This window comes from Notolepis coatsorum (assembly GCF_963971535.1).
Source record: "Notolepis coatsorum genome assembly, chromosome: 7".
Taxonomy (NCBI): Eukaryota; Metazoa; Chordata; class Actinopteri; order Aulopiformes; family Paralepididae; genus Notolepis; species Notolepis coatsorum.
Window position 1 is genome coordinate 7,034,173 of NC_140171.1, and position 105,273 is coordinate 7,139,445.

Here is a 105,273-nt window from a genome sequence, read left to right on the forward strand (position 1 = left end):
AAGCACACAGACATGCAACGCGCTGCTCCTCCCTCCTCCAGCCCCTCCCAACCCCATGTAAACAGAGAGGCTAGAGTCGGGCCGGGCAGTCTGCTGACTGCTCTAACGTTAGCTACCGTTACAAAATGACCCAGTCAACTATTCACTTTTAGTTTAATACTGAGGCATTGTCCGTTATCTAGCCGGCTAGCTACTGATAGCTCCCGATATCAACAAATGCTCCAGCAAGTCTAGTAGTGCATAATACCTCCGTTGGATAGGTAGCTACCTAGTACACGTTAGCTCCAGTAGGGTCCAGCTGCAGCGCCGGAGAGTCCTTGCTGGAGCTGGAGGCTACAGTATAGGGCCCAGCTGCAGCGCCGGAGAATCCTTGCTGGAGCTGGAGGCTACTCGAGTATACACACAGACAGTGGAGCTGTTTGCAGATAGCGAGCATTTTGACTTGTTGCGTGGTGGCGATGTCTCGCAGATAATACAACTACAAGTATGATTATATAATATATATATTTTATAAAAAAAAATTAAATGGCTGGTAAGAAATATGCTTGGCGGGTAGATTTTTCTCATCTACCAGCCACTGGCCGGCGAGTCAAAAAGTTAATTTCGCTCCCTGCATGTGACACTAGTCCCTCTATCGTTGAGACATCTCCTCTCTCTCTTTTTATCTCCCACATGTGACACTAGTCCCTCTATCGGTGAGACATCTCCTCTCTCTCTCTTCTTATCTCCCACATGTGACACTAGTCCCTCTATCGTTGAGACATCTCCTCTCTCTCTCTTCTTATCTCCCACACAGGGCTCTACGCTAACCTTTTTCACTAGGGGCACAGGTGCTCCTAAATGAAAAAATTTAGGAGCACACAAAGAAATTTAGGAGCACCCAAAAATATTTAGGAGCACAGTGAAAATATTTCAAGTAACAGAGTTTTTTTTTTTTTAATAAATGTATATTTGTACTGTGCGTGCATGTGTGTAAATTAGCTCTTGCTACAACCCTGCATGTTTACATTTTGTATTTTGCACTTGATGTTCATTAACATGTGCTGTCCCTATCAAATAAACTATCAAATCAAACTACTGCTACAAAAGGTTCAGTCACTTAACTTTAGCCCCTTTTATGCATACAATGCTTATGTTTTGGCTGTGTTGCTCTTCTAGAAAAATAATCCTTTCAGGGTTGCCTATTGAAATACTGTACACTTTCCTACTGTACACTTTCCTGATTAATTGAAAATGGGGGACCCTGATGTAAACAAGACGAAAGTCTTTCTCTGGTCTGCATCCCCTTAACAATTGTGTGTATTGAGCTGTACTGTATTGTACCCATTCTGCAATCTGTTAATAAAGTTGTCAATCAATCAATCAATCACACCTCCAGTACAGAAACATTGTTTGAGTTTGCGTGTCAGGTAGACCATTGATTGACAGTCGAGTCTGCCAATTACATCACATCGCTTGCACTCCGGCGCTGCAGCTGGACCCATTGCCCACCTCTGCTGTTGATAACGCTAGCCAAGTTATTATACACACAGATACACAGTGGGCCAGTGACTTTGGTGTAGGGGTGTAACAATGCATCGATCCTAAGGGGGAAATTCAACTGCATCGATTTGAAAATGTTAGAATAGATTATCGCAATTTTAATGTGTACACGTTATGTTATTGTCATGTCCGTTACAGCCAACACACCGACATACGCTACTGCATCAACGTTATGATTAACAAAGCAAGGCATTCGTTTTGTTGCATTAACGTTATATTACTATTGCTATCGATAAATCTAGGTGTTCTAAAATCTATTGCTATTGGTAAGAGAGAGACTATAATAAGTTGGTGTCTCGGAAAACGAGAGCCCTGATCGCGGAGTTTCAGGAAGTAAACAAGCAAAACGAGAGCTTCCGAATCTTGGTCATTTGCTTTATTTCCCATGAAACCAGTCACTTCACTCTACTGTGATTGGACCGTTGGCTTGAGTGCAATGTGGGACTTGTAGTTTTTTAACGATCTCGCAGCGGAGGAAAAAAAAGACGAGAGAGGCTATAATCTGTATTCGCACAGCGTGCGCGTAATTGATTTTTACGGTTCGCATACAAATATTTTTAGGGGCATATGCGAGCAATTTGGTCGCACTGTAGAGCCCTGCCACATGTGACACTAGTCCCTCTATCGTTGAGACATCTCCTCTCTCTCTCTTCTTATCTCCCACATGTGACACTAGTCCCTCTATCGGTGAGACATCTCCTCTCTCTCTCTTCTTATCTCCCACATGTGACACTAGTCCCTCTATCGGTGAGACATCTCCTCTCTCTCTCTTCTTATCTCCCACATGTGACACTAGTCCCTCTATCGTTGAGACATCTCCTCTCTCTCTCTTCTTATCTCCCACATGTGACACTAGTCCCTCTATCGGTGAGACATCTCCTCTCTCTCTCTTCTTATCTCCCACATGTGACACTAGTCCCTCTATCGTTGAGACATCTCCCCTTTCTCTCTTCTTATCTCCCACATGTGACACTAGTCCCTCTATCGTTGAGACATCTCCTCTCTCTCTCTTCTTATCTCCCACATGTGACACTAGTCCCTCTATCGTTGAGACATCTCCCCTTTCTCTCTTCTTATCTCCCACATGTGACACTAGTCCCTCTATCGGTGAGACATCTCCTCTCTCTCTCTTCTTATCTCCCACATGTGACACTAGTCCCTCTATCGTTGAGACATCTCCCCTCTCTCTCTTCTTATCTCCCACATGTGACACTAGTCCCTCTATCGTTGAGACATCTCCTCTCTCTTCTTATCTCCCACATGTGACACTAGTCCAGGGTTTCAGTTAGAAAAAATCGGTCCACATGTCTCCTGGAAGATTTCAATGTCCCCAACAAAAGGGAGAAATTCCATGAATGAATGAATTACCTTTATTTATATAGCACCATTCACAGCACAAATGCACAGGGTGCTTTACACTACAGCTAGCATATAAAAACACAAATCAGAAATAAATGACAATAGACAGCAGTTAAAAACAGTGTTCAAAACCAAATAAAATAATTTTAATAAAATCATTAGTCACTAATTAAAAACTATAGGAACAGTGAGGACAAAAAGGGTGCCTATATATGACCAAAGGCCTGTCTAAACATGTGTTTTAGCTGTTTTTTTAAAAGAGTTTTCTGAGGGGGCAGTTCGCAGGTCCAGGGGGAGAGCGCGTTCCAGAGCCTTGGTGCCGTCACCTCGAAGGCACGATCACCCCTTGTTTTGAGCCTGGACCTGGGGACCACCAGGAGGTGCTGCTGATCCAAATATTGTGCGTTTTACATATTTACATACGCAATTACGCATTCCTCGTGAACTCAAAAGAACTGTGGGATACATGGCAACCGTGGGTCATCTCCTTTCAATAGCGCTTCTAGATTTATAGGCCGCATTGCCCACATTAGCCCTAGCTGCGCAAGCTAGCTATCCCTCAGGTCTGAAAGCAGCACGTTGACCAATAAACAAATGGCCTCACGGCAGAAATGGTCGTCACTAAAGGTCACTTTTGACTTGATGTCGGTGGTGTGTGTTGGGATCTTGTATCTCATCCAGCAATGGATTCCCATTAACTTTGTGTGGTCGAGGGAAGCAACAGTTGTGATTGGCGGATCAAGGAAAGGGCAGGGTTTGAGATGAGGCAATTGGCATCCTAGAACATGTCAGCAGCACGCCGTTTAAAAGAGATCGAGTCCACGTCGCATTATAAATTGGTATTGGAATCAGCATAATTTAGCTTGTGAGAGAATGGCAATCCGTATCGGACCCAAAAGTCCAGAGCAGAGAAACCCCTAGTGATATTACAGAGCATATTCCCCAGTCCCTTGTTTTACAATATCACTTACTAGCACGTGGTACATCACATTCACCTTTTTATCTCTATATCAAAATATATAGATTTTTTTTTATTAAACTCGACTTTGAAGAAGTCTTTATTCGTTGCGCACATTGCAACATAGTCATGCAGCGACACACACAGGGAGCGAAATTAACTTTTTGACTCACCGGCCAGTGGCGGGTAGATGGGAAGAATCTACCCGCCAAGCATATTTCTTACCCGCCAACTTTTTTTTGATACACATTTTTTTTATTATTATTTTATATAGATTTTTTTTTAATAAAATATATATATTATATAATCATACTTGTGATTGTGTTATCTGCGAGACATCGCCACCTCGCTGTCTGCAAACAGCTCCACTGTCTGTGTGTATACTCGAGTGGCCTCCAGCTCCACCAAGGATTCTCCGGGGGTGCAGCTGGACCCTAAACGCTACATTCAGCATGCAAAAGAATTCTCCGGCGCTGCACCTGGACCCTAGTCAGCAGCCCTCACTCATGCGATGTAAACCAGGGACTCGAATACGCATGTTGTTGTTGTAGGACATTGATGCCAAGAGCTATCTGTAGCTACTGCTGGATGGCGTTGGGACAACGCCTCAGTGAACTATTTAGTTTACTGCGACATTTCGTAGTGACTAGTTACCTAGCCAACGGAGGTATTATGCACTGGACTATTGCTGGAGGATTTGTTGATGTCGGGAGCTATCCGTAGCTAGCCGGCTGGATAACCTTACACAATGCCTCGTGTATTAAACTAAGTGAATAGTTGACTGGGTCATTTTGTAACGGTAGCTAACGTTATCTCACGAAGGTCCCACACTGACTAGACTAACGTCACGGTGAGGCAATAGCCTCTGTTTACATGCAGGCATTAGCAGCAGCAGCAGTGCTAACTAACGTCACGGTGACTCGGAGGCAATAGCCTCTGTTTACATGCAGGCATACAGAAACAGGTGGGGAGGGGCTAGCAGCAGTGCGTGGTGCGTGCTTCATGTCGGCTGAGACAGCGAGTGAGAACTCCGCTAAAGAATTGGATCATGATTTTCGGTTTTCACATGACTATTTGATTGCCCGTCACACGGCGCTCAGACGTCTCAGTGGGAGGCGCCAAACGTAAAAACTGAGCGCAAATGGCGGGTGGCGCTCTCTAGTTTCGGTCCCTGCCCCTGGACACACACATGCGATGGGTGACGCATAAGAAACGCACAAGCATTTTCTTTGGGTCGCCGATTAAATTGTGTCTCTGCGCTTGACCCATCCGATCGTCCTCCTAACCCCCCCCCCCCCCCCCCGGGAGCAGACATGGGTTGGTGGCATGGGGCCGCACCCAGGGACCAATCCAAGTGCTCCTGTCAGTCTTCATCAGGGAAGTGACAGCGTTTGCCCGTTTGTTCTGCACATTTCCAGATGGAGTTCTGTATTTATTTTGCGATTTCCAAACAGCATGCACTTGGTCTTACTCAGGTTTAATGATAGCTTGTTTTGTATCAAACCGGCATTTTAATTTGTACAATTCCTTTGCCACATTTAAAAAGCTGCTGCAGATCATCCCCATAACATAAAACATTTGTGTCATCTGCAAAGACAACCAATTTAAATATTTCAGACACTTTACAGATATCATTCATGTATAATATCAACAAAAAAGGCATAATGTATAATATCAACAAAAAAGGCGCATATGAACTGACCTGATGGCAGGCTGCGGGGAGCTCTCCATGGGTCCTGACTGACCTGATGGCAGGCTGCAGGGAGCTCTCCGTGGTCCTGATTGACCTGATGGCAGGCTGCAGGGAGCTCTCCGTGGTCCTGACTGACCTGATGGCAGGCTGCGGGGAGCTCTCCATGGTCCTGACTGACCTGATGGCAGGCTGCGGGGAGCTCTCCATGGTCCTGATTGACCTGATGGCAGGCTGCGGGGAGCTCTCCATGGTCCTGATTGACCTGATGTCAGGCTGCGGGGAGCTCTCCATGGGTCCTGACTGACCTGATGGCAGTCTGCAGGGAGCTCTCCATGGGTCCTGATTGACCTGAGGGCAGGCTGCGGGGAGCTCTCCGTGGTCCTGACTGACCTGATGGCAGGCTGCGGGGAGCTCTCCGTGGTCCTGACTGACCTGATGGCAGGCTGCGGGGAGCTCTCCATGGGTCCTGACTGACCTGATGGCAGGCTGCGGGGAGCTCTCCATGGGTCCTGACTGACCTGATGGCAGTCTGCGGGGAGCTCTCCGTGGTCCTGACTGACCTGATGGCAGGCTGCGGGGAGCTCTCCGTGGGTCTGATTGACCTGATGGCAGGCTGCGGGGAGCTCTCCATGGGTCCTGATTGACCTGATGGCAGGCTGCGGGGAGCTCTCCATGGTCCTGACTGACCTGATGGCAGGCTGCGGGGAGCTCTCCATGGTCCTGACTGACCTGATGGCAGGCTGCGGGGAGCTCTCCATGGTCCTGACTGACCTGATGGCAGGCTGCGGGGAGCTCTCCATGGTCCTGACTGACCTGATGGCAGGCTGCGGGGAGCTCTCCATGGGTCCTGACTGACCTGATGGCAGGCTGCGGGGAGCTCTCCATGGTCCTGACTGACCTGATGGCAGGCTGCGGGGAGCTCTCCGTGGTCCTGACTGACCTGATGGCAGGCTGCGGGGAGCTCTCCATGGTCCTGATTGACCTGATGGCAGGCTGCGGGGAGCTCTCCATGGTCCTGATTGACCTGATGGCAGGCTGCGGGGAGCTCTCCATGGTCCTGATTGACCTGATCAAACCGACAACCTTCTGGTCACAAATCCACTTCTCAAACCTTTTAGGCCACCGCTGCCCAAATGTATCGGGTATCACGAATAAGCTGATCAATTGTAAACAAATTGATATTCATAAAGATCAATTGGGCCTAGTTGTTTTACACAGCAGGGGCTGGGAATGTGCCACTCCAGCACTTGCAAAACCTGGCTACAGAGATGCGCTTAAAGCTTGTAATGGGGAGGGACTGAGGGAGAGCGAGAGAGAGAGAGAGAGAGATGCTGAGAATAAAGGAGGAGGTGGGATTTGGTCTAGAAACCAGTCATAGCAGTAAGTTAAGTCAGACCTGCTGTTCAGGAGCACAAGGAAGACATCAAAAGAAACCTCTGGAATGTTCTTGCTGTGCTTTCTTCCTTCCGTCTGCCACGTTTTTGTTTTTCCTTTGTTATAACGTTGTGTTTTGCGATAGGCGTTAATATCTGACCATTACTCAGACCTCTTTTCATTATTGAGATATTTGTTTTCCGGAACTGGCTTCGTAGAGTTAATTCTCCTGTTCAAATAAGGTTTTTATTCTAGTGTTGCTAACATGTCTTTATTTTATTTTTTATTATTTATAAAAAAAATATTATTCTTGTATTTTATTGTAGATTTTTTTTAAATTGCACATAGATATTATTCAACACAAATAAATAGAGAAATAAACAAAAAAACTATGAAACGGAAAGAAAAAGAAAAAGCACACACATAGCTGCCAGACAATATGAATTAAGCCTTTACCGGAAATGCATACAATTACCGGTAGGTTAGTTCTCTTCGAGATAACTCGTGAATATATTTTCATGAATCTATTAAGTGGACTCGGAAGAAGCGCATTCTCCATTTATCCAACCATCTCGTCGAACTACCTCCGAAAGCAAGGAGGGGAGGATGATTTCTAGTTCAATAATGTTCTTGGCCGGGTATCGCAGTGGACTAAGCGTCTGTCTACCACCGCAGAGACACTGGTATTGAATCCGGCTGTCAGCGGTGCCTCCGGCTTGGTCGGTCGTCCATACTAACACAATTGGCAGTGTTAACGGGTGGGAAGCCGGCGGGGTGTGTATCCTGGTCGTTGTAAACAGCGACTCCTACAGGTCGGTCGGGGCGCCTGCTCAGCGAGGAAGGGAACTGGGGGAAGTAGTGTGAGCCTCCCACACGTTACGCTCCCCCAGTGAGAGTCCTCGCTGTCAGGTGAAAAGAAGCGGCTGGCTGTCTCCACATGTATCGGAGGGGACATGTGATAGTATCTATCGACCCTCCCTAGACCGGCAAGTGGGGGGGGGGGGGCAAATGCGTGCAACAACCAGGAAGGGGAGGGGGGAATAGACCTATCTCAAACCCTGTGTGTGCCCCTAGTGAAAAAGCTTAGCGTACAGCCCTGCCTTAATACCGTCATACCGCCCATGCCTAGTGGTCACTGGTGTGGAACTATTACAAAGTGTCTGAGACGGATGCAACAAGTTTCAAGTTTCAAGTTTCTTTAATAGTTGTCATACAGAAGTACAGAATACTTTCATACAAAATGCTTCTTACTGTTACGCTCCAGAGACTGTGCTAGACAAGATAGTATCAAATAACATAGTATAGCATGTAATTTAGAAGAAGAAAATGAGGTCACAGTGTTCGGTATAGACATATGTACAATGTTCTGAGTTACCATATAATATACAATACTATGCAGTGTACTAATGTACAGTACTATATAGTGCAAAGCAGAAATGGGATGAGGTACAATTTAGGTACAATTTACAGTAAGGTGTACGGGTTGTAGTGCAATCCTTCATCAATAAATATAAAGTGTGGGGAGTGGGTGCTACAGTGTGTTTGTTTAAAGTGGGTGTGTGCTATAAAGTGTGTGGAGTGGGTGCTACAGTGTGTTTGTTTAAAGTGAGTGTGTGCGTGTGGATGTGTGTGCTATGTGCGTTTGGTGGTTGTTGTTGTGTAGTGTTCATTGTTTGTTTAGCAGCCTGATGGCCTGGGGATAGAAGCTTCTTCTGAGTCTTTCTGTGCTCGCCTTGAGACTCCGGTATCGCTTGCCTGACCGCAGCAGTTCAAAGAGGCAGTTGTTCGGGTGACTGGAGTCTTTAATGATTCTCTTAGCCTTGCCCTTGCAATGCTTGTTGTAAATGTTCTGGAGGGTGGGGAGCCCCCCTCCAATTGTGCGTTCGGCTGAACGTGTCACTCTTTGTAGTCTGCTTCGGTCTTGTGCAGTGCTATTCCCAAACCAGGAGGTGATGTTGCCGGTCAAGATGCTCTCTATTGTACATGAGTAGAAGTTCTTAAGGATCTTCTGACTGACTTGGAACTTCCTTAGGCGCCTGAGGAAGTAGAGGCGTTGTCGTGCCTTCTTCACAACACTGTCAATGTGTGTGGTCCATGTCAAGTCCTCGGATATGTAGGCTCCGAGGTACTTAAAGCTGTTGACTCTCTCAACCGGTGCCCCGTCGATGCTGAGGGGGCTGTAGTCCTTGACCCCCGACCTCCTGAAGTCCACAATCATCTCCTTTGTTTTGCTGACGTTCAGGGAGAGGCTGTTTTCCTGGCACCATCCCGCCAGGACCTTGACCTCTTCCAGGTAGGCCCTCTCGTCGTTGGCAGAGATCAGGCCCACCACCACTGTGTCGTCAGCAAATTTGATGATTGTATTGCTACTCCGCTGAGCCACACAGTCGTGTGTGTACAGGGAGTAGAGGAGGGGACTCAGAACACAGCCCTGGGGGGCCCCTATGTTGAGGGTGATGGATGAGGAGGTGCAGTTGCCTGCTCTCACCACCTGGGGTCTGCCAGTCAGGAACAACAAATGCCATCTGCAATGTATCCCAGGATAAAATACCTTGTGGGGGAAGCAATGTAAAAGGTTTCAACACAACTAATTTAATAAGACCCTTGGGCATAAAAAAAAATATTGTTTGGTTCCTGTTGGTTGACAGTTAAGGCCATGAGTAGGTAGGGAATTTATTTAATTAAATTTTTTTATTTTTATCTCTTCCCACGGCGACTATGGATAGGGAATTTCTTTATTTAATTAAAATGTTCACGACAACATGGATGCATGTACTCTGCCAGCATGTATTAATATCCATAATACTAAAGGTTTGACTAAGATTTTTATGAAACTTTATTGTAATTATTATTATTATTATCATCTTTTTTATATATATATCGTTTTTTAAACTCATAAAATAAATTGGGTCGCACCTAAATCGGCAGGGTCGGTCGGCAACCGGAACCAAACCATTATTTTTGTTAGGCCCTGAAGTCCCAACACCCAGCAAACCACTTTAGAGAGCACCTGTGTGCAGGGCCCGAAATTAGAGCCCGCCACCCGCCATTGGCGACCAGATTTTAGGTTTGGCGAGTGCCACTGTGAGAGGTCTGTCTGCCATGCGGCGGGTCACAAAATAGTCATGTAAAATAATTAAAGCTGCAGTCTTTTGGTCTTACGACAGGCCTAATTTGTGGTTTGTTTACCGATGTCACATCCACTACTCTTCTGTCCTGACTGCCCGTGGCGCCTGCTTGCTCTGTAGGGAGCTAACGTTAGCTTAATAACTTTAAATGGGTTACAAATAATATGGAACTATGGAAAGAGTAAGCCGACCGCTAAAAAGAAAACCCACCGCGGCAGCGAGAGCGGGGACCACCTAACAAAAGAACGTTTCGCAGAGCTTTTCCTATCATTTCATTATAGACACAGACAGACCATGAGCTGGCTAAGCTAATTAGCGTTAGCTGCTAATCCTGGAAACGCTCAAAGCACCGTCAGTGAGTCCACAAAATCAGTTCCATTAGTGAGGAAAGGGGTAGGGCTGGGCGATATGACCAAAAACGTTATCGCGATAAAATTATAAAATTATTTTCATATAACTCGATATCGATAATTATCGTCGATATAATGTCTGTCAAGTTTAATTAACTTATTATGCCCGGCGCCGATACGCGGGCTGACTTGTTTTGCTGCTGTGAATGTCTCGAGAGTCGAATTGATGTCGTCATCAGTCCGCGCACGTTAGCACAGAGCGGAGTATCTCAAGCGGAGTATCTCATGACTCAAAAATGACCCTAAAATACTCTGTTCCGCCCAATTCATTGCAACGACGTCCACCGTATACCCCACACTACTATAACAGTTACCCTCAGAATTCAAAACACACACCAACTCGGCAGGTAACCTGTGAAATAGCGGCGTGCAAGCTAATTAGCCATAGCCAGCCCCGTTTCCAAGCGGAGTATTTCATGACAATGTACTAAAAAATGACCCTAAAATACTCTGTTCCGCCCAATTCATTGCAACGACGTCCACCGTATACCCCACACTACTATAACAGTTACCCTCAGAATTCAAAACACACACCAACTCGGCAGGTAACCTGTGAAATAGCGGCGTGCAAGCTAATTAGCCATAGCCAGCCTCGTTTCCAAGCGGAGTATTTCATGACAATGTACTAAAAAATGACCCTAAAATACTCTGTTCCGCCCAATTCATTGCAACGACGTCCACCGTATACCCCACACTACTATAACAGTTACCCTCAGAATTCAAAACACACACCAACTCGGCAGGTAACCTGTGAAATAGCGGCGTGCAAGCTAATTAGCCATAGCCAGCCTTGTTTACAGAGTCCTACCTCCTTCCGGGTCTCCTTCCTCTATCGGCCATCTCCTTCACCGATTGGTTGTTAGTGCGTGTGCTCATATCCAAGCTTGGAAAATCGATATATCGAAACTTTGCGACCACGTTTCATGTTTATTTCGAGGAAATAATTTATCGCGATAGTTATCGTTATCGTTTTATCGCCCAGCCCTAGAAAGGGGTTATATTAACGAGGCTTGACAACAGGGGTTCAAAGATAACTTCACATTTATTGGCTATTGGTTTCTTTATATCGCTTCATGCATCCAGGCTCCGTGTGTTCTGTTGACATCCTAGTCTAGTGTGTGTGACATCATCAACTACGCGACTCAGACGGAGATGCATCCAGCTGCAGGACCACAGAACCCATACGAGGCTGCATACTATTGCTCAGACGGGGGCTCTCTCCCCCCCCCCCCCTCTCTCTCTCTCTCTCTCTCGCTCTCTCTCTCTCTCTCTCTCTACGTTCAATATGATTTAAAGCCAAACGTTACACTATAAATACTAACTGGATAGTTGATGACTATTTCATTTCATTATCTGACATATTCTAAAATCATTAAGTCTGCTAGTATAAGCCATTATCCCTTTGTGTGTGATTATTATTTTCTCAGTCAAAGTCAAAAAGAAAACCAGAGGACTCTGATGAGGACATGATTGAGGAGGTTTAAGTTTTATTATGTTCTGTTTAATCCTGCAAAGAGGGTAGAGTGAGGAGTCTGATGATGTTTAACAGTAGGTTACAATTTAAGCTTAAGATTGAATTGACATGTATTGATTAATCAATTATCAATAAATATATTAAAATAATTTGCTTAAGGCGGTTAGGTGGCGTAGCGGAGATTGCGTTCATCACTAACCCCGGAGCTGTGAGCTGGATTCGCCTGTTCGAATCCAGCTCACAGCTCCGGGGTTGTCACCAGCTTGGCTGGCCGTTCACACTAATACAATTGGCAGTATTAGAGGGTGGGAGAAGCTGGCGGGGTGGGTCCGGGTCGTTGTAAACAGCGACTCCTACAGTTCGGTCGGGGCGCCTGCTAAGCGCGGATGGGACCTGAGTGGGATAGTGTGATCCTTCCACACGCTACGCCCTCTCGGAGAATATCCGCGCTGCCAGGTGAAAAGAAGCGGTTGATTGGCTGGACCTGTGTCGGAGGAAGCACGTGATAGCCTCCACTCTCCCAGATGATCTGACTGTGGGGGGTAAGTGCGCAGCGACCAGGAAGGGGATTGGGAATTGGCATAATGACTAACATTGGGATGGGAGAAAATCGGAGGAAAATGGAGGGGGAAAAACAGGTCACAGCTTATTTCGCAGGAGATTATTATTATTATTATTTTTTTAAATCTAATTTTTTTTTCATACTATTCACATTGTCAGTTGCCTTGATACAGTTTAATTTGGTTGCTGTACTGTAACTAGGGTATTAATTAACAAATAATCGAATTTAAGAATCGAAATGCAAATATGTTACTTCCGGTTCCAGAACCGGAAGTTAGGAACCGGTTCCTATTAGAACCGGTTCTCGGTGCCCAACCCTAATCGGCAGTGTAATCGGCCGATATGGCTCATAGACGATCGGTGATCGGTATCGGTGGCAAAAAACGTGATTGGGGCATCCCTACTGTCAATCACTGCTCCATACTGTACCATGCTGCCAGTTTGACTGGTTCTTCTGCACTCTCTCGCTCTCTCTTTCTCTCTCTTGCTCTCTGAATTTTATGTTATCATATCGTTTTTGTTGTGTGTGTGAGAATTCCGCTCACATGTCCCCCTCAAATTATTTATTCCGTCTTTCATATTCCAACCCTGTGATCATATGCTTTCATAGTCGGTCCCCTGACCCGTAGTCTGGATCTTAGATTTAGTCTTATACAGCAGGTTACAGATTATAGATGCTTAATTCAGTATTATGATTCAAGCTAAATTTGAATTATATAACTAGTAGTTTAATGAATTGCCTTCCCTAGGGAATAATGTGTAAAGTAATATTAGTTTGTTTTGTTTCTGTCTTGGTCACCCCCCCTCTGTCTTGGTCTTGACTCTTGCCTCCTATTACTCTCTATGACAACATTTTGCGACAATGGGAAGTCTCCCATACTTCTGTGCTACTACTAGTAATGTTACAGAGGCTGTTTTACTACTAGCTCACAAATCTGCATTTGCTGCAATTAAACATGGGCTACTACGACATGATTATTTTTATATTCCGCTTCTATGCCCGTTCTGCCTACGCAGACAATGGATCAATGATGAGGTAACTCTGCAGCCAAGAGATGTTCAATACAGACCGGCTAATTGACATCACCTGGCTTCACTATGACAAACAATACAGACCGGCTAAATGACTTCACCTGGCTTCACTATGACAATACAGACCGGCTAAATGACTTCACCTGGCTTCACTATGACAATACAGACCGGCTAAATGACTTCACCTGGCTTCACTATGACAATACAGACCGGCTAAATGACTTCACCTGGCTTCACTATGACAATACAGACCGGCTAATTGACATCACCTGGCTTCACTATGACGATACAGACCGGCTAAATGACTTCACCTGGCTTCACTATGACGATACAGACCGGCTAATTGACTTCACCTGGCTTCACTATGACGATACAGACCGGCTAATTGACTTCACCTGGCTTCACTATGACGATACAGACCGGCTAATTGACATCACCTGGCTTCACTATGACGATACAGACCGGCTAAATGACTTCACCTGGCTTCACTATGACGATACAGACTGGCTAAATGACTTCACCTGGCTTCACTATGACAATACAGACCGGCTAAATGACTTCACCTGGCTTCACTATGACAATACAGACCGGGCTAATTAGGCCTGCCGCGATAAGCAATAAATCGATTAATTGCTGCGATAATTAAAATGAATGCAATGATTTTGACGGGCGCGATTAATTGCTATTTGCGCGTTTGTTTTAATGAGGCGGAACCAGTGCCCCTTCAGTCACTGTCCGTGTTGGGAGGCGGGCCGCTGACGTTACTAGAGTACAGCACGGGAGCTCCGTGGGGCAACGCCACATAGACATTTCTCAATAGTGTTGCTCCTTTTAACCAAGTAGCATTATTTGTAGTGTAACGTTAGCTATTTTTAGACCCAAGTAGTTACTCGCTACTGCCCGGAGAAACTGGACTGCTAAATAAAGATGAAAGATAGAGCTTTGATTCTCATTCCATGCTAACAACATTAGCTAAATATCTAACAAACGAAATACAACGTATAGCATAGCTACAAGTACAACACAGAATAACGTTAATACAATTACATGCATCATTGTTTACAATGAACGGGTGGGGCTAGTCAAAGGACTGGAGACTGGGACAAGTTAAACATGAATTAATTTATTATAACACTCCGGTAGTTTCGAGTCGTGCTGCAGTGCTTACGCACCACAGCTATTCTATTACTGCTTTGACGCTTCCTCCTCATCGTTGATTGCCTCTAGTAGCTGCATCTAACATTAGTAGCTAACGTTAAAACTAACCGAAAGGTAGTTGTTCACCAACAATTTGTTTTATCATTAGCTCAAAAACAGAACCGGACGGGACATGTTGTCGGCTCATAGTTTCTGCTTAGGATAATAACAACAATACTTCCGGTCCGGTCGGTGGGCTTCAAAATAAAAGTCAAACACCGGAAAAGACGGAGCGGTGGGCTTCAAAATAAAAGTTTTGGGAAATAAATTTCTCAAAAAAAATTCTCTAACCGGTCGCAATAATATCGCTTATCGCGATATTTTCGGGGGCAATTAATCGCCCAGCAAAATGTGTTATCGTGGCAGGCCTAGGGCTAATTGACTTCACCTGGCTTCACTATGATGACACAGACCGGCTAAATGACTTCACCTGGCTTCACTATGACGATACAGACCGGCTAAATGACTTCACCTGGCTTCACTATGACGATACAGACCGGCTAATTGACTTCACCTGGCTTCACTATGACGATACAGACTGGCTAATTGACTTCACCTGGCTTCACTATGACGATACAGACCGGGCTAAATGACTTCACCTGGCTTCACTATGACAATACAGACCGGGCTAAATGACTTCACCTGGCTTCACTATGACAATACAGACCGGCTAAATGACTTCACCTGGCTTCACTATGACAACCAGCAAAGCTATGCATTGTGTGCATATTACAAGCGTAGTGTAGTAGTGTGGTCCCTTAACACATTGAGTGCCAACGACGAGATTAGTTGTGCTAACTCGTAGGGGTGGACGGTATAAACGGTATACGGTATAAACGGTATTAATTTGCTCTACGGTATGGATTTTGACTATACCGTGTAACCGGTAGAGTAGCTCTAAAATAGCAATGACATCATGTAACCACAGCGCGACTATTTCAATCGCATTTGCCCCTAAAAATAGATCGAATTAGTCATAGATAATAGATATGTGCAAACTGGAAAAAGTTATTTAGGAGGCTTCGCGCAGTAGGCGTGTCAACACGCAATTGTCATTTCATAATAAACACATATCACCGCAGCGCACAGCAAGTTTCAATTTCAGTTCCTGGCATTTTTAACCAGTGGAGAAAGGTAAGAGATGTCCCTATCGTTTTTCTTATATGAATTATTCTACGTTAATAAAACATACCTGGTGATCAACTACAGTTTGCTGTAAACATTATGATATGCGTGTAGTGTTATGATAACGACGGCTGCAGCGGGAGCCGGGAGGACGGCGGCAGCAGTGGATTTGCGAATAGCATGCAGCTGCAGAGCCGCAGAGCCAGCGGCGCTTTCAGGTCAGGTCCGCTCAACAGCGCCCCCCCACCCAACGGCTGAAAGCTGTGACCAGACCTGAAAGCGCCGCTGGCTCTGCGGCTCTGCAGCTGCATGCTATTCGCAAATCCACTGCTGCCGCCGTCCTCCCGGCTCCCGCTGCAAAAATTATTCTAACGGAAACACTGATACCGTGATATATACCGTTACCGTCTATGCTTCAAATTATACCGTGATATAAATTTTAGACCATACCGTCCACCCCTACTAACTCGCCCATGCGTTGAGTGCCAATGACGAGTTTTCTCGTCTTTTAATCGTTATTTCTTTTATTAGCGATATCCATACATTTTTCATCCATCCAGCCTGACGTTATCATTGTGAATGGGTCTGAGCTAAAAAAAGGGCAAATACTGCCACCTATCGTCTCCCGGATGGTAATGCACATCATTGGATTGGATTGGGTGGGCATGTGCCTCAGAAAAAAAGTCCGGTCCGGGGGTTTTCCGTTCTCTGGCAAGTATCGTGTTATTATCACATTCACTGGCCAGGCTCGGAGCAGCTTTCGATTATGTGTTTTGGACTATAATGTTGGATCAATAAACGCGATAAATATTTGGAATTGGATTAATCTTTTTGCAGAACATCTGATGTGAGGTAAGGACTCTATTTTACCAGTATTGGGTTAATCAGATGTTTTTTTTCTCAGCCATCGCAGCGTGTCTGTGTGTGTGTGTGTATGACGTTAGCGCTGACCAGGTCATGGATAATAGATTTTTCAGCCCGCTTCTCTAGCGTGCATAAGTACACATATACCGTACTTTTCGGACTATAAGCCGCGGCTTTTTTCCCCATTTTTCGACCCTGCGGCTTATATAACGGTGCGGCTTATATGTGGACAAAACCCGAAAATGTAAAAATCGAAATATCGAAATATTGCTTTTTTTTTACTGCATTGAAATGTTATTGATCTGTTCCCTTATTTGCTAAACTTAATACAACTTGTAAATGAGTTAATTCTTGTTATTTGTCCGACAGTATTGTGTCCCAATGCTGGTGGGAAGACTACAAACGAGAAGCTGGGTGTGGTCTGTGCGCGTGCACTTAGTGAGGTGTTGAAACACACAAGAATAGCAAAATGTTAATAGTAATAATAATCCTATTAAATAATTCATGACCCGAAGTCGCTGAAAGGAAGAAAGGAGACGACATCATAGAAGAATGAAAAGGAAACCAGAAAATAAATTGAAATGTAAATAAACAATGGATGAACCCATGTCACTTTTTATTTATTTTTGTCCCCCTTTTATTTGTTTTTTGATTATTATGTCTTTACACTTATCATAATTAACGTTATAAGTTATAGCAACTTAACTTGTGACAAATGCCAGTGTTATTACGCGTTGCATAAAAACGCGAGTCGGGCCGGTTTGTCATTAAACAATATTAAATCACATTTAGAATGTCACGAATTTTATGAGCGAACGAATTTCGTTAGAGTGTATTTATTGCAACCTAATGTCATCAGAAAGTAATTTAATCAACTACAGTTTAGTACTGTTTTCGCCTTGACAGTCGCCACTATGCGCGCACCTCTGCTTTGTCATCTCGCCCACGCTCTGCCGCTGCAGTCAAGGCACATGAAGGGTTAACGGGTTGTTAACCCTGTTGTTTTTCATTGCTTCTCATTGTGACTCATTGGTGTACCGGCAGCGTGCAGCGCGACAATCAGAATAAGAAATAATCTGGCTAGATTGACCCACATCATATGCAGTCAAACCAACTTTCTTTTGGAAGATGGATTTTTACAGCTAACGGCCACTAGGGGACCTCCTAAATCTATCCTAAAAACGAAAGCAAAAGCTGGAGACCGGAAGAGTGCAGGTAGCGCACGCACGAGGAAAAGTGGAAAAGTGTAACCGAGAGACAGAACGAGAGCAAGACAGTTTGTGCAGTTTTCATGCACAACTCCTCATTATGGAAAACAAACGTAGATATGCATATGATGCAGCTTTTAAAAGTTAAAGGCAGTCAATCTGGCAGTAAAAGAAGGAAATCGCGCTGCTGCACGTACCCTTGGCATCAATGAGTCAATGGTGAGACGTTGGGGACGCCAGCGGGAAGAACTGTCTCAATGCAAAAAGTTAAAAAAAAAGCGTTCAGAGGTAATAAAAGCAGATGGCCCGAACTTGAAGACTTTGTTGAAGACTGGGTGAACACACAGAGAGCAGGCGGCCGAGGTGTCTCCACTGTGCAGATCCACTGGGTGAACACACAGAGAGCAGGCGGCCGAGGTGTCTCCACTGTGCAGATCCACTGGGTGAACACACGGAGAGCAGGCGGCCGAGGTGTCTCCACTGTGCAGATCCACTGGGTGAACACACAGAGAGCAGGCGGCCGAGGTGTCTCCACTGTGCAGATCCACTGGGTGAACACACAGAGAGCAGGCGGCCGAGGTGTCTCCACTGTGCAGATCCACTGGGTGAACACACAGAGAGCAGGCGGCCGAGGTGTCTCCACTGTGCAGATCCACTGGGTGAACACACACAGAGAGCAGGCGGCCGAGGTGTCTCCACTGTGCAGACTGGGTGAACACACGGAGAGCAGGCGGCCGAGGTGTCTCCACTGTGCAGATCCACTGGGTGAACACACACAGAGAGCAGGCGGCCGAGGTGTCTCCACTGTGCAGACTGGGTGAACACACGGAGAGCAGGCGGCCGAGGTGTCTCCACTGTGCAGATCCACTGGGTGAACACACAGAGAGCAGGCGGCCGAGGTGTCTCCACTGTGCAGATCCGACTGAAGGCCAAAACAGTCGCCACCGAAATGAAAATTGAACATTTTAGAGGTGGACCATCTTGGTGTTTCAGATTTATGAGACGAAAGGGACTGTCCATCAGGGTGCAGACGACTGTGTCAGCAACTCCCTCCCGACTACCAGGAAAAAATAACAAACTTCTGCGAATTCACACAAAGAAAGATAGAGGAATATTCCATCGGACCGGACCAGATCATAAATATGGATGAAGTGCCTTTTGACGTTTGACCTGCCTCTCTCACTAGGACTGTTAACAAGAGAGGTGAATCGTCCATCACGCTGAGAACCACTGGCCACGAGAGAACGTATTTCACTTGTGTTCTTGGCTGCACAGCTTCTGGTTTAAAGCTTCCGCCAATGGTGATTCTTAAACGGATTACAATGCCGAAAGAAAAGATCCCGAACGGCATCTCCTTTTAAAGTCAACAAGAAAGGGTGGATGATGGAAAGTGTAATGAAGGAGTGGCTGAATGAGTGCTACGTTAAGCGCCCTGGAGGATTCTTTCGCCAAAAAAAAAGCTTTGCTCGTTTTGGACAGCATGAGGGCCCATATAACAGTCTGTGAAAGCAGCCATCAAGAGCACAAACTCAATTCCAGTTGTGATTAGGGATGGGTACCGAATTCGGTACTTTTGAGGTACCGAACCGAAACACGTCGGTACTACCGAGTATCGAATCAAGTGAGAAACCATTTTTTTTTTTTTTTTTTTTTTTTTTTTTATAACTTTTTTTTTTCTCCATGTCAACGTTCACACGCACAATATATGCTTACCTAGGATTTGACTTGATTCAACAACAAAGCAGTCGGAGCAATGACAAGCCGAAAACTGTCGAAATTGTAGTTATTTGAAGTTTGGATTTTTTTTTATGACTGAGGTAGGTAAATTAAATTTCTTGAGACTAAAGTACCGAAAAAAGGTACCGTTGGGTACCGGTATCGATTCCCAGGTACCGGTACCGGTATCGGTTCAAATGTGAAAGGTACCCATCCCTAGCTGTGATTCCTGGGGGCACAACGAAGCATCTGCAGCCACTCGACATCAGTGTCAATCGTGCGAGGCGTTCAGTGGGAGGCGTGGATGACTAGCGGCGATAAATCATTCATCAACACGGGGGGCGCAATGCGAAGAGCAACGTTCGCTCAAGTTTGCGAGTGGATCCTGACAGTGTGGAGGAGGAGTGTCAAAACATCCACGATCACCCAACGGGTTCCGAAAGGCTGGACTGCTGCGTGATGAAGAGGAGGAGGCGGCCACAGCTGAGGCCCTTCAGAGGGCTGTTCGATTCTGACAGTGACGAAGAGGAGCTTGTTGGTTTTGGGAGCGACAACGAAGGAGCGAGGAGAGTGGGCGACGAAGCCACCCTGAGCCTGTTCGTTTCTGACACTGAAGATGATGACTTTGGTGGTTTTAGTACGCAGGAAGAAGAAGAAGAAGATGAGGATTAATGACTTGACTTTTCTGGTTACAGCAGCCGTGTACTGCACCTTAGCCTAAAAGATGAAGACGAGGATTACCGGTGATGACTTTTCTGGTAGGCTGATTACCGTCTATTTTAAGCAGCCGTGTTACTGCAACTTTATAAAAAACACATTTAATTAGGCATTGATATTGCCTTGTCAACTAAACTGTAAACTGGTTGCAATTCTTCCTCCTCCTCCTCCTCCTCCTCCTCCTCCTCGCAGTCAGTCGTCCAATGAGCAGAGTTAAAATAGGCTAGGCTTCTAAAACGATTTAATATGCTAAACTTATTTTTCTATTTTTAAATTTAATTTTCTTTATTTCATTTGATTGTTCCCGACATAATGCTATATGCCCCGACCAGATCCTTGACTCCTTTGTGATAGATTAACTAGAATAGTAAGTGGCTATCTTTTTTTTTACCAGCTGTAGATCAATGCCTGTACGTGTGCTGGGAGGCTTGGGAGCGCACTGTTTAGGTTTGAAAGTTTGTGTGTCTGAAACGCTATGTGATACTGTACAGTACAGTTTACACAGCACAGTACATGTTCTGTATACTATTGCACTAAATGGTAACACTTGTTATGCAAATATGCAACTTGTTTGTTGAAATGTTAATAAATGGGAGCTTCTTCAAACAGCCATCTCTTTCCCGACAATCCTTTCTGTGCACGAACCCTTACATATGGTAATTAACCATTAAAACACCTGCGGTGTTATAGTCCAGTGCGGTTTATATATGTACACATCATTAAATTGAGCTGCTGCGGCTTATAGTCAGGTGCGGCTTATAGTGCGAAAAGTATGGTACTATCGATAATCTAGCGTTTATTTGAAAACGATTAATAAATCAGCCGAAAAATGTCAACATGTTTTGTGTATTCCACTAAAGAGCTATTATCGCGGAATTTCTCTGGAATTACTTGAACTCTCAAACTATACTCGTATTCAAAACGGTATAAAACGGAAATGTACCAATGAAAAAACAATCCGTTTCATACATGTTGACTGCAAGCAAGTCATTGATAAGCGAGGGGTGTTTTAGATCCATAGCCATAATTTAAGATATAGTTTAAGCCTTCTCAAATTTCCCCGACCTCCCATTGACTTCAGCGCTGGCACTCTAGCCCATATATGGTCAAAGGGGCGTGGCACTCAATGTGTTAAAAGCCAATTCGCTATTTCGATGATGAAATTCAATATTTCAATATTTTCTTCAGTTAACAGTTGGTAAGTGTAACAACAATACTATTAATGGTGGTGATTCTTCCCACCCCTAGTAATGATGATGATCCTTCCTCCCCCCCCCAGAGAGTCGAGCCAGGAGTGTGATGGCCTGAGGGCCTCCCCCCCCCCCACCGGTCCCGCCTGCCCCTGCCAGGTCCAATCTGTCTAACCTGCCACCCCGACCCACCGTTGCCATGGGAGACGGACTGGAAGCAGGCAGCAGCCAGGCCCCTCCCCCTGCCCCGCCCCCTCTCCCCTTCTACCCCTCAGCACCCGAAACATGGAACCCCTCCAGACCCAAACGTCAGACCAACCAACTACAGGTAGGGGCTGCCCGTGTCTTACGCATAGTCCCCGACTCGTCACGCTGTCGTCGTGCTCCACGTCTGTACGGCTGTGGACCATCAGCTCATGTAAACACGGGGAGGAGAGGGAGAACCCAGTTCCACGTTTGGTTTTGTTCCGCGTTGAGAACCGTGACCCCCGTTTACACTTGCAGGTAGGGCTGCAACTAATGACTATTTTGGTAGTCGACTAATCTGTCGATAATTTTTTCAATTAGTCGACTAATCGAAAAACAATTTTTTTTTGCACTACCTATCTTTGTGAAAGTGGCTTCTCGGCTCTGGTCCAGCTGAAGACGGAGCAGAGGAACAGATTGGACATTGAGCATGACCTCAGAGTTGCTTTGAGACTCTTGTCAGGACCAAACAACATCCCCAGTTATCCCATTAGTTCCCCCAAACTTACTGTCGGTCTGTTATGTTAAGCTAAGAAGTCTTCAGCTGGACCAGAGCTGAGAAGCCACTTTCACAAAGATAGGTAGTGCAAAAAAATTTAAAAAATAATAAATATATATATATATATATATATATATATATATATTTTTTTTTTATATAATTGTTTTTCCGTTTAGTCGACTAATCGAAAAAATAATTGACAGATTAGTCGACTACCAAAATAGTCATTAGTTGCAGCCCTACCTGCAGGACTGTCCAGGTGAGACTGTTCCGCTCTGTACTGTGCGGTCATTTATAATTATATATCAGACACACTCCTCGACTCGGAACAAAAGTTGGAAACTGAATTCAGACGTCCCCCCCCCCCTCTTGGTTGCAGGAGCTAAGGGTCCGTAGATGTACAGACAATGTATGACAACAAGTATGTCGAGGCCACATTGTGTTATATATAGAGATTATCACCATCTCAGTTTGAGCACATGCAATATATGTGTGATGTTTGTATTTGTCACATCTTTTGGGGGGAAAATGGCCTCATCTGACAAATAACATCACCTGTGCTAAATGCCCCCCTGGTCCTGCATGCAAAAAGACTGCTTCAAATTACAAAATTTTAGTTTCCTCACATCTGCAATAACCTATATTGCATACCCCCTAATCTAGCTCAGGCCCTGCTATGCGTGTATAAACTGCGCCCTCTATTGTGTCACAATATGACTGATTTCATATACGTCACTGTATATTTCAGTACCTGCTGAAAGCGGTGTCGAAGACTTTATGGAAACACCAGTTCGCGTGGCCTTTTCAGGCCCCTGTAGACGCCCTGAAGCTCAACCTGCCTGTGAGTAGAGCGTGTCGCTGTGTGTCTGTGTGGTCAGAATGTCAGAAACGGAGGACGAGAGTTCTATAGGGTTGGGCATCGTTTGGATTTGAACGATTCCGGTTCCGATTCTCCATATCGATTCCTGTTCTGAACGATTCTCGATTCCGATTCTTTGAGGTGCAGGTCACAGCTTATTTCGCAGGAGATTTTTTTTCTTTTTTTTTTTGAAAAATTTACATTTTTTTTCATACTATTCACATTTTCAGTTTACTTGATACAGTTTAATTTGGTTGCTGTACTGTAACTAGGGTATTAATTAACAAAGTAATTTTTTTTTTTTTTAAGAATCGAAATGCAGGTATGTTACTTCCGGTTCCAGAACCGGAAGTTAGGAACCGGTTCCTAATTAGAACCGGTTTTCGGTGCCCAACCCTAGAGTTCTAGGGATGACACCCTTGACCTCTTGAACTTCCGTCTGCTAGTTTTCTTCAATAGGCACGTGTTATATTATTGTGGGTCTTTCGGTCCCCTTGACACGCGGCGTTAGCATCGTTGGCATTTATCATTGAAACAAATGGATAGCGCTTGCTGCGAGCTAACGCGCTAATGTTCAGCTAACGCTACCCATTGTTTTCAGTGAGGAAAGCTGACGCTCAGTTTTTCACTTTAGATTGTGATACAGAACATCTCCGAATACCCCATCTCTCTCTCTCTTTCTCTCTCTTTTTCTCTCTCTAGGACTATTATAAGATTGTCAAGTGTCCTAACCCAGTCTCTCTTTCTGTCTCTCAATCTCTTTTTCTCACTCTTTCTCTCTCTCTCTCCCCCTCTCTTTCTCTCCCTCCCTCTCCCCCTTTCTCTTTCGCTCCCTCTCTTTCCTCTCCAGGACTATTATAAGATCATCAAGTGTCCTATGGACATGGGAAGCATTAAGAAACGTCTAGAGAATGGTTACTACTGGAATGCCCAGGAGTGTATCCACGACTTCAACACAATGTTCACAAACTGCTACATCTACAATAAGGTACGTGTATTCATCACTAGAAAGAAAGGCCAGGCTATGAATCACAGAGATTAAATGTTTTTTGCATTGGTAATGAAATTTACAAATCGGCACTGTGGACCCTTGTTTATTGAAACCTTAGACTTTCAGAGTGAGCAATCTACTGAATATGGAGAATGTGTGTGGTTATGTAATGTAAAAAATATATCCTGTGAGTCATATCTCTATGATAATACATGTTACAATAAACATTCAAAGTACATACTTATACTGTGCAGATCATTTCAGAAAATGTGCTGTGTACATTATTTGCAGATGGTTTGTTCTATGATTGCTGTGTTACAATTTTCTTTATCATCTATAACAAACGTTGTGCTCGAGGGCTTTGGACAAACAAGGTTATACTGGTTAAAAAAGATTTAAGTTCTTTACTTAAATAATTTCATGCCAAAGTAACGCAACATTCTTCTCGTTGCCTGTGTAATCTTTCATATTAAAGGAACACGCCAACATTTTGGGAAATTAGCTTACCGTCTTCTCCAGAGTGAGACAAGAAGATAGATACCAGTTTCCTCTCGGCGTCCAGTAGAAAGCTATCTGGCTGCACGTTAGCCTAGCTTAGCACAATGAATTGAAGCGGACATGGCCGGTTAGCCTAGGCATTGTCCAACTAACACCTCTCCCAAAGGCTAACCGGCATTGTCCGCTTCCATTCATTGTGCTAAGCTAGGCTAATGTGCAGCCAGATAGCTTTCTACTGAACACACAGAGAGGAAACTGGTATCTATCTTCGTTGTAGCTATGCCACGCTTTAAAGATGGGAGTGCGTCACCTTGTTTGTAGAGCTATATCTATATTCTATATTATAGCTATGGAGACAATACTATAGTCATTTGACACTGACTTTCTTCCGTCGAACATGCAAAAAAGAGATAATTTTTTCATGCATACGTTTGCGCGTTATCCCGTGGTGAATATAAGTATACCGTACTTTTCGCACTATAAGCCGCACCTGACTATAAGCCGCAGCAGCTAAATTGAATGATGTGTACATATATAAGCCGCACTGGACTATAAGCCGCATGTGTTTTAATGTTTAATTACCATATGTAAGGAGTGGAGCCTGCGGCTTAATTTGACTCAACACGGGAAACCTCACCCGGCCCGGACACGGAAAGGATTGACAGATTGATTGCTCTTTCTCGATTCTGTGAGTGGTGGTGCATGGCCGTTCTTATATTGAGCTTTAAGTTCCCACCTCTACAGAGAATGACTCCCATTGGGACACAATACTGTCGGACAAATAACATTAACTCATTTACAAGTTGTATTAAGTTTAGCAAATAAGGGACCAGATAAATAACATTTCAATGCAGTAAAAAAAAGCAATATTTCAATTTTCGGGTTTTGTCCACATATAAGCCGCACCGTTATATAAGCCGCAGGGTCGAAAAATGGGGAAAAAAGCCGCGGCTTATAGTCCGAAAAGTACGGTAGTTTAGGAGTGATCCGGGATAATTCATGAAACGCTGAGTTATAGTGCGCTACATGTATTCTACTATAAGCGTTGGCGTTTCATCCGTGGACACGCTACTATTTCCAAATCAAATGTATATAATAATAGGTATTATGTTTCATCATGAATGCATGAAAGGGGGGGGGTCGTTTTTTTAATGCTTTGATGGCCAGTAACGGCATTTGTGTTGAACAGTACAGAAGCCAATCAGCTGGATCGATATGAAAACATTGTTGGATTAAGCTGAAATTGATGTCAGATAGTCCTTACCTCTGGTCGGGGGTATTCCAAACATAATATTCCAATTGTCTGATCATGATTTCCAGTATTGGTGTCCATCTGGTCCCGGACATAATTTGGCACAATTTGAGAGACATTTGAGTGTAACACAGGGTCTGGAACAGGGTTTACTGCACTCTCGATACTGCCACCTGGCAGGATCTGGCCGGTACTGAACTCTCGGGCTCGGGGTCCCAGTATGCCTTTTAACGGCAACATACAGGTCCGTGACATTGAATAGAATATTCAAATCGAAAAAAAGGAAAATGGACCAAATAACGTGTGTATATATATACGTGGTTGGCGTTCAACGGTTGTCGCCCAATCCCGTATATAAGCGTTGTTGGCTGGGACTGAGTTAAGGAAGAAGCAATAGCCTATGTGTGCATTTAAGTGTGTGTGTGTGTGTGTGTGTGTGTGTGTGTGTGTGTGTGTGTGTGTGTGTGTAGCCTGGTGATGATATTGTGTTGATGGCGAAGGCCCTGGAGAAGATGTTCCTCCAGAAAATCTCTGAGATGCCCCAGGAAGAGACTGAGATTGCTGTGGTTACTAAGGGACGGCGGGGGGGCAGACGGGAGACGGGTAAGGCCCTTCAAGGTTGTTGTTTTTCATCATTATGTTTTACAATATATCTTTTAAATTATAAAAAAAATTTAAAAAGATTATCACACTGATACAGTAATCAATAATATTGATATTGGGCATTTCCGATATTTGCTGGTTTCTTTTTAAATATCAGCTCCACATCACAGTCTTTCAGGGGTTCTTGGGGGCTCAATATTAATGCTCTAGGTAGTAGGGATGCACCGATCCGATATTGGTATCGGTATCGGCCACCGATATCAGTAAAATAGCTGGATCCGGGTATCTTTTTTTTTTTTTTTTTTTTATAAATAAAATAAGATAACCATTCAGTACATTTATATCTACGTGTTCATTTGTTACATTTAGTTTCACTAAGTTAGGAAAGTAATGTTTTAAGTCAAGCCTGGTGTTGCACAAAAGAATGATCCCAGTCTCTTCCACACAGTGACAGTGAGGCATACAGTTTATTAATTGAATGAATGAAGTTTATTTTCTATCTTTGTTTACAACAAATCAAAAACACACTTGTGATCCTTTACAATTCTTAAAAAAATATATATATATATTTAAAAAAAAAAAAAAAAACGTGGATACATTTTTTTTTATTTTTTTTTTTACTTTGGGGGGGGGGGGGGGGGGGATTTGACCATGGTATCGGTATCGGGACTGAAAAAGTCGGATCGGTGCATCCCTACTAGGTAGTAGGGATGGGACCGAATATTAGAATATAAAAAAATATATACAGTATAAAAATAAATATTAAAAATTATTTTAGCAAACCATTCTTATTTCATTCCTTTTTATATTTAGAGGCAGCCTAATTTTCATAGCCTAATTGATCTAAAAGATGCACATGCTACTGTTTCTGTTTGTTTATTAAAACCGGTTGATAGAAGTGCCTATTAACACTTTCAGAGCCCAAGCTTAATCTTGATTTACCGCTTGAATGCCCACCATCCACTTCAATGTTAGCGTTAATAACGCCTAATCTATGTTTTAAATTATGGCTATGTGTCTAATCTGCCCGTCGCTTATCAATGACTCGTTTTCCAGTCAACATTGTCGAAGCGGATTGTTTTTTTATCGGTTTATTTTCGTTTTATAGCATTTTGAAAAGCCCTAGGAAGGAAAATATAAATATTCCATGATAATCGCCCTTTACTGGAATATTCTAGAATACATGTCATTTTTCGGCCTATTTATGAATCGTTTTCAAATAAACGCTAGATTATCGATAGTATATGTGTATGCATGCTATATAGGCGATCTGAAAAATCGATTATCTGATTTCCTCAAAGCGATCGCCCACACACACACACATAGGGCGAACGCTGAGATCTCAGCGAATACAACTCTGATTATCCCAAGACTTGTAAAATAGATTCCTTACCTCAGATCAGATGTTCTCCAAAAAGATCATTCCAATTCCTGATCGCCATTCCAAAAATCGATCGCTTTTATTGATCCAACGCTACATAATGTATTATGTATTCCACGCTGTTCTGAGGCTCCACAATGAATCCGATCGGCTCGGGTTACATGCCTGAGAAGTAAAATGTGGATTCCGGATTTTTCTTTTCTCATCCATTTTCATTGAGTCCATTCCAAAAGGGTGCATTACCATCTGGGAGATGATAGGGGGCGGTTTTTTCACATCTGCGCTCCTACAGGGGCTGCATACCAACGGAAGACTTGGTTGATGAAATATGAATTCAGATTGCTAATAAAAAAAAAAACGATAATTGTCGTCGTGGGCATTCAGGCATTGGGCTGATAAAACGTCTTATCACGTTTTGGGCATTTAAAGTGTTAAGTGCAATACCCTTTGATTTTAATTATCCATTCTATTAAAAAGAATAACTGAATTCAAACAAACAAAATAACAATATATTGTTAATAAAAATTAAAAAAAAAACGTTAATATCGAATATTAGATATTATGAAAAACGAATATTTGAATAGCACTTTTGCTAGAAAGTCCCATCCCTACTAGGTAGTGGTACCATATGAAACCAGAGGTTGCAAAAGATTGTAGATACCAACCATGTCATGCTAGCTTACTGGAAACGATTGTAGATAACAACCATGTCATGCTAGCTTACTGGAAACGATTGTAGATAACAACCATGTCATGCTAGCTTACTGGAAACGATTGTAGATAACAACCATGTCATGCTAGCTTACTGGAAACGATTGTAGATAACAACCATGTCATACTAGCTTACTGGAAACGATTGTAGATAACAACCATGTCATGCTAGCCTCATGGAAACGATTGTAGATAACCACAATGTCATGCTAGCTTACTGGAAACGATTGTAGATAACAACCATGTCATGCTAGCTTACTGGAAAAGATAATTGTTAACAACCATGTCATGCTAGCTTACTGGAAACGATATTAGAACAACCATGTCATGCTAGCTTACTGGAACAGATAGTAGATAACAATCATGTCATGCTAGCTTACTGGAAAAGATAATATATAACAACCATGTCATGCTATCTTACTGGAAAATCATAGATAACAACCATGTCATGCTAGCTTACTGGAAAAGATAATATATAACCATGTCATGCTTAGGGATGGGTATCGTTAGGATTTTATCGATACTACTACTCTTATCGATACTATCGAACGGTTCGGTACTTTATCGATACTCTTATCGGTTCTTTTAGATTATTATTTAAATATTTAAATGTATTTATTATAATTTTCTTTTTACAATTTATTATTTGAAAGGCTTAAGGCTATATCTGTACTTGATATTTGTTTGTTGTGTTGCATATTTGAAATAAACTTCAATCAAATCAAACCCCCCCTCTTAAAAAAACAAAAACCTGTGTTTAACCTGGCCATCTATAAAACATCATGCTAAAACTGTGAAACAAATTTCCTACTCCCCTAAAGAATGAAATACATAGCAAACATGACTCAGTTATGCAATAGTGCTGCTGCTTTTTATTTTGTTAAAATCTTTTAGTTAATAAGACTACAGCGATTTCATGACGGCTTCCTGTCCTCGCCGGAAGTGCGTCGGATACCTACCTTAACGTAAAATATTCAACAGAACAGATTGCTGCTAATTAAACACTTCATGGAAACGGAGTAACAACGCTATGTCGAGTTCATACGTGTAGTGTAGTATGAACTCGGCATAACATTAACGTTAGTCAGTTTCAGTGTTGCTGGATGGTACACTCTATTAGCTCCGTAGCTAACGTAGCTAGCCACGGACAGGCACCTCCCTACCCGTGTATGTGTGAGTGTGAGCGGCTCGCGACAAGTGTGTGTAAGGGCTTGCTGCGGCTCGCTTCTCATGCAGACAGAGAGAGCAGAGGAGAGATAGTTTGCAACGTTTAAATTCCTCGAAAAAAAACTCATAATAATAATAATTTCTCGAGTATCGATAGCAGTACCGATAACGTCAGAGCTTATTAATACTCCGGCCTTTTCTAATTTAGTACCGGTTCGCGTTTAGAACCGGGGTCCGGGGGCATCCCTAGTCATGCTAGCTTACTGGAAAATATCATAGAGAACAACCATGTCATGCTAGCTTACTGGAAAAGATAGTAGATAACAATCATGTCATGCTAGCTTACTGGAAAAGTTAGTAGATAACAACCATGTCATGCTAGCTTACTGGAAAATATCGTAGATAACAATCATGTCATGCTAGCTTACTGGAAAATATTCTAGATAACAACCATGTCATGCTTAGCTTACTGTCAGTCATAATCAACATGTCTAAACCGCTAATGACTTTGCTGTTGTTCTTTCATTTCTCCTCTTTAACCCCTGCTCCCCTCCTCCCTGCTCCCCTCCTCCCCGCTCCCCTCCCTGCTCCTCCAGGTCTGAACTCCAAGCCGGACTCGGGACAGGACTCCTCCTCCCCCTCCAGCACCCCCCACAAGCGGGGCTACTCCCCATCGTCCGGCCTGCAGACCCGCGCGCCGTCCCTAACGCCCACCCCGCCGGGGCCTCCCACGTTACCCCTGGCCCTTCACCCCCGGACCCCGCCCCAACCCCCACGCGTTCCCCCCACGGCTCCCTCCCACGCCCCCCAGCTGGGACCCCCGTTCCCCCTCTCCACGCCGGACGTCCTGGTCCAGGGCCTGACCTCTGTTCCCCCTCAGGCGCCGGGCCTCCATCCCAACGCCCTGCCGCAGAGCTCAGCGGCTGTCAAGGTAGAGAGACTGGGAGGGGAGGGAGGGTCGTCATGGGCTGAAGAGCCAGGAGAGAGCTGTGTTACTGTCCTTAGTATTTTCTTTTATTCTGTGTACACAAAATAGTGTAGAATGGAGTCAATTATTTATAGTGCAGCATTAACTGAATTCCTCAGGTCATTCCCTACTAGACCTGTACTGTTTTGTCATCCTCATCCAAACACAAATTGAAATTCTTTGAGCAGCCACTCACTTGGAACTGTATTGTCAGTCCAATACAGGGCTTTCCCCAAGACCTTATTGGAGTCCCAACCCAACTAGGTGTGGCCCCTGTCCGGGAGGCACAAAAACAAATTGCAATAAATTAAGCCACTTGATGTAATTTCCTGCAACCTAAAAACATAATTTCAATAAAATAGCTAATACAAGGAGGGTAAGCTATTTATTTAAGTACAGTGTATGAGGTTGCACACTAGTTTAACGTTGAACACACAAACACACACACACACACACACACACACACAGTGGAACAGAGGACAGAGTAATCACATTAAACAATGATGTGTCTGTTTCTAAGCTGACCCCAAGCTTTCACTGCAAAAAACTAGGGATGTTCGATGTTGGCTTTTTTACCGATATACCGATATTGTCCAACTCTTAATTTCCAATACCGATATCAACCGATACCGATGTATGCCGGGTTCCCCCCCCCCCCCCCCCCCCCCCCCAAAAAACGGAATAATTTCAGGTAATTAACATTGCATATCTCTTGTCGTGGAATTAACACAACATTATTCATACTTTTCACAATAAATAAAATAAGAATTTGTTCTTGCTTGCCTGGGTAAATAAAGGTTAAATAAATGTATTTTTTTTAACCGATACCGATAATTTCCGATATTAGATTACCTTGGCCATTTTCATTTCATCAGGAAAAATACCAGTTAAAAAGGATTTGTGAATAGTTTGAGGACACAGTCAAAGACTTCTTTTATAGTTGACATGTCTGGATTTCTTTTTCTTAAACTTTCTAACCACTTCTAGCACATTACTCTCACAAACACCACCAAGGAACATTGAGTTGCTGTTTTTATAGTTTTTTTTCTACTTGTCCTCCTTATCCTTTGTTTGATGTTTGATAAATTCCCTTTAGAGCCTATTTTTCTTAGTGCAAGCTTTTTCCAGACCCTTGGTTAGCCATGGTTTCACCCTCTTTTTAGGATTTTGTCTGCACTCCTTCAATGGACAATGTCGGTTGTAATATGACAAACATTTACAATGCATTAACTCTTAACCTGCAATGGCCATTTTAGTTTTAGTTTTTGAGAACTGCATACTTTTTTTGCAAACCAAAACAACATACTTTATACTTATAGCACATGCATGAGCCTGGTCTCTTTTGAAATATGACATTCTGACGTTTCTGATTCCAGAAAAAAAGAGTTGTAGAAAAACTTGTTACTCAAGTTTTTTTGTAGTAGTTAGTAGTCCAGAGGTAGTATTTCCCCAGAATGCCTAGAGGCATACAAATCTAGACTGAGCCATAGCCTGAAGCCTTATGTAGTACATATCCAAACTTCATAAAGATCCATTCAGAAATGAGTGATTAGGAGTGATTTTGGTAAACTGTGTACAAAGAAAAACTCAGTTTTCTCATAGACTTCAATTAATTTGGCTTCCTGTTAAAGAATTGTTCACCTAGATCCCTGAGTCATACATCCCCACATGGGGTATCATTGGAAGCCACACTCATTGGCTACAACCCTCCACAATAATTTTCGAGATCGGATCTAGATTGACGGAACTACTGCGCCAAGAGTCGGGAGTGGTATTTTGCGCAATACCGTGTACTTTGCACAAGCCTCAAATACCGGCATGTAACTCGAGAACCGCTCAATGGATTTTGTCACCTGAAAGGGCTATCCATATATTGTATTACAAACTAGACAATTCCGCGCGGGGGAAATTGTGAAAGTGTGGGTGACGCCTGTGTACCGCCGGCCAACGGGATAGGGTCTCTCGCGAGTCTCTATGACAAACGGTTCAAAGGATACAAAAAGGGGGCGTGGCCTAAGGATCGGGGGAGTGGTCAACATAGACCATTTGAAGACCATGTGAAAATGTTCAGACTTTTCCGAGTGTTAGAAATCTTTCTGACTTTTCAGTTTTAGAAAATTTTCGGACTTTTCCGAGTTTGACATTTTTCGGACTTTTCCAAGTTTTAGAAATTGTTTGGACTTTTCCGAGTTTTTGAAATTTTGCTGACTTTTCCGAGTTAAAAAAAAAAATTTGATTCTTTTCGGATTTTTCATAGTTTTCGGATTTTTTGAGTTTTTGAAATTTTTTGGACTTTTCCGAGTTTTTGAAATTTTTCGGACTTTTCCGAGTTTTTGAAATTTTTCTGGACTAAGGGGGTGTGGCCTAGGGGGCGTGTTCTAATGATCGGGGGAGTGGTCAACATCGACCAATGAAAGAGGATATCCCTACCGAGTACAATGGCACAATCTGCAAGTCTCTACGACAAACGGTTCAAGAGATACACTGAGGGGGTGTGGCCTAAGGGGGCGTGGTCTAATGATCGGGGGAGTGGTCAACATCGACCAATGAAAGAGGATATCCCTACCGAGTACAATGGCACAATCCGCAAGTCTCTACGACAAACGGTTCAAGAGATACACTGAGGGGGTGTGGCCTAAGGGGGCGTGGTCTAAGGATCGGGGGAGTGGTCAACATCAACCAATGAAAGGTGGTCAACATCGACCAATGAAAGAGGATACCCCTACTGAGTACAATGACACAACCCGCAAGACAGAGGGCGCTGTCCAGCAATTCAGTACTGCAACACAGAGGGGCAATGAAGGGTTAAGTCGATGAGGTCATTGGCAGGTCAGCTGAGCCATGAGCATGAGCCTCACAGCTGTTAGGCTGAACCAATCATGAGCCATGAGCCACACAGGTGATGTAATCACAAATGACTTGCACTTTCCATCCAATGCATTTCTATGGAGGCAGATGCATGACTGCATTGTCACGTTGATTAAAATAAAACTATAAGAGATGAAGCGTTGTGACGCGCACGTGAGCACTTAAACGAGTAGGCGAAGGGTTGTGTGCGATATTGTGGCATTCCGTCGACAATTGTGGCGTCGGTGGCGATCGGAACAGAAGGGTAAAAAAGCAAAAAAATCATCGGATTCCTAGAGTGGGATTACATTGCGGTCTATGGGGAGGAGAACCTTCAAACAAATGGTCGTCAGTTGAGATAGAAATGTCCAATTCCATTTATTTTTCTTTTGTGAGCGAGCAGACAGCCGTGTCATCGTTTTGATGTTTTTTTTTCTACGTCCAAAATTGAGATCACTCTCGCAATTTACCCAAGGTAGTGGAAAAAAAATATTTCCAGCAGCCGCACTCTAACTTGCAATGCATTTCCAATTGGACCGAAATGTTCCCGTTTAACGGGAAACGGTGCGGTGAAACTTTCCGAGTTCGAATAGCGATGTTGCCATAGGCAAGCCGGTCGTTTTGATACCTTTCACGTGTATGGGGCGCGAACGCTCTGGCAAGAGTAGTGTTTGCAAAATCGGTGGAATAAATAAAAATAAAGAATAGTATAGATTTTTATAGTGTGGGTGGCAACCTGGCTTCGCCAGGTCACCCACACTAAATATGCACACCGAGCCACCAGGGCTCGCCAAAGTGCCGGTTGCAAAAAGTCCGAAAAACTAACCTGATATGGGCTGTTGCGCGTTAAGAGGCTTTAACTGACAATATCGGCCAATAATATCGAACATCCCTGCAAAGAACACATGGTGGCGCTGGCGCATTGTCATAGTGACGCTGCGGGCCTATACCAGAAAGCCCTGCAATATCACTAGGACTGTGATTTTAAAGTTGTCATTGATAAGTACACAACCTACAACCTCCACTGTCTAACTGCGAAAGCACATAACACCAGAACCCACTCTTTAGGCGATGAGACTCGTAGACGTGACTCATGTGAAAGCGCACGATAGACCTCGTACGTTCTCTGTCCGAAAGGAACTCACTAACTAACCCGTGACCCTCCTTGACCCTTTGTCGTCCCGCAGCAGAGGAAGAGCCAGAAGAGGAAAGCCGACACCACCACGCCCACTGCCAACGACCAGCTCAGTGAATCCTCTCCCGTCTCGTCCGCCGAACCCCAGGTCCGCCGAGAAAGCAGCCGGCCCGCCAAGCTGCCCAAACGAGACCCAGCGCAGCCGGATTCCCAGCACCACCACACAGACTCTCAGCACCACCTGGGCTCCCAGCACCACGCGGGCTCTAAGCACCATACAGGCTCCCAGCACCACACGAGCTCTAAGCACCATACAGGCTCTCAGCAACACACAGGCTCTAAGCACCACACAAGCCCCCAGCACCACACAAGCCCCCAGCACCACACAGGCTCTAAGCACCACACAAGCCCCCAGCAACACACAGTCTCTAAGCACCACACAAGCCCCCAGCAACACACGGGCTCTAAGCACCACACAAGCCCCCAGCACCACACAAGCCCCCAGCAACACATGGGCTCTAAGCACCACACAAGCCCCCAGCACCACACAAGCCCCCAGCAACACACGGGCTCTAAGCACCACACAAGCCCCCAGCACCACACAAGCCCCCAGCAACACACGGGCTCTAAGCACCACACAAGCCCCCAGCACCACACAAGCCCCCAGCAACACACGGGCTCTAAGCACCACACAAGCCCCCAGCACCACACAAGCCCCCAGCAACACACAGGCTCTAAGCACCATACAGGCTCCCAGCAACACGCAGGCTCTAAGCACCATACAGGCTCCCAGCAACACGCAGGCTCTAAGCACCATACGGGCTCCCAGCACCACACAGGCTCTAAGCACCATACAGGCTCCCAGCACCACACAGTCTCCCAGCACCACCCGGGCCTGGCCGGGACAGGGACGGGGACAGTAACGGGCACAGTGGCGGGGACGGGCACAGGGACTACTACTAAGCGACAAGAGCAGCTGCGGTACTGCGCTGGCCTGGTGAGAGACTTGCTGAACAAGAAACACATCTCCTACGCCTGGCCGTTCTACAAGCCCGTCGACGCCCACGCCCTCGGCCTCCACGACTACCACGACATCATCAAACACCCCATGGACCTCGGCACCATCAAGGTGAGCTCCGTCCGGGTGTGAACCGCTCTCCCTCGCTCTGGGAGACACTCCGTCTTATCTCAGATGTTCTTATAAGGAATGTCAACAAACACCCTCGCTGGCAGTGTATTCAATCCACTGGTCACCGTTCTGAACCAACCTCTGCTAAGCCAAACACATTTCTGCCCTCTCTGACCTGGCACCGTTAGATGCTACCATCTTCCCCCAATCTATACATCACATACATTGAAAAAGCACCCCAAATCCCTCACTAGGGAAGGGAACAGCTTTCCTCCAAATGTAGCTTCATCGTCAGTTCAGTGGGATGCAGAAGTAATTTGTGCCGATGACTCCGATCAGTTGATCAGAATGTATGTCAGTCATAATCAACACGTCTAAACCCTCTACCCTCCCCAGCCTCTACCCTCCCCAGCCTCTACCCTCCCCAGCCTCTACCCTCCCCAGCCTCTACCCTCCCCAGCCTCTACCCTCCCCAGCCTCTACCCTCCCCAGCCTCCACCCTCCCCAGCCTCCACCCTCCCCAGCCTCTACCCTCCCCAGCCTCCACCCTCCCCAGCCTCCACCCTCCCCAGCCTCCACCCTCCCCAGCCTCCACCCTCCCCAGCCTCCACCCTCCCCAGCCTCCACCCTCCCCAGCCTCTACCCTCCCCAGCCTCCAGCCTCCACCCTCGCCAGCCTCCACCCTCCCCAGCCTCCACCCTCCCCAGCCTCCACCCTCCCCAGCCTCCACCCTCCCCAGCCTCCACCCTCCCCAGCCTCCACCCTCCCCAGCCTCCACCCTCCCCAGCCTCCACCCTCCCCAGCCTCCACCCTCCCCACCCTCCCCAGCCTCCACCCTCCCCAGCCTCCACCCTCCCCAGCCTCCACCCTCCCCAGCCTCCACCCTCCACCCTCGCCAGCCTCCACCCTCCCCAGCCTCTACCCTCCCCAGCCTCCACCCTCCCCAGCCTCCACCCTCCCCAGCCTCCACCCTCCCCAGCCTCCACCCTCCCCAGCCTCTACCCTCCCCAGCCTCTACCCTCCCCAGCCTCCACCCTCGCCAGCCTCCACCCTCCCCAGCCTCCACTCTCCCCAGCCTCCACCCTCGCCAGCCTCCACCCTCCCCAGCCTCCACCCTCCCCAGCCTCCACCCTCCCCAGCCTCCACCCTCCCCAGCCTCCACTCTCCCCAGCCTCCACCCTCCCCAGCCTCCACCCTCCCCAGCCTCTACCCACCCCAGCCTCTACCCTCCCAGCCTCTACCCTCCCCAGCCTCTACCCTCCCCAGCCTCCACCCTCCCCAGCCTCTACCCTCCCCAGCCTCTACCCTCCCCAGCCTCTACCCTCCCCAGCCTCTACCCTCCCCAGCCTCCACCCTCCCCAGCCTCCACCTGCATCAGTCTATTTCATCACTTAGTATGCTCTCTACATGCCATGCTGGCTTAATGTCTCAGTTGTCGGTATCACATACGTAATCTGAGGATGTCACTAAGGCTCTGCTCTGGATGTCCCAGGGGGGTGGTTATTATTTGAGCTTTCAGCCAAATCTGTTGCAGGCTTGCATGGATTTGTACTGAGAGCATCTTGAGAGCAGATGCCTATACCGCCAAATACAACTATATAATATAATATAATATAACCATTTGTTGCTATAAAGGGTTTTATTATTATTATGATGAGTGTTCCTGACTGAAGTCTATCTGTCAGCTATTGTATTTGCAAAAACTGCAACAGAAAATAAACTTGGATTGATTTAGAACGTCTACGTTTGAAGTTTGAAACGGTCTATATAGTGGTGAGGTTGTTACAAATGGGCTGTTGGCATTTGGTGATTAGAACCAAGGAAACCATAAAAGAAGGAAGGGTCATCACGTCATCGTGTAGAGCGTCAGTGCACATCGGTGCCAGTTCTATTGAAGCCTGTATACAAGCTATCTGAGGAAATATACATCAACCAATATATCAAACGTTAGCTAGTTAACAATGCAACAAATTGCCGATCATTCTGACATCCGAGGTAATAACCTGTTTAAAGTGTCCACACTTTGCACCGCTACACGGTAGGGCTGGGCGATATGGCCAAAAATGATATCACGATAACGATATGATAATGTTATATCACTCGATATCGATAATTATCGATATTGTTATAAGTATAAAAAAAAAATATATATATATATATATATATATTAGGGCTGTCAGTTTATCGCGTTAATTACACAGCAAATTATCGCGTTTTTTTATATATATATATATATATATATATATATATATATATATTTTTTTCATTCATTCCATAAGAACGTAGAATAAACATTTATATACTTTTTTTTTTTAAATGGTCCATTTGCATGTTCTTGGTATCTGATTCTAGGGACATCTATGCATCTCAGGGAATGTATTCCCAGTGTCAGAAATACTGTGCCTGTTACTAGGCTTGAGTAAATTGTAATGAACTAAATGAGAATATCAATTCAATTATTATAATTTTTTTTAATCTTTGACTGTGAATAACACCATGCTAAAATTGACCAGACCTGAAAAATCTAAGCAAATGAATAAAGCGAAGATGATTAAACAGAAGGTTTTGTAGATACAGTACTGAATTCTGCCAGGACACATGCCATTTGAAATATGATTATAGAATATCAGGCCTAAAATGGTTATGCGATTAAAATGTGATTAATTAATTACAAATCCTGTAATTAATTAGATACATTTTTAATCGCCTGACAGCACTAATATATATATATATATATATATAAAAATAAAATTTTAATTTAATTTTTTTTAACAACCGATGTATGTTTATTTTGCAGCAATTCTTTGTCGTTGCCGCCATCTTTAGTGTTACAGCCCAGGGTTTCTGTTAGAAAATATTGGTGCCGGTCTGCCTGTCCTGGAAGATTTCAATCTCCCGGACAAATGGGAGAAATTCCGGTCAGAGTTTATTGAGCTTAAAAACAATTGATAGGCAGGCTATATAAAGAATGACATCCTCAAGGCATGTAGATTTATAATATTTTAACTTAAAACTAGGCTACTTTTGCGTATATACATTATATTCCAAATAAAATAAGTCCCGTCGATAGACTCACGTGTAGCCCCTTTCGTGACTGCGATGCTTTCAAACCCCGCCGCGTGTGTGTGAAACCCTAATGGAACGCTGGGTACCTTTTGAAATGTCTGATATATTTTGGACCCACTGCAAGCTTTTAAGCAGTGCTTGAGGTGCACATTAACATGGTTAGTAATGTGGGAGCCAGTGACTGCGTATTAAAGCCCCTGGCTTGCATCGCAGTCACGAAAGGGGCTAACTCACGTGCTGCTGCTGACTTGAAATCAAATAGGCGAATTTCCGTCTGTGCCTGTGGGCAGTCGGCCCGACATTAAACAGCAGTCTGTTATAATCACATTTTTATGAGCTAACTAATTCCGTTATATATTGGACATTTGTATTAATTATATCAAGCGAAGAACTGAGAAATTTGGCACTACTGAGACGGCAACATTGTCGTGTGGGGTTCACTGAAATCTAAACGTTGCATGATTTGCCAAATCCAATTACTATCTCCGCCTCCCAACGAAGCGATACGCTAATCCAGCATCAAGCTCCCGCCCCGCCATTCTCATCAGCAAACCGCAGGTCGCGCTGCAGCAGCTGTCACACCCCAAATGAATCTCGACATCGCTTCACCAATAATATGTCGGACTTCAACAGAATTATTTTCACAGGACATTATGACCGGAGAGATTTAAATATGTCGGACTTCAACAGATTTTCCCGGTAAAAAAAAACGGTAATTACTGGACAACGGAAACCCTGTTACAGCCCCTCACACTCCAGTTCTCAGGCTGCAGCTGGTTTGAAAGCTAAAGTAAACAGGCTTCTCTGCTGGCTGTGGCTCCAGGGGAGTTGAACAGTTCTGGCTCTGCTAGTTTCTTTTCTATCTTTTGGCGCTTTTTTGGTGGACAAACCACCGCACATGTGCACCGTGACTTGCGACTGGAGACTAGCTCTGCTAGCACACATGGCCTACTGTGTACAGACGGTTTCAAACTGTATTTTAAATTAGAAAGCAAACAAAATAAATGGACAAGAGAAAAAAATATCTCAATTTGGTCAGTATTGTCATTTGGACAAGCAAAGCCATTACTTTAAGTTGCAGGCAAGAAAGACAAGTCTGTCCACTGTCTCTGGTTTTTAAACTGCCCTGTAGCAGGTCACAAAAAAGAAAAAGAAAAATTCAATTGATATCGTTTATTAAAATATATCGCGATAATTATCGTTATCGTTTTATCGCCCAGCCCTACTACACGGTGACCTTATGACCCTTCCTTCTTTTTTTTGCCTTTCTATCATTTTCTCCCATCCCCCAATTTAGTCGTTAGTCATCCTGGTCATTGCACACATTTCCCTACTGTTGGTCTGGGGAGGGTGTGTAGACTACCACATGCCTCCTCCATTACATGTGGAGTCGCCAGCCGCTTTTCACCTGACAGCAAGGAGTCATTGGGAGAACGTAATGTGTGCAGAGGTTCACGCTATTTCACCCAGATCCCCTCCCTGCTGAACAGAAACCCTGACCGACCAGTAGGAGTCGCTGTTTGCAATGACCAGGAGTCGGACCCCACCGGCTTCCCACCTGTGAACACTGACAAGTGCCCCTGCTAGTTGAAGAAGTTGAACCTGTCTCCTGCTGCTCGGTGTTGAAAGCACGTCAGTTCTCACTCATAGCTTGCGGATGCATAGACTTGTTTCTAGGCCTGCCACGATAACAAATTTTGCTGGGCGATTAATTGCCCCCGAAAATATCGCGATAAGCGATATTATTGCGACCGGTTAGAGAATTTCTTTTTGAGAAATTTATTTCCCAAAACTTTTATTTTGAAGCCCACCGCTCCGTCTTTTCCGGTGTTTTAGACTTTTATTTTGAAGCCCACCGACCGGACCGGAAGTATTGTTGTTATTATCCTAGCTTGCTGATGCTGCTGGTGGACTGGGGCCAGCTAACGTTAGCTTGCTGATGCTACTACTACTTCGACATGCTGCTAATGGGCTGGGGCCAGCTAACGTTAGCTTGCTGATGCTGCTGGTAGATCGACATGCTGCTAGTGGACTGGGGCCAGCTAACGTTAGCTTGCTGATGCTGCTGGTAGATCGACATGCTGCTAGTGGACTGGGGCCAGCTAACGTTAGCTTGCTGATGCTACTAGTAGATCGACATGAGCTAATGATAAAACAAATGTTGAGATTGTTGGTGAACAACTAACTTTAAGTTAGTTTTAACGTTAGCTACTAACGTTAAAACGCTAACGTTACACTACAAATAACGCTACTTGGTTAAAAGGAGCAACACTATTGAGAAATGTAGTTAAGCTATGTGGTGTTGCCCCACGGAGCTCCTGTGCTGTGCTCTCTGCTCTGTAGTAAAGCCAGCGGCCCGCCTCCCAACACGGACAGTGACTGACAAGGGGCACTGGTTCCGCCTCATTAAAACAAACGCGCAAATAGCAATTAATCGCGCCCGTCAAAATCATTGCATTAATTTTAATTATCGCGGCAATTAATCGATTTATTGCTTATCGCGGCAGGCCTACTTGTTTCCTGTTTGTATACACACTGTTTTGGAGCCAATCAGCAATACCCACTGGAACATGTGACTGAGTCGCCCCCAGACCTTGCTCTTCTGCCGCTGCGTGAATAAAAATACAACAGGGCTGATTGGAGAAAGCATAGTACAAGAAACGCTGTGTTAGAAAACTGTTTTTGGCCTTTATCAGCCTTCATCTGCCTTTCCGTGAAGTCTCTGCGTTGTTTATTTTGTTGGTTGTGAGGCAATCGTACGGTGGAATTCTGTCCTCCCTGTGCTCGCTGGAACACTGTTTCACCCCGTTAATGCATCCGGACAAAAAATGTACTGGAGTCGTCGTCTCTTTATCAGAAAGGATAAATTTAACTTAATTTTATTTAAAAGTCACAGAAAAGATGATTAGGGTTTTAAATAAGGACGTTTATGGGGTTTCTTTTTTTTTAAATATTTAATTAAATTTTTATTTTTAAATTCCATTTGGGCTGTGGGGGTGTTTAATGTCTGAAGGAGTCGACTGAAGGCTTCTTGCCCTCTGCGAAAGCATGCAATTGGTCCACTGATCAGCGTTTCCGTTAGAACATATTCGTGCCGGTCTGAGTGTCCTGCAAGATTTCTATCCCCGGACATATTCCTGAAATTCCGGTCAGAGTTTTAAACAGCAGTCTGTTATAATCACATTTTTATGAGCTAACGAATTCCGTTATATTGGACATTTGTATTAATTACATCAAGCGAAGAATGAGAAATTGATTTGCAGAATCAAATTACTATCTCTCGCCTCCCAAGTTAGTGCGATACGCTGATCCAGCATCAAGCTCTGCTCGCACTGCAGCAGCTGTCACACGCACCCCCAAATGAATCTCGAGTCGACATCGCTTCACCTCGTTGTATCAGACACGTCACACATATCATAATGTTCAACTTCACACACAGCAAACTGTAGTTGATCATCACATTGCCTCGTTTGCATGCAGAGAGCGAGAGGACGAGCCACATGCTCGTAATGCGTTTGTTGATTTCATTATAGCCTACATTTAGTTATAATCAATTATATGCATTACTATGTGACACGGCAGTCAACCAACAGTTGCATTATGATTAAAAAATGTCAACACTTACTCACCCCGTCTCGTTCTGCCTATCCGTTTTGTACCTGCGACTAGATCCCCATTGCATTGGAACAGGTGGACTTCTGCGAGGCTCGCAACGGTAGCAGCAGACTGGGGATGCTCTTTGTGGTTCAATCAATAAAGTGTACTTTGTGTACGTTCAATCAATGTTATCTCTCGTACATCATAGACGCTAGACTACTAGACTATAATGTCGTACCTCAGCCAGGAGAATTTAACTTTCCACTCGGGCCGCCGCCTGAACGCTCGACATTTGTTTATTTTCCGCGGGAGCATCGGCGGTCTCTGTGACTTCAGAAGACTCATCTTCGTTGTCAATGTCATTATTATTAGACCTGCTTGTGCTTGGTTTCATGAAATATTTGTTAGGTTTAGCTTGTTTGGCCATCTCTCTCTCTCGCTCGTATAGCTGTTTGTCGTTATTATGGTGGCCAGACAGGCTCAAAAAAAGAAAAAAAAATATTCACATCCGAGCGGCGCCATCCGCGCTTTATTAGAGCGAAGCACAATGAAACAAATGAATTGATTGTTTTGTTCATCGCATAGGCTATTTAATTTTAGCCTATTTTAATACAATTCAAATAATAAAATTGTGCTTAGAGGAATTATTTCCACCGGACATTATGACCGGAGATATTTAAATATTCGGACTTCAACATATTTTGCCAGTCAAATACCGGTAATTACCGGCTAACGGAAACGCTGCCACTGATGGATACATATAGATATTTGTCTAGTTCTAGTGTGTTCATTAGACGGGTGAAATCCTCTTTCAGTGCCTCTGTGCCAATTTTTTTAGGCAGTTAGCCTCACTGGTATGTGCGCCATTAGCGTTAGCCACCCTTCTAGACCTCTTTGCATTTTGAATAATAACAAATATATATATCGATTAATTCGAATTTATGATTTAGGACGATTTTGAAAAATTAAAACCGATTTTCAATTTTTTTTTTTTTTTTTTTTTCCCCCCCCCAAGAGTCACCTTATTTTACAAAAAGTGATGTTTGGTGAAAGTTAGATTTGCACTTTATTAATCCCAATAGGGAAATTCATTCTTGTTTGATGATCAAGAGGCACCTTTTATTTGTTTTAAGGGAAGTTTGGTGAAAAAGCAAGTTATTGCACTATTAATCCCAATAGGGACATTCATCTTTGTTTGATACTTTTTTTGTGTCAAATAAAAACAAAGGTTATTTGAATGATTTCCTTGGCGTTTCTAGTTTTCAAGAGAAAAAAATCGATTAAAATTGTAAATCTGATTTAAAAAGAAATAATCTGGGATTTAATTTTTAGGCCATATCGCCCAGCCCTAGGTCAGCCCTAGAAATTACATGCATGCGCTTTCCTGTCTGTTGTTCATACTGTAGACCAGCGGTTCTCAAACTACAGGTTGTGACCCAAAGTGGGGTCGCGGGTAGGTGACAGTGGTGCATAGCATAATCCATAGGTGCATAGGCAAAAAATTTTATATAAATCAGATTGAGTTTTCCACCTGGCAGCTGTGTGTATTTGCCATGTCTCAACGGAGGCCGACACACAGTATTCCAATACACATCTCACTACATCCTTTGCATGTATAATCACGGGAGGGGGGTCTGGTCTTTTGTGTGTAACCTGGACTTGCAATGGATAGGTTTGTTGTCGGAAGCGGTGTCGGTTGGCCGCGATGAAATGGGCTCTGTGCATAACCAGCTGCTATACCACACTGAAGTGAGGTGGCTATCTCGAGGCTGAGTATTAAATCGCCTTTTTTAACTCTGAGAAGAAGCGTGGATTTTCCTTGCAGACAAAAACAACCCATTGGCAGAGAAATGTGCTGATAATGAGCTGGATTAAGAAACCCTGTTAGTGGCACTCCGGGATAATCAGCAGAGATTTGGGGGTATTTACTCTGCTTGGTGGCGTTTTGTAGGAACAGAATGTTGCAAATTATTTTTTGAAGCCCATCATCTGTAGCCACTAGAAGGGCTCATTGAACAATTTCGGACAGAGAGCGTGGACAATTTGGACAACTGGATCAAAGATCTTTCATTACGCATGACGCAGCACTGCAGGCCTCCCACTGTCTGAGCAGGAAGTGCTCAATGATCTTTCGTGTGACAAGCTACTGAAAGTCAAGTTCACTGGACAGGCCCTCGCAAAGTTGTGGATATCAGTCCGGAACGAGTACCCAGTGTTGTGTAATTCTGCGCTGAGAAAGCTTGTCCCCTTCGCATCAACATACCTCTGTGAGACCGGATTTTCAGAGTAGCAGCGGATCTCCGCCAAAGCACACGTCAACGTATTTTCTTTTCATGTTCTGGCAACATATTTTGGCTAAATATGCCTAGTTTTATAAATGTGTATACAGAAACAATTCTGTTGATTTTGTTGATATTCATAAATTTCATTGATAACATAGTGCTGTAATTTCATTTTCTAATAAATACGCATGATCAAGTTCAACAACGTGTGCTTTTATTTTGATATTCCTTATTTCCACGTTGAAATTACGCGATGCATTAACACTTTCTGCGCCAACAACAAGTTTACTCGTTATTGGCCGCCAGCGTTTGAGCGCCAACAACGAGTAAACTCGTTATTTGGTCTGTTTTAATTTTTTTCGATTTTAATATTCTATTCAATGTCATGGACCTGTATGTTGCCGTTAAAAGGCATACTGGGACGCCGAGGGTGCAGTACCGGCCAGATCCGGCTAGGTGGCAGTATCGAGAGTGCAGTAAACCCTGTTCCAGACTGTGTGTTACGTTTAAATCCCTCCGGGCGCTAAATTTAGACGGAGCCGAGTAAATCGCTTCATCCGACCACTTCGACACTATCCATAAGTTGTGCCAAATTATGTCCGGGGCCAGATGGACACCGATACTGGAAATCGCGATCAAACAATTGGAATAATATTTTTGGAATACCCCGACCAAAGGTAAGGACTATCTTGACATCAATTTCAGCTTGATCCAACAATGTTTTCATATCTATCCAGCTGATCAGCGTCTGTAGTGTTCAACACGAATGCCGTTACTGGCCATCAAAGCATAAAAAAACCTATTATATACATTTGATTTGGAAATAGTAGTGTGTTCAGGCAAGAAACGCCAACGCTTATAGTAGAATACACGTAGCGCCCTATAACTCAGCTTTTCATGAATTATCCCGGATCACTCCTAAACTATACTTATATTCACCACGGAATAACGCGCAAAATATGCATGAAAAAATTATCTCTTTTTTGCATGTTCGACGGAAGAAAGTCACTGTCAAATAGTATTGTCTCCATAGCTATAATATAGAATATAGATATAGCTCTACAAACAAGGTGATGCACTCCTATCTTTAAAGCGTGGCATAGCTAGACCGGGACCAGGCTAATCCCTGGCGCTGAATGAGTTAAGTAGGGATGCACCAAATGGGAAATTCTTGGCCGAAACCAAATACCGAAAATAGGAAACAGTTGGCCGAAAACCGAATGCCAAAAGGCAGAATATGATTCATATATATATATATATATATACCGGTATATACCGGTATATAATGTATTTATTTTTTACCAATGTTCAGCTACCTGATTATGGCAAAAAAAACATGATTATGGCTAAACTTTACTTAAATAATATTAATAATCACTATTATGGGTCCATAGAACATTTATTCAGCACTTTTGAAGCTTCCTAGTTTCCGTAGTTGATGAGGTCACACTAGGATATCAACACACAAGCAATATAAAGAAACGAATGGCCAATAAATGTGAAGTTATCTTTGAACCTCTGTTGTCAAGCCACGTCAATATAACCCCCCCCCCCTCCCCTTCCTCACTAATGGACTGGTGTCGTGGAGTCACACCGCTGTCTAGGCCTCTAGGGTACGGCTAACGTTAGTTAGCCTAGCGGCGGCTAACGTCAGTTAGCTTGGCGGCTTGCGTCAATTTAATTCAATTGAAGGTCAGAGCTGGTCTGTGTCTAATGAAATGCGTTTTGATTACGTCATCACAACAACACGTTGGGTTACAAACGTAACCCTGTTATTTGACATTCTGTGATATTTTATATATATTTTCGGCGGCCGAATATTCGGTGCACCCCTAACATTAATTGTGGGGTCCTAAATAAAATGGGGTCGTGGTATAAAAAAGTTTGACAACCCCTGCTGTAGACAAATGCTGTTTCCTGGTTCCCAACTTACTTCAAACGTACTCGTTATCTCGTACCACGTTGCAGATATTCGTCACGCGCCGGCGGGCGATGCCATCATGATCAACCTCGTTATTTATTCAAAACGTACTAAACAGACCAACCTACTGTAGTGCTGAGCCCAAACGTTCGGACCTTCGTTCGTTACGTTGGCATTCGAATTCTAAATCAACATTCGAATATAAATTTTTTAATAAAACAATAAAATATATATATATATATATATATATTTTTTTTTTGTTATGTGTATTCATTCTCTTTAAACCAATGGGGTTTTTCTTCACAGTTGCAGATAAAGATTAGGCTACACTAATATTATAGTACTAAAACTGATGAGTTATATTCATTAACACTTTCAGAGCCGGCCGTGTTTTCCTTTTTACCCCCTTGAATGCCCAGCACCACTTCAATGTTAACGTTAATATCGCCTAATCTATGTTTTAAATTATGGCTATGTGTCTAATCTGCCCGTCGCATTATCAATGACCCATTTCCAGTCAACATTGTCGAAGCGGATTGTTTTTTTATCGGTTCATTTCCGTTTTATATCATTTTGAAACGCCCTCGTTTTCATGGAAAAAATAAGAGATTCCATGATAATCGCCCTGTACTGGAATATTCTAGAACGTTGTCATTTTTCGGCCTATTTATGAATCGTTTTCAAATAAACGCTAGATTATCGATAGTATGTGTACGTGTGCTGGTGCCGCGCGCTGGTGCCGCGCGCTGAAAATCGATTCTCTCAGTTCCTGATCGCTTTTACAGTCAAACAGCCATATCACATTATAGGGGGAAAGCTTATATCTCTGTGAAAAAAGGTCTGATTATCCTAATACTGGTAAAATAGATTCCTTACCTGAGATCAGATGGTATCCAAATGGATTATTCCAATTCCTGATCGCCATTCCGAAAATCGATCCTTTTATTGATCCACCGCGTATACTGTAAAACACATAATCCCCGCTGCTCTGAGGGTCCAGAATGAAGCTGATCGACTCCGGTCACATGCGTGAGAAGTAAAATGTGGAGTCCGGGTTTTTTTTTTCTCATGCCTTTTCATTGAGTCCAATCCAAAAGGGTGAATTACCATCTGGGAGACGATAGGGGGTGCTTTTTTCACATCTGAGCGCCTGGGGTGGCTGATTTACCAACGGTAGACTCGGTTGATGAAATATGAATTCAGATCGCTAATAAGAAAAAAGAGAGAAAAAACGAATATTCTCGTGATGGGCATTCAACCCGCGGGGGTAAACCCGAGAACTCGGGTTGGGCAATCAAAGTGTTAAAGAAAGTTGATTTAATAAAAAAAATATACAAATTTTATCAGATTAATGACTATTCAAATTGAGGATTTAGTTTGAGGATATTGTTTTTTATGATTATTATTAAAAACGAAGGTTCGAACGTCCGTTCGAAAAACCCTGACAAAGTTTGAAGCCCAAAAACAGGCTTCGGGCACAGCCCTAACCTACTGTTCCTCAGTAATGGTCAAACCACAGGCGCTGTCTGTCTGTCATCCACCCCGTTATTCAACTTCACCATTTGATTGCGGGTCAGGTCAACCCCCCCCCCCCTTTGAGTTTATCTTTAGAGCAGGGCGATGGACCACCAGCCCTGATTCCAAACTCTAAGCATAACCCACTTCGAAAGAGGGCCAAAGCATAACCACTTCGAAGCACAGAATATATATGTACAAGGCGGACATTTCTATCCCAGAGCCCTTCGTAGCTAAACCAATCAGAGAGGGTCTTCCCTGTACGCGCGGGCTAGCCAATCGGAGAGCGTCTTCGCAAACTGCGGCTACGATAAAAAAAATCACGCATCGTCGTCTTCTCTATTCTGCCTTTGTTTTAACTCTTTCAGTGCCACTCACGAGATTTCTCGTGTTTTTTTATAGGTGGTTGCTAGCCACTCACGAGATTTCTCGGATTTTTTTTTTTTTTTTTTGGCGATCTGAAAAATTATTGCATCACCCGAGCCTACCCGAGTATAGCCGAGGGGCGCCGACGATCACTGTGGAAAAAAGCGCCCCCTGTCGTCTCCCAGATGACATAAGTGATTTTGGAATGGACTCAATGAAAATTAATGGGGAAAAAAATCCGGTACTCCACATTTTCCAGTTCACTGATCCAGCCGGGGTTACCAGAGTTCATTCTGGAGCCTCAGATCCCCGCGGATCATAGAGATCTACTGTGTCGCGTTGGATCCATACACGTATCGATTTTTTCGAATGGTGATCAGGAATTGGAATATACCAGTTGGATACCATCTGATGTCAGGTAAGGACTCTATGTTATCAGTGGTAGGATAATCGGAGTAAGTTTGATGAAGTTATAAGCTGTTTTGTGAAATGTCTTCTTTCGGTTTCACTGTAAAACTCTGTGAGGTAATCAACGGAGCGATTATCAGTGCGCGGCCGTAATGTGCTTGCGTGCACGTATAATATTGATCATCTAGCGTTTATTTGAAAACGATTCATAAAAAGGCCGACGAATATCAACGTTGTGGAATATTCCACTAAAAGACGATTTTCATAGAATGCTCCAGAATGAGCTGTTTTTTTATATCAAAACGGGGGCTTTTCTAACTGCTCTGAAATGGAAACGACGCGATAAAAAAACAATCTGTCTTCACAGCACTGACTGGAAAATAGTCTTTGATAATGCGATGGGCAGATTAGACACATAGCCATAATTTAAAACATAGATTAGGCGATATTAACGTTAACATTGGCGCCGATGGTGGCATTCAAGCGGTAAAACGGAAAACCAGGCGTGGCACTGAAAGAGTTAAAATTCCCCTAGATAAGACAGAATCCTCCCCTGTATCTCTTCCAGGAAGAGAGCTACACTCCCCTTTTGACAATACACACACCACACTTTCCAGCTTGACCAACTGGTATTTGTTCATTCATCTCTGTCCAATGTTTCAAACACTCGATCAAAGCTGGCCTATGTGTGTGTCGTTAATTTTCTTCCGAATGCATATTAGTTTTATTTTGGCTTATGAAAATACCAGCCATTGAGAGTTAACTAAAAAAAAAATTCTCTCTCTTCATACATGGCTCGTGGTGCTGGTCTCGTTGTTTACCGCACCGTCGTCGGCCTATCTCGTCTTCAATTAGCAAGATCGGGGTCACGGCCACCAACTGTTAGAGAACTGTTTTTGTTCTTTGTCACCCTTCATCTGCCCTTCCCGTGAAGTCTCTCCGCGTTGTGTTTATTTTGTTGGTTGTGAGAGGCAATCGTAGGGTGGAATTCTGTCCTCCCTGTGCTGGCGGGAACACTGTTTCACCCCGTTAACTCATTGGACGCCACTCACGAATAAAGTCGGGTTAACTCGCCGCCGGTTGAGCGCCAAACCCGAGAAAAGTCGGGTTTTCTATCGTTATTTCTTTTATTCGATATTCCCATTCGTAATCCATCGAGGGAGCCTGTGTTATCATTGGGAATGAGTCTGAGATCGCAAACGTCCAATACCGCCGCCTGCCGCCTTGAGGCCGGTATTGCACATCCTTTGAAACTCTCTGGCTTGGTCCGTGCGTCGATCTAAAAAGTCCGAGCCGGGTTTTCCTTATCGGGCAGGACAAACGTTTATAACACATGGATTGAGGCGAATCAAGCACTCCCGGTTCATGTTCTTTGGTGGATTATGTTGGCAACACGATCGACATCAATACTTGGAATGGCGATCAGATAATTGGAATATTCTTTTTGGAGTACATCAGGGTAAGGTAAGGGCTATATGGTATCAATCTTGCGTTGATCGAAGAATCCCTTCTCCACGATTCGAACGTATGTGTGTAATGTGTGTGTAACGTATTCCGTTGGTGACGATCGAAGCATAGAAAAACGCCCCCCCCCCCCCCCCCCACCCTTCCCCACCCTTCCCCACCCTTTCATGCATTCATGATGAAACATAATACCGATAATATAGCGTTGATTTCAGATTGATTGTTGATACAGGCGAGAAACGCCACAGTTTTTTGTGAAATGCACTAAACGCTGCATAACGGCGTTTTCTGCGATTAGACAGGATTACTCTAAAACTATACTCATATTCACCACGGTATAAAACGGGAATGTATGGATGAAAAAATTATTTCTTTTTCACAAATTGAACGATAGATACTCTGTCAAATGGGCAATAGTTTTATATCCATAGCTATGATATAAAATATAGTTTGAGCTAGGGCTGGGCGATATGGAAAAAAATCTTATCGCGATAACTATATGATAATGTTATCATATTTCTCGATATCAATAATTATCGAAATTGTTATAAGTAAATTTTTTTTTTTTTTTTTTTATAAACAACAGATGTATGTTTATTTTGCAGCAATTCTTTGTCATTGCCGCCATCTTTAGTGTTACATCCCCTCACACTCCAGTTCTCAGGCTGCAGCTGGTTTAAAAGCTAAAGTAAACCGGCTTCTCTGCTGGCTGTGGCTCCAGGGGAGTTGAACAGTTCTGGCTCTGCTAGTTTATTTTTGATCTTTTGGCGCTTTTTTGGTGGACAAACCACCGCACATGTGCACCGTGACTCGTGACTGGAGTCTAGTTCTGCTAGCACACATAGCCTACTGTTTACAGACGGTTTCAAACTATTTTAAATTAGAAAGCAAACAAAATAAATGGACGAGAAAAATAAATCTCAATTTGGTCAGTATTGTCATTTGGACAAGCAAAGCCATTACTTTAAGTTGCAGGCAAGAAAGACAAGTCTGTCCACGGTCTCTGGTTTTAAAACTGCCCTTTTGCAGGTCACAAAAAAAAATATATACATATATATATATATATATATATATAATATAAAAAAAAAATCTATTTTTTTTAAATTTCGATATCGATTATTAAAATATATCGCGATATTTATCGTTATCGTTATATCGCCCAGCCCTAGTTTGAGCCCTGCAAACACCGCCATGTGTCCCTATTCTTTAAAGCGTGGCCTTCTTACCACCTCTGGCGCTGATTGAGTTAATGCATCCGGACAAAAATGTAACGAGTCGTCGTCTCTTCATCAGAAAAGATGTTTATTTCCATAAACATAACATCTCGTACAGAATAAAAGTCTATGGTGGTATAAGAAACTAGATTAATAGATTCTATCTCTTGTCGGTCGCTTTGGTGGTTCTGCAGCCTGTCCTGTTAGCGGAAGCCTGATAGCCTGTAGCTATCTCTCTACCGCGTGGTCTTTTCCCCTCCCCCTCCAGCCCTCGTTCAGAGGGCCGGATCTCAGCTACTCAGTGTGGTCCGTCTCGCTGTCAAAACTCTTCTGGCTCCCTATCAGAAAACAGCTTAACCGCCGGCGGACCGCAGATGACATCACGTCATAAATCAATCTCTCCAGACAAATACAAATTTATTTATGATTTAAAGACCCTAACCATGTCACAACAGCAGTAATGGTGTATATTTTCAGCAATACGTTTGGTTTACCAATAGGTTAAAGTGTTATTAGTGAGATTTTAGTTCATGAAATGTCTTCATAATTTAGCGAATATCCGCCATTTTGAATTAGCGGCGCATCGCCGATTGTAGTCATATGAGGAGAGGGCATCCAGACCTCTCAATGAGCGTTGAAATTTCGAGAAACTACCTTTCCCAGGCGATTCCAGCTTTCCTACAAGCAAATTACTTCTGTATGATTTCTTTTGGTATTCTCTATCACAAACCTGAACGTTATTGGCATAGATTGGAGCGCAGTTAGTGTGTCTACTAGGGCTGCAACGATTAATCGACTACGTCGATCATAAAAACTCGTCGACGCAGAATTTTTGCGTCGATTGGTCATATAAAAAAATTAATAAAAATAATTTTCTTTTTTATAATTTATTTATTTATTTTTTTGCACTACCTATCTTTGTGAAAGTGGCTTCTCAGCTCTGGTCCAGCTGAAGACAACGCAGAGGAACAGATTGGACATTGAGCATGACCTCAGAGTTGCTTTGTCTACCATCACCCCAGCCTTTGAGACTCTTGTCAGGAGCAAACAACATCCCCAGTTATCCCATTAGTTCCCTGGGATGTTAAGCTAAGAAGTCTGCTATATATTTTTTTTAGTTATTTAAACACTTTCACTTTAATTTGTATTATTTAATTTATTTATCTTGTTATGAGTGATTGTTGTATTGTTCAAATACATTTTGATTTAAAGTTGCTTAACACTTTGATTGCCACTCACGAGTTTTCTCGGATTTATAATAGTTACGTTGAAAGCCACTCACGAGATTTCTCTGAATTTTTTTTTTTTTAAATTGTTAGCGATCTGAAATCATATTGCATCACGCGAGCCTACCCTAGTATACCCAAGAGCCGCCGGCGATCAGATGTGGAAAAAAGCGCCCCCCTATCGTCTCCCAGATGACATCAGGGATTTTGGAATGGACTCAATGAAAATGGATGGGGGAAAAAATCCTGTACTCCACATTTTCCAGTCCACTGATCCAGCCGGGGTTACCACAGTTCATTATGGATCCTCTGAGCGCCGCGGATCATGAATTCTACTGTATACACGTTAGATCTATACACTTATCGATTTTTTCGAATGGTGATCAGGAATTGGAATATACCAGTTGGATACCATCTGATGTCGGGTAAGGAATCTATGTTATCAGTGTTAGGATAATCAGACTCATTTTGATGAAGATATAAGCTGTTTTGTGAAATGTCCTATCGGTTTCACTGTAAAATCCATGAGGAAATGAACACGGCTATTATCAGCGCGCGGCTTGAATGGGCGTGCGTGTACGTATAATATTGATCATCTAGCGTTTATTCGAAAACGATTCATAAATAGGCCGACAAATATCAACTTTCTGGAATATTCTAGTAAAAAGCGATTATCACAGAATGGCCCAGAATGGGCTGTTTTTTTTTTACCTCAAAACGGGTGCTTTTCAAAATGCTCTCAAACGGAAATGAAGCGATAAAAAACCAATCTGCCTTGACAGCACTGACTGGAAAATGATTATTTGATAAGCGACGGGCAGATTAGACACATTTAAAACATAGATTAGGCGATATTAACGTTAACATTAAAGTGGATGGTGGCATTCAAGCGCTAACTCTGGCGCCACCTGGTGGCACTGAAAGTGTTAAGATCCAAATTCAAATGTTTCATGAGTCATTATTTTAATTTGCTATGGGATCATCATGTTATGTTAAGTTAACTGTTAAGGCAGAGGGACTGGACAACGGGGTGACATTCACAGGTGTGCAGACTTGAGCATGTGAGGTAAAACATGCATTGGAGAAGGAGCCATGCCCACAGGAAGCAGAGATTGAGGGTGTGACAAAAATAATCGTTAGATTAGTCGACTAATCGAATGACAAAAATAATCGTTAGATTAGTAGACTAATCGAAAAAATAATCGACAGATTAGTCGATTACCAAGATAATCGTTAGTTGCAGCCCTAGTGTCTACCTTCTGTGAACATTTAGCAACAATCCCTGTTGCAATCTGATCCAAAATGGCGTAGCCATATCCATTATAAGAATGGAACTGTACATACAGTAGATTTCATTCATGGTTCTTCCTGCACGCCTGGAGATACTAAATCCAAATTGAACTCTGCCATTTGAAAGAGGAGAGTCATAGATGTGCGAGTTGGCTATAATAAGGTAATTTATAGGCCTGGTATTCTATAATAGTATTTCAAATGGCATGTGTCCGGATGGCAGAATTCAGTACTGTATCTACAAAACATTCTGTTTAATCATCTTCCCTTTATTCATTTGCTGAACGAGCTCAGTGGCAGTTTTTCATGTCTGGTCATTATTAGCACGGTGTTATTCAGTGTCAAAGATGCAAAGAAAAATAATAATTTATATTATCCTTTGTTTCATCACAATTTACTCAAGCCTAGTAACGGACACAATATTTCTGACACTGGGAATACATTCCATGAGATCCATAGATGTCCCTAGATACTAAGAACATGCAAATAGCCCTTATAGAAGTGGAGCAATCTTCCATTTACTTGGGTATATATTTTTAGGCGAATTTTCAGAAAATAGGGGTGGGCTTAAAGGTTAAAGTCTCAAGCGATGTTTCTCAAACTCCCACGTCACCCCGGCCACCCCGTCACCCCTAGCAACGGCCGTCAGCGGCTTCTGACCCATATAGACACATATCATTTAGGGCTGACCTTCAAAGCTTTTTTTGGCAATCGAAGCTTTGGGGCCGAGCTTCGATTTTAATTCAAAGCTTCGAGAAAAGATTATTTTTTTAAAAAAAAATTATTCAATTTTTTTTATCTTATGTTGTGGGACTTGTACAGCACTTTGGTAAACTTTGTTGTTTTTAAATGTGCTCTATAAATAAAGTGGATTGCATTAATTAATTAAGTAGCCCCTTCTGTGACTGTGACGCAGCCAACAAGGTTTCACTCGGCTGCGCTGCCTGGGTGCAGTGGGGCTGCTCTCATAGCCCACGACATGACATTACATAATTATGTTGCAACCTTCGTCTATCAAGCAAACAATTATATAAATATTTATATGTAGTTGATGGGAGACAAAGGCAGAATTAGACTTAATTAAGCACGTTTTATTAAGACATATTTTTATATGGGTCGTGACACTTTAAAAAAGCAGCACAATGAACACAAATCTGTCCGACAGTCTTAAATAACAAACGGCATTGCTTCGCTTCTTCGTCGACATGTCTGCTGCACATGTCCTTGTTGTTTTCAACACAGATAATCTCCACGTGCTTGTTGTAGAGAGGTGGAGTCGAGGCGCCGCTTACTTTCGTTTCATTGGAATGGAGGCGGGAAGGCGCCGCTTACTTTCGTTTCATTGGAATGGAGGCGCAAGAATGTTCGAAGCCTGTGCCATTGAACGAAGCTTAGAAGTATTTAAGACAGCCCTAGTATCATTACTAGCACTCTGCTATCGCTTCTGAATGTTGACGTCTCCCTGACTGTGGGTGACCTTGGCTCTCTGGCTTTTCCCCCACAGGTCCTGCTACAGAGAAATGTCTGTCTGAGAGTTTAACACATTTAAACTCCAGTATATAGATATTTACACATCGGCATGTCTGCGTGTTTGAGTCTTTCAACTTTTACATTGTAAGCTTGGCATGGATTGACTGTTTATTGCTGGCACGGCTGGGGACGACAGTGGCTCAGGAGGTAGAGCAGTCATCTGGTAATCGGAAGGTTCCCGGTTCGATTCCGGCTCCTTCCTCCTGCAGCTTGTTGAAGTGTCCTTGAGCAAGACACTTAACTAGGGTTGGGTACTTTTAAGGGTACAGACCGAATTACGTTGGATCAACCGGTGTCACATTTCGGTACCTAAGACCCGCCCAGTTAGAAAATAATCCAAATTCTGGGTGCCTGTTTGTTACGTGCTTAAGACCCACAGGGCGTGTTGGGTTTGTTTGTGTGAGCCGCTGGCGCTGCTCTTGTTTTGCATTTGTGTTTTGGCCGCGGTAGTGAAACAACCTGTAACACACTTTCTAGAATCACTCACATTATGTGTTTTGAAGATGCTATGACATGTGTGTAGTGATGCACGATATATCGGCCGCCGATATAATATCGGCCGATATGGCAGTTTTTTTACACATCGGTATCTGTCCGATATCAAGATAGGGCCGATATAAAAAAAAAAAAAAAAAATCTTTTTTCTTTTTACATGTTTTGGCCTTAAATAGTTTCAAAATATCAGTCATTTCTGAAAATAAGTTACAAAAGTAAAAAAATTATGCGTTTTGGAAAATAGCTCTTTAAAAAGTGTTTTCTATACAGAGATATCGACATCGGTAAATATCGGTATCGGCCAGAACAGCAATATTAATATCGGTTATCGGTATCGGCCACAATTTTCACATCGGTGCATCACTACATGTGTGTGTTGTGTCTTCAGAATAAGTACATATGAAGCTCATGAAGATACCATGTGTGTGTGTTTTGTCCTCAGAATAAGTACATATGAAGCTCATGAAGATACCACGTGTGTGTTTGTCTTCAGAATAAGTACATATGAAGCTCATGAAGATACCATGTGTGTGTTTGTCCTCAGAATAAGTACATATGAAGCTCATGAAGATACCATGTGTGTTGTGTCTTCAGAATAAGTACATATGAAGCTCATGAAGATACCATGTGTGTGTTTGTCTTCAGAATAAGTACATATGAAGCTCATGAAGATACCATGTGTGTGTTTGTCTTCAGAATAAGTACATATGAAGCTCATGAAGATACCATGTGTGTGTTGTGTCTTCAGAATAAGTACATATGAAGCTCATGAAGATACCATGTGTGTGTTTGTCTTCAGAATAAGTACATATGAAGCTCATGAAGATACCATGTGTGTGTTGTGTCTTCAGAATAAGTACATATGAAGCTCATGAAGATACCATGTGTGTGTTTGTCCTCAGAATAAGTACATATGAAGCTCATGAAGATACCATGTGTGTGTTTGTCCTCAGAATAAGTACATATGAAGCTCATGAAGATACCATGTGTGTGTTTGTCCTCAGAATAAGTACATATGAAGCTCATGAAGATACCACGTGTGTGTTGTGTCCTCAGAATAAGTACATATGAAGCTCATGAAGATACCATGTGTGTTGTGTCTTCAGAATAAGCTGGAAGGTAGACAGTACCGAGACGCCCAGGACTTTGCTGCCGACGTGAGGTTGATGTTCTCCAACTGTTATAAGTACAACCCGCCAGATCACGACGTGGTTGCCATGGCGCGCAAACTACAGGTAAGCAACACAATAGATACACGACCCAACTACAGGGGAACGCGGCAAATGCAGGATATCGTGCGTGGATTGTAAATCCGACGACGTGTGTTAACAGACCACCCCTGTTCTTTTCACAACAAATGGGGTTTTGTTGAATGCCTGTAGTTCCCCGGCCTCCCAGTGCTGACGAGTCTGTCTCCCTCGCCCCGACAGGACGTGTTTGAGATGCGCCTGGTCAAAATGCCAGACGAGCCGGCGGAGCCCGTCCTCCTCGTCCCTACCCCGTCGCCGGCCCTCCACCCCGCCGCCGCCCCCTCCCTCCACCCCGCCCCCGCCATCATCAGACAAGCCCCGCCGCCTCCCGCGCCCGTCTCCGACGACGACAGTTCCAGCTCCTCCTCCTCGGAATCCTCGGCGGGAGACTCGGAACACGAGCGGCAGCAGAGATTGGGCGAGCTCCAGGAACAGGTTAGAGCAGCGTCTCCCTCTCCTCTCCGCCCCGCCCCGCCCCGCCCCGGGGGTTACCGCCGCTTAGCTGTAGCTAATGTGATCTAAAGCAGAGAGCGAGGCAGAGAGCGAGGCAGAGAGCGAGGCGACACGCAGGTGAGAGGGTTCAGTCCCTGGCCAGCAGGGGGCACATGTGGTTCATAACCACGACACCATCTCTAGGTACAGCTTGAGGAGATGTTGTGTTGATGCTGGACACAAATGTGGGTGTTTCAGTCCTGCACAGGTAACGACCCACATCCCGGGAGAGAGAGTTCTCCAGCCTGACCCGAGCCCAGCGGGGGACCTAACCTTGGCCCGTTTTATCTTTTTTTCTTTTTTTTTTTTTTTTTTTGGCTGTTTTCATTTTTTTTTGCTCTTCTCTTGGGCTCAACAGCAACCAAATCTTTGGCCTCTAGGTGGCAGTATCGGGCAAGCTAGTGTGTGGTAAAACGGAGCAGCCGTTCTTGGACCCCCCCTTACAGGCGTATATTATTATTATTTGTAAAGATGTGTCACTACATTCATTGAGAGGTTAATTGTTGGTCTGGAAGCCTCCAGAATGCGTGTAAAAAATTTACCTTTTTGTGAGGGAACAAACAGGGGGAATAAGACCTCCCTTCAATTGTTTCCTCTCTCCCCATATTAAACACCAGGACACGGATTACAGTTACCAAGACGATGACAAGGTAACTATGACCAGCTCTGATCAGCGCTCGAGCCGCCCCCCCCCCGATGTTCTGACTGTCCCGACCCGGCTGCGCTCGCTCGCACGTGGAGCTCTGAATGCTCGCAAACCACTGCTGACAAAAACACACCGCTACACAAGTCTGTCTTGGTTTAATGAGCATAGGGGGGAAAAAAACACACGCCAGCAATCTTAATAATAATCTACAGAGCTACAGTTTTATAAAATATTTAATAATATAACTTTTAATATAAAAAGCATGGTGTGTTGTTATTGAATGCATTTCTCTTTTTATTTTTCTCGTTTTGCATAAAGTGCTTTTTCAGTTGGTCTTGGAGATTCTCTCCTCCCTCACTCCGTCGCTGCACTGCAAGACATAGAACACGGTGGCCATTTCTGGACATCTTTTACCCCCCCCCCCCCCTTCCGGGTTGGGCTCAGTCTTTTTGGTGTGATCTCGGTCCGGTTCCCAGAGGCCTCGGCTCTCAACGGGCTCGGCTCAGGCTCTTGATTCTTAGGCCCGTTTTAGAATCATGGTGGGGGGGTGGGGGGGGCTGGTGTTGCTCAAGGGAACCTATAAAGATGAGGATCTCTAAACAGTGGGCAGGGGGGAGCAGGGACCAGCCGAGGTCATGGGACTGATGAGCTGACGTAGTAGACGCAGGCTTTTTATTTTTTATTATTTTTTTTACGGGTCTTGTTTTCATGTAAACCTGTGGGTTTTTTCTAGGGATGTTCGATATTGGCTTTTTTTCCCGATATCCGATATACCGATATTGTCCAACTCTTAATTTACGATACCGATATATGCAGGGATCCCCCCCCCCCCAAAAAATTGAATAATTTCAGGTAATTAACATTACATATCTCTTGTCGTGGAATTAACACAACATTATGCATACTTTTGACAATAAATAAAATAATAAGAATTTGTTCTTACTTGCTTGCCTGGGTAAATAAAGGTTAAAAATTTTTTTTAATTCTTTTGAAAACCGATACCGATCATTTCCGATATTACATTTTAATGCCAATATCGGCCGATAATATCAGTAGGCCGATAATATCGGACATCCCTAGTTTTTTCCTTTTTTAAATTGAATACAAAATGTATTTAACCCTTTCACTACCACACTACAAAAGAGTTAACCCTTTCACTGCGACACTACAGATGGTTAACCCTTTCACTACCACACTACATACGGTTAACCCTTTCACTACCACACTACAGATGGTTAACCGTCTGTAGTGCGGTAGTGAAAGGGTTAACCTTCTGCAGTGTGGTAGTGAAAGGGTTAACCTTCTGCAGTGTGGTAGTGAACAGGGTAAAGGTGGAACCACCATTATCTTTTTTTTGACCAGTCACTGAAACTTAAGTGAACAGAAAAGGCAGTCAGGACGGAGAAATGGTTGTTAGAGGAGGATGGCCACAGGAAAGAGAGCGAGGACAATTTAATGTGACAAACACACAGGCGTGCCTCTCTGCTCCACCCGAAGGAAGCTGTAAATAACAGAGGAGCAGGACGGCAGGAAGCACCGCTGTCCTCCTGTCTCCTCAAGCCCCGGTGTCTGCTGTTGTCCCCCCCCCCCCCCCCCCCCCCCTACCTCCGCAGCTCAAGGCCGTTCACGAGCAGCTGGCCGCACTGTCCCAACCGCAGACCAGCAAGCCCAGCAAGAAGAAGGAGCGGGAGAAGAAGGAGAAGGAGAAGGAGAAGGAGAGGGAGAGGGAGAAGGAGAGGGAGAGGGAGAGGGAGAAGGAGAAAGAGAAGGAGAGAGAGAAGGAGAAGAAGAAGGAAAAGCACAAGAGGAGGAGTGGAGCGGCGGAGGAGCCGGTGGAGGCCCCGCCCCCCGTCGTCCTCCAGGGCTCCAAGAGGAGCAAGAGCAGCGGCAGGGAGCCAATCACTGCCAAGAAGGAGAGGAAGAAACCCAGGTGGAGTGTGGCGCTGCTTTACCATTACTTCCTGTATTTAACCCTTTCACTACCACACTACAGAAGGTTAACCCTTTCACTACCACACTACAGAAGGTTAACCCTTTCACTACCGCACTACAGAAGGTTAACGCTTTCACTACCGCACTACAGAAGGTTAACCCTTTCACTACCACACTACAGAAGGTTAACGCGTTCACTACCACACTACAGAAGGTTAACTCTTTCACTACCGCACTACAGAAGGTTAACGCTTTCACTACCGCACTACAGAAGGTTAACCTTTCACTACCACACTACAGAAGGTTAACCCTTTCACTACCACACTACAGAAGGTTAACCCTTTCACTACCACACTACTGAAGGTTAACGCTTTCACTACCACACTACAGAAGGTTAACATTTCACTACCACACTACAGAAGGTTAACCTTTCACTACCCCACTACAGAAGGTTAACCCTTTCACTACCACACTACAGAAGGTTAACCCTTTCACTACCACACTACAGAAGGTTAACCCTTTCACTACCACACTACAGAAGGTTAACCTTTCACTACCACACTACAGAAGGGTAACCCTTTCACTACCACACTACAGAAGGTTAACCTTTCACTACCACACTACAGAAGGTTAACCCTTTCACTACCACACTACAGAGGGTTAACGTTTTCACTACCACACTACAGAAGGTTAACCCTTTCACTACCACACTACAGAAGGTTAACCCTTTCACTACCACACTACAGAAGGTTAACGTTTTCACTACCACACTACAGAAGGTTAACGCTTTCACTACCACACTACAGAAGGTTAACCCTTTCACTACCACACTACAGAAGGTTAACCCTTTCACTACCACACTACAGAAGGTTAACGCTTTCACTACCACACTACAGACGGTTAAGCAATATAACATGAGAAGGAGCATGTTATAGTAAGTATTGTATTGTAAACGAAGCGTTCCAATACAGGTGAAGTGATGAGGCACCTCGTGGGCCAATCGGAGTGCTTGACGAGAACCAGCTGTCGTCTCTCGTCATGTTAACTCCGTAGACGTCTGTAAATCTGTCGAGATCTCAATAGACAAATCACGAGCACATTTCCTTTCTTGTTTTATCCCAGTTCTTGTGGCTTGTTTCATATACAAAGCTGTATGATTTAGATTAGATTCAAGTGTATTGCCGTCGTACAGCACAACGGTACAGTACAACGAAAAGAGGGCAATATACAATGTGTACAGGTGGTTAAACTGGGTTGCAAAATATACAAATGAGTACTACCGAGTGCAGTGCTAATCGGATGTATGTACAGAGTTGTAGTGTTTTGAGTGCTTCATTTCAAACCTTTTTTTATACAGGTAAAAAAAATCGTAGTTTAATTTACAAGAGCTCTCTGCTGGTTCCCTGGGTTTTAATCTCTCTCTCTCTCGTCCCTCCGTCACAGTAAGAAAGAAGGGGTGAAGAACAGCCGGGCGGGCGCTCCCTCCTCCGGCCCCACGGCCCTCGTGCCCTCGGCCTCGCTGGAGGCAGAAGACCACACAGGTATGTATGAGACAAAACGGCAACGTGGGCACATTTTTATTCCATGCGATATTTGTCAGTATGAAAGTGTCTGGCAGGTTAAAAAAAAAAAAAAAAAAAATATATATATATATATAAAGATTCCTAAAATCAACCAATTAAAGCCTCCCCCCCCCCCCCCCCTCCAGTGATGTCATCGATGTCACATGACACCTTTGTAAGGCAGTAGATCCAGCGGCAGTTCCTCGAACGAGCAGAAGTGAATGGAAATTCTACGACCAGCTTTTCCTACTAAGGAGACAGACGGAGGCTCCGCCCACAGTGACGAGAAACTGTGTCGAGCCGAGAGATGTTCACCATTTAGACGTCCTCTTCTGAGGGGCAGCGGGACCCAGTTGTAGTTAACCCTTTCACTACCACACTACCAAATGGTTAACCCTTTTACTGCGACAATACAGAAGGTGAACCCTTTCACTGCCACACGACAAAGGGTTACCCCTTTCACTGCCACACTACTTACAGTTAACCGTACTTATGCACGCTAGACGGTTTTTCAAAATGGTATAAAACGGAAATGAACTGATTAAAAAAAATAATAATAAAAAATAATCCGTTTCGACAATGTTGACTGCAAACAAGTCATTGTGATAAGCGACGGGCGTATTAGACACATAGCCATAATTTAAGATATAATTTATGCGTTCGCAAATGTGATCGCCCTCCCATTGACTACAGCGCTGGCACTCGAGCGCTATTTCTGGCGCCCCCTGCTAGCACTCAAAGTGGTAATGTCAAGCCCTGATCGTAGGTCTGAATGGCTTGGAGTTAGCTCGTTAGCTAACCTGCCCACACTCTGCTTGCTCTGGGTTTCTACCTCATCTTAACACTTTCTCCTGCTGTGCTTCCGTTAGCCGCGTGATTACGAAACCAAGCCGCATTTCTCGGAGACGCTCTCTGATTGGCCGACGCCTGTTTCTACACTGGTTAAGCTTAGGCACTCTTCGAAGTTGGTTAAGGTTAGAGTTTGTCTTAGAGCGTGACGGCAAGTTCTTTCGACGGTTAAGCTTAGGCACTCTTTCGAAGTTGGTTAAGGTTAGAGTTTGTCTTAGAGCATGGCGATAGAACGCCAGGTAGTTTGCAGGCTGTTTGGCGTGGAAATGGGCAAAGACACAGCTCGTCACGGATTGGGCAAACGCGTCAGTGGCCAATCGGAGAGCGTCAGTCAGTGCCAATCGGAGAGCGTCTCCACGAGAAATGCGGCTTGGTTTCGTAAGCACGCCCATTAGCCCTTTCTCCTGTTCATTTCCTGTATTTCAAATCTCATTCATGCTGGTTGACGAGTGTCATTGCACCCGCCACTTGAACCGGTGATTCGCATTGTGCTTCCCTCACAAAACTGATGAGACAATCATCAGTTCAACCTACAAGAGGAAATTGACCAGATTCATTATGACAACAGACTGCCTATAGAGTCTAAATGACCAGATTCTCAAAACCAACAAACTCCTCTTCGTCACTGTCAGAATCGAACAGCCCTCTGAAGGGCCTCAGCTGTGGCGGCGTCCTCCTCTTCATCACGCAGCAGAACCCGTTGGTGACCGTGGATGTTTTGACACTCCTCCACGCTGTCAGGATCCACTCGCAAAAAACGTCAGCTTTTGCTTTCGTTTTTAGGATAGATTTAGGAGGGTCCCCCTAGTGGCCGTTAGCTGTAAAAATCCATCTTCCAAAAGAAATATAATACCTAAGTTGTTTGTTATTTTCTTTGAGTTTTTCCCCATTTTCTTTTGAATATTGTAAAGGCCTATTTTCTTTGTTGCATGTGCAAATGTTTGGTACTTTATTTTGAGCAAACACATGGCATGTGTGATGCGTGTTGATGATACCTGTAGACACTGTTCTGTGTGCTGATGATTAGGGGTGTAACGGTACACCAAAACCACGGTACGGTACGTACCTTGGTTTTGAAGTCACGGTTCGGTACGGGTTTTCGGTACAGTGGGGGAATGTTTGGCTTTCCATGTTCCACTCAGGGGTGATGTAGTGTGCAGTAACTAATTGTACTTGTAGGGCTGTCAACGATAATCGACTGGCTATAAAAAATTATAATTATAATTATATTTGATTGTGAAAAAACAGCCCCGGTGGGCGGTCGTTAGTGGTTAATATACCGTTGTATTCGTTCGGTACACAGCCGTACTGAACCTAAGGTCCAGTACTGAAATGGTTTGGTACGGATACATGTACCTTTACACCCCTAGTAGACAGACACTAGACACCCTGCTGTGTGCTGATACCTGTAGACACTGTGTGTGTGTGTGTGTACTGTAGGCAAAAAAAAATATATAGGGTGACTTTACATCCCTATATGTTAAAAAAATATTAAATAAAATTAGATATATAATTGAAGTGATTTAAAAATGTACTTCAGAGACGATCCCACTAAAGTTTCACGAGAATTACCCAATTGACCTATCTCAAACCCTCCTGCCCTCCTTTTTTCGTGATCCTCCAATCACAACTGTTACAAACTTGTCTGAGGGAAGCAACTGTTGTGATTGGAGGATCACGAAAAAAGAGGGCGGGAGGGTTTGAGATGGGTCACTTGGTACATAACCAGTGTTTTCAGAGAAGCTTTTGTGTTGGATAGAAAAGCCCTGAGCTATCTACCAGGTTCATGAACTAACTAACTAACTAACTAACTAACTAACTAACTAACTAAACTAACTAAACTAACTAAACTAACTAAACTAACTAAACTAACTAACTAGCATAGAGATTTGAATGGACGATGAGATCACTGGAGGAGAGCTTGAACAACCCCAACTCAGTACCGCCCCCTGCTGTTGGGTATTGCTTCCCAGCAGGGCAGGACACACAAACCAAAATGTTCATCCACCAGTCACAGTGGCTGGAGGATTCAAAGCTTCACCAGACACTTTCATTATTCTACCTGCCAACTTGAATTTGAGAACAGAGGGACGTCTGGTTGTTTTACCCGCCTGTAGCAAAGTGTCTAGTGGAGTTAGGCACACTTTGCCAGCTATACGGACAAAACTGACCGGCGTTTGGCTTGTTGGTGCTGGTGTTAATTTCCCCACCCTGCTTTTCAGGTGTGTTTGGAGGCGGGCCCAGTGAGAGGTGTAAGCCAATGTCGTACGAGGAGAAACGTCAGCTGAGCCTAGACATCAACAAATTGCCCGGCGACAAGCTGGGCCGCGTCGTCCACATTATCCAATCGCGTGAGCCTTCGCTGAAGAACTCCAACCCTGACGAGATTGAGATAGACTTTGAGACGCTGAAGCCCTCCACACTGAGGGAGCTGGAGAAATATGTCTCCACGAGCCTTAGGAAGAAGAAAAAGCCAGCAGGTATAGCAGCGTCTCCTCTAATTACTGTGTAGCAGTGGTGGTTGGGGGCAAATCTTCAGTTTTGGTTCCACGTCCGTCACTGTTTCGGCTCCAATGCGGGTTTCAGCACTAAAACTCCTCCTATTTGGGTCTTTTAATCATGACAAAGAGTACTATTTCCTAGCACTGGGCTTACACCTTTTCAGATTCGATTTTATTTGCCATATGCGACAAGTACAATGGAATTATTACTCTCCGCTTGTTCCACAGCATAAAGGAATACAAAAAAAGCAACAATTAAAGAGAATAAAAAAAAAAGCAGGTATTTATATACAATAAACTGTGGTACGTGCGATAACACAAGTGCCACTAAGTATAAGTAAATAAAAATTGTAATAAGTACACGTTCGACAAGTAAAAAATTATTTGCACATTTATATTGACGCACGAGAGTGCAGGGAGATTTAAGTCTTATTAAAAATGTTTCGGTAGTGTGACGTTTTGTCTAGCGGTGGTGGTGGTTGTGCTGTGACTGAACGTAGGGGGATTCACTCAGTATTCAGAGTATTCCATCGTGGACATCTTTAGATTAGATTGGATTCAAATGTATTGTCATCATTATAGTACAGTTAGTACAGTACAACGAAAATAAGTTTGGCATCCAACCAGAGTGCAAATGTAGCAGTAAAGTGCAACAGCAATATACAATGTACAGGTGGTTAAACTGGGTACAAAATATACAAATTAGTACTACCGAGTGTACTTGGTCACAAACAGGTGATTGTAATCAAATAGCAGGTGGCTATTATAAAATGACAACCTTGGCCAATGAGCTGTGGCACTGCACTATATTGTATGGGGGGAAAAAAACCTTGTGAGAATAGTTTATGTGGGGGGTTATTGGCTAATTGACCGAACAAATTGACCGATCCCAAGCGCTGCCCACGCGTAGAGTTACTGTCAGTCAAACCTCACTGGAAACATGTAATGGTAGTGATCAAATAGATTTTCAAGTGTCCGCGCACTCTGTGTTGGGTGAGTTCACGCATCAGGAGAGCTAGATTGATTGTGGCTACATATCACGGCACAATCAATCTTTGGACTTAAAAATATTTTGTCTATGGATTTTCTCCAAAAATGGTCTAGCAACAACTTATATAGAACCTTTTTGGTTAGAAAACTAGTCATATAGACTACATGATTAGAGACGGTTAGAGATGAGTTATAATATAGACTACATAGTTAGAGACTAGTTATATAGACCAGGGGTTCCCAAACTTTTCAGGCCGGGGCCCAGAAAATAAGGCGTCAGAGAGCCGCGGCCCAATGCACATCGTCTGGCTTTTTTTTTTTTTTTTTTTTGCCAGGCGACCGATTTTTTAAGCCAAATATCACTTCAATCCTATTAAGTTAGTTCAAGTTAGTTATTCATTTATATGTGCTATTTATGAGAGGGCTAACTTGTTGCAAAATAATAATGATAATAATAATAGCCTCATTAAAATACTATTGTTGCTTCGGTTGTTTTCAGCGTTTTATGTGCATAATCTGCTATTTAGTTTGAAATGTTCGTTGAAATAAGTAGATTTTTCGTTTTTGTTTATTTATTAAGTTAATATAAAACCATATAGTCACATTTTAGAATACAATAGAATAGAATTTTAGAATACAACTAGAAACACTGTCCTGGCCTGCTTCTAAATTCAGTGGCCTGACAAAAATAAATAAATTAAAAAATTAAAAAAATGTTTTTTTTTTAATTTCTTTTTATTTTTTTTTTATTTTTTTTTAATCATCTCGCGGCCCATCCGTGGCTGCTCGCGGCCCACATTTGGGTCGCGACCCCGACTTTGGGAACCACTGATATAGACTACATGATTAGAGACTGTTAGAGATTAGTCATAGACTACATGGTTAAATACAGTTAGAGACTAGATATAGAGTACATGGTTAAATACAGTTAGAGACTAGCTATATAGACTACATGGTTAAATACAGTTAGAGACTACTAGCTATATAGACTACATGTTAGAGAGTTTTAGAGACTAGTCATATGGACTACATGGTTAGAGACGGACTGTGGTCAAGCTAAGGCATGATGTAGCAACAGTTGCCAAGGTGGGATTTGAGGGTCAAGAAAGGGTCACTTGGGATCGGTCAGTTGTTGCAATGATTTTGTCGTGTGCCCAACCCTCCCCGTCACTTTGCCATGACTTGTTTTTATTCTACGGGCTCTAAAAATCCGACTGGTCAAGCCTTTAGAATACAAACAAACGGATTAGTTAGCGGCGTCGTCAACATCGGTGGGGGGGAAAAGAAAGAAAAAATGGAGCTACCAGTTACATCTCTGTTCTAAAATGTTATTTTATGTGGACATTTATAAAAAAAAATTACCTCGTCTGCTGCATGAGCCCACATTTGTGTCATTGGTCATGTTCGTTTGTTTATATATTGTTAAATGTTTTGGGAATTCTTTATTACAACCCCCCCCCCCCCAAAAGAAAGAATTAGTTCAGTGCTTTACTGTATCCAATAGTTGTTATGGCGTGCCTTAGAGACGATACTCCCCAGTGTTGTGACTATTGGCTGATGGGCTTGAAGCAGCCATAATAGCCCTACGACGAGCTACAAACGCAACTCCTGTAAGGGACGGGGATGAGCTGTTATTATGCTGTTATTCAACAGTGTCTTCATTTATCACTGTGCTGTATTTTGGGATCCGGTGAACCTGTGCCAGCTTTGACGGCCCTCGTCGCTCTAAAGTAACATTATAAACAGTCTTAGCCTTTATTAAATCGACATGTTGATTTTATATTAGGATAATATTCAGTATGAGATAGTGGATCTATATCAAACACCGCCCTCTTTTCTTGATCCTCCTCCAAAGCAGTTGTGATTGGAGGATCTAGAAAAGAGGGCGGGGTTTGCGATGGCGGGTCAATTACTGTATTCAAAACTTTTAAATGTTGGCTGGTTGTGGATATTAGTGGGACCATTTCTTATTTGTTTTTTTTCATCTGCCCGACTGATTGTTTACAAACATTTTATGACGTTTATCATGAAGCACTTTTCAACAAAAAAAAGGGGGCGGCATATTAAAAAACAGAGGGCTAAGATAAACTAAACACAAGCGGCGTTAAAAGGAACATGGCTCATCATAACCGTCATAAGCAGATTAACTTAAAAAGACAGCTTGTCGTAAATATATATACGCCACCACCAACCTCTTGACTCTTCGCTGCGTCGACGGGGTTTCCCGCCGGGTCACTCACCCCCCCCCCCCCCCCCTCTGCGCTGTATGTCTGCTTGTGTTGCAGCAGAGAAGGCTCTGGAGGTGACCAGTGTGATGAAGATGAAGACGGGCTCTTCGTCGGCAAGCAGTGACTCCTCTAATGAAAGTGAAGACTCTGAGAAAGGTAAAGTGTCTATGTAGCGCCGAGTAGCTAACTACACAGTGGTTAGTACTGCTGCCTCACAGCGACACAGTGGTTAGTACTGCTGCCTCACAGCGACACAGTGGTTAGTACTGCTGCCTCACAGCGACACAGTGGTTAGTACTGCTGCCTCATAGCGACACAGTGGTTAGTACTGCTGCCTCATAGTGACACAGTGGTTAGTACTGCTGCCTCATAGCGACACAGTGGTTAGTACTGCTGCCTCATAGCGACACAGTGGTTAGTACTGCTGCCTCATAGCGACACAGTGGTTAGTACTGCTGCCTCATAGCGACACAGTGGTTAGTACTGCTGCCTCATAGCGACACAGTGGTTAGTACTGCTGCCTCATAGTGACACAGTGGTTAGTACTGCTGCCTCACAGCGACACAGTGGTTAGTACTGCTGCCTCATAGCGACACAGTGGTTAGTACTGCTGCCTCATAGTGACACAGTGGTTAGTACTGCTGCCTCACAGCGACACAGTGGTTAGTACTGCTGCCTCATAGCGACACAGTGGTTAGTACTGCTGCCTCACAGCGACACAGTGGTTAGTACTGCTGCCTCACAGCGACACAGTGGTTAGTACTGCTGCCTCATAGTGACACAGTGGTTAGTACTGCTGCCTCACAGCGACACAGTGGTTAGTACTGCTGCCTCATAGTGACACAGTGGTTAGTACTGCTGCCTCACAGCGACACAGTGGTTAGTACTGCTGCCTCACAGCGACACAGTGGTTAGTACTGCTGCCTCATAGTGACACAGTGGTTAGTACTGCTGCCTCATAGTGACACAGTGGTTAGTACTGCTGCCTCACAGCGACACAGTGGTTAGTACTGTTGCCTCATAGCGACACAGTGGTTAGTAGTACTGTTGTCGCTGTTAGCTACCTTGACCAAGGCACTGCACTGGCCTTACAGCTGGAGTTGGTCCGGTCCGTGGGCCCACTGCTCCTAAGGGGTTAGGATGGGTCAAATGTGGAGGAATCAATTCCCCCACAAGGATGAATGAACTAGTAAGCCTAAGTCGGTTGCCCTTTGGGCTGACTCGTGTTACAGTGGTGCCGTGACTGGGATGGGTTTATCTCTACACACACAGGGAGGAGGTGAAAGGTGGGTTGAGGACAGCGGAGTAAATGAGAAACGTGTGATGCTGCACACCTTACTGTTCTGTACAAGTTCTGTACTCTATGGAGCCGTATTGCGATGTGAATTACGGTACTATTATCCAGGGTTCCATGGAGCAGGACAGGAAACGTGTCTGTCTGTCTGTCTGTCTGTCGTTGTTGGCAGATGAAGAGAGCGCTGGTGTTAATGCTGACGGAACAGAGCATGGAAGTGAAGTTACTGAACTGGTGTTGCGTCCTGGGCTGAATCGGCACGACTAGCGCTAACACGTTGTCCCCCCTCTCTCTCTCTCTCTCTCTCTCTCTCTCTCTCTCTCTCTCTCTCTCTCTCTCTCTCTCTCTCTCTCAGGGCTGGTCCCCAAGCTGCAGAAGAAGAAGAAGAACTAACCCGTTGTCCTCTCTCTCTCTCTCTCTCTCTCTCAGGGCTGGTCCCCAAGCTGCAGAAGAAGAAGAAGAACTAACCCGTTGTCCTCTCTCTCTCTCTCTCTCTCTCTCTCTCTCTCTCAGGGCTGGTCCCCAAGCTGCAGAAGAAGAAGAAGAACTAACCCGTTGTCCTCTCTCTCTCTCAGGGCTGGTCCCCAAGCTGCAGAAGAAGAAGAACTAACCCGTTGTCCTCTCTCTCTCTCTCTCTCTCTCTCTCTCAGGGCTGGTCCCCAAGCTGCAGAAGAAGAAGAAGAACTAACCCGTTGTCCCCTCTCTCTCTCAGGGCTGGTCCCCAAGCTGCAGAAGAAGAAGAACTAACCCGTTGTCCTCTCTCTCTCTCTCTCTCTCTCTCTCTCTCTCTCTCTCTCAGGGCTGGTCCCCAAGCTGCAGAAGAAGAAGAAGACCACCAAGAGACCCCACCGCCACTCCCTCGGCGGGGGGGTCGGCCCGGCTCCCCCTCAGCCACAGCCCCAGGTGGTCCAGTCCAAGCCTCCGCTCAACCCTCCGGCCCCTGCCCCTGCCCCCGCCCCCGTCCCCGCCCCCTCCATGGACTCCTCTCAGCTGTTGGGCTCCGGGTTCGACCCCCTGGCTCACTTCATGGCCCCCCAGCCGGAGCCCAACCCGGCCCTCTCCGCCACCGCCACTGCCCCCGCCGGCCCCGGCCTGCTCAGCGCCAACACGCACCCCACCGCGCCCCCCACCGCCGAGACGCACCCCTTCCTCAACAAGCACCCCGTCACGCCCTCGCCAGGTACGTACTGCTCCTCTTTCAACCGGGGGGGGGGGTGTCTGCTCCTCTCTTTGGGCGATACTAGAAAAGTATCGCGATACCCAGCCGTTATTTTATTAGTATTAAGGATGCTCGATATTGGCTTTTTTACCGATACCGATATACCGATATTGTCCAACTCTTAATTTCCGATACTGATATCAACCGATATCGATATATGCAGGGTTTCACCCCCCAAAAAACTGAATCATTTCAGGTAATTAACATTATATATCTCTTGTTGTGGAATTAACACAACATTATGCATACTTTTGACAATAAATAAAATCTGAATTTGTTCTTACTTGCTTGCCTGGGTAAATAAAGGTTATAGAAATGTACATTTTTTATTTTTATTTTTATTTTTTTGAAAACCGATACCGATATTTTCCGATATCACATTTTAAACCCTTATGCCCCCCTAACAACTTAGCAGAGTTGTATTCGTAAGCATGAAATGTTTGCATCAAGTTCAAGGCCATATAATTCTTAATCTTTAATATTAAAAAAACTAACATCCTAACCTCAATATATATGTAAACGATTACAACTATTTCCAAATCTTAACCACTTATATTCCCGTTTGTTTGATATTAAATCCCTTTTTATGACAAAAAAAACGCAGACATCTGCATTTAGTTCACATTTCTACACGTTTTCAACGCCAGAGTTCAGTGTCGAAAACATGCACAGAGTCCGTGTGAAAAAGAATATGTATTCATATTTACAAATGAATGACTAATTCGGTCAGAAATAGCCTAACTAATAACGTTAGTAAGCACCGATTATTGCCTATTATGTCAGCGGGGGTACAGTGAACATTTCTCCCGGTAAATTCTGAAGAGCAGACCGCCGTGTGCTGAGGACCAGCCCTCTTCCGCTATTTCCTCCTCTCTCTGTGAGAGCAAAGCCGAGCGAGGCAGACTCCACCCCCACACAGCTCAGCCGCTGTGTGTGAGGAAGAAGGAAGTCCTTCTCTCTATCCGCGCGCGCCCCCCCCCCTCCACAGCACTCACACCGCTCCAAGCTGATCACATCACCGCCTGGACCAATGGAAGCACAACAGACCGGTGATTTGACTGCCTACACCAGCCATAGTGCAACTGCGCCACCGTGTGTCATAATACGGTAACAGACTCATGAGAGAGCAACAGGGGCTCCCGGTGTTACGAAAATAGCGTGTATTTGATAATTACAGCGGCAATTGAATGAATGAGTGCAGATAAAAAATCTGCGTTTTAACATGGGAGTCAATGAGAACGCAAAAAAAGTGCTAGGTGTTTTGCCAGGCTAAGGTGGATAACTTTTTTTTAGAGGTATTATAATGATGATCCTTTTATACATTGAATATATATCAAAGATGACCAATCTGACCCAATTTCATGACATAATAATCAACACAGCCATCGTTGTACACAGAAACACAAATACATATAGGCAAAAAACACAAAATACTTGCTAAGGGGGCAGAAGGGTTGCCGATATCGGCCGATAATATCGGACATCCCTATTAGTATCGATACTTTTAGAATAATAGTTGATTGGATGCGTGACTGGAGCTGTGTGTATGTGTGTGTGTGTGTGTGTGTGTGAGAGCGCGCAGGCTTTGCATTTCACCCCATCTGTGACTAAAAAGGATTATTTAGCAGCAGCACATATTTACATTATAATCCGACCTAAACTCATGTTGGCTGCTAATGTTTTCCCCGTGGTGTTGTTTCAGCAGCACTGGTATTGTGATCCTCAGGCTGGTATCGGTATGGAAGTCAAAGCGTTGGTCACAACACTGTCTCGTGGTGCTGTTTGTTTTGAAGAACTCTCACGTGGCTCTTGTTTGTGTCCCGCCTCGTGTCCGCAGCTCTTCACAACGCTCTTCCACAGCAGCCGTCTCGCCCGAGCCACCGAGCGGCGCCGCTCCCGCCCAAACCCTCCCAGCCTCCCGCCCCCGCCCTCCCCTCTCTTCCCCCGACCCCCTCGGCCCCCCTCCAGCCCTCCCCGCCCATCCCCCAGCCCGCCCCGCGGCCCCGCGTCCCCTCCCCCCCGTCGCACGGCATCCTGGGCCCCCTCTCGGCGCAGCCCCCCCAGGCCCTGCTGGAGGACGACGAGGAGCCGGCGCTCGCCAACTCGGAGACCCCTCCTCCCCCGTCGTCGTCGCTGCCCGCCAGCCAGGTCCACATGTACCTGCAGTCGCTCCAGCAGCCCCGCCCCCCCGCGCACACGCAGCCGCACCGCGCGCATACGCACTCGCCGGCGGCGCAGGCCGGCACGCAGTCGATGCATGCGCAGGCAGTGGCCACGCCCCCCGCCCCCACCCCCCCGCAGAGGCACGTGGCCGGGCACACGCAGCAGGCGTTCACACACGCGCAGCAGCACGCCACACAGCAGCAGCAGAAGGCGGCGTCCCTGCAGCAGAAACTACAGCAGATACAACAACAACAACAACAACAACAACAACAACAGCTTCAACAACAACAACAGCTTCAGCAGCAGCAACAGCTTCAGCAGCAGCAACAACAACAGCAACAGCTTCAGCAGCAGCAACAACAACAACAACAACAACAACAACAGCAGCTTCAGCAGCAACAACAACAACAGCAACAACAGCAGCAACAACAACAACAGCAGCAGCCATCACCACGCGTCAAAACAGAACCTTTCAACACAGGTACGACACAAAACAACGCAGTAACCTTTCCCTTATGTCCATGCAGCCTGGGTAGATGCAACAACATACAGATTCCACTTCAAGGATATTAACTCATTCAGCGCCACGGGTCGGGGCACCAGAGGGCGCTAGAGCGCCATCGCTTTAATCAATGGGGGGACTGCGACATTTGCGAGTGCTTAACACTTTGACTGCCACTCACGGCTAATCTCGGGTTTACGATAGTTACGTTGAAAGCCACTCACTAGATTTCTCTGATTTTTTTTTTCTTTTTCTTTTTTTATAAGCGATCTGAAATCATATTGCATCACGCGAGCCTACCCTAGCCTACCCAAGGGCCGCCGGCGATCAGATGTGTAAAAAGCGCCCCCTATCGTCTCCCAGATGGTAAATGGTAAATGGAATGGACTCGATGAAAATGGATGGGGGAAAAAAAATATTCCAGTCCACATTTTCCAGTCCACTGATGCAGCCGGGGTTACCAGAGTTCATTCTGGATCCTCTGAGCCCCGCTGATCATGAGTTCTACTGTATACACGTTAGATCTATACACTTATCGATTTTTTCGAATGGTGATCAGGAATTGGAATATACCATTTGGATACCATCTGATGTCAGGTAAGGAATCTATGTTATCAGTGTTAGGACAATCAGACTCGTTTTCGAGGAGATATAAGCTTTTTTTCTGATATGTGCTCTATCGGTTTCACTGTAAAATCCACGAGGAAATGAAAGCGGCTATTATCAGCGCGCGCCTCGAACGTGCGTGCGTGCACGTATACTATTGATCATCTAGCGTTTATTTGAAAACTATTCATAAATAGGCCGACAAATATCAACGTTCTGGAATATTCCAGTAAAAGGCGATTATCACAGAATGGGCTGTTTTTCACCTGAAAACGGGCGCTTTTCAAAATGCTCTCAAACGGAAATGAAGCGATAAAAAACCAATCTGCCTTGACAACACTGACTGGAAAATGATTCTTTGATAAGCGACGGGGCAGATTAGACACATAGCCATAATTTAAAACAAAGATTAGGCCATATTAACGTTAACATTGGCGCCGATGGTGGCATTCAAGCACTAAGTCGTGCGCCCCCCTGGTGGCACTGAAAGTGTTAAAATATATCTTATATTATAGCTATGGGTCTAATACACCCGTCGATTGTCATTGAGTTGCTTCCAGTCAACATGCACGAAACAGATTGTTTTTTCATACATACATTTCCGTTTTATATCGTGGTGAATAAGAGTATATTTCCAGAGCATTCTGTCTAATCTCAAGCAAACGGCGCTTCAATGTATTTCCTTAGAAATCATGCCATTTGTCGCTTGATTTATGAATCGTTCTGAATATAACGCTACATTATCGGTATTATGTGTGTCGTCATGCGCGAACAGAAGCGGGGGCTGAAAATCGCTTCTCAGTGCTTCGCCTGCAGCCAACGTCAGAAACACACACACATGCTACGATGGTGGCGAAAGAAAACATCGGATTAACCAAAGATTCGTAACATAGAGTCCTTACCTCACATCTGATGTCCTGCGAAAAGATTAATCCAATTCCTGATCGCCATTCCAAATATTGATCACGTTTATTGATCCAACGTTATATGTCCGAAAGGCATAATCCACGCTGCTCCCAGTCTCCCCAGTCCCCCCAGTCCATGTGTTATAAAAGTTACTCTTTCCCGGGAAGGAAAACCTGGACCGGACTTGTTAGATCAGCGTACAGCCCAAGGGGAAGGGATTTCAATGATGTGCAATACCGGCTGGAAGGCATAGGCGGCGGTATTTGCCCTTTTGCGAGCTCGGACCCATTCCCAATGGGATGGATGAAAGATTAATGGATATAGCTAATAAAATAAATAACGATTAAAACCCGACTTTGCTCGTGACTGGCACTGAATGTGTTCAAATCAGTGTCTCTTCCACACTCGGCACATACACCATGAATCAAATAGATTATTTGAAATATCCCATTATTGGACCTGATAATGGGTACATCTCTTAACACATTGAGTGCCAGCCACGAGAAATCTCGTTATTTCATGCCATGCGTTGAGTGCCAGGGACGAGAAATCTCGTTATTTAACCTTTATTGCTTTTATTAGCGATATCCATTCATTTTTCATCATTCTGGCCTCACGTTATCATTGGGACTGTCTATGAGCTCTAACAGGGAAAATACCGCCCCCTATCGTCTCCCGGATGGTAATGCACCCATTGGATTGGACTCAATGAAAATGCATGAGAAAAGAAAAACTCCGGAATCCACATTTTACTTCTCAGGCATGTAACCCGAGCCGATCGGATTCATTGTGGACCCTCAGAACAGCGTGGAATATGTGTTTCGAGTACCTAACGTTGGATCAATAAACGCGATCGATATTTGGAATGGCGATCAGGAATTGGAATAATCTTTTTGCAGAACATCTGATGTGAGGTAAGGAATCTATGTTACCAGTCTTGGGGTAATCGGATGTTTTTTTCACAGCGGATCACAACGTGTCCCCTATGTGTGTGTGTGTGCGCTGACCAGGAAATAGATAATCGATTTTTCAGCCCGCTTCTCTAGCGTGCATAAGTACACATATACTATCGATAATCTAGCGTTTATTTGAAAACTATTCATAAATCAGCCGGAAAATGACTACGTGTTTTGTGTATTCCAGTAAAGAGCTATTATCACGGAATCTTTTTTCTTTCTGGAAATTTTCAAAAAAAACGTCAGTTTTTCAAACCGGTATAAAACGGAAATGTACCGATGGAAAAAAACAATCCGTTTCGTTGACTGCAAGCGACGGGCGTATTAGACACATAGCCATAATATAGAATATAGAAATAGCTCAGCGGAAAATCATGAAATATCTGAAAATCAGTCTAAAAAGGCTGGCATTCAACTAGCGATAAATCGTGCGCCCACCTGCTGGCACTCAAAGTGTTAATAGGATGACGTTGTCTTGTTTTGATAGGTCCCCTGAGAGAGAGCCCCTCCTCCCTGATGATGTTGTCTTGTTCTGATAGGTCCCCTGAGAGAGAGCCCCTCCTCCCTGATGATGCACTCTCCCCAGATGCCTCAATTCCATCCAATGGGACAACAATCACCTGCGCAGCCTAAGAAACCTGTGAGTCGTCTGCATGTGTCTACGTGTGATTATGACAGATTATGACTGCAAGGCTGAAGTCATAATCATGATGTCATGCTGCATGGGCCTGCAAGGATGATGTCATACTTTAATCATGATGTCATGCTGCCTGGGCCTGCAAGGATGATGTCATACTTTAATCATGATGTCATGCTGCCTGGGCCTGCAAGGATGATGTCATACTTTAATCATGACGTCATGCTGCCTGGGCCTGCAAGGATGATGTCATACTTTAATCATGACGTCATGCTGCCTGGGCCTGCAAGGATGAAGTCATGCTTTAATCATGACATCTTACATAACATAATATTCATTGACAATTGCCCAGTCAATGTAATAAAAAAGTACTATCCAATAGGGATGAGCCTGAATATGAATTGGGGAAAGCATGGATAATGACATTTCCAATCAATATTAGGTTACAAAATACATATGCCGGATCTAACATTGACTTCCTTTTAATCTAATGTTAATTTGTTAATTTGACTACATCTGTTCCCATTTTGTATTGTACAATCATTGTTGCAAAAAGAAATCTGGGATAAACCATGCCCACTTCCGGGTCTTCTATCCGAATACAGATCATGTTGTTGGTTGAACAGATACAGATAATGACGTCGTCACACAACCCCCTACTGTCCCAAGATGACCGTGAAGATTTATATTTACAGGCCAATTAAAATTCTAGTCTTGCATCACAGCCTAAGTGTGTGTGTGTCTGTGCGTGTCTGTGTGTGTGTGTGTGTGTGTGTGTAGGAGCAGAGGTCCAGTCTGGTGACGGTTAAGGATGAGAAGTCTTCCCACTCCCCAGTGTTGCCTCCCTCCCCCCTTCAGCCCTGCCCTGAGACAGGACTCGCACAAACCCCTTGACAAGCAGCCTCACAGTGAGTACTGAGACGTTTAGTTTTTTTAGTATGTACAGTACTGTACTTGTTATGTTAAACACAGCAGTATACGTATAAATATATTGTTTCTACCTCTTTTTATCAGTGTTTTATATTGCATAATATTACCCTCTATTATGGAGCTTTGATTTATTATTAACACATTGACGACCAGCGTCCCGCGCCGATTTATAGGCCAGAGGACAGAGCGTTGTCAACAAACCGATGTACTTTCTAACAGCTATATATATATACTTTATAGTATTGCTATCTGTCCATTCTCATTGTCACTTGAGTGCATAAACCGTGCCTTCATAATGGCTTAAAGAAAATAAAAATCCATCGGTTGGTTGTCATTTTATAGCGCCGTGAAATGAATATAAGGTTTATCGCAGTTTTCGCCTAGTCTTTTTTCTGGGGAGCTAGATAATAGGCTAAAGGCTAGTCACGTTATATCAAACGCCATTTCTGCTGTATATATACGAATGAAATAAAACAAACTGCGTAGCATCCGGACTATTAGAGAGCATCTATGGATGAAATGGGGGCGGCGGGCGACGCCGATTACTATTATTGATTAGCAATACAGTGTGCGCTCAATTAGCCATTTTCACTGATCGATCACGTTGCGTTTTAAAACAATGTCCAATCCAGCTGTAATTTGGGGGAATAGTATCCTACCGTCAGCCCATGTGATCGCCGGCAGCATTTCGTCATTAGTCATCGGAATCTGGTAGATCGATATGTCCATTGGTTGATCATAAATCCCATTATTCCAGGCTGAAATCTGCGTTCGGTAACGGGATCAAAGATGGAGGGTCTTCGTTTGGGATCGAGGCTCATATGAAACGCTTTTCAATCGCCCTCAATGATACTGCAGTGGAGCGATGGCGCCCCTAAGCGGATCTGGCCGGTATTGCATGTTTCGAAAATCAAATATGCGGGTAGGTCCTGCAAGTCGATCGCGGACGTTAATAGCGTTATTAATATGGAATAAAACAATAACAACTTGCCACGAGTTAACTCGTGGCTCTGGTCCACAACGCATGGCACCGAAACACGAGTTAACTCGTGGCTGGTCCCTATAGTGTTAATGTAAATCTTTTTATTATTATCCTTTTTTTCCTCATTTGACTGCATTCTCCTCCAACCGTTGGCGCGTAGTGCTGCTGTGTCGACGGACCACGCCCTGTGTACGTACTGTGTAGAACGTACTAACCAATCACGTGCCTCCCACAGGATCAGATCTGAAGCCATTGGATGGCTCTCGCCCCGGTTCCCCGCCTCCCAGACTCCCCGGGCCCCGCCCCCCTCCTCCCAACCAGAAATCAAAGTGAAGCAGGAGCCGAAGACGCCCACCGCCGCTAAGAAGACACAGGTGAGGAGTGTGAGGCGTGTGAGGGCGGAGGGGGGCGGGGCCACGTGTCTTCTAGATTGATTTCAAACGGTCAGGGCTGGACAGATGCACCAACCGGTGTCAGCCGTTTACCAATATGTCGTCGTTGGCGAAAGTAAACAACACGGATGAAATTCTTTACAATAATAAAAATAAATGCAGGACCCTGTGGCGGATAAAGATAAAGTTCCATGTTTTTGTTCTAATAGAACATGCCTATTATTATCTATCTTTGCCTGAAAGACTTGCCAATACATGTAACATTGTCAGTATTTTAAGCTCTCATTTCCTCCCCCCTCTCCTCCCTCTCCTCCCCTCTCCTCTCCTCTCTCTCCTCCTCCCCTCCCCTCTCTCCTCCCCTCTCTCCTCTCCTCCCCTCTCCTCTATCCTCCTCTCCTCTCCTCTCCTCCCCTCTCCTCTCTCCTCCTCTCCTCTCCTCCCCTCTCCTCTCCTCTCTCTCCTCCTCCCCTCCCCTCTCTCCTCCCCTCTCTCCTCTCCTCCCCTCTCTCCTCTCCTCTCCTCCTCCCCTCTCTCCTCTCCTCCCCTCCCCTCTCTCCTCTCCTCCTCCCCTCTCTCCTCTCCCCTCCTCCTCCCCTCCTCTCCCCCTCTCCCCTCCTCCCCTCCCCTCTCTCCTCCCCTCTCTCCTCTCCTCCCCTCTCCTCTCTCCTCTCTCTCCTCTCCTCCCCTCCTCTCCCCTCTCTCCTCTCCTCCTCCCCTCTCTCCTCCTCCCCTCTCTCCTCTCCTCTCTCCTCCCCTCCCCTCTCTCCTCCTCCCCTCTCTCCTCTCCTCCTCCCCTCTCTCCTCTCCCCTCCTCCTCCTCCTCCCCTCCCCTCCTCTCCCCCTCTCCCCTCCTCTCCTCTCCTCTCCTCTCCTCTCCTCCTCCTCTCCTCCTCCTCTCCTCTCCTCTCCTCCCCTCTCCTCCTCTCCTCTCCCCTTCTCCCCTCCCCTCTCTCCTCCCCTCTCCTCCTCTCCTCTCCTCTCCTCCCCTCCTCTCCTCTCCTCTCCTCCCCTCCCCTCTCCTCCTCCCCTCCTCTCCTCCCCTCCCCTCTCCCCTCCTCCCCTCTCCTCCTCTCCTCTCCCCCTCCTCTCTCCCCTCTCCCCCTCTCCCGTCCTCTCCTCCTCCTCTCCTCTCCTCCCCTCTCCTCCTCTCCTCTCCCCTTCTCCCCTCCCCTCCTCCTCTCCTCCTCCTCTCTCCTCTCCCCTTCTCCCCTCTCCCCTCCTCCCCTCTCCTCCTCTCCTCTCCTCCCCCTCTCCTCTCCTCCCCTCTCCTCCTCTCTCCCCTCCTCCCCTCCTCTCCTCCTCTCCCTCCTCCCTCCCCTCCTCTCCTCCCCTCTCCTCTCCCCTCCTCCTCTCCCCTCCTCCCCTCTCCTCCCCTCCTCTCCTCCCCTCTCCTCCTCTCCTCCCCTCCCCTCTCCCCTCCTCCCCCTCTCCTCCTCTCCTCCCCTCCCCATCCTCCCCTCTCCTCTCCTCCTCCTCCCCTCTCCTCCTCTTCCCCCTCCTCCCCTCTCCTCTCCTCCTCCAGGACGTGAAGTATAAGAACATGGGTTCTTGGGCCAGCCTGGCCCAGAGGTCTCAGTCCACGCCAGCCTCCTCAGTCCGCTCCTCCAGTGAGAGCTTCGAACAGTTCCGACGAGTGAGAGAGCGACAGCTGAAGGCGCAGGCGGAACAGGCCCCGGAGGGAGCAGGAGAAACTACGGTAGGGAGGAGGAGACGGCATGAGAGAGAGAGAGAGAGGGGGGGGGGGGGGGGAGAGAGAGAGAGAGAGAGAGAGAGACTATAGCAGGAAGGAGGAGACGGGATGACAGGATGAGAGAGAGAGAGAGCAGGAGAAACTACGGTAGGGAGGAGGAGACGGCATGAGAGAGAGAGAGAGAGAGAGAGAGAAGGATAAACTAGCAGGAAGGAGGAGACGGGATGACAGGAGAGAGAGAGACCAGGAGAAACTATAGCATGAAGGAGGAGACGGGATGAGAGAGAGAGAGAGAGAAACTATAGCAGGAAGGAGGAGACGGGATGACAGGATGAAGAGAGAGAGAGAGAAACTATAGCAGGGAAGGAATGAGACCGGGATGAGAGAGAGAGAGAGAGAAACTATAGCAGGAAGGAGGAGACGGGATGACAGGATGAGAGAGAGAGAGAAACTATAGCAGGAAGGAGGAGACGGGATGACAGGAGAGAGAGAGAGAGAGAGAGAGAGAGAGAGAGAGAGAGAGAGAGACTATAGCAGGAAGGAGAAGACAAGATGACGAGAGAGAGAGCAGGAAGTAGTAGATGAGGGATAAGCTATTGTAGGAATGAGATGGGATGACTGGAAGAGAGAGATAGCAGGAGAAACTATGTTAGAAAGGAGGAGAGAGGAATAGCAGGAGAGACTACGGTAGAAAAGAGAAGACGGGAGAGAGAGAGGAATAGCAGGAGAGACTACGGTAGAAAGGAGAAGACGGGAGAGAGAGAGGAATAGCAGGAGAGACTACGGTAGAAAGGAGAAGACAGTGGGAGTGAGACATAGATATCTATAGAACACTAGATAGCTTAAGGCGGAGTCACCAGCGTCACTGAACCGCCGCCATCTTGCTCCAGTTAGCCTTGAGTGAGAGTGAGTGAGCTGCACAGACAAAAATACTCATAACTCGCTGAAATATTGACGGATTTACAAACGGGTTGGTTTGCTATAAACATCAAAGATGTAGTTATGATACTGCATACTTATAAAAAAAAAATGTTTAAAGATGTTTTTTTTTTACAAACCGCTTGAATCATAGCCACGTTAATAATGCTTGTAATAAACCAAACCGTTTGTAAATCCGTCAATATTTCAGCGAGTTATGAGTATTTTTGTCTGTGCAGCTCACTCACTCTCACTCAAGGCTGCCCCTGGCAAGATGGCGGCGGTTCAGTGACGTCGCTCTCCATTGGCCGGCAGCGCGGGCAAGCTATCTAGCGTTCTATATATATCTATGGAGTGAGAGACCAGGAGAAACCTTGAGGAGCACACTGACATCTTTGCCCCCCCCCTACAGTAGCCGTGACGACGATGACGCCGTGGAGCCCCCCCCTCGGCGAGCAGCAGCAGCAGCAGCAGCACAAGAGGACACCCGCCGCGCCCCCCGCCAGCAGGAACCGCCCCCCGCCCCCCGCCGACCCCCCACGCCCCCGCCTTCCACCTCGCCCCCCCGCCCCCTCCCCCTCCCCGCAGGGCCCCGTCACCCGGCCAGCCCCAAGCCCAAGCCCCGCCCCCGGCCTCCGCGGCTGCACAGAACGCCCTCGACCAGCAGAGGGAGATGGCGCGCCGTCGCGAGCAGGAGAGACGCAGGAGAGAGGCGGTACGCACACAGTTTGATTGATTGATTGATTGATTGAAAACTTTATTAACAGATTGCAGAATGGGTACAATACAGTACGGCTCAATACACACAATTATTAAGGGGATGCAGACCAGAGAGAGACTTTCGTCTTGTTTACATCAGGGTCCCCCATTTTCTTTTCTTTTTTGTCCACTTTTTCTCCTCCATTTTTCAATTTTTTCCTCCCATTCCAATTTTGCCGTGCCAATTCTCCCCTCCCCTGTCTTGATCGTTGCTCGCATGTGCCCCCCCACTGGCCGGTCGTAGGGAGGATAGAAGCCCATCACGTGTCCCCTCCGATACATGTGGAGGCAGCCAGTCACATCTTTTCACCTGCCAGCGCGGACTCTCATTGGCGAGGAGTAACGTGTGGGAGGGCTCACACCAGGCTGCCCCCGCCGTTTTTCCTGTCTGCTGTGCAGGCGTCCTGACCGACCTGTAGGAGTCGCTGTTTACAACGTCCAGATTACCACCCTCGGCCCGGGCCAAGCCGGAGGCAACGCTGACAGCCGGATTCGATACCGGTGTCTCTTGCGTTGGTGACGAGCGCGTAGTCCGCTGCGCCACCCAACCAACCCAGGGTCCCCCCATTTTCAATGAGTCTCTCTCGTACTGCAGGCGCAGGCAGGCAGACGGTGCTCTGCGTAGGGATGTGTACCGAATTCGGTACTTTTGAGGTACCGAACCGAAACACGTCGGTACTACCGAGTATCGATTCAAGTGAGATGCCAATTTTTTTTTTTTTTATAATTTTTTTTTTTACTTTTTTCTTTTCATGTCAACGTTCACAACGCACAATATACGCGTACCTAGGATTTGACTTGATTCAACAACAAAGCAGTCGTAGCAATGGCAAGCCGAAAAACTGTCGAAATTGTAGTTATTTGAAGTTTGAATTTTTTTTTTCTTAAATTTCTTGAGACTAAAGTACCGAAAAAAAAGGTACCGTTGGGTACCGGTATCGGTTCAAATGTGAAAGGTACCCATCTCTAGCTCTGCGTGATACTGTGACAGTAGAGGTGAAACCTGGGTGCTGGAGCAGAGGGCTGACGTAAAGCCTGCTCGCTCACTCAGTCGCTCACATCACTCAGTCGCTCACCTCACTCAGGGCAGTCGCTCACTCAGTCAGTCACTCACTCAGGCAGTCGCTCACTCAGTCAGTCACTCACTCACTCAGTCGCTCACTCAGTCAGTCGCTCACTCAGTCAGTCGCTCACTTCAGTCAGTCGCTCACTCAGTCAGTCGCTCACTCAGTCAGTCACTCACTCACTCAGTCAGTCACTCACTCACTCAGTCGCTCACTCAGTCAGTCGCTCACTCAGTCAGTCGCTCACTCAGTCACTCACTCACTCAGGTCAGTCGCTCACTCAGTCAGTCACTCACTCAGTCAGTCGCTCACTCAGGCAGTCGCTCACTCAGTCAGTCGCTCACTCAGTCAGTCGCTCACTCACTCAGTCACTCACTCAGTCAGTCGCTCACTCAGGCAGTCGCTCACTCAGTCAGTCGCTCACTCACTCAGTCACTCACTCAGTCAGTCGCTCACTCAGGCAGTCGCTCACTCAGTCAGTCGCTCACTCAGTCAGTCGCTCACTCAGTCAGTCACTCACTCAGTCAGTCACTCACTCAGTCAGTCACTCACTCAGTCAGTCGCTCACTCACTCAGTCGCTCAGTCAGTCAGTCACTCACTCAGTCAGTCGCTCACTCAGTCAGTCGCTCACTCAGTCAGTCACTCACTCAGTCAGTCACTCAGTCAGTCAGTCGCTCACTCACTCAGTCACTCACTCAGTCAGTCAGTCACTCAGTCAGTCACTCACTCAGTCAGTCGCTCACTCAGTCAGTCGCTCACTCAGTCAGTCGCTCACTCAGTCAGTCGCTCACTCAGTCAGTCGCTCACTCAGTCAGTCAGTCGCTCACTCAGTCAGTCGCTCCAGCACGCTGCTTATTATCCACAGGCTCATGAGCCCTGAGGCTCTTTGTCATGTTTTGTCAGCTAGGCGACCAATGGGTACAAAAATAAAATCTACTGTAGTGTTTTTTTTATATCCAAATTGAACTATACTCTGTATCTCAAAGTGCACCTTTTTAGGGCCACAAGTATGTTGTGTTCTATTGTAAATTCAAGCCTTTTTCCATCTCTCGCTCTCGCTCTCTCTCTCTCTCTCTCTCTATCCTTGCTCTCCCTCTTTCTCTTTCCTCTCTGTCTTCATCTCTTCCCCCTCCCCCTCGACTCTCTCTCTCTCTCTCTCCATCCCTCCCTCCCCCCCTCTCTCTCTCTCTCTCTCCAGATGGCCGACACCATCGACATAAACTTCCAGAGCGACCTTATGGCCATTTTCGAGGAGAACCTTTTCTGAGAGCGACGGAGGCGAGAGACGGGGCGAGAAGACGAGACGAACCGTCCGCTGTCCCACAACAGAGGCTGGGCTCACACACACACACACACACACACACACACACACACACACACACACACACACACACACACACACACACACACGCACATATATGTATACACACAGTGACTGTCCCTTTCTCTCAGCAGCAGAAGCGACTGGCTTTTAACATAATGAATGAGAAGGGGGAAGTGAGGAGGAAGAGGAGGAGTGTGAGGGGTTAATAAAGGACACACCCACCTGACTCTCTCTCTCTCTCTCTCTCTCTCTCTCTCTCCCCTCCGAGCTCGGATGCCCTGGTCTCTTAGCGTCGGCCTCCTCGGTTATTTAACTGCCGGTGGCATCGCGGGGCGAAAACGATGGACACTGTCGAGAAATAATCCTCAAGTTGACCGGCCCCCGCTGCCCCCCCCCCCCCCCCCCCCCCCTCCTGTCCGTCACAGAACCCCACGGAGGATGGACGCACGGACGGACAGAGGAGGGAGGGAGGGAGGGAGACGGAACTTTTTACACGAGAAAAAATGAAATAACAATGGTGGACGAGAGGTTTTTAATTTAAGTTGAAAAAGAACTAACCTTCCCCTGGTGCTCTCTGTCTAGGAGACAGAGGAGGGGGGGGGAGAGGTTTAATAAACCCAACGGGTGAACAAGATTATGGATGAACAGATTCGTTTTTTATTTTTTATTTTTTTCTCTCTCTCTCTCCTAAAATCTTGTCTTTTTTTCTCTCTTTTTTCTTTCTCTTCTAGGTTTTTAACTGGGCGGGGGGGGTGGGAGGGGGGGGGGCGGGTGCTCTCAAGTCGGTCAGGCTCAGAGTTTTCATCTGAGAGGAAGTTGCTTTCTCGGGACACGGGAATGCACACCTACCTCGGGTCACATTCACACACGGAAGACCCCCTTCCTCCTTCCTCCTCCTCTCCTCCCCCCCCCCCCCGGCCCCCCCCCCCGGCCCGTGCGATGAAGGAGAGGGGGGGGGGGGACGAGGAAAGAAACGAGGAAGGGGCGATGGAAGTGTTGGAACGTGTCCTTTGCCTTAGAGCTCTGGCCTGTAAACTTAAGGATCACGTCGTACAAATTATACATATTATATATAAATAGATACATGAATATATATTATATACGATGAAAAAAAGACGACAACGGAAATTAAAAAAAAAGAAGACGCAGGAAAGTGTGATTTGTGGAGAGCGAAGCTCGTCCCGTTCATCTCTTGAGGTCGCTTTGATTTTGTAGAATTTACTGTAAAGAAGAAGAAAAAAACTTTTTTATGATGCTATTGAAAGGATTGTTTTTTTGTTTGTCTTACTCTCCCTCCCTCTCTATCTTTCCCTCTCCCCCTCCCTGCCTCTCTCTCTCCCTCTCTCTCTCACACACACACACTTTGTCTATCTTTTGTCGACTCTATGCCAAAACCAATCTATTGAGTGCTGAAAGTTCATTTTATCTTTTTTTTTTCTTTTTTCTTTTTTACACCATAAAATGAGTCGTCTTTTCACTTTATATTAAAGGCTAAAATGTTTTTTATCGCTATTTAATTTTCCTTTATCCCTTCAAGATCGGCTGTCATCATGTGCCCGTTTTGCTTTGTACTATAGTTTTGAATAAGCGGTTCCAAAACCACTGCCTGTCACTATTACTCAGCGCTGCAGAGATAATCCCACCGGCTACTGCACTTAAAATATCACCTGTTCTCTTTGTAAGGTTTTTTATTCTTTTAATAGCATTTTTTTTAATTAGTTCACATTTTATTTTTAATAAAAAAAAATTCCTTGTTGTCCATCACCACCACATCACCATCATCATCATCATGTTCATCACCACAGCTTCTACAATCTGTATTCGGTTTTGTTTAGGTTTGTTCTCTACAGTCTGGTTCCCAGTGTGGTAACAGGTGGGGGGCGGGGGGGGTTGTGTGCCATTGTGTTCTTGGCGGGGGGAGGGGCCTGTCGTCTCACTTCTCCCCCATTGGTTGGACCGGAGATTCACGAGTATTCAGTTCTCTCTATTCACTTTTCTGTTTTGTTTTGTTCTGCGTCTCTTTAATTTTTTTTTCTCTTTTCATATTTGATTGTTTGAGTTTTTTTTCTTTTTTTTTTCTTCTTTCTTTGTTTCTTTTCTTTTAAAAAAGAATTAAAAAAAAGCATTTTTCTTTTTTTTCATTTTTTTCCTTTCTTGAACAACCTGTTGGTATGTTGGTGAGTGAGGTATTGAGGTCGCTAGATTCATCCTGTTCTGATTATGGAGTAAAACATCTCTTTTTGTAAGAAAAGTATTAAAATCAAATGAAAAAAAAAAAAGTAGCCGTTTATGTGGTTGTTTTTTGGAAGGCGTGAGGGAACGGTGACGCAGCAGAAACTATAATGGACGTCTGAGTAGAACGCTTTAGTGTCCTGCCTGAATACCTGCATTCTAGTCCTCCATGAGAGGGAGCAGGCACGGGTTGATCCTATAGGCCACATAGGCGGTTGCCAGAGGGGGGTGCCAAAAACTCCCCAGCAAAAAATACAATAATATATATATTATTAATATTGATTAATAATTTGGTATCGGCCCTGTGTGTTGAAGCGAGCGGCAACAAAAGACTAGAAAACTGAAGAGGCAAAAGCCATCCGGGGCGCTGTACAAAAAGAAACGTGGGGGGGGGGTAAGCTTTGCTTTCCTAGGTCACCAAATACTTATATTAAAGAGTTATATTATATATGACTAACCCAGAGTTCTATTATATATGACTAACCCAGAGTTCTATTATATATGACTAACCAAGAGTTATATTATATATATGACTAACCCAGAGAGTTCTATCATATATGACTAACCCAGATAGTTATATTATATATGACTAACCCAGATAGTTAGAACTCTGGGTTAGTCATATATAATATAACTATCTGGGTTAGTCATATATAATATAACTATCTGGCTATCCCAGATAGTTATTATATGACTAACCCAGATAGTTCTATTATATACATAAATACAGACAATTTATATACCCAAGTATGGATTCTATTTAGAGATATGATTTAAGCAGTTCCTAGGTCACCAAATACTTATATTAAAGAGTTATATTATATATGACTAACCCAGAGTTCTATTATATATGACTAACCCAGAGTTCTATTATATATGACTAACCAAGAGTTGTATTATATATGACTAACCCAGAGAGTTCTATCATATATGACTAACCCAGATAGTTATATTATATATGACTAACCCAGATAGTTATATTATATATGACTAACCCAGAGTTCTATTATATATGACTAACCCAGATAGTTATTATATGACTAACCCAGATAGTTCTATTATATACATAAATACAGACAATTTATATACCCAAGTATGGATTCTATTTAGAGATATGATTTAAGCAGTTCCTCTTTCAGTGATTTTTTGAATATTTTGAAGGATTTAGACCGTTTCAGACTCTCGTCGAGCTCGTTCCAGATCTGCGGGGCCCTGCATGCTATGCTTAGGCTGGCACATTTGAGTTTTCTCCTCTTGCCAAATATAAGATGCCTATTTCTTGTGTTGTGGATGTGCAGTGGACGGCAGACTGGGACAAGCTCAGACAGTCTGTGATTCATGTTGTTGACAACTTGATACATAATTGATGTGTTTTGGTGTATGTTAAACTCAGCGAGCCTCAGGAGACCAAAGCGATGGAACAAAGGGCGTGAGGGTGCTTTATACCCGGACCATGACACTACTCGTAGTATTTTTCAAGTTTCTTGAGATGGCTGGGGTAAGTGTTGCACCATATGACGTTACAATAATTGATGAGGGGTTCATACAAGGTTTTATATAGAGTGAGAAGGGCAGGCAAGGGAAGAAAATTACGTATTTTGCAGAATAAGCCAACGTATTTGGATAGTTTTGTTTGTAGATATTTTATGTGGCATTGGAAATTTAGTGACTCATCGATGACGACCCCCAGGAATTTTGTGGACACCACTCTTGACCGCTCCTTTCCATTAATTGTTATGCACATATGATCTGTGCGCATCCAATTTGAGTCGAAAACAACGTTTGTTTTGCTGAGATTAAGTGATCATTTATTGCATTTAAACCAGGTGTCCACTTTTTGTAGTTCAGTGTTGAGTAAATCTTGTAGCTCGAGTGGATTTTTGTGTGACAAGAACACATTTGTGTCATCAGCTAATATTACTTTGTGCAGAATTTCAGATGAGTTTACAAAGTCATTTATATATAGAATGAATAGTAAAGGCCCTAGAATTGACCCCTGGGGGACCCCATATTTGATCTCCATTTTTATTGATTTGTGATTGTTTATGTCGACATACTGTTGCCTACCATGTAAATAGCTACTGAACAAGTTGAGAGCCAGACCCCTTATGCCATAATGGTGCAGTTTCCCAAGTAGAATAGTGAAGTCAATTGTGTCAAAGGCCTTTGATAAGTCCAAGAAAACGCCCACCCCACATTCGCCCTGATCAATGGCATCATTTATTTTTTCTGCATGCTCACTACGGAGCGGAGGAGACACACTGATACCCCACAGCGGTGCATCTGGTTTGCAGGAGCAGACTGGTAGCGCCAATCGGACCGGGCAGCGTATTCCCGCCCTCATCACCACGCAGTGGTCGACTACTCCTCGCTACAGAACCCATCCAGGTTCTTTCTCACCACCAGGATTACTAACTCCACTTCTCTCGTCCTGCAGAGGGAATTGTTCCTCTGCTGCATTGGTAACCGCGGCAACGTTGGCCAGAACACTTTAATAGAACCATTTGGGCGCCCATCTAAATTTAGCTATAGTATTTAATTAGGAATTGTAAAGTAATAAATAATATTTGTATTTATGTTTTTTCCCCCCTTTGTTTATAAAAAAAATGGCATTATGATTCAAACAGTTTCCTCGCTTTTTCTAGTCTAGGTGACTCCATTTTAAGTTATTTATTCAGAGTGTAATTTGGTACAATTAGTTTAGCAGTTAAGGCATCCGACCAACCCCCTAAGGTGAAATTTATATACAGTCCTCTAAGCTCCCGCACAATCAGGATCAGGTCAAGATCAGGATCAGGTCAGGATCAGATCAGGGTCTGGATCAGATCAGGGTCAGGATCAGGTCCGCGGAGCTAATGATGGAGCATCGCCGTCGGTTGTGTGATAGTAAAGGGCTAACCTTCTGTATTGTCACAGTGAAAGGGTTAACCGGCTGCCGTGTGGCAGTGAACGGGTTAAAGCTCTGACACTAAATTGTTGGTAAATACTCCGAACGCAAACAGTGGCAGACGGGCAGAGCATTGATATGTTTCAAGGAGAAAATAATTTGTGTTTTGACTGTTAGATTATTGATATAGATAGATATAGAACAAACAATGGGGGGGGGGGGGGGTGAATGAATGTTGATCAGAGCCTTGACGTAAGCTCAAAACACGGGAAGTGTTGCGGTGGTCTATTGTCTGGTGAGCCGCTAAAAACACACATAAATCTGGTTCTTGTATAGTAAATAGATGGATATAGCAAGATAGCATAAGGATATAATAGTATAACTATATTGTATTGTATAGTAGTGTACATAAGACCCAGTGCCTCATCCGTAGCTAACACTGTATTGCACTATCGCAGGACCTTAGCATGTCTTTTACCATGCATTTTGTAAACTTTATGTACATTAGGGCGGCTACGTGGCGTAGTGGGCAAGGCGCTCGCCACAAATGCGGAGACGCTGGGCTCGAACAGCTCTCAGTTTAGCTGGTCGTTCATACTAATACACATTGGCCGTATTAGGGGGTGGGAAACTGATGGGTGGGGATCGGGCGTTGTGGACAGCGACTCCTACAGGTCGGTTGGTGCGCCTGCGCAGTAGAATCAGGAAGTGTCGGGGGCAGCGTGAGCCTCCCACACGTTACTCCTCGCCACAGAGATCGAGCTGCGCAGGTGAAAAGATGCGACTGCTGTTACCTCAAGTACCGGAGGGGACTCGTGCTATGTATGACTTAGTCCACATTGCAGCTGGCTTGTGGGAGGCAAGAAACAGCGTTCGTGACAGGGGAGGGTTGAATTGGATGATACGAAATTGGGATGGGAGAAAATATAGAAAAATGGGAGAAAAAGTGGATAAAAAGAAAAACTTTATGTACATTACACCTGTTATGTCTTATTCTTATTACTTGTATTATTGCACAATCGCTGTTGGCATGACCACCCGCATTTCACTGTATGCCTTGTATGCCGTGACAAAGAAAACTATCTTGACTTGACTTGACTAGACTATTGTTATGGACGTGTTGGCCGGTTCCTCCTCTCAGCGCGCTCAGAGGCCCGGGGAGGGCAACCGATTGCTTTTTCCGTTCCCTTAGACTTTGACTTTCAAATGAGCTCCGTGGCTATACTGTACTTTCGCATTATAATAATTTTGTTTTGTTAAAATCAGGTCAAGAGCGTGACAGGAACCCGCGGCAGTCAGTCCTCGACCTCACGCGGCAGGAGGAAGCGAGGGAGAGAGATTACACTGAAACTAACTCAAACTGCATCTATCTGTCAGGGGACTGTGGGGAGTGAAGGTGCAGTATACCTGGTTGTGATGTCAGAGGACTGCAGGTATATACCTGGTTGTGATGTCAGAGGACTGCAGGTATATACCTGGTTGTGATGTCAGAGCACTGCAGGTACATACCTGGTTGTGATGTCAGAGGAGGTATATACCTGGTTGTGATGTCAGAGGACTGCAGGTACATACCTGGTTGTGATGTCAGAGGACTGCAGGTACATACCTGGTTGTGATGTCAGAGGACTGCAGGTATATACCTGGTTGTGATGTCAGAGGACTGCAGGTACATACCTGGTTGTGATGTCAGAGGACTGCAGGTATATACCTGGTTGTGATGTCAGAGGACTGCAGGTATATACCTGGTTGTGATGTCAGAGGACTGCAGGTATATACCTGGTTGTGATGTCAGAGGAGGTATATACCTGGTTGTGATGTCAGAGGACTGCAGGTATATACCTGGTTGTGATGTCAGAGGACTGCAGGTATACCTGGTTGTGATGTCGGAGGACTGCAGGTATATACCTGGTTGTGATGTCAGAGGACTGCAGGTATATACCTGGTTGTGATGTCAGAGGACTGCAGGTATATACCTGGTTGTGATGTCAGAGGACTGCAGGTATATACCTGGTTGTGATGTCAGAGGACTGCAGGTATATACCTGGTTGTGATGTCAGAGGACTGCAGGTATATACCTGGTTGTGATGTCAGAGGACTGCAGGTACATACCTGGTTGTGATGTCAGAGGACTGCAGGTATATACCTGGTTGTGATGTCAGAGGACTGCAGGTACAGTATACCTGGTTGTGATGTCAGAGGACTGCAGGTACATACCTGGTTGTGATGTCAGAGGACTGCAGGTATATACCTGGTTGTGATGTCAGAGGACTGCAGGTACATACCTGGTTGTGATGTCAGAGGACTGCAGGTATATACCTGGTTGTGATGTCAGAGGACTGCAGGTATATACCTGGTTGTGATGTCAGAGGACTGCAGGTATATACCTGGTTGTGATGAGAGAATGTCAGAATGTGGAGTACAGGCATCAGGCCAGTGGTCGTATCTACTGCAGTGTCTTTCAAACTCAGGTCAGCTGCTGAGCCGCTCCTGGGCTAGTCGTCGTCTGCTATAGAAACGGTCTGTTGTCTCAACAGTACATTCCCGTTTATTTATTATTTAATTTTTTTGCAAAGACCATAACCCTATCAAAACGGCAGTCAAAGTGTATATTTTCATTTTTACCGAAAATAAGAATTGATCGAAAAAATGCTAATTATATCTCTTATCGTAAAAAAAAAAAAAAAAAGGAAATGACTAAATCCAGATTTAACCCTGCCATTGGATAGAGGAGCATTTTCCCTATCCATAGATGTATGATTTGACCATAATAAGGTCAAGGTAAAGTTCAAGGTCAAATATGAATTTATAATTAAAATCGATTATCATTTATTACTGTATCTACAAATCCTTCTGTTTAATCATCTTCCCTTTATTCATTTGCTTAGATTTCTTTTACACTTGATCTCAGGAAGGTGGTGAATGAGCTCAGTGAGCCAAATCAAAAGGACCTCAATGTTTTCATGGTGTTATTCACCGGCACAGATGCAAAAATTAATCATAATTTATATTCTCCTTTTTCTCATTACAATTTACTCAAGCCTATAGTAACAGACACAATATTTCAGACACTGGAAATACATATTAACCCCAGGTCCCTAGATGTTCCTAGATACCAAGAACATGCAAATTGGCCTTGTAGAAGTGGAGCAATCTTCCATTTACTTAGGCATGTACCTTTAGGCGAGATTTCTGAAAATAGGGCTACAGCTTAACAGGTTAAGAACCTTAATAATAATAATAATAATAATAACTTTGTTTTATATAGCGCCTTTCAGAGGACCCAAGGTCGCTTTACATAGGGGGGGGGGGATGACAAATTAACAAACATAGTGGACAGACACAACATATACATATAAAGTGAGAAAGTTAGGGGTTAAAGGCCGAGTTGAAGAGGTGGGTTTTGAGCAGTTTTTTAAATTAGTCCAGAGTTGGGGCGGTGCGGAGTTCTGCGGGGAGGGAGTTCCAGAGGGTGGTAGCTGCCTCACTGAAAGCTCTGTCCCCGAACGTCCGTAGTCTGGTTCGGGGGATGGAGAGCTGACCAGTGTCCGTGGATCGCAGGGACCGTGACTGAGTGTAGGGGTGGAGGAGGTCAGTGAGGTACTGAGGTGCCAGGGCGTGAAGGGATTTGTAGGTGAGCAGGAGGGTTTTGTAGGTGATGCGGGATTTGATGGGGAGCCAGTGGAGGTGGATGAGGGTGGATAAAGCGGATTTGTGCCACACGACAGAAGGTTAACCCTTTACTATCACACAACCGACGGCGATACTCCATCATCCGCGGAGCTAATGATGCTAATGATGGAGCATCGCCGTCGGTTGTGTGATAGTAAAGGGCTAACCTTCTGTATTGTCACAGTGAAAGGGTTAACCGGCTGTCGTGTGGCAGTGAAAGGGTTAAGAACCTTAAAGCGGATTCCTGCGGCGATGGGAAGCCAGTGCAGCTCTCTCTGAGAAGCGGGGTGACGTCGTGGGTTGGAGTTTCAGGAGGGCCGCCGCTGCGTCCTGTACGGCTTGCAGCGCCCCCGGTGGCACGAGCCGGTGAACCAGTGAGCAAAGTGTTGCAATAGTTGGAGGTGAGACGACATGATGACTGTGTTGACTGACTGTCTGCAGGAGGAGTTCTCGGTGGCTTCTTTTGTCAGGAAGGGGGCGGATCCTTCTCACGTCGCTCAGGAAGAACCGGTATAGGTTATGTGGTTGTTGTTAACCCTTTCACTGCCGCACTACTCATTTAATTTTTATTTCGCACCATTTTAGCAAAACAGTGAAAAACATTGACCGTGACAGAAAGTGTATAAAGGTGCTGAGTAGAGGCAAGAGACCCAGATGGGCCTATACGGGGCCTCAACTCATTAAATCATTGGATAAGAAAAATAATAAACAAGAACAAAAGTAAAGTGAAATAAGTTCATAAAACAATCTTCATAATATTAAGATAATAATAAGATAATAATAATGATAACAATCAAAGTAATAATAATACCAAACGGTTAACCCTTTCACTGCGACAACACACAGAAGGTTAACCCTTTCACTGTCACACAACAGCAACCGTCGGTAGTGTGATAGTAAAGGGTTAACCTGTAGTGTGGCGGTGAAAGGGTTAAACTAGCCCACAACACCACACATTTATTTTTAAATCTTTAAACTCACTACTGTACATCAAACTCAACTCAAATCAAAAGCAGACATATAATAATAATAATAATAATAATAATAATAATAATAATAATAATAATAATAATAATAATAATAATAATAATAATAATGTTAATAATAATAATAATGTTAATAATAATAATATTAATAATGGGGCGGCTAGGTGGTGTAGTGGGCAAGGCACTCGCCACCAGTGTGGAGACGCTAGGATTCGCGTGTTCGAATCCAGCTCTCCACATTGTTTTCAGTTTAGCTGGTCGTCCGCAGTAATACACATTGGCCGTATTACGGGGAGGGAAAACTGAAGGGTGGGGATCGAACGTTGTGAACAAGCGACTCCTACAAGTCGGTTGGTGCGCCTGCGCAGTAGAATCAGGAAGTGTCGGGGGCAGCGTGAGCCTCCCACGCGTTACTCCTCGACACTGAGAGATCGAGCTGCGCAGGTGAAAAGATGCGACTGCTGTTACCTCAAGTACCGGAGGGGACTTGTGCTATGTATGACTTAGTCCACATTGCAGCCGGCTTGTGGGAGGCAAGAAACAGCGTTCGTGACAGGGGAGGGTTGAATTGGATGATACGAAATTGGGATGGGAGAAAATATAGAAAAATGGGAGAAAAAGTGGATAAAAAAAAAAAAAATAATAATAATAATAATAATAATAATAATAATAATAATAATAATAATGGTACAATGGCTGAAGTAGACTGTAACTGACTGAAGGAACAGGGTTGGGAAGATTACTTTAATTGACTGTAATTAGCAACCAAATCGATTGGATTTCTCTAACACAGTAACGTAACCTGATTACATTTGATTAGGCTACTTGAGGATTGCCTCTTACATGTATAGAATTGGGCGTTATTATCATGATCTACAATCTTGATTAACATTATTTCAAAGTAGTGTCTGATGAAGCCTGTGTCCTTAATCCCACCACCAGAATACCCTTTCCTCTTTCAAACACCAAATCCAAAAAGGTAATCCACTAGTCTGATTACGGTTACTAGTTAATCCAGTGACATGTAATCCGGGTTAAGTGATCATTATATGATATTCTGTACCCGCAAAAAGCTAAAACTAAAGGCTGGCTGTCACAAAACAGTCACATCTAGAGACCTCAAAACCTACTCTAGCGAGGCCTTTAACCTTGAACTGGAGAGTCTGGACTGGTCAGATGAACTCAATGGTACACTGGTTGAAGAAACTTGGCTTGGCTTCAAAACCAAATTCTCATCAATACTAAACAACATGGCCCCCCTAAGAACCACCAGGGTAAAAAATCGCGCTGAGCCATGGATGCACACTGAAATACTGACCGCTATGAAAGCCAGAGACAAAAAATGCTCTGAGTTTCGTAAAAGTCAGTCAAAGCTTACCAAAAGCACGAGCAGTGAACTCCAAGACCACGTGACTGAACTCAAACTAGAAAGAAACAGACTAAGAAATGACGTAAACTCCATGATCAAAACTGCTAAAAAAAAATTCATCAATGACAAAACCGAGGAAAACAAAAATAAACCACGTGAACTTTGGAAATTACTCAACAATCAACTAGGCTGCAGTAAAAAACTTAAAACCAGGTTCTCAAACATAAACATAAAGACGGACAACACGCTCATCACAGACAAGCTGGATGTAGCCAATTACTTAAACACTTTCTTCACAAACATAGCCACAACATTGGTAAACAAACTACCCTCCCACTCAGGGCAGTATGGGGTAGAACACATAGTAGCATACTACAAGAACCTAGGCGTCCACAAAGACGACTTCAAACTGGAAATAGTAACTACAGATGAGGTACTCAAAAAACTGAGCGCCCTCCAACCAAACAAGGCCACTGGCCATGACAACATCCCCTCCAAATTCCTCAGAGACTCAGCAGCAGCCATCACCCCAGTCATCACACACATAATAAACCTCTCCATAAAACAGGGACACGTCCCCAAGGACTTCAAAATTGCGAGAGTAACACCCCTGCACAAAAAGGGCAGCAAATTAGACCCGGGTAACTACCGCCCTGTTTCTATCCTTACATCCATCTCGAAAGTCATGGAAAAAATAGTATACGAACAGATCGAAAAGTACCTCGCGGAAAAAAATCTAATCTACGAATTCCAATCTGGCTTCAGAACATCCCACTCCACTGACACATGCCTTCTCTACTTGAACGACCACATCAAACAAGAGGTGGACGCGGGCAAATACTGCGGCATGGTCATGCTGGACCTACAAAAGGCCTTCGACACTGTCAATCACACCATTCTGATTGACAAGCTAAAAGCAATTGGTTTTGATAGTTTATCAGTGAGCTGGATACAATCCTACCTGGAGGGGAGGGAACAGATGGTGGAAGTAAACGGTACACTATCCCCCCCCTCACAGTGAGCTGTGGTGTTCCACAAGGAAGCATACTAGGACCGCTACTATTCCTAATTTATGCAAATGACATGTCGTCAGCTTGTGACTGCAACTTGTTCCTGTTTGCGGACGACTCAGCCCTGCTGGTCTCTGACAAGAACAAGTTACAGGTTGAAAAAGCCCTCAGCTCGGAACTAGGCAAAATCTGCATATGGCTCGCCGACAACAAACTATCATTACACATGGGCAAAACAGAGTCCATTCTCTTCGGTTCAAATAACAAACTCAGCAAGACCGACGGCTTCTCGGTTACAGTGGGTGACAATATTATCACAAGGAAAGATGAAATTACCTACCTGGGTTCCATCCTAGAGGCTAATCTTTCCTGTGACAAAATGGCATCCAATGTAATAAAAAAAGTCAACCAACGAACGCGATTCTTGTACCGGATCTCCTCTCTGGTAAACAAGAATACCCTGAAGACTCTAGCAGGAGCACTCATTCAAGGGTACTACGACTATGCTTGCACCTCATGGTACCAAAGCACCTCAAAGGCACTAAAAAACAAATTACAAACATCTCAAAACAAGCTAGTCAGACTACTACTTGACCTGACTCCTAGAACCCACCTCACCCCTGCCCACTTTGACAACCTAGGATGGCTTAGAGTAGACGACAGAGTACAGCAACTTGCAATGGGCCTGGTCTACAAGATACACTACGCGACCAAGGTACCCATGTACATGTCAAAATACTTCCAAAGGTCAGTGAATACCACGATCACAACACCAGAGGGAGCTCCACAAATCATGTAAAACCCAGATTCGGATCAAACAAGGGACTAAACACGTTTCGCAATTATGCCACATCAATGTGGAACGCCCTGCCTAAAGCTGTAAAGGAATGTGAATCACTACCCACCTTCAAAAACACTCTCAAAAACACCTACGTGAGACTGCAATTCGAAACTGGCCCCTACAAATGTCCTAACCTAGTTGTACAGTAAATGACCAAGTAAGGCTTTGTCAATATTCCAATGTACAGTGTAAAATGTGTGTGTGTCCCCTTCCCAACCCCCCCCCCCCCCCCCCCCCCCCCCCACCTCCAATGTACAGCCCTCACCCAACCCACCCAACCCCACCCCACCCAACCAACCTCCTCCAATGTACAGTTTCTATGCCAAATGTATATACACTCCTTTTCTGGACACTTTTGTATCACAAACAGTACTGTATTTGCAAATCTGATATGTCATAAATGTATAGATGTAGCAGTACTGTCTATCTGTATGTCATGTATGTCATATATGTTATGATGAATTGAAAATGGGGGACCCTGATGTAAACAAGACGAAAGTCTTTCTCTGGTCTGCATCCCCTTAACAATTGTATGTATTGAGCTGTACTGTACTGTACCCATTCTGCAATCTGTTAATAAACTTTTCAATCAATCAATCAATCAATCCATAATAATAATAATAATAATAATAGATTCAATTTGTACCGCACTTTATATTGTGAGAATCTCAAAGTGCTAAAGATAAAAAGTGAAATGAATAAAACAATTAAAATGAATAAAACAACCAATGAAATGGAAGAACATAAAAGTAAAATAAAATAATAATAAAATGAATAGAAGTAAAAAGAAAAGTAAAAGAAAAATTCAGACAAAAGCCTTGTTAAAAATAAATGTTTTTAGGCCCCTTTTAAAAGCCGCGACGGATTTTGGTGCTCTCAGGTGGATGGGGAGAGTATTCCATAGTCTGGGTGCGGCAGAGCAGAAGGCTCGACCGCCCATGGTGTGCAGCTTAGTCCTGGGGGCTTTGAGGAGGTAGGCTGTGCCGGAGCGGAGGGAGCGTGAGGAGGACTGGGGGGTGAGGAGCTCCTTGAGGTAGGCAGGGGCACCACAGTGTACACACTGGTGAGTGAGGAGGGAGACCTTGTACTCAATCCTGTGTTCCCACGGGGAGCCAGTGAAGTGATCTGAGGGTGGGGGTGATGTGATCATATTTGCGCACCCTCATCAGGATCCTAGCAGCGACATTCTGGATGGTTTGCAGTTTTTTAATGCTTTTACTAGGGATCCCGATGAGGAGTGCATTGCAATAGTCCAGCCTGGAGGAAACAAAAGCGTGGACAAGTTTCTCGGAATCTGCCAGGGTGAGTGAGGAACGGAGTTTAGTGATGTTTCTGAGGTGAAAGAAAGAGGTCTTGCAGAGGTGTTTGATGTGTGTTTCGTATGTGAGGTGGGGGTCAATTTTCACGCCCAAGTTGGTGACAAGGGTGGAGAGGGGTATGTCCTGACCGGAGAAGGAGATGGTGGTGATGGTGGTTGACCGGACCTGGTGTGGGGTACCGATCAGCATGGCTTGTGTTTTGGAGCTGTTGACCTGGAGAAACCTGTGGTTCATCCACGCCTTAGTCTCCTCCAGGCAAGCGGTCAGTGTGGGGGGTGATGAAGGTGATGATGGTGTGATCCGGATATACAGCTGGGTGTCGTCAGCGTAACAATGGAACGACACACCGTGCCGGCTGATGATGCGGCCGAGGGGGAGCATGTATAGGGTGAACAGCAGGGGCCCGAGGGCGGATCCCTGGGGGACACCGCAGGTGACGGGGTGGTTGGAGGATGTTGCGCCTCCAAGGGAGACACACTCAGTCCGACCAGCCAAGAGGGACTGGAACAAGCCAAGGGCTAGGTTGCGGAGTCCGACATTGGAATGGAGACAGTCCAGTAGGATGGAATGATCCACCGTGTCGAAGGCTGCCGATAGGTCGAGAAGGACCAGAATGGATGGGGTTCCATCATCCGCCCCCATCAGAAGGTCGTTGGTGACCCTGACCAGGGCTGTCTCTGTACTGTGCGCAGAGCGGAACCCAGACTGGAACTTCTCGAAGATGTTGTTGTCTCTGAGGTGTGCTTGGAGCTGCTCCGCAACTACCTTCTCCAGCACCTTGTAGAGGAACGGGAGGTTGGAGATGGGCCGGTAGTTGACGAGGGCCTCTGGATCCAGGGTGGGTTTCTTCAGGAGGGGGGTAATGATGGCAGTTTTGAGGGCAGGCGGAACGTGGCCAGCCTGCAGGCAGAGGTTGATGGTGCTTGTCATTAGGGGACCAATAGTGCGGATGTTGGCTTTCACCAGGGCTGTGGGGAGGGGATCCAGAGCACACGTGGATGACTTCATCCTCCCGATGATGGCCTCGACCTCACGCTGCGTGGTGTCTCTGAAACAGCGGAGACTTCAGGCTGTAGGACAGCAGGTGGAGCAGGTGAAGAAGAGGAGCCGGGGAGGAGAGAGCGGATGCCCTCAACTTTGGCTGTAAAAAATGACATGACTATCTGTACTATGACAATGACCATCACTACCCAACTCTGCCAATGGGTAAGAAAGAAAGGGGGAGAAAGTGAGAGAAAGTGAGAGAGGGGCAGAGGGATGGAGGGGTGGAGGTTCCAGGTGGAGGAATAGCAGAGGAGGAACGGGGAAAGCAATCATTATTTTAGTGGCGACAGTCAAATAGTGAGAGCTGGCTCAGTCACGACTGTGGTCTATGACAAATTAGAAGGCAATGAATGTGTGTGTGTGTGTGTGTGCGTGTGCGTGCGTGCGCATTGGAACAGCCATGTGATGCTCTTGTAGGGGCAGAGAACCATAGCTCCCTGCATTCTAGAGCCATTTTGTTAGGTGGCTGTACTGTGACCCCTCCTATCTATTCTAAGACTATACTGTGGCGCCTCATATCTATTCTAAGGCTATACTGTGACCCCCTCCTATCCATTCTAAGGCTATACTGTGACCCCTCCTATCTATTCTAAGGCTATACTGTGACCCCTCATATCTATTTTTGTCATGGTCAGGGCTCGGGCCTTCCTCTGCCCTCATCCTGCCTCGCCCATATATGGGCAGCTTCCTGCGGCAGCATTCCCACGCTGCCAGACGAGCATCAATCAGCGCGGCTGTGAGGGATTCCCTCATCAAGCAGCCCCTATATCACCTGAAGGATCCTGTCATCCCTCGTCGCAGTGTTAAACTGCCTACCTAGGTACGACGTCTCAGTCTGAAGACCTGCTAGACACTCTCGTATTAGTATTCCCTGTTCTAACCTTCCTTCTCTTGTGCCCAAGGACCTCCGTTCCAGCGAGCCCGTCTGGACCCCTGGAGCTTGACGAAGGAGTTCCTGCTCTCACCCCCGACACAGCCGGTGTCTACCTTCTCCCGTACTGCACAAGGAGTGCACCTGTCCTAAAACATACTCCCGTACTGCACAAGGAGTGCACCTGTCCTAAAGAACATTCTCCCGTACTGCACAAGGAGTGCACCTGTCCTAAAACATTCTCCCATACTGCACAAGGAGTGCACCTGTCCTAAAGAACATTCTCCCGTACTGCACAAGGAGTGCACCTGTCCTAAAACATTCTCCCGTACTGCACAAGGAGTGCACCTGTCCTAAAGAACATTCTCCCGTACTGCACAACCAAGAACATTCATCCCTGTATGTTGTACATTTCTGAATGTGATTTCTGTCTGCTTGGGGAGAACAATTAAAACACCCTAAACCGCTCCATTCTCTCTCCTCCTGTGTTTGCTATTGGGCTCCGCAAAAAAAACCTCCTCACAATTTTAAGGCTATACTGTGACCCCTCCTATCTATTTTAAGGCTATACTGTGACCCCTCCTATCTATTTTAAGGCTATACTGTGTCCCCTCCTATCTATTCTAAGGCTATACTGTGACCTCTCCTATCTATTTTAAGGCTATACTGTGACCCCTCCTATCTATTTTAAGGCTATACTGTGACCCCTCCTATCTATTTTAAGGCTATACTGTGACCCCTCCTATCTATTTTAAGGCTATACTGTGACCCCTCCTATCTATTCTAAGGCTATACTGTGACCCCTCCTATCTATTTTAAGGCTATACTGTGACCCCTCCTATCTATTGTAATTGTGACCCCTCATATCTATTTTAAGGTTATACTGTGACCCCTCCTATCTATTTTAAGGCTATACTGTGACCCCTCCTATCTATTTTAAGGCTATACTGTGACCCCTCATATCTATTTTAATTGTGACCCCTCATATCTATTTTAAGGCTATACTGTGACCCCTCATATCTATTTTAAGGCTATACTGTGACCCCTCCTATCTATTGTATATTGTGACCCTTGCTCATGGACACTTTGACATGCTGCCGTAAGAAGCCAGAATCGAACCGGGAACATTCCTGTATTCAAGCACACACACTGTCACAGATTCTCTAAACATGAGTCACAGTGCCACGCCTAGAAACCGCCACTAGGGGCAGAGTGGCTAACTGTGAGCGAGTGTGTGACAGACATTGTGGGTCTCTGAGGCACTAATTAAGACCGACGACGGAAAGTTTAATTAATTCATAATTATATTGAATCACATTATATTCCTCACAGTGCACAGAAATAGGCGCACTGCATAAAATCCAATCTCACTATACACTCTGCCTGTCTCTCTCTCTCTCTCTCTCTCTCTCTCTCTCTCTCTCTCTCTCTCTCTCTCTCTCTCTGCCGGTGTCTCTCTCTCTCTCATTTCTTAGGAACAGTGACCATGTGGAGAAGATGATGTCATCTCCATAAATGAGAATCACAGGGGGGTTGATACACACCCACACACACACACACACACACACACACACACACACACACACTCGCACAAATATGGGGACATTACATAACTCTAACTGACCGTAACCTCACACAGCTCGTCAAACTAAATCATTCACATAATGTGTACACACATCACATATGCACACACACACACGCACGCACGCACACACACACGCACGCACGCACACACACACACACACACACACACATCCCCTCGTTCTCAAAAGCCATTAACAAGAGATTTGTGGAAGTTCCTACTCATTCTTGTGTAAGTGTGAGAGAAGGAGGATACATTCAGTGAGTACTCTCAGCAACTATTTGTTGGAGTGTGTGTGTGTGTGTGCGTGTGTGTGTGTGTGGTGCATGTGTGCGTGTGTGCGTGTGTGTGTTGGGGTGATCATTGGGACATCAAGGCTCTTGTTAAATCGATGCCAGATGACAATAAACCAATCCACATGTGATTTACACCAGCAAACATCACCCACCATCCACCCATTCCACAGGCTTGTTGTTGCACTCACTCACAAACAAGTCAAGCTCAACTGACACGGACACACACACACGCACACACACACACACACACACACACACACACACACACACACACACACACACACACACACACACTGCCGTGCTCACAGGCCTCTCATCATCAGTCTCACGCACACAGGGACCACTGTGGAGCACATGGCTCTTCCCTGAGCGGCAGCTCGGCCGCGCTGCTTCAGGTCTGGTCACCGTCGTCTGACGTTTCCCCTCTCTGTCTCTGTTATTTCGCCACGCCGGGGGCCGAGAGCTTCCTCGCTCTCTCCTCTTCCTCTTCCTCTGTGGTCTTATTTTACACAACCCCGTCTTGGTTGTCATCTTCCCCTTCCTGTCCAGGAGGTTAACTTCCCTGTTGCTGCACCGAGGCCAGGATGTAACGTCCAGCCTGTTTATGACATCACTGCTTACTTACAGCACAGAACTGGAATGGATCATAGAAGGGGCGACCGACCTTCCCTACACACCCCCCCCCCCCGCTCTCTTTTCCTTCAACAGTTGCGATTGGAGGATCGATGAAAAGAGGGCGTGGCTGGGTGACATCGAGTTTTGTGTATAGTTGTCATGGGAATGAGCTGTGTTTTATATTTGAACCATTAGACAGACTATCGACCGTAGACGGACCATAGAGGGACTATTGAGATGGTGTGTGGACCATAGGGCATCGAATAATGACACGATATGTCTGTGGTGTGTGGACACAGTGCATGAGTGTTACTGCAGCTCCTCCACCTTCTCATCCACCTCCACCTCCTCCTCCACCTCCTCCTCCACCACCTCCTCCTCCACCTCCACCTCCTCCTCTACCACCTCCTCCACCTCCTCCTCCACCTCCTCCACCTCCTCCTCCACCTCCTCCTCCACCACCTCCTCCTCCACCTCCTCCTCCACCTCCTCCACCACCACCTCCTCCTCCACCTCCTCCTCCACCTCCTCCACCACCTCCTCCACCTCCACCTCCCCTTCCTCCTCCTCCTCCACCTCCTCCACCTCCACATCCTCCACCTCCTCCTCCTCCACCACCTCCACCACCTCCTCCACCTCCTCCTCCCCTTCCTCCTCCTCCTCCACCTCCTCCACCTCCACATCCTCCACCTCCTCCTCCTCCACCACCTCCACCTCCACCTCCTCCACCACCTCCTCCTCCACCTCCTCCACCTCCTCCTCCACCTCCACCTCCTCCTCCTCCTCCTCCTCCACCTCCTTTTCCACCTCCTCCACCTCCTCCTCCTCCTCCACCTCCTCCTCCACCTCCTCCACCACCTCAACCACCTCCTCCTCCTCCACCTCCACCTCCTCCTCCACCTCCTCCTCCTCAACCACCTCCTCCTCCTCCACCTCCTCCTCCACCTCAATCTACAAGCAGGAAGGACACTGACTACAAACAGGAGGGACACTGACCACAAGCAGGAGGGACACTGACCACAAACAGGAGGGACACTGACTACAAACAGGAGGGACACTGACCACAAGCAGGAGGGACACTGACCACAAACAGGAGGGACACTGACTACAAACAGGAGGGACACTGACTACAAGCAGGAGGGACACTGACTACAAGCAGGAGGGACACTGACCACAAACAGGAGGGACACTGACTACAAGCAGGAGGGTCACTGACTACAAGCAGGAGAGACACTGACTACAAGCAGGAGGGTCACTGACTACAAGCAGGAGGGCCACTGACTACAAGCAGGAGGGACACTGACCACAAGCAGGAGGGACACTGACCACAAGCAGGAGGGACACTGACCACAAGCAGGAGGGTCACTGACCACAAGCAGGAGGGACACTGACCACAAACAGGAGGGACACTGACTTGATAAATGTGACCAACTGGTATATAGAGATGATAACATTTGGGTTTGCGCTAGTTAGGTCGTAAAAGACCAATCAGATGCAAGGCATCAGATTCAGCCGGATTATTCAACCTTTCTTTCTTGATGCAGGTGGTTGG

At 45.1% G+C, this 105,273-nt stretch overlaps 1 protein-coding gene across 1 annotated transcript; it reads left to right on the forward strand.

Annotated features, from left to right (window-relative positions):
- Window positions 1-21,747: 21,747 nt before the first annotated feature.
- On the forward strand, window positions 21,748-82,351 carry LOC311232232 (bromodomain-containing protein 4-like; the record flags this gene model as incomplete). The annotated part of the gene is given in 23 exon segments (XM_084318964.1): window positions 21,748-21,876; window positions 23,042-23,134; window positions 24,003-24,140; window positions 26,364-26,496; window positions 30,352-30,686; window positions 34,757-34,922; window positions 35,625-35,833; window positions 57,314-57,442; window positions 57,638-57,892; window positions 58,567-58,599; window positions 60,209-60,525; window positions 61,971-62,068; window positions 65,161-65,418; window positions 68,715-68,813; window positions 70,751-71,131; window positions 73,008-73,814; window positions 76,843-76,943; window positions 77,721-77,789; window positions 77,791-77,848; window positions 79,088-79,150; window positions 79,153-79,226; window positions 80,767-80,940; window positions 82,265-82,351. Coding segments are annotated over 23 exon segments (4,122 nt in total). The 3' UTR covers window positions 82,268-82,351.
- Between the last annotated feature and the right edge of the window lie 22,922 nt (window positions 82,352-105,273).